Source organism: Oncorhynchus keta, chromosome 30, assembly GCF_023373465.1.
Source record: "Oncorhynchus keta strain PuntledgeMale-10-30-2019 chromosome 30, Oket_V2, whole genome shotgun sequence".
In the NCBI taxonomy this organism is placed as follows: Eukaryota; Metazoa; Chordata; class Actinopteri; order Salmoniformes; family Salmonidae; genus Oncorhynchus; species Oncorhynchus keta.
In genome coordinates, this window is record NC_068450.1 from 11488147 (window position 1) to 11632325 (window position 144179).

Consider the following 144179-nt stretch of genomic DNA (forward strand, 5'->3'; position numbering starts at 1 on the left):
GTTTATACTGGTATTACTGTAGACCTAACAGTAAATAACAAGTCTATACTAGTGTTACTGTAGACCTAACAGTAAATAACAACTAGTCTATACTAGTATTACTGTAGACCTAACAGTAAATAACAACTAGTCTACTACTAGTATTACTGTAGACCTAACAGTAAATAACAACTAGTCTATACTAGTATTACTGTAGACCTAACAGTAAATAACAAGTCTATACTAGTATTACTGTAGACCTAACAGTAAATAACTAGTCTATACTGGTATTACTGTAGACCTAACAGTAAATAACAACTAGTCTATACTAGTATTACTGTAGACCTAACAGTAAATAACAACTAGTCTACACTAGTATTACTGTAGACCTAACAGTAAATAACAACTAGTCTATACTAGTATTACTGTAGACCTAACAGTAAATAACAACTAGTCTACACTAGTATTACTGTAGACCTAACAGTAAATAACAAGTCTATACTAGTATTACTGTAGACCTAACAGTAAATAACTAGTCTATACTAGTATTACTGTAGACCTAACAGTAAATAACAACTGGTATTACTGTAGACCTAACAGTAAATAACAACTAGTCTACACTAGTATTACTGTAGACCTAACAGTAAATAACAACTGGTATTACTGTAGACCTAACAGTAAATAACAACTAGTCTATACTAGTATTACTGTAGACCTAACAGTAAATAACAACTAGTCTATACTAGTATTACTGTAGACCTAACAGTAAATAACAACTAGTCTATACTAGTATTACTGTAGACCTAACAGTAAATAACAACTAGTCTATACTAGTATTACTGTAGACCTAACAGTAAATAACAACTAGTCTATACTAGTATTACTGTATCTGTAATTAAGAAAACAGAGAGTAGGCAGACAAAGCAACTGTGTAGTAGAACAGGCCCCTAGATGTGAATGTAACAATGACATGTCTCTGTGAGGTTAAAGTGGAATTCCCCTAGCTGGGCCTATGTCTATATAGACACCGATTGTGTCCTCCAGTCCCCGGAGCCCTTTATGACAGTGGTCTACTGTACCGTAACTATACATGTGTTCCAAATGGTAGCCGATTCCCCTATATAGTGCACTCCTTCACTTTTGACCAGAGCCCTATAGACTGTGGAATCGTGTGCCCTTTTTAGATCACAGACTGTGAAATGTGGCAATTATTTAGAAAACATTTCTAATGCCTGCGGTAAGACAACATTATGGTATCACAGAAACACATGACCCATTTTCTACTATCTATCGCTTTAGAGGCAATAGCTCTGCTGAAAAGATAAGACAAGATAAAAATTGATTGGCCTGGTGACTGAAAGCGTCTACAATATTCATCTGTGATATTTCATTCCCCTGCACAAGTGTTTAAGGGCATGTTGATACAAGCAAAATAAAAAAAATTGGGGGGAAAACACTAGGATAATATTTAACCGTCTCCAGTTCAGTAACTGACTGGACAGAGTTGCCTTGACATGTTTAAAACCAAGGAGGAGCTCTTAGAATATTCTTAGAATCCCGCTGTCAGTAATATGTTCCAGAAATCTCCCCTGCCTTGAACACTAGTTCTATTCCACCAGCCAAGGGTTGCACATTTTGGGGAATATTCAGAGGTGGAAAGTTTCCGTGGGAATATATGGGAATTAACAGATTTATATGCAAATTAATACCATTTAAATGTAGATTTTTTTTTTGCATTGGATATATTTACTATATCATATGGAGACAGAAACATAAACATTTTACCTCATCATAAGTAGACATAATTACAAATGATTAAATCCTTACAAAATAATTATTTTTAAACAATTTAGTTGAATTGAACTTTAATTAAATGAGTTGACTCTTCACATGGGATGATTTCACTGAAAAAAAAGGGGAATATTGAATGATCCCCAATGATCCATCGCATCTCCCAAAAATGTTTTCAACATACATCTGTAAAATGATAGTCTAGAAACTAAAGCTTTGGTTGTCTTCCTCTCAGGCTTCCATGTCTTCTCCCTGGACTTCCTCAATGTCCACCTCTTGAACATCTGACAGAGGCCTCATCTTCACTGTCACTTTCCAACCTTGGTGAGGATGGCTTGTTGTCAAGCTCAAAAAGCCTAACATTTTCCCGGGTGGCCATCAATTTTTCAACCCTTGTATTGGTCAGCCTGTTGCATGCTTTGGTGTGCGTTTTCCCAAACAAGGACCAGTTGCGCTCTGAGGCGGCTGATGTTGGTGGGATTTGGAGGATGATGAGGCAACAGGGGAAAGAGCCACAGATCCACAAAGTCCCTTCCACCAGGTGTCTGATGAAATATATTGGCACGACTGCCATATTGCATCTCCATCCCAAAGCTCTTGCTTGGAAGTGTACTTCACCAGACTGCCAAGAACCTTGCCCTCATCCAGGCCAAGGTGGCGAGACACTGTAGTGATGACACCTTGTTGAGCTCTGCATCAGACAAGAAGCTCTTGCCAACATACATGGGGTCCAATATTTACGCTGTGGCATGTATGGGCTTCAAGCATACATCTTCAAACTTTTTGATGTATTTCAGAACTGCAGTTTCCTCTGCTTGGAGCAACAGTTAAGTGGGCAGGGCAGTACAGATGTCTTATCTTACATCTGCAAGCAGGGTCTGAACATCAGACAGGATGGCATGGTCTCCCTCAATCCGTGCAATAGCTACTGCTATAGGTTTCAGGAGTTTCAGGCTGCTTACCACTCTCTCCCAAAATACAACATCCAGGAGGATCCTCTTGATGGGGCTGTCCATATCGGCAGACTGTGATATGGCCATTTCTTGGAGAGACCCCTTCCCCTCCAGGAGATGACAACACCACCCCAACGGATGTTGCTGGGCAGCTTCAATGTGGTGCTCTTATTCTTCTCACTTTGCTTGGTGAGGTAGATTGCTGCTATAACTTGATGACCCTTCACATACCTAACCATTCCCTTGGCTCCCTTGTAGAGTCTACCCATCGTTTTCAGTGCCATGATGTGCTTGAGGAGCAGATTCAATGGGTGTGATGTGAAGGTAGGACTCCTCCACTTTAGACCAAGCAGCCTTTATGTTTGCAGCATTGTCTTTCACCCGTGCAAATACCTTCTGTGGTCCAAGGTCATTGATGACTGCCTTCAGCTCATCTGCAATGTAGAGACCGGTGTGTCTGTTGTCCCTTGTGTCTGTGCTCTTGTAGAATACTGGTTGAGGGTGGAAATTATGTAGTTAATTATTCCTTGCCCTACGAACATTCGACCACCCATCAGAGATGATTCCAATACAGTCTGCTTCCTCTATGATTTGCTTGACCTTCACTTGAACTCTGTTGAGCTCTTACATCCAGCAAATTAGTAGATAAAGCATGTCTGGTTGGAGGGGTGTATGCTGGGTGAAGAACATTCAGAAATATCTTCCAATATACATTGCCTGTGACCATCAGAGGTGAACCAGTTGCATAAAAAAATAATAATAATACTACACAGCTCAAGCAAGACATTCATGAGCATTTCTCTGGCTACATTCCTCCAATGAGTCAAAAAAAACCTTCTGATTCCAGGTGGACCATGAGCTGTTGCTATCGATAAGGTATCTGATGTATAATCTTCACCTCAAATAGAAGTAGAGGGACTTTTGTCAGAGGTTGCTTGGATGTGAGCACTGAGGGAACTTTATGCACTTGGCCAGATGATTCTGCATCTTTGTTGCATTCTTCACATATGATTTGGCACAGTATTTGCAAATGTACACAGCTTTTTCTTCTACATTAGCTGCAGTGAAATGTCTCCACACATCAGATAGTGCCTGTGGCATTTTCCTGTAAATATTGTAAAGGAAAATGTAAGAAAATATATACAATTCCATGTACAGATAAATAGTTAAGCAGTTAGATTAAAAAACTCCTTGTTTAATCTTTTTTTTATTTTTATGAAACTGGTATGGAAACAGGTGAATTAACACCCAGTTAGCAGGCTCAAGCAAGCTAAAAACCCACATGGTAGCAAAAACTAAATAGCAGAAATTGTTAACAAGTTAGAAATTATTTTAACACACTTTGTAGTAGGCTACTATTTACTAGTGAACAAACAATCATATAAAATATATTCACCCCTCCCAGTATTGTAATCAAAACTTACCAGAGAGCATGTAGTCCTTGGCTCAGACTGTGTAGTAGTGTGGGCTCAATAGCACCTCATTAGTGTGCAAGATCTTGAGAATCAGCTGTACATGTGACGGAAGAATGCACTGTGCATGCAGAGGGTTGCAATTGCATTGAATTGGGGATAGTTGAACCAAAATAAGGAATTGCCTTGTGTGTATCCCACACAAAAAAAAGGTTACCTGTTATAAGCTAACCTTTTTAATGAATTGAAGCTAAATTCCCCAAATCCCAGGGTTTAACTTCCCATGGAAAATTTCTAGAAAAATTCAGGAAATTTACCGGAAAGTTTCCAACTCTTTTGCAACTCTAGACCAGCCTCACTCTCGCAACGCAGCAGGCTGGCCAGACGACCACCACCAAACGACCACCAGACCAACTACAGGACTGCTTTTTATTAGCAACATTCTTTCAATTATTCTCCTTACCTTTCAAAGCTGCTGGAGAAAGAGGAGGTAGGGCTGGAGAGACCTTGCATTCCAGAAGCTCCGTCCCCATAGCTACTGTTGTTCCAAGCCTCTCCTACGGTCACCAACGGAGGATACAGGCTGAAGACGGAGGGCTTCTGGTCCTTCTGCGGAGAAGCTCCACTGGTAGTGGAAGCCAAGGGTGTGTTGCTGCTGCTGTTGACTCCAAAGTGGTAGCTCTGTCCTCCAGAGGTGCTCACCCCACAGATGGAGATGGGGCTGGCGGTGGACAGCTCTGATGGGGAGGAGGAAGTGGAGCCGCCGGTACTACCACTCATTCGGCAGGAGTAGCTACGAATGGCCGAGGTCTTCTCCTGTTTGATCACTCCTGGAGTACACAGCTGGATGAAGCCAGATTCCTTCTCGAGCTTCACCACGGGAAAGGTGTTGGGGGTCGGGGAGTTGCCTGTCATAGGGGTGCTGGAGTTGGACTCATCCTGACATGTTAGTAGATTGCTACCATTCAACGTGGTGGTGTTGGAACCGCTAAAACCACCACTATTGGTCGTAGTAGCAGCTGGCTTGGAGGTGGAGTTGGACACCCCACGATCCTGGCTCTCATCCCCCAGCAGAGTGTCATCAGCCAGGGAGGAAAGGAAGGCGTCGTCCCCTACGTAAAAGTCTGAGGGGGAGCCTGTCAACTCAAAGTCCTGGAGGAGATCCAGAGTGTTGTCGTTGAACAGTTTCTGGTCTTTTCCAATGTACCCTTCCTGGTCCATATCCATAAGGTCCTGGTCCCGGGAGAAGTCTGTCTCCGTCCTCATGGACATGGGGAACAGGTTAGGGTCCGAGCCCCCGATCAGAGAGTCCATGCTGGGTGAGGAGCGGTGGAAGTCAGCGATGCTGTCTTCCAGGCGGGAGTAGGTATCCCCAAGGGTGAAGAGTCCAAGGCCCAGGGACGTGTTAGTCTGTTGGGGCAGGAGCTTAGATAGGAAGAAATACTTCATTAATAACAGATGGGAAAATTGGTTTGTCAAATCATTACAAAGGGGAGAAAAACAAGAAAACACTTCAATTCCATCAATTCAGCAAATAACCTGACATTCCAGTGATTCTCTATGAGGAAAAAAATCCTGCACTACTGAAACGGACCCAAAGCCAAATCGTATTTGTCACATGCTTTGTAGACAACAGTGAAATGCTGACTTACGGGTCTTTTTCCAACAATGCAGAATTAAGGATAAGATAAACATTTTTTAACGGAAATAGTGACAAGAAAAATAATTACATTTTGAATAATGAATAAAAATAATGAGTAAATATAACATGGCTATATACAGGGAGTACCAGGTAATAACATGGCTATATACAGGGAGTACCAGGTAATAACATGGCTATATACAGGGAGTACCAGGTAATAACATGGCTATATACAGGGAGTACCAGGTAATAACATGGCTAGATACAGGAGTACCAGGTAATAACATGTATATACAGGGAGTACCAGGTAATAACATGGCTATATACAGGAGTACCAGGTAATAACATGGTTATATACAGGGAGTACCAGGTAATAACATGGCTATATACAGGGAGTACCAGGTAATAACATGGCTATATACAGGGAGTACCAGGTAATAACATGGCTATATACAGGGGGTACCAGGTAATAACATGGCTATATACAGGGAGGTAATAACATGGCTATATACAGGGAGGTAATAACATGGCTATATACAGGGGGTACCAGGTAATAACATGGCTATATACAGGGAGGTAATAACATGGCTATATACAGGGAGTACCAGGTAATAACATGGCTATATACAGGGAGTCGAAGTAATTGTGTGTGGGTAGAGTCCAGCATGTAGGTAGTGTGGGTAGAGTTACTGTGTGTGTGTGTGAGTGTGTGGGTAGAGTCCAGTGTGTGTCGGTAGAGTCCATTGTGTGTGGGTAAGAGTCCAGTGTGTGTGGGTAGAGTCTAGTGTGTGTGGTTGTGGGTAGAGTCCAGTGGGTGTGGTTGTGGGTAGAATCCAGTGGGTGTGGGGGTAGAGTCCAGTGGGTGTAGTTGTGGGTAAGAGTCCAGTGTGTGTGGGTAGCGCCCTGCGTGTGTTGGGTAGAGTCCAATGGGTGTGGGAGTAGAGTCCAATGGGTGTGGTTGTGGGTAGAGTCCAGTGGGTGTGGGGGTAGAGTCCAGCGTGTTCGTAGAGTCCAGTGGGTGTCGGGGTAGAGTCCAGTGGGTGTAGTTGTGGGTAGAGTCTAGTGTGTGTGGGTAGTGCCCTGCGTGTGTTGGGTAGAGTCCAGTGGGTGTGGGAGTAGAGTCCAATGGGTGTGGTTGTGGGTAGAGTCCAGTGGGTGTGGGGGTAGAGTCCAGCGTGTTTGTAGAGTCCAGTGGGTGTCGGGGTAGAGTCCAGTGGGTGTGGTTGTGGGTAGAGTCCAGTGGGTGTCGGGGTAGAGTCCAGTGGGTGTCGGGTTAGAGTACAGTGGGTGTGGTTGTGGGTAGAGTCCAGTGGGTGTCGGGGTAGAGTCCAGTGGGTGTGGTTGTGGATAGAGTCCAGTGGGTGTCGGGGTAGAGTCCAGTGGGTGTCGGGTTAGAGTCCAGTGGGTGTGGTTGTGGGTAGAGTCCAGTGGGTGTGGTTGTGGGTAGAGTCCAGTGGGTGTGGTTATGGGTAGAGTCCAGTGGGTGTGGTTGTGGGTAGAGTCCAGTGGGTGTGGTTGTGGGTAGAGTCCAGTGGGTGTGGTTGTGGGTAGAGTCCAGTGGGTGTGGTTGTGGGTAGAGTCCAGTGGGTGTGGTTGTGGGTAGAGTCCAGTGGGTGTGGGGGGTAGAGTCCAGTGGGTGTGGTTGTGTGGGTAGAGTCCAGTGGGTGTGGGGGTAGAGTCCAATGGGTGTGGGGTAGAGTCCAGTGGGTGTCGGGGTAGAGTCCAGTGGGTGTCGGGGTAGAGTCCAGTGGGTGTGGGGGTAGAGTCCAGTGGGTGTGGGGTAGAGTGCAGTGGGTGTGGGGGCAGAGTGCAGAGGATGTGGGGTAGAGTCCAGTGGGTGTGGGGGTAGAGTGCAGTGGGTGTGGGGGTAGAGTGCAGAGGATGTGGGGGTAGAGTCCAGTGGGTGTGGGGGTAGAGTCCAGTGGGTGTGGGGTTAGAGTCCAGTGGGTGTGGGTAGAGTCCAGTGGGTGTGGGGGTAGAGTCCAGTGCTAGAGCGTTAGTACAACAAATAAGTAGCAGTACCTTTGTGGTGGGAGGCTCTGGGTCTTCCAGGTAGAGGCCCACGGAGGCCGTGGCGGAGGCTGAGGCGAGGTCCTCACCTGAGGGAGGAGGGCTGTTACTGAGTCCGCTGGGCACGTCACCTGGTTGCATCAGCTGGCTGGATGGAAGGAAGGAGGTGGTGGTGGTTGCCAAAGCAACGGACATGGCACTGCAGGGAGCACCAGTGAGAGGGGTTCTCTCTGAGGTGGTTTCGCCCAGAAGGAGCTTAACTCGGATGTTGTCTTTGTTACTCTTGTTCTTCTTCACTCCTCCTTGATCCATCTTATTATCCTGGGTAGAGAGAGAGAGAGAAAAGACCGAGTGGGTAATGTCATTAGCATGGATGCTCGTGTATTCATTACATCTCGAAGTGGAAACCGATTACAGTTTAAGTACCTAACATAATGAATCATCGCCAAACGGGGAGTGACCTACCTGCATTTATTCAATAAACTTCATTGCAAAACGTTTTCCATTTGGAGTAAACATGTTTCTGTTGCAATCGTCATAATGAATATACCCCTGGTGCGGCGCGAGATCGGTGTCTGCCACGTGTAGGCTAATATGGACATGTATCAAATAACCTGCCTAAGTGTAAAGACACAAACATCCTACACACGTGGCAAGTTATACCTAATATACTAGCTGTATCATCAACATCTGTTCAACATGAATGAATAATATGTACTTTTAAATTACTTAGTTAAAATGACATTACACATGTGACGTGTGAAGTTCATTTGCATACACTTCATGTGTTTATAATTGTTGACAAATTGGTTCCATTCTATGAAGTTGACCTGAATTCTCCGAAGTCCCCTGCTGTTGGGGCGCATTGCTGGTTAGATATCAGCTACCTAGCTAAGTGGCTAACTATTCCCTTTGCTTTACTTTATTATTTGAAAGCAACAAAAACAAGCATCGTGGCGTATGAATTGAATTAAGTGTTTCTGCAACCTAACTAGTTAACCCGCCCTGTTCATATGTTTTGCAACAGCACATTTAGCTATTTAAGTTAGCTACGTTAGCTCCTGCAAATGCGTCCCCCCAAATGTCATTGAGAGACATGTTGAGCTAACTAGCTAGTGGCTAACATAATCCATCTCTGGTTATTCATTCCAAATGAATGTATGGCACATTATGACTTCAAATACTATACATCTAAAGCGTTTGCCTACCCCTCAGGCGTTTTGTAGTTGTGACTCCATGCATGGTTGTTTTTGTTTGGTGTTGTTTTGCTTGCAAACCGGCTAGAAACACGAAAACATCCGATTGCGTTCTCCTTGCAAATCGTATCAGGACACGAAGAAGCAAGTAATCGATCGGATCATCCAATCCACTACAATGTGTTAGGTATCCAATTGCGTCCGAAATGCACGGAATTATCTGTGCTGTTCACAGCCAAAAGGAAAGTAGGCGCTAACCTCTGAGGGGGGGGGAAAAACATACAAAATGGAGATCTCACTGTTTACAATACGTAGTGCAACCTGTTGGCGAAGACGAGATACTGCAACTCACATGCTCCACTTACAGTAGGTATGCATAGCCATTGGTTGTCATTTGGCCAATGCAGCCTATTTAACTAGGCATGTCAGTTTCTAAAAACAAATTCTTATTTTCAATGACGGTCTAGGAACAGTGGGTTTAACTGCCTTGTTTAGGAGCAGAATTACTTTTTACCTTGTCAGCTCGGGGATTCGATCTAGCAACCTTTCGGTTATTAGTCCTCCGCTCAACGCACTGGGCTACCTGCGGTATAGTAGCCAGCGAGACAGATGTATATCGAATCGTAGGCTATGTATGACACTTGATGAGGCATCGTCAGCCAGATAAGAATAATGCATAGGACAACCGCTCATTTAAAAAAATGATCTGAAAGTATATTTGTATGCCTATTCCCAGAATTGGGCTCTATAAGCCCTGGTTAAACATGGACACTGCATTTAACCTGGTTTGGAATGGACATGTAATATGTGTATGAAGAGGTAAGAAGATATCTGTTTACACACAATACCTATGTACCAATCAGAATGTATGTCGCTCCACATCACATTTGAATGTACCAGCTCGTCCCATCCCACCCCATTTGAATGTATCAGCTCGTCCCACCCCATTTGAATGTACCAGCTCGTCCCATCCCACCCCATTTGAATGTATCAGCTCGTCCCATCCCACCCCATTTGAATGTACCAGCTCGTCCCACCCCATTTGAATGTACCAGCTCGTCCCATCCCACCCCATTTGGAATGTACCAGCTCGTCCCACCCCATTTGAATGTACCAGCTCGTCCCATCCCACCCCATTTGAATGTACCAGCTCGTCCCACCCCATTTGAATGTACCAGCTCGTCCCATCCCACCCCATTTGAATGTACCAGCTCGTCCCATCCCACCCCATTTGAATGTACCAGCTCGTCCCACCCCATTTGAATGTACCAGCTCGTCCCATCCCACCCCATTTGAATGTACCAGCTCGTCCCACCCCATTTGAATGTATCAGCTCCCCACCCCATTTGAATGTATCAGCTCGTCCCATCCCACCCCATTTGAATGTACCAGCTCGTCCCATCCCCCATTTGAATGTACCAGCTCGTCCCACCCCATTTGAATGTACCAGCTCGTCCCATCCCACCCCATTTGAATGTACCAGCTCGTCCCATCCCACCCCATTTGAATGTACCAGCTCGTCCCACCCCATTTGAATGTACCAGCTCGTCCCATCCCACCCCATTTGAATGTACCAGCTCGTCCCATCCCACCCCATTTGAATGTACCAGCTCGTCCCATCCCACCCCATTTGAATGTACCAGCTCGTCCCATCCCACCCCATTTGAATGTACCAGCTCGTCCCATCCCACCCCATTTGAATGTACCAGCTCGTCCCACCCCACCCAATTTGAATGTACCAGCTCGTCCCACCCCATTTGAATGTATCAGCTCGTCCCACCCCATTTGAATGTACCAGCTCGTCCCACCCCATTTGAATGTACCAGCTCGTCCCACCCCACCCAATTTGAATGTACCAGCTCGTCCCATCCCACCCCATTTGAATGTACCAGCTCGTCCCATCCCACCCCATTTGAATGTACCAGCTCGTCCCATCCCACCCCATTTGAATGTACCAGCTCGTTTCACCCTATTTGAATGTAAGTAGTTGAAGTAGTACACTTTGATTAAGTAGCCTGGCTGTAGGCTGTGAAACCATAAAACATGTTTATCTAAAAGCAATCGGTCTTCAAGGTCAACATCACTTATAAATCGAAAAGGACTTGGGTTAATCATTGAAAATGTACCTACAACTCTTGATGAAATTAAAGTTGACAACAAAATATTTTGAATGAGTAATATAAATAATAATAATAATAATAATATAATAATATATATAATATAATATCTACAAATGATTTAGGCCTAAGCTCGTATTTGTTTCCTACAACCACATAAATGTTTTATCAGGATGCCAGCTTTTCGTTGTTGCATCAGACAAGGTCCAGATGTTTGTTCCCAATGGTTTGTCTCTAGTGCTGATGCTTCATACCAGCGCACGATGTTAACACATTTGCCATACATTAGATTTTGTTCTTAACTAACCTAGTTAAATAGAGGTTAAACAAACTTTTTTTAAATTTATCTAGGCAAGTCAGTGAATAACAAATTCTTATTTACAATGACGGCCTACACCAGCCAAACCCAGACGACACTGGGCCAATTGTGCGCCGCACTATGGGACTCCCACCCGGCATTTGAACCAGGGTGTCTGGGCAGCCAGCGGAAATGGAGGAAAACTCGCCTCCTGCGGACCTGGCATCCTTTCACTCCCTCCTCTCTACATTTTCCTCCTCTGTCTCTGCTGCTAAAGCCACTTTCTACCATTCTAAGTTCCAAGCATCTGCCTCTAACCCTAGGAAGCTCTTTGCCACCTTCTCCTCCCTCCTGAATCCTCCCCCCTCCCTCCTCCCTCTCTGCAGATGACTGTAACCATTTTGAAAAGAAGGTCGATGACATCCGATCCTCGTTTGCTAAGTCAAACGACACCGCTGGTTCTGCTCACACTGCCCTACCCTATGCTCTGACCTCTTTCTCCCCTCTCTCCAGATGAAATCTCGCGTCTTGTGACGGCCGGCCGCCCAACAACCTGCCCGCTTGACCCTATCCCCTCCTCTCTTCTCCAGACCATTTCCGGAGACCTTCTCCCTTACCTCACCTCGCTCATCAACTCATCCCTGACCGCTGGCTACGTTCCCGTCTTCAAGAGAGCGAGAGTTGCACCCCTTCTGAAAAAACCTACACTCGATCCCTCCGATGTCAACAACTACAGACCAGTATCCCTTCTCTCTTTTCTCTCCAAAACTCTTGAGCGTGCCGTCCTTGGCCAGCTCTAACTATCTCTCTCAGAATGACCTTTTGATCCAAATCAGTCAGGTTTCAAGACTAGTCATTCAACTGAGACTGCTCTTCTCTGTATCACGGAGGCGCTCCGCACTAAACTAATCTCATCCTTCTAGACCTATCGGCTAACTGTGAACCATCAGATCCTCCTCTCCACCCTCTCCGAGTTGGGCATCTCCGGCGCGGCCCACGCTTGGATTGCGTCCTACCTGACAGGTCGCTACCAGGTGGCGTGGCGAGAATCTGTCTCCTCACCACGCGCTCTCACCACTGGTGTCCCCAGGGCTCTGTTCTAGGCCCTCTCTTATTCTCGCTATACACCAAGTCACTTGGCTCTGTCATAACCTCACATGGTCTCTCCTATCATTGCTATGCAGACGACACACAATTAATCTTCTCCTTTCCCCCTTCTGATGACCAGGTGGCGAATCGCATCTCTGCATGTCTGGCAGACATAAGTGTGGATGACGGATCACCACCTCAAGCTGAACCTCAGCAAGACGGAGCTCCTTTCCTCCCGGGAAGGACTGCCCGTTCCATGATCTCGCCATCACGGTTGACAACTCCATTGTGTCCTCCTCCCAGAGCGCTATCCTGTTTGACGTTCTAACATCAAGGCGGTGTCCCGTTCCTGTAGGTTCATGCTCTACAACATCCGCAGAGTACGATGCCTCACACAGGAAGCGGCGCAGGTCCTAATCCAGGCACTTGTCATCTCCCGTCTTGATTACTGCAACTACGCTGTTGGCTGGGCTCCCTGCCTGTGCCATTAAACCCCTACAACTCATCCAGAACGCCGCAGCCCGTCTGGTGTTCAACCTTCCCAAGTTCTCTCACGTCACCCCGCTCCTCCGCTCTCTCCACTGGCTTCCAGTTGAAGCTCGCATCCGCTACAAGACCATGGTGCTCGCCTACGGAGCTGTGAGGGGAACGGCACCTCAAGGCTCTGATTTACACCCAAACAAGGGCACTGCGTTCATCCACCTCTGGCCTGCTCGCCTCCCTACCACTGAGGAAGTACAGTTCCCGCTCAGCCCAGTCAAAACTGTTCGCTGCTCTGGCCCCCAATGGTGGAACAAACTCCCTCACGACGCCAGGACAGCGGAGTCAATCACCACCTTCCGGAGACACCTGAAACCCCACTTCAAGGAATACCTAGGATAGGGTAAGTAAGGGTAGGTAATCCTTCTCCCCCTCCCCCAACAAGATTTAGATGCAAGTGGCTGTTCCACTGGTTGTCATAAGGTGTATGCACCAATTTGTAAGTTCTGGATAAGAGCGTCTGCTAAATGACTTAAATGTAAATGTAATGTAAATGTCTGTAGTGACTCTGCGACTTAGACCGCTGCGACACTCAGGAGCCCAAAAGTCTATGTGTTACCATCGCACAAAACTGCGCTGATGACTCAACGTGACTCTGATGAGAGTTATTCAGGGAGTCATTCAGCCCTGATTATGAATGAGGGTGCCATGTCAATGTTGTCCACAGTTCTTCCTGAGTCCTGACCGAATACTCAAATCAATCAGTTGTCCTCATTTAGACCCACAGAGACAGATCTGTATCGCATTTATATTATTCATTTGCATCTCAAATATGTATCTGCATTGTTGTTATTGCAGCTAACGACACATTCACAGTGCAATGGCAACCCACAAGACGCATGAATAGGGGAAATATTTTAGCTGTTGTGAAGGTATCTCCTCTCCTTCCCACTCCATTCCACAGTTCTGTAATACTCCATTCCCTACTGAACACTCCCATCTTGTGGCTGACCTTGGTACTGTTCATCGTGTATGGGATCAATTGAATACTTTAACAAAGACAGTACAGTATGGAGATAGGGGATTTCTATCGGAGAAGCAGTTTCTGACTGCTCTTGTAGGCGATGCTATGGCGACTTTGGCCATCTAAACTTAAACACAGAAACTCGTCATCGGGTGAACGGTCTCTCGCGCCGAACTGCGCATTTGCATTGCGTCAAATCAAAGGCATTCCGTAAAATCAAAGACATTCCTTCAATATAAACTATTTTTTGACGAAAATAAAAACGTGTCAGTTTGTCACTTTCACAAGGTTGGGAGTAAACACATGTTCATAAGACATTGGTTCGAATCTAGTTTGTGCCTTTAGATGTTGAGAAAATGTTTAACTTAAGAAAGAGTTTTTCATTTCTCACGTCGAATTCTCAAACCCCGGCCTGGTCTGCTTGGTCTGTCTTGCAAGCGTTCCCGGGAAGACTCGAGATGTTGCGCGTCTGGGTTTAGACATTTTGTGACTGTATATTACACTGCTCTTCAACGCATAATAAACTCAGCACACAGTTAGTTACCCATGGTCACAAGTCATTGTGCCTGACACAATACATCATTGTTGGACAAGACCTAATTATATGGGACCTATCAGCAGTGGAACACTGTGACAGTTGGATAATTGAAGCCATAGCCTAATTTGATTCCATAGTAGGCTCTTTGGGAAAACAAGTATTTATAGTTGGTGTAAAGATTACATGGGTGAAAACAAAGACACACACAGTCATTAGAAACACAGAATCTCTCTCTTTATCCAAACAGGGACATTTTTAAGTGATAGTAGATATTTCACATTGGCTTCATGTGGAGCAATGTGAACCAATGAGGCCTCACCACCAAAGAGGAAGGATATTACATTACATGTAGTTTACTAATCTAATTTTAAACTGCAAAGAAAAAAATCGATGCCATTTCTCAGTATATGCAGATTCACATAAATATCTCTCTCTCTCTCTCTCTCTCTCTCTCTCTCTCTCTCTCTCTCTCTCTCTCTCTCTCTCTCTCTCTCTCTCTCTCTCTCTCAGGGAAATTAGTGTATGAGGGGCGTGCAAGAGAGGAGATAGAATGTAGGTCAGTGTAATGGTGTGTGGATAAAGATAATAACCCATATAGCCAGTGACTGAAGTGTTTGGGCTTCAGCATGCTGTTGTATTGTTGCCTAGATAATATGAGAGAGACTGCCAGGCTGCTAAACTGCCTTACCAACTCACCACCAAGACTCAGCTGCCAGGCTGCTAAACTGCCTACCAACTCACCACCAAGACTCAGCTGCCAGGCTAAACTGCCTTACCAACTCACCACCAAGACCAGCTGAGGCTGCTAAACTGTTACCAACTCACCACCAAGACTCAGCTGCTGGCTTCTAAACTGCCTTACCAACTCACCACCAAGACTCAGCTGCCAGGCTGCTAAACTGCCTTACCAACTCACCACCAAGACTCAGCTGCCAGGCTGCTAAACTGCCTTACCAACTCACCACCAAGACTCAGCTGCCAGGCTTCTAAACTGCCTTACCAACTCACCACCAAGACTCAGCTGCCAGGCTGCTAAACTGCCTTACCAACTCACCACCAAGACTCAGCTGCCAGGCTGCTAAACTGCCTTACCAACTCACCACCAAGACTCAGCTGCCAGGCTGCTAAACTGCCTTACCAACTCACCACCAAGACTCAGCTGCCAGGCTGCTAAACTGCCTTACCAACTCACCACCAAGACTCAGCTGCCAGGCTTCTAAACTGCCTTACCAACTCACCACCAAGACTCAGCTGCCAGGCTGCTAAACTGCCTTACCAACTCACCACCAAGACTCAGCTGCCAGGCTGCTAAACTGCCTTACCAACTCACCACCAAGACTCAGCTGCTAAACTGCCTTACCAACTCACCACCAAGACTCAGCTGCCAGGCTGCTAAACTGCCTTACCAACTCACCACCAAGACTCAGCTGCTAAACTGCCTTACCAAGTCACCACCAAGACTCAGCTGCCAGGCTGCTAAACTGCCTTACCAACTCACCACCAAGACTCAGCTGCCAGGCAGCTAAACTGCCTTACCAACTCACCACCAAGACTCAGCTGCTAAACTGCCTTACCAACTCACTAGCAAGACTCAATTTAGAGAGGAGATGAGAGGATTTGAGAGATGAGAAGAGATTAGATGAGATACTAGAGATACTGTCAATACTATTAGATATGATTTGTCTTAGAGATACAAGGTCTGGAATTCAAGTGAATCCACCAAACAAATATGTTTACGTTTATGTACTTTACTCTAAATATGTCTGACTTGTTTGTTAGTTTAAGTATATTGTTTACCACATTCCTTAACACTTTGTTGTTTGGAGGGCATTGTTGTCTTTTCCAGTCAATGGTAATTAACCAAAGATTTCAACAACAGGATCTTTCAACTATTCCAAATGATTAAGTAATGTTACATAATGGAAATTCTAGAATGTCTAACATCACTCTCAGCTGGAGACTCATATTGTCGTATACTATTCATGCTGAGCTGGCATGAAATTCAACCCCTCCGAAAAATCTCAAACTGGTAGTGTTGCACCAACCTGGAGAGAGAAAGAGGGAGAGAGAGAGATAGAGTATTATAAATATGAAAGTATAGCAGTGTGTTTGTTTGTTTGTAATGGAACAGCTTGGTTTAAAAACAGGAACTAAGGATTCTCTGCTGAGGATTAATGGCATCTGTTGTTGTCGTTAGTCGGCAGTCCAACACACTCTGAAATGTTTTATCCATTTTGATTGTTTTGTTTCCAAAGATAAAATGCATTATGAAATGGGTTGAATATCCATAACACATCACAACAAAGTAGCCAACACTCACTCGCTGTCTGCACCCCACATGTTGCCCAAGCCCAGCCACAACAACACAAAGCAGCAGTTTTCTTAAAAATATCCAGGAAAAAAAAGGAAAATCTCACATTAAAATGAAAAAAAAAAAAAAACTTTGGCTGAAGAATCAGCAACAGCAGTGGCACACAACTTTCAATCCCTTCTGCTTGAATCCCACTCACTGAAGCTGGTCCCCCCCCCCCATGTGGCTGCTTAGCAACCCCTCTCCAGCACTAAACAGTGAATTATCATGCAGGGTAAAGCATGACCAGTGTTGGCTTCTCACATCCCAGAGTCAAAATCACCTTTATCCACCACATACATCTGAATGTACAGGAATTTGAGTCGGTGAAATGATCCACCAGCCAGGGAGAAAATCACTCCATGCTGACTCAAACCACCAATGTCCTATCAGAGAGCACAGGGATGAAGAGTTATATGCTGGTGCTGCTGGTGATTCTCTGACCCACCTCTAAGCAGACCACACCATTCTGTATACTACAGGGATGAAGAGTTTATATTACTTCAAAGGATTTAGTCTTTCACTGCTTTTCTTCCAAAATAAGAAAAAGAGTCTAAAGAGTACAGGACAACTAAAGAGAGTACAGGCCTACTAAATAGTACAGGCCTACTAAAGAGTATAAGTCTACGAAAGAGAGTACAGGCCTACAAAAGAGTACAGGCCTACAAAAGAGTACAGGCCTACAAAAGAGTACAGGCCTACAAAAGAGTACAGGCTTATACTAAAGAGTATAGGTCTACTAAAGAGTGTACAGGCCTACTAAAGAGAGTATAGGCCTATTATAGAGTACAGGCCTATTATAGAGTACAGGCCTATTAAGAGTACAGGCCTACTAAAGAGAGTACAGGCCTACTAAAGAGAGTACAGGCCTCCTAAAGAGAGTACAGGCCTACTAAAGAGTACAGGCCTACTAAAGAGTACAGGCCTACTAAAGAGTACAGGCCTACTAAAGAGAGTACAGGCCTACTAAAGAGAGTACAGGCCTACTAAAGAGAGTACAGGCCTACTAAAGAGTACAGGCCTACTAAAGAGAGTACAGGCCTACTAAAGAGAGTACAGGCCTACTAAAGAGTACAGGACAACTAAAGAGAGTACAGGCCTACTAAATAGTACAGGCCTACTAAAGAGTATAAGTCTACTAAAGAGAGTACAGGCCTACAAAGAGTACAGGCCTACAAAGAGTACAGGCCTACAAAAGAGTACAGGCCTACAAAAGAGTACAGGCTTATACTAAAGAGTATAGGTCTACTAAAGAGTGTACAGGCCTACTAAAGAGAGTATAGGCCTATTATAGAGTACAGGCCTATTATAGAGTACAGGCCTACTAAAGAGAGTACAGGCCTACTAAAGAGTACAGGCCTACTAAAGAGAGTACAGGCCTACTAAAGAGTACAGGCCTACTAAAGAGTACAGGCCTACTAAAGAGTACAGGCCTACTAAAGAGAGTACAGGCCTACTAAAGAGAGTACAGGCCTACTAAAGAGTACAGGCCTACTAAAGAGAGTACAGGCCTACTGAATAGTACAGGCCTACTAAAGAGTACAGGCCTACTAAAGAGAGTACAGGCCTACTAAATAGTACAGGCCTACTAAAGAGTATAAGTCTACGAAAGAGAGTACAGGCCTACAAAAGAGTACAGGCCTACAAAAGAGTACAGGCCTACAAAAGAGTACAGGCCTACAAAAGAGTACAGGCTTATACTAAAGAGTACAGGTCTACTAAAGAGTGTACAGGCCTACTAAAGAGAGTATAGGCCTATTATAGAGTACAGGCCTATTATAGAGTACAGGCCTACTAAAGAGAGTACAGGCCTACTAAAGAGTACAGGCCTACTAAAGAGAGTACAGGCCTACTAAAGAGTACAGGCCTACTAAAGAGTACAGGCCTACTAAAGAGAGTACAGGCCTACTAAAGAGAGTACAGGCCTACTAAAGAGTACAGGCCTACTAAAGAGAGTACAGGCCTACTAAAGAGAGTACAGGCCTACTAAAGAGTACAGGCCTACTAAAGAGTACAGGCCTACTAAAGAGAGTACAGGCCTACCAAAGAGAGTGCAGGCCTACTAAAGAGAGTACAGGCCTACTAAAGTGTACAGGCCTACTAAAGAGTACAGGCCTACTAAAGAGAGTACAGGCCTACTAAAGAGTACAGGCCTACTAAAGAGTACAGGACCTACTAAAGAGTACAGGCCTACTAAAGAGAGTACAGGCCTACTAAAGAGTACAGGACTACTAAAGAGTACAGGCCTACTAAAGTGTACAGGCCTACTAAAGTGTACAGGCCTACTAAAGAGTATAGGCCTACTAAAGAGTACAGACCTACAAAAGAGTACAGGCCTACTAAAGAGTACAGACCTACTAAAGAGTACAGGCCTACTAAAGAGTACTGACCTACTAAAGAGTACAGGCCTACTGAAGAGTATAGGTCTACTGAAGAGAGTACAGGCCTACTACAGAGTACAGGCCTACTAAAGAGTACAGGACCTACTAAAGAGTACAGGCCTACTAAAGAGTACAGGACCACTAAAGAGTATAGGTCTGCTAAAGAGTATAGGCCTATGAAAGAGTACAGGCCTACTAAAGAGTACAGGCCTACTAAAGAGTACAGGCCAACTAAAGTCTACAGGTCTACTAAAAAGTACAGGCCTACTAAAGAGAGTATAGGCCTACTAAAGAGTATAGGTCTACTAAAGAGTACAGACCTACTAAAGAGTACAGGCCTACTAAAGAGTACAGGCCTACTAAAGAGTACAGGCCTACTAAAGAGTACTGACCTACTAAAGAGTACAGGCCTACTGAAGAGTATAGGTCTACTAAGAGAGTACAGGCCTACTACAGAGTACAGGCCTACTAAAGAGTACAGGACCTACTAAAGAGTACAGGCCTACTAAAGAGTACAGGACCTATAAAGAGTATAGGTCTGCTAAAGATTATAGGCCTACTAAAGAGTACAGGCCTACTAAAGAGTACAGGCCTACTAAAGAGTACAGGCCAACTAAAGTCTACAGGCCTACTAAAGAGAGTACAGGCCTACTAAAGAGTACAGGCCTACTAAAAGTACAGGCCTACTAAAGAGAGTAGGCCTACTAAAGAGTATAGGTCTACTAAAGAGTACAGGCCTACTAAAGAGAGTATAGGCCTACTAAGAGTATAGGTCTACTAAAGAGTACAGGCCTACTAAAGAGAGTATAGGCCTACTAAAGAGTACAGGACTACTAAAGAGAGTACAGGCCTACTAAAGAGTACAGGCCTATAAAAGAGTACAGGCATACTAAAAAGTATAGGTCTACTAAAGGGAGTACAGTCCTACTAAAGAGTACAGGCCTACTAAAGAGTACAGGCCTACTAAAGAGAGTACAGGCCTACTAAAGAGTACAGGCCTACTAAAGAGTACAGGCCTACTAAAGAGTACAGGCCTACTAAAGAGTACAGGCCTACTAAAGAGAATACAGGCCTACTAAAGAGTACAGGCTTACTAAAGGGTCCAGGCCTACTAAAGAGAGACAGGCCTACTGAAGAGTACAGGCCTACTAAAGAGTGCAGGTCTACTAAAGAGAGTACAGTCCTACTAAAGAGAGTACAGGCCTACTGAAGAGAGTACAGGCCTACTAAAGTGTACAGTTCTACTAAAGAGAGTACAGGCCTACTAAAGAGAGTACATGCCTACTAAAGAGTACAGGCCTACTAAAGAGTACAGTTCTACTAAAGAGAGTACAGGCCTACTAAAGAGTACAGGCCTACTAAAGAGTACAGGCCTACTAAAGAGAGTACAGGCCTACTAAAGAGTACAGGCCTACTAAAGAGTACAGGCCTTCTAAAGTGTACAGGCTTACTAAAGAGAGTACATTCCTACTAAAGAGTACAGGCCTACTAAAGAGACTACTGACCTACTAAAGTCTACAGGCCTACTAAAGAGAGTACAGGCCTACTAAAGAGTACAGGCCTACTAAAGAGTACAGGCCTACTAAAGAGAGTACAGGCCTACTAAAGAGAGTACAGGCCTACTAAAGAGTACAGTTCTACTAAGAGAGTACAGGCCTACTAAAGAGTACAGTTCTACTAAAGAGAGTATAGGTCTACTAAAGAGTACAGGCCTACTAAAGAGTACAGTTCTACTAAAGAGAGTACAGGCCTACTAAAGAGTACAGTTCTACTAAAGAGAGTACAGGCCTACTAAAGAGTACAGGCCTACTAAAGAGACTACTGACCTACTAAAGTCGACAGGCCTACTAAAGAGAGTACAGGCCTACTAAAGAGTATAGGCCTACTAAAGAGTATAGGTCTAGGCTAAAGAGTACAGGCCTACTAAAGATAGTATAGGCCTACTAAAGAGTACAGGCCTATAAAAGAGTACAGGCATTCTAAAAATATAGGTCTACTAAAGAGAGTACAGGCCTACTAAAGAGTACAGGCCTACTAAAGAGAGTACAGGCCTACTAAAGAATATAGGTCCACTAAAAAGAGTACAGGCCTTCTAAAGAATATAGGTCCCCTAAAGAGTACCCCTACTAAAGAGTACAGCCGACTAAAGAGAGTACAGTTCTACTAAAGAGAGTATAGGTCTACTAAAGAGTACAGGCCTACTAAAGAGTACAGTTCTACTAAAGAGAGTACAGGCCTACTAAAGAGTACAGTTCTACTAAAGAGAGTACAGGCCTACTAAAGAGTACAGGCCTACTAAAGAGTACAGGTCTACTTAAGAGAGTACATGTCTACTAAAGAGAGTACAGGCCTACTAAAGAGTACAGTTCTACTAAAGAGATTACAGGCCTACTAAAGAGAGTACAGGCCTACTAAAGAGAGTACAGGCCTACTAAAGAGTACAGGCCTACTAAAGTCTACAGGCCTACTAAAGAGAGTACAGGCCTACTAAAGAGTACAGGCCTACTAAAGACTACAGGCCTACTAAAGAGAGTACAGGCCTACTGAAGAGTACAGGCCTACTAAAGTGTACAGGCCTACTAAAGAGTACAGGCTTACTAAAGAGTACAGTTCTACTAAAGAGAGTACAGGCCTACTAAAGAGTACAGGCCTACTAAAGAGTACAGGCCTACTAAAGAGTACAGGCCTACTAAAGTCTATCGGCCTACTAAAGAGAGTACAGGCCTACTAAAGAGTACAGGCCTACTAAAGAGTACAGGCCTACTAAAGAGTACAGGCTTACTAAAGAGTCCAGGCCTACTGAAGAGTACAGGCCTACTGAAGAGTACAGGCCTACTAAAGAGTGCAGGCCTACTAAAGAGAGTACAGGCCTACTAAAGAGTACAGGCCTACTAAAGAGAGTACAGGCCTACTAAAGAGAGTACAGGCCTACTGAAGAGAGTACAGGTGTACTAAAGTGTACAGTTCTACTAAAGAGAGTACAGGCCTACTAAAGAGAGTACAGGCCTACTAAAGAGTACAGGCCTACTAAAGAGTACAGGCCTACTAAAGAGAGTACAGGCCTACTAAAGAGTACAGGCCTACTAAAGAGTACAGGCCTACTAAAGAGAGTACAGGCCTACTAAAGAGTACAGTTCTACTAAAGAGAGTACAGGCCTACTAAAGAGTACAGGCCTACTAAAGAGACTACTGACCTACTAAAGTCTACAGGCCTACTAAAGAGAGTACAGGCCTACTAAAGAGTATAGGCCTACTAAAGAGTATAGGTCTACTAAAGAGTACAGGCCTACTAAAGAGAGTACAGGCCTATAAAAGAGTACAGGCATTCTAAAAAGTATAGGTCTACTAAAGAGAGTACAGGCCTACTAAAGAGTACAGGCCTACTAAAGAGTACAGGCCTACTAAAGTCTACAAGCCTACTAAAGAGAGTACAGGCCTACGAAAGAGTACAGGCCTACTAAAGAGTACAGGCCTACTAAAGTCTACAGGCCTACTAAAGAGAGTACAGGCCTACTGAAGAGTACAGGCCTACTAAAGAGTACAGGCCTACTAAAGAGTACAGGCTTACTAAAGAGTCCAGGCCTACTAAAGAGAGTACAGGCCTACTGAATAGTACAGGCTTACTAAAGAGTACAGGCCTACTAAAGAGAGTACAGGCCTACTAAAGAGTACAGGTCTACTAAAGAGAGTACAGGCCTACTGAATAGAGTACAGGCCTACTAAAGTGTACAGTTCTACTAAAGAGAGTACAGGCCTACTAAAGAGAGTACAGGCCTACTAAAGAGTACAGTTCTACTAAAGAGTACAGTTCTACTAAAGAGTACAGTTCTACTAAAGAGTACAGGCCTACTAAAGAGAGTACAGGCCTACTAAAGTGTACAGGCCTTCTAAAGAGTACAGGCCTACTAAAGAGAGTACATTCCTACTAAAGAGTACAGGCCTACTAAAGAGAGTACTGACGTACTAAAGTCTACAGGCCTACTAAAGAGTACAGGCCTACTAAAGAGAATACAGGCCTACTAAAGAGTACAGGCTTACTAAAGAGAGAACAGGCCTACTGAAGAGTACAGGCCTACTAAAGAGTGCAGGTCTACTAAAGAGAGTACAGGCCTACTAAAGAGAGTACAGGCCTACTAAAGAGTACAGGCATCTACTAAAGAGAGTACAGGCCTACTAAAGAGTACAGGCCTACTAAAGAGTACAGGCCTACTAAAGAGAGTACAGGCCTACTAAAGAGTACAGTTCTACTAAAGAGAGTACAGGCCTACTAAAGAGTACAGGCCTACTAAAGAGACTACTGACCTACTAAAGAGTCGACAGGCCTACTAAAGAGAGTACAGGCCTACTAAAGAGTATAGGCCTACTAAAGAGTATAGGTCTACTAAAGAGTACAGGCCTACTAAAGATAGTATAGGCCTACTAAAGAGTACAGGCCTATAAAAGAGTACAGGCATTCTAAAAGTATAGGTCTACTAAAGAGAGTACAGGCCTACTAAAGAGTACAGGCCTACTAAAGAGAGTACAGGCCTTCTAAAGAATAGGTCCACTCAAAAGAGCACAGGCCTACTAAAGAATATAGGTCCCCTAAAGAGTACCCAGCTAAAGAGAGTACAGGCCTACTAAAGAATATAGGCCTAGTAAAGAGTACAGGCTTACTAAAGAGAGTACAGGCCTACTAAAGAGTACAGGCCTACTAAAGTGTAAGGGCCTACTAAAGAGAGTACAGGCCTACTAAAGAGTACAGGCCTACTAAAGAGTACAGGTCTACTAAGAGAGTACATGTCTACTAAAGAGAGTACAGGCCTACTAAAGAGTACAGGCCTACTAAAGAGAGTACAGGCCTACTAAAGAGTACAGGTCTACTAAAGAGAGTACAGGCCTACTGAATAGAGTACAGGCCTACTAAAGTGTACAGTTCTACTAAAGAGAGTACAGGCCTACTAAAGAGAGTACAGGCCTACTAAAGAGTACAGTTCTACTAAAGAGTACAGTTCTACTAAAGAGTACAGGCCTACTAAAGAGAGTATAGGCCTACTAAAGAGTACAGGTCTACTAAAGAGTACAGGCCTACTAAAGAGAGTACAGGCCTACTAAAGAGTACAGGTCTACTAAAGAGTACAGGCCTACTAAAGAGAGTACAGGCCTACTAAAGAGTACAGGCTACTAAAGAGAGTATAGGCCTACTAAAGAGTACAGGCCTATAAAGAGTACAGGCCTACTAAAGAGTACCGGCCTACTAAAGAGTACAGGCCTACTAAAGAGTACAGGCCTACTAAAGAGTACAGGCCTACTAAAGAGAATACAGGCCTACTAAAGAGTACAGGCCTACTAAAGAGAGTACAGGCGTACTAAAGAGTACAGGCCTACTAAAGAGTACAGGCCTACTAAAGAGAATACAGGCCTACTAAAGAGTACAGGCTTACTAAAGAGAGAACAGGCCTACTGAAGAGTACAGGCCTACTAAAGAGTGCAGGTCTACTAAAGAGAGTACAGTCCTACTAAAGAGAGTACAGGCCTACTGAAGAGAGTACAGGCCTACTAAAGTGTACAGTTCTACTAAAGAGAGTACAGGCCTACTAAAGAGAGTACATGCCTACTAAAGAGTACAGGCCTACTAAAGAGTACAGTTCTACTAAAGAGAGTACAGGCCTACTAAAGAGTACAGGCCTACTAAAGAGTACAGGCCTACTAAAGAGAGTACAGGCCTACTAAAGAGTACAGGCCTACTAAAGAGTACAGGCCTTCTAAAGTGTACAGGCTTACTAAAGAGAGTACATTCCTACTAAAGAGTACAGGCCTACTAAAGAGACTACTGACCTACTAAAGTCTACAGGCCTACTAAAGAGAGTACAGGCCTACTAAAGAGTACAGGCCTACTAAAGAGTACAGGCCTACTAAAGAGTACAGGCTTACTAAAGAGTCCAGGCCTACTGAAGAGTACAGGCCTACTGAAGAGAGTACAGGCCTACTAAAGAGTACAGTTCTACTAAAGAGAGTACAGGCCTACTAAAGAGTACAGGCCTACTAAAGAGTACAGTTCTACTAAAGAGAGTACAGGCCTACTAAAGAGTACAGTTCTACTAAAGAGAGTACAGGCCTACTAAAGAGTACAGGCCTACTAAAGAGTACAGACCTACTAAAGTCTACAGGCCTACTAAAGAGAGTACAGGCCTACTAAAGAGTATAGGCCTACTAAAGAGTATAGGTCTACTAAAGAGTACAGGCCTACTAAAGAGTATAGGCCTACTAAAGAGTACAGGCCTATAAAAGAGTACAGGCATTCTAAAAAATATAGGTCTACTAAAGAGAGTACAGGCCTACTAAAGAGTACAGGCCTACTAAAGAGAGTACAGGCCTTCTAAAGAATACAGGTCCACTCAAAAGAGTACAGGCCTTCTAAAGAATATAGGTCCCCTAAAGAGTACAGGCCTACTAAAGAGAGTACAGGCCTACTAAAGAGTACAGGCATAGTAAAGAGTACAGGCTTACTAAAGAGAGCACAGGCCTACTAAAGAGTACAGGCCTACTAAAGTGTACAGGCCTACTAAAGAGAGTACAGGCCTACTAAAGAGACAGGCCTACTAAAGAGTACAGGTCTACTAAGAGAGTACATGTCTACTAAAGAGAGTACAGGCCTACTAAAGAGTACAGTTCTACTAAAGAGATTACAGGCCTACTAAAGAGAGTACAGGCCTACTAAAGAGAGTACAGGCCTACTAAAGAGTACAGGCCTACTAAAGTCTACAGGCCTACTAAAGAGAGTACAGGCCTACTGAAAGAGTACAGGCCTACTAAAGAGTACAGGCCTACTAAAGAGAGTACAGGCCTACTGAAGAGTACAGGCCTACTAAAGAGTATAGGCCTACTAAAGAGTACAGGCTTACTAAAGAGTACAGTTCTACTAAAGAGAGTACAGGCCTACTGAAGAGTACAGGCCTACTAAAGAGTGCAGGCCTACTAAAGAGAGTACAGGCCTACTAAAGAGTACAGGCCTACTAAAGAGAGTACAGGCCTACTAAAGAGTACAGGCCTACTAAAGAGTACAGGCCTACTAAAGTCTATCAGGCCTACTAAAGAGAGTACAGGCCTACTAAAGAGTACAGGCCTACTAAAGAGTACAGGCCTACTAAAGAGTACAGGCTTACTAAAGAGTCAGGCCTACTAAGAGTACAGGCCTACTAAAGAGTACAGGCCTACTAAAGAGTGCAGGCCTACTAAAGAGAGTACAGGCCTACTAAAGAATACAGGCTACTAAAGAGAGTACAGGCCTACTAAAGAGTACAGGCCTACTGAAAGAGTACAGGTGTACTAAAGTGTACAGTTCTACTAAAGAGAGTACAGGCCTACTGAAAGAGTACAGGCCTACTAAAGTGTACAGTTCTACTAAAGAGTACAGGCCTACTAAAGAGAGTACAGGCCTTCTAAAGAGTACAGGCCTACTAAAGAGAGTACATTCCTACTAAAGAGTACAGGCCTACTAAAGAGTACAGGCCTACTAAAGTCTACAGGCCTACTAAAGAGAGTACAGGCCTACTAAAGAGTACAGGCTTACTAAAGAGTCCAGGCCTACTAAAGAGAGTACAGGCCTACTGAATAGTACAGGCCTACTAAAGAGTACAGGCCTACTAAAGAGAGTACAGGCCTACTAAAGAGTACAGGTCTACTAAAGAGAGTACAGGCCTACTGAATAGAGTACAGGCCTACTAAAGTGTACAGTTCTACTAAAGAGAGTACAGGCCTACTAAAGAGAGTACAGGCCTACTAAAGAGTACAGTTCTACTAAAGAGTACAGTTCTACTAAAGAGTACAGTTCTACTAAAGAGTACAGGCCTACTAAAGAGAGTACAGGCCTACTAAAGTGTACAGGCCTTCTAAAGAGTACAGGCCTACTAAAGAGAGTACATTCCTACTAAAGAGTACAGGCCTACTAAAGAGAGTACTGACGTACTAAAGTCTACAGGCCTACTAAAGAGAGTACAGGCCTACTAAAGAGTACAGGCCTACTAAAGAGTGCAGGCCTACTAAATAGAGTACAGGCCTACTCAAGAGAGTACAGGCCTACTCAAGAGAGTACAGGCCTACTAAAGAGAGTACAGTTCTACTAAAGAGAGTACTGACCTACTAAAGTCTACAGGCCTACTAAAGAGAGTACAGGCCTACTAAAGAGTACACATCTACTAAAGAGAGTATAGGTCTACTAAAGAGTACAGGCCTACTAAAGAGTACAGTTCTACTAAAGAGAGTACAGGCCTACTAAAGAGTACAGTTCTACTAAAGAGAGTACAGGCCTACTAAAGAGTACAGGCCTACTAAAGAGACTACTGACCTACTAAAGTCGACAGGCCTACTAAAGAGAGTACAGGCCTACTAAAGAGTATAGGCCTACTAAAGAGTATAGGTCTACTAAAGAGTACAGGCTTACTAAAGAGTCCAGGCCTACTGAAGAGTACAGGCCTATAAAAGAGTACAGGCATTCTAAAAGTATAGGTCTACTAAAGAGAGTACAGGCCTACTAAAGAGTACAGGCCTACTAAAGAGAGTACAGGCCTTCTAAAGAATATAGGTCCACTAAAAAGAGCACAGGCCTACTAAAGAGAGTATAGGCCTACTAAAGAGTACCCAGCCGACTAAAGAGAGTACAGGCCTACTAAAGAATACAGGCCTACTAAAGAGTACAGGCTTACTAAAGAGAGCACAGGCCTACTAAAGAGTACAGGCCTACTAAAGTGTACAGGCCTACTAAAGAGAGTACAGGCCTACTAAAGAGTACAGGCCTACTAAAGAGTACAGGTCTACTAAAGAGTACAGGCCTACTAAAGAGAGTACAGGCCTACTAAAGAGTACAGGCCTACTAAAGAGTACAGGCCTACTAAAGTCTACAGGCCTACTAAAGAGAGTACAGGCCTACGAAAGAGTACAGGCCTACTAAAGAGTACAGGCCTACTAAAGTCTACAGGCCTACTAAAGAGAGTACAGGCCTACTGAAGAGTACAGGCCTACTAAAGAGTACAGGCCTACTAAAGAGTACAGGCCTACTAAAGAGTACAGGCCTACTAAAGAGTACAGGCCTACTAAAGAGTACAGGCCTACTAAAGAGTACAGGCCTACTAAAGAGTACAGGCCTACTAAAGAGTACAGGCCTACTAAAGTGTACAGGCCTACTAAAGAGTACAGGCCTACTAAAGAGTACAGGCCTACTAAAGAGTACAGACCTACAAAAGAGTACAGGCCTACTAAAGAGTACAGACCTACTAAAGAGTACAGGCCTACTAAAGAGTACAGGACCTACTAAAGAGTACAGGCCTACTGAAGAGTATAGGTCTACTGAAAGAGTACAGGCCTACTAAGAGTACAGGCCTACTAAAGAGTACAGGACCTACTAAAGAGTACAGGACCTACTAAAGAGTACATGCCTACTAAAGAGTACAGGCCTACTAAAGAGTATAGGTCTGCTAAAGAGTATAGGCCTACTAAAGAGTACAGGCCTACTAAAGAGTACAGGCCTACTAAAGAGTACAGGCCAACTAAAGTCTACAGGCCTACTAAAGAGAGTACAGGCCTACTAAAGAGTACAGGTCTACTAAAAAGTACAGGCCTACTAAAGAGAGTATAGGCCTACTAAAGAGTACAGGCATACTAAAAGTATAGGTCTACTAAAGAGAGTACAGTCCTACTAAAGAGTACAGGCCTACTAAAGAGTACAGGCCTACTAAAGAGAGTACAGGCCTTCTAAAGAATATAGGTCCACTAAAGAGAGTACAGGCCTACTAAAGAGTACAGGCCTACTAAAGAGTACAGGCCTACTAAAGAGAATACAGGCCTACTAAAGAGTACAGGCTTACTAAAGGGTCCAGGCCTACTAAAGAGAGAACAGGCCTACTGAAGAGTACAGGCCTACTAAAGAGTGCAGGTCTACTAAAGAGAGTACAGTCCTACTAAAGAGAGTACAGGCCTACTGAAGAGAGTACAGGCCTACTAAAGTGTACAGGTCTACTAAAGAGAGTACAGGCCTACTAAAGAGAGTACATGCCTACTAAAGAGTACAGGCCTACTAAAGAGTACAGTTCTACTAAAGAGAGTACAGGCCTACTAAAGAGTACAGGCCTACTAAAGAGTACAGGCCTACTAAAGAGAGTACAGGCCTACTAAAGAGTACAGGCCTACTAAAGAGTACAGGCCTTCTAAAGTGTACAGGCTTACTAAAGAGAGTACATTCCTACTAAAGAGTACAGGCCTACTAAAGAGACTACTGACCTACTAAAGTCTACAGGCCTACTAAAGAGAGTACAGGCCTACTAAAGAGTACAGGCCTACTAAAGAGTGCAGGCCTACTAAAGAGAGTACAGGCCTACTCAAGAGAGTACAGGCCTACTAAAGAGTACAGTTCTACTGAAGAGAGTACAGGCCTACTAAAGAGTACAGTTCTACTAAAGAGAGTATAGGTCTACTAAAGAGTACAGGCCTACTAAAGAGTACAGTTCTACTAAAGAGAGTACAGGCCTACTAAAGAGTACAGTTCTACTAAAGAGAGTACAGGCCTACTAAAGAGTACAGGCCTACTAAAGAGTACAGGTCTACTTAAGACAGTACATGTCTACTAAAGAGAGTACAGGCCTACTAAAGAGTACAGGCCTACTAAAGAGTATAGGTCTACTAAAGAGTACAGGCCTACTAAAGAGAGTATAGGCCTACTAAAGAGTACAGGCCTATAAAAGAGTACAGGCATTCTAAAAAGTATAGGTCTACTAAAGAGAGTACAGGCCTACTAAAGAGTACAGGCCTACTAAAGAGAGTACAGGCCTTCTAAAGAATATAGGTCCACTCAAAAGAGTACAGGCCTTCTAAAGAATATAGGTCCCCTAAAGAGTACCCAGCCGACTAAAGAGAGTACAGGCCTACTAAAGAGTATAGGCCTAGTAAAGAGTACAGGCTTACTAAAGAGAGCACAGGCCTACTAAAGAGTACAGGCCTACTAAAGTGTAAGGGCCTACTAAAGAGAGTACAGGCCTACTAAAGAGTACAGGCCTACTAAAGAGTACAGGTCTACTTAAGAGAGTACATGTCTACTAAAGAGAGTACAGGCCTACTAAAGAGTACAGTTCTACTAAAGAGATTACAGGCCTACTAAAGAGAGTACAGGCCTACTAAAGAGAGTACAGGCCTACTAAAGAGTACAGGCCTACTAAAGTCTACAGGCCTACTAAAGAGAGTACAGGCCTACGAAAGAGTACAGGCCTACTAAAGAGTACAGGCCTACTAAAGAGTACAGGCCTACTAAAGAGTACAGGCCTACTAAAGTCTATCGGCCTACTAAAGAGAGTACAGGCCTACTAAAGAGTACAGGCCTACTAAAGAGTACAGGCCTACTAAAGAGTACAGGCTTACTAAAGAGTCCAGGCCTACTGAAGAGTACAGGCCTACTGAAGAGTACAGGCCTACTAAAGAGTGCAGGCCTACTAAAGAGAGTACAGGCCTACTAAAGAGAGTACAGGCCTACTGAAGAGAGTACAGGTGTACTAAAGTGTACAGTTCTACTAAAGAGAGTACAGGCCTACTAAAGAGAGTACAGGCCTACTAAAGAGTACAGGCCTACTAAAGAGTACAGGCCTACTAAAGAGAGTACAGGCCTACTAAAGAGTACAGGCCTACTAAAGAGTACAGTTCTACTAAAGTGTACAGGCCTTCTAAAGAGTACAGGCCTACTAAAGAGAGTACATTCCTACTAAAGAGTACAGGCCTACTAAAGAGTACAGGCCTACTAAAGTCTACAGGCCTACTAAAGAGAGTACAGGCCTACTGAAGAGTACAGGCTTACTAAAGAGTCCAGGCCTACTAAAGAGAGTACAGGCCTACTGAAAGAGTACAGGCCTACTAAAGAGTACAGGCCTACTAAAGAGAGTACAGGCCTACTAAAGAGTACAGGTCTACTAAAGAGAGTACAGGCCTACTGAAGAGTACAGGCCTACTAAAGTGTACAGTTCTACTAAAGAGTACAGGCCTACTAAAGAGAGTACAGGCCTACTAAAGAGTACAGGCCTACTAAAGAGTACAGTTCTACTAAAGAGTACAGGCCTACTAAAGAGAGTACAGGCCTACTAAAGAGTACAGGCCTACTAAAGTGTACAGGCCTTCTAAAGAGTACAGGCCTACTAAAGAGAGTACAGGCCTACTAAAGAGTACAGGCCTACTAAAGAGAGTACTGACCTACTAAAGTCTACAGGCCTACTAAAGAGAGTACAGGCCTACTAAAGAGTACAGGCCTACTAAAGAGTGCAGGCCTACTAAAGAGTACAGGCCTACTCAAGAGAGTACAGGCCTACTAAGAGAGTACAGGCCTACTAAAGAGTACAGTTCTACTAAAGAGAGTACAGACCTACTAAAGTCTACAGGCCTACTAAAGAGAGTACAGGCCTACTAAAGAGTACACATCTACTAAAGAGTATAGGTCTACTAAAGAGTACAGGCCTACTAAAGAGTACAGTTCTACTAAAGAGAGTACAGGCCTACTAAAGAGTACAGTTCTACTAAAGAGAGTACAGGCCTACTAAAGAGTACAGGCCTACTAAAGAGACTACTGACCTACTAAAGTCGACAGGCCTACTAAAGAGAGTACAGGCCTACTAAAGAGTATAGGCCTACTAAAGAGTATAGGTCTACTAAAGAGTACAGGCCTACTAAAGATAGTACAGGCCTACTAAAGAGTACAGGCCTACTAAAAGAGTACAGGCATTCTAAAAGTATAGGTCTACTAAAGAGAGTACAGGCCTACTAAAGAGTACAGGCCTACTAAAGAGAGTACAGGCCTTCTAAAGAATATAGGTCCACTCAAAAGAGCACAGGCCTACTAAAGAATATAGGTCCCCTAAAGAGTACCCAGCCGACTAAAGAGTACAGGCCTACTAAAGAATATAGGCCTAGTAAAGAGTACAGGCTTACTAAAGAGAGCACAGGCCTACTAAAGAGTACAGGCCTACTAAAGTGTAAGGGCCTACTAAAGAGAGTACAGGCCTACTAAAGAGTACAGGCCTACTAAAGAGTACAGGTCTACTTAAGAGAGTACATGTCTACTAAAGAGAGTACAGGCCTACTAAAGAGTACAGGCCTACTAAAGAGTACAGGCCTACTAAAGTCTACAGGCCTACTAAAGAGAGTACAGGCCTACGAAAGAGTACAGGCCTACTAAAGAGTACAGGCCTACTAAAGTCTACAGGCCTACTAAAGAGAGTACAGGCCTACTGAAGAGTACAGGCCTACTAAAGAGTACAGGCCTACTAAAGAGTACAGGCCTACTAAAGAGTCCAGGCCTACTAAAGAGAGTACAGGCCTACTGAATAGTACAGGCCTACTAAAGAGTACAGGCCTACTAAAGAGAGTACAGGCCTACTAAATAGTACAGGCCTACTAAAGAGTATAAGTCTACGAAAGAGAGTACAGGCCTACAAAAGAGTACAGGCCTACAAAAGAGTACAGGCCTACAAAAGAGTACAGGCCTACAAAAGAGTACAGGCTTATACTAAAGAGTATAGGTCTACTAAAGAGTGTACAGGCCTACTAAAGAGAGTATAGGCCTATTATAGAGTACAGGCCTATTATAGAGTACAGGCCTACTAAAGAGAGTACAGGCCTACTAAAGAGTACAGGCCTACTAAAGAGTACAGGCCTACTAAAGAGAGTACAGGCCTACTAAAGAGAGTACAGGCCTACTAAAGAGTACAGGCCTACTAAAGAGAGTACAGGCCTACTAAAGAGAGTACAGGCCTACTAAAGAGTACAGGCCTACTAAAGAGAGTACAGGCCTACTAAAGAGAGTACAGGCCTACTAAAGAGAGTACAGGCCTACTAAAGAATACAGGCCTACTAAAGAGTACAGGCCTACTAAAGAGAGTACAGGCCTACTAAAGAGTACAGGCCTACTAAAGAGAGTACAGGCCTACTAAAGTGTACAGGCCTACTAAAGAGTACAGGCCTACTAAAGAGTACAGGACCTACTAAAGAGTACAGGCCTACTAAAGAGAGTACAGGCCTACTAAAGAGTACAGGCCTACTAAAGAGTACAGGCCTACTAAAGTGTACAGGCCTACTAAAGTGTACAGGCCTACTAAAGAGTATAGGCCTACTAAAGAGTACAGACCTACAAAAGAGTACAGGCCTACTAAAGAGTACAGACCTACTAAAGAGTACAGGCCTACTAAAGAGTACTGACCTACTAAAGAGTACAGGCCTACTAAAGAGTACAGGCCTACTAAAGAGAGTACAGGCCTACGAAAGAGTACAGGCCTACTAAAGAGTACAGGCCTACTAAAGAGTACAGGACCTACTAAAGAGTACAGGCCTACTAAAGAGTACAGGACCACTAAAGAGTATAGGTCTGCTAAAGAGTATAGGCCTATGAAAGAGTACAGGCCTACTAAAGAGTACAGGCCTACTAAAGAGTACAGGCCAACTAAAGTCTACAGGTCTACTAAAAAGTACAGGCCTACTAAAGAGAGTATAGGCCTACTAAAGAGTATAGGTCTACTAAAGAGTACAGGCCTACGAAAGACAGTATAGGCCTACTAGAGAGTATAGGTCTACTAAAGAGTACAGGCCTACTAAAGAGAGTATAGGCCTACTAAAGAGTACAGGACTACTAAAGAGAGTATAGGCCTACTAAAGAGTACAGGCCTATAAAAGAGTACAGGCATACTAAAAAGTATAGGTCTACTAAAGAGAGTACAGTCCTACTAAAGAGTACAGGCCTACTAAAGAGTACAGGCCTACTAAAGAGAGTACAGGCCTTCTAAAGAATATAGGTCCACTAAAGAGAGTACAGGCCTACTAAAGAGTACAGGCCTACTAAAGAGTACAGGCCTACTAAAGAGTACAGGCCTACTAAAGAGAATACAGGCCTACTAAAGAGTACAGGCTTACTAAAGGGTCCAGGCCTACTAAAGAGTACAGGCCTACTAAAGAGTACAGGCCTACTAAAGAGTACAGGCCTACTAAAGAGAATACAGGCCTACTAAAGAGTACAGGCCTACTGAAGAGAGTACAGGCCTACTAAAGTGTACAGTTCTACTAAAGAGAGTACAGGCCTACTAAAGAGAGTACATGCCTACTAAAGAGTACAGGCCTACTAAAGAGTACAGTTCTACTAAAGAGAGTACAGGCCTACTAAAGAGTACAGGCCTACTAAAGAGTACAGGCCTACTAAGAGAGTACAGGCCTACTAAAGAGTACAGTTCTACTAAGAGAGTACAGGCCTACTAAAGAGTACAGTTCTACTAAAGAGAGTATAGGTCTACTAAAGAGTACAGGCCTACTAAAGAGTACAGTTCTACTAAAGAGAGTACAGGCCTACTAAAGAGTACAGTTCTACTAAAGAGAGTACAGGCCTACTAAAGAGTACAGGCCTACTAAAGAGACTACTGACCTACTAAAGTCGACAGGCCTACTAAAGAGAGTACAGGCCTACTAAAGAGTATAGGCCTACTAAAGAGTATAGGTCTACTAAAGAGTACAGGCCTACTAAAGATAGTATAGGCCTACTAAAGAGTACAGGCCTATAAAAGAGTACAGGCATTCTAAAAAGTATAGGTCTACTAAAGAGAGTACAGGCCTACTAAAGAGTACAGGCCTACTAAAGAGAGTACAGGCCTTCTAAAGAATATAGGTCCACTCAAAAGAGTACAGGCCTTCTAAAGAATATAGGTCCCCTAAAGAGTACCCAGCCGACTAAAGAGAGTACAGGCCTACTAAAGAGTATAGGCCTAGTAAAGAGTACAGGCTTACTAAAGAGAGCACAGGCCTACTAAAGAGTACAGGCCTACTAAAGTGTAAGGGCCTACTAAAGTGTACAGGCCTACTAAAGAGTACAGGCCTACTAAAGAGTACAGGTCTACTTAAGAGAGTACATGTCTACTAAAGAGAGTACAGGCCTACTAAAGAGTACAGTTCTACTAAAGAGATTACAGGCCTACTAAAGAGAGTACAGGCCTACTAAAGAGAGTACAGGCCTACTAAAGAGTACAGGCCTACTAAAGTCTACAGGCCTACTAAAGAGAGTACAGGCCTACGAAAGAGTACAGGCCTACTAAAGAGTACAGGCCTACTAAAGTCTACAGGCCTACTAAAGAGAGTACAGGCCTACTGAAGAGTACAGGCCTACTAAAGTGTACAGGCCTACTAAAGAGTACAGGCTTACTAAAGAGTACAGTTCTACTAAAGAGAGTACAGGCCTACTAAAGAGTACAGGCCTACTAAAGAGTACAGGCCTACTAAAGAGTACAGGCCTACTAAAGAGAGTACAGGCCTACAAAGAGTACAGGCCTACTAAAGAGTACAGGCCTACTAAAGAGTACAGGCCTACTAAAGTCTATCGGCCTACTAAAGAGAGTACAGGCCTACTAAAGAGTACAGGCCTACTAAAGAGTACAGGCCTACTAAAGAGTACAGGCCTACTAAAGAGAATACAGGCCTACTAAAGAGTACAGGCTTACTAAAGAGAGTCCTACTAAAGAGTACAGGCTTACTAAAGAGTCCAGGCCTACTGAAGAGTACAGGCCTACTGAAGAGTACAGGCCTACTAAAGAGTGCAGGCCTACTAAAGAGAGTACAGGCCTACTAAAGAGAGTACAGGCCTACTGAAGAGAGTACAGGTGTACTAAAGTGTACAGTTCTACTAAAGAGAGTACAGGCCTACTAAAGAGAGTACAGGCCTACTAAAGAGTACAGGCCTACTAAAGAGTACAGGCCTACTAAAGAGAGTACAGGCCTACTAAAGAGTACAGGCCTACTAAAGAGTACAGGCCTACTAAAGAGAGTACAGGCCTACTAAAGAGTACAGTTCTACTAAAGAGAGTACAGGCCTACTAAAGAGTACAGGCCTACTAAAGAGACTACTGACCTACTAAAGTCTACAGGCCTACTAAAGAGAGTACAGGCCTACTAAAGAGTATAGGCCTACTAAAGAGTATAGGTCTACTAAAGAGTACAGGCCTACTAAAGAGAGTACAGGCCTATAAAAGAGTACAGGCCTTCTAAAAAGTATAGGTCTACTAAAGAGAGTACAGGCCTACTAAAGAGTACAGGCCTACTAAAGAGTACAGGCCTACTAAAGTCTACAAGCCTACTAAAGAGAGTACAGGCCTACGAAAGAGTACAGGCCTACTAAAGAGTACAGGCCTACTAAAGTCTACAGGCCTACTAAAGAGAGTACAGGCCTACTAAAGACTACAAGCCTACTAAAGAGAGTACAGGCCTACGAAAGAGTACAGGCCTACTAAAGAGTACAGGCCTACTAAAGAGTCCAGGCCTACTAAAGAGAGTACAGGCCTACTAAAGAGTACAGGCTACTAAAGAGAGTACAGGCCTACTAAAGAGAGTACAGGCCTACTAAAGTGTACAGGCCTACTAAAGAGAGTACAGGCCTACTAAAGAGAGTACAGGCCTACTAAAGAGTACAGTTCTACTAAAGAGTACAGGCCTACTAAAGTGTACAGGCCTTCTAAAGAGTACAGGCCTACTAAAGAGTACAGGCCTACTAAAGAGTACAGGCCTACTAAAGAGAGTACAGGCCTACTAAAGTCTACAGGCCTACTAAAGAGAGTACAGGCCTACTAAAGAGTACAGGCCTACTAAAGAGTGCAGGCCTACTAAATAGAGTACAGGCCTACTAAAGAGAGTACAGGCCTACTAAAGAGTACAGGCCTACTAAAGAGAGTACAGTTCTACTAAAGAGAGTACTGACCTACTAAAGTCTACAGGCCTACTAAAGAGAGTACAGGCCTACTAAAGAGTACAGGCCTACTAAAGAGTACAGGCCTACTAAAGAGAGTACAGGCCTACTCAAGAGAGTACAGGCCTACTCAAGAGAGTACAGGCCTACTAAAGAGTACAGGCCTACTAAAGAGAGTACAGGCCTACTAAAGAGAGTACAGGCCTACTAAAGAGTACAGGCCTACTAAAGAGTACAGGCCTACTAAAGTCTACAGGCCTACTAAAGAGAGTACAGGCCTACTAAAGAGTACAGGCCTACTAAAGAGTACAGGCCTACTAAAGTCTACAGGCCTACTAAAGAGAGTACAGGCCTACTAAAGAGTACAGGCCTACTAAAGAGTACAGGCCTACTAAAGAGTACAGGCCTACTAAAGAGTACAGTTCTACTAAAGAGAGTACAGGCCTACTAAAGAGTACAGGCCTACTAAAGAGTACTGGCCTACTAAAGTCTACAGGCCTACTAAAGAGAGTACAGGCCTACAAAAGAGTACAGGCCTACTAAAGAGTACAGGCCTACTAAAGAGTACAGGCCTACTAAAGAGTACTGACCTACTAAAGAGTACAGGCCTACTAAAGAGTACAGGCCTACTAAAGAGTACAGGCCTACTAAAGAGTACAGGCCTACTAAAGAGAATACAGGCCTACTAAAGAGTACAGGCTTACTAAAGAGTCCAGGCCTACTGAAGAGTACAGGCCTACTGAAGAGTACAGGCCTACTAAAGAGTGCAGGCCTACTAAAGAGAGTACAGGCCTACTAAAGAATACAGGTCTACTAAAGAGAGTACAGGCCTACTAAAGAGAGTACAGGCCTACTGAAGAGAGTACAGGTGTACTAAAGTGTACAGTTCTACTAAAGAGAGTACAGGCCTACTAAAGAGCGTACAGGCCTACTAAAGAGTACAGGCCTACTAAAGAGTACACGTCTACTAAAGAGAGTACAGGCCTACTAAAGAGAGTACAGGCCTACTAAAGAGAGTACAGGCCTACTCAAAAGAGTACACGTCTACTAAAGAGAGTACAGGCCTACTAAAGAGAGTACAGGCCTACTAAAGAGTACAGGCCTACTAAAGAGACTACTGACCTACTAAAGTCTACAGGCCTACTAAAGAGAGTACAGGCCTACTAAAGAGTATAGGCCTACTAAAGAGTATAGGTCTACTAAAGAGTACAGGCCTACTAAAGAGAGTACAGGCCTATAAAAGAGTACAGGCATTCTAAAAAGTATAGGTCTACTAAAGAGAGTACAGGCCTACTAAAGAGTACAGGCCTACTAAAGAGTACAGGCCTACTAAAGTCTACAAGCCTACTAAAGAGAGTACAGGCCTACGAAAGAGTACAGGCCTACTAAAGAGTACAGGCCTACTAAAGTCTACAGGCCTACTAAAGAGAGTACAGGCCTACTGAAAGAGTACAGGCCTACTAAAGAGTACAGGCCTACTAAAGAGTACAGGCCTACTAAAGAGTACAGGCCTACTAAAGAGTACAGGCCTACTAAAGAGAGTACAGGCCTACTAAAGAGTACAGGTCTACTAAAGAGAGTACAGGCCTACTGAATAGAGTACAGGCCTACTAAAGTGTACAGTTCTACTAAAGAGTACAGGCCTACTAAAGAGAGTACAGGCCTACTAAAGAGTACAGTTCTACTAAAGAGTACAGTTCTACTAAAGTGTACAGGCCTACTAAAGAGTACAGGCCTACTAAAGAGTACAGGCCTACTAAAGAGAGTACAGGCCTACTAAAGAGAGTACTGACCTACTAAAGTCTACAGGCCTACTAAAGAGAGTACAGGCCTACTAAAGAGTACAGGCCTACTAAAGAGTGCAGGCCTACTAAATAGAGTACAGGCCTACTCAAGAGAGTACAGGCCTACTCAAGAGAGTACAGGCCTACTAAAGAGAGTACAGTTCTACTAAAGAGTACTGACCTACTAAAGTCTACAGGCCTACTAAAGAGAGTACAGGCCTACTAAAGAGTACAGGCCTACTAAAGAGAGTACAGGCCTACTAAAGAGAGTACAGGCCTACTAAGAGAGTACAGGCCTACTAAGAGAGTACAGTTCTACTAAAGAGTACAGGCCTACTAAAGAGAGTACAGGCCTACTAAAGAGAGTACAGGCCTACTCAAGAGAGTACAGGCCTACTAAAGAGAGTACAGTTCTACTAAAGAGTACACGCTACTAAAGAGAGTACAGGCCTACTAAAGAGTATAGGCCTACTGAAGAGTACAGGCCTACTAAAGAGTACAGGCCTACTAAAGAGTACAGGCCTACTAAAGAGAGTACAGGCCTACTAAAGAGAGTACAGTTCTACTAAAGAGTACTGACCTACTAAAGTCTACAGGCCTACTAAAGAGAGTACAGGCCTACTAAAGAGTACAGGTCTACTAAAGAGTACAGGCCTACTAAAGAGAGTACAGGCCTACTAAAGAGAGTACAGGCCTACTAAAGAGAGTACAGGCCTACTAAAGAGTACACGTCTACTAAAGAGAGTACAGGCCTACTAAAGAGAGTACAGGCCTACTCAAAGAGTACAGGCCTACTAAAGAGAGTACAGTTCTACTAAAGAGTACAGGTCTACTAAAGAGAGTACAGGCCTACTAAAGAGTATAGGCCTACTGAAGAGTACAGGCCTACTAAAGAGTACAGGCCTACTAAAGAGTACAGTTCTACTAAAGAGAGTACAGGCCTACTAAAGAGTACAGGCCTACTAAAGAGTACAGGCCTACTAAAGTCTACAGGCCTACTAAAGAGAGTACAGGCCTACAAAGAGTACAGGCCTACTAAAGAGTACAGGCCTACTAAAGAGTACAGGCCTACTAAAGTCTATCGGCCTACTAAAGAGAGTACAGGCCTACTAAAGAGTACAGGCCTACTAAAGAGTACAGGCCTACTAAAGAGTACAGGCCTACTAAAGAGAATACAGGCCTACTAAAGAGTACAGGCTTACTAAAGAGTCCAGGCCTACTGAAGAGTACAGGCCTACTGAAGAGTACAGGCTACTAAAGAGTACAGGCCTACTAAAGAGAGTACAGGCCTACTAAAGAGTACACGTCTACTAAAGAGAGTACAGGCCTACTAAAGAGTACAGGCCTACTAAAGAGTACAGTTCTACTCAAGAGAGTACAGGCCTACTAAAGAGAGTACAGGCCTACTAAAGAGTACAGTTCTACTAAAGAGAGTACAGGCCTACTAAAGAGTACAGTTCTACTAAAGAGAGTAGAGGTTTTTAAAACATGCTCTTTCCATGACAGACTGACCAGGTGAAAGCTATGATGCCTCATTGATGTCACCTGTTAAATCCACATCAACCAATGTAAATGAAGGGGAGGAGACAGGTTAAAGAAGGATTTTTAAGCCTTGAAACAATTGAGACATGGATTGTGTATGTCTGCCATTCAGAGGGTGAATGGATAACACAAAATATTTTAAGGCCTTTGAACGGGGTATGGTAGTAGGTGCCAGGCGCACCCGTTTGTACCAAGAACTGCAACGCTGCTGGGTTTTTCATGCTCAACAGTTTCCTGTGTGTATCATGAATGGTCCACCAGCCAACTTGACACAACTGTGGGAAGCATTGGGGTCAACCAGGGGCGAGCAGCATCCCTGTGGAACGCTTTCAATACCTTGCAGATTCCGTGTCCTGACGAAATGAAACAGTTGTAAGGGCAAAAGGGGAGTGGTGCAACTCATTATAAGGAAGGTGTTCCAAATGTGTGGTATTCTCAGTGTATTTGACTCATCCAAGCCAGCCCTTAATTAAAGAGCAAACAAGATAATATGTTGGAAATGGCCGACATGCATTGCAACATATGAGCTATTTAAAGATAATTACTGTGACAAGTAGGCCTAAGTATTCGTGCACTGCCACCATCATGGATTGAAAGAAAGCCTTCGCATGTGCAGACAACGGGCTGTGCAATCATTCCAATGGCCACTTGTTGCGGAACGATACCTGTCCATGGTGCTGAAGGGACGCCCACTCACCCAGTCCAATCACAACGTGGAATAATAGCTAGTGATTGACAATTAAGACATTATTAATTTGCATAGATAAATAATGTGGAGCAAAGAAACATAAGGTGTGAGTATTTTCTTTTAGCAAATAATATAATTCATGGATTTTAAATATTCACCTGATAAATTTAAGCATTTGCAAATCCCCTAATTAAATTCAACGTCATATGTTATCATCGCCTATTAGGCTACTTTGCAGAATGTTAATCTATTTTCTTAATGTCATTCAGAATGTAGGTTCATCTACTCTACGTCACACGTTTTCAAATGTCATTTTCCTTTAAGATAATGATGTAAGACGTAACTCCCCATAATGTTTTTTTTCCCCGCGCAACCGCTGGAGAATCCTCATGTTAACCTTCTTCACTCTGGTGCCAGCCGGGCGGTTACTTCTGTTCTCCTCTCTGCACAGCAGTTTGGAGACGGAGAGATGGGCGCGCGCTTCACTGGCGTCCAGATTCCCATCTTCAATTTCAAGAAAATAACTGCACGCGCATGGCAATTTCAGCACGGTCTCAGTGAACAGCGAACGTGCAGTTGCTTCCGGCAAATGAAGTTTCATTGGACCGTTAAAATGAACAGGGACAGGAGCTTGCCTTGCAGAATCAAAGAAGTTTGACATTTTTATCCAGAACGGACTGAAGTACAGGGGTGTTGAATCATTTGTACAATTGATGATGGAATAATGGTGATTTCACTTTGATTTCACTGTAGGATTATATCAATGGACTCACAGCAATAGGACATAGCAATGGACGTGAGTAAAATGATGCATGCATTGGATGCGCTGATCGATTTCATTAAACAGAACACTTTGCACGAACGGCAGGCATTTCACGCGCGGCTTAACTGAGGCACCTGAGTTTTTTTTTTAACAGCACTTGTCTTGAATAATGTTGGGGAGGTTTGTAAATGGTGGTCAACGGTGTCCTTGGTATGTAGACCTAATCAGCACACAGAAGACATGCTATTCCATCCCATATAGATTGAAAACTTTTTCGGAAACATCTGCGCGCCTAACGGTGACCGGGATTTGGTTTTGTGCATGAATTTTAAAAATGGCACTGATTGAGAATTGTAAAACCCAGCAGGCAAAAGAAACAGGGTCGGTGCAAAACCCGCCCTCTGATGTTATTGAACTAAACGTAGGAGGTCAGGTATACTATACTCGTCTCCATACTTTAACAAGCATCCCCAATTCCTTACTGGGACGGTTATTCTCCACCAAGAAGGGGTCCTCGAATGATTTGGCACGGGACCTCCGGGGACGTTATTTTATCGACAGAGATGGTTTCCTGTTCCGATATGTATTGGATTATCTGAGAGATAAGCAGGTCGTTCTACCGGACCACTTCCCAGAGAAAGGGAGGTTAAAACGGGAAGCGGAATACTTTGAACTCCCCAAACTGGTCAAACTGTTGGCGTCCGAGGAATCTAAACAGTTTCAGGACGACCCTTTTCACAGTGATTTGGACGACGCGTCGCTAGGCAGCGACCAGAGGATATATTCCTCCTACTCTCTGGACCGGAGGCATGGATACATAACCGTCGGTTTCAAAGGCACGTGTGCGGCACCGGGAGGCAAGGACAGCCAGATTGACCCCAAATCCCCAAAAGCAGTACCCAGAATCTTCATCAGCGGAAGGATCGGCCTCGCCAAAGAAGTGTTTGGAAACACCCTGAACGAGAGCCGAGACGCGGACAGGCCTGCGGACAGGTACACCTCCCGGTTCTTCCTCCGGTTCCGTCACTTGGAGCGGGCCTTTGACATGCTGTCGGAGAGCGGATTCCACAACGTTGCCTGTAACTCGTCGATCACCGCTTCTTCCATCAGCCACTACGCACCGGAGAAAGTCTGGTCCAACTTCACGCAGTACGTCTTCTACCGTAAGTGATTTCCCACATAAAACACCATAAACCTTCTTTAGTAATTCCCTTTAGGTTAGGCCACTGGTTGACGTCATGTTTAAGTGGATTTAGTAAAGGGAATAGTTAAGTATGTTAGACTAGATGTCTGACAGACTCACCAGGAGACATATAGTTGTCTCAGGCCCATATGGTTCCCTTTGCTATCATCCCTGCACCTGGTTTTAACTAACTTTTCTCCCTGCACCTGGTTTTAACTAGCTTTTCTCCCTGCACCTGGTTTTAACTAGCTTTTCTCCCTGCACCTGGTTTTAACTAGCTTTTCAAGTTTGTGATTATATACACTGAGTGTACAAAACATTAGGAACACCTTCCTAGTATTGAATTGCAGCCCCCTTTGCCCTCAGAACAGCTTCCATTTGTCAGGGCATTGGACTCTACAAGGTGTGGAAAGCATTCCACAGGGATGCTGACCCATGTTGACTCCAAGCGTTCCACAGGGATGCTGACCCATGTTGACTCCAAGCGTTCCACAGGGATGCTGGCCCATGTTGACTCCAAGCGTTCCACAGGGATGCTGGCCCATGTTGACTCCAAGCGTTCCACAGGGATGCTGGCCCATGTTGACTCCAAGCGTTCCACAGGGATGCTGGCCCATGTTGACTCCAAGCGTTCCACAGGGATGCTGACCCATGTTGACTCCAAGCGTTCCACAGGGATGCTGGCCCATGTTGACTCCAAGCGTTCCACAGGGATGCTGGCCCATGTTGACTCCAAGAGTTCCACAGGGATGCTGGCCCATGTTGACTCCAAGCGTTCCACAGGGATGCTGGCCCATGTTGACTCCAAGCGTTCCACAGGGATGTTGGCCCATGTTCACTCCAAGCGTTCCACAGGGATGCTGGCCCCATGTTCACTCCAAGTGTTCCACAGGGATGCTGGCCCATGTTGACTCCAAGCGTTCCACAGGGATGCTGGCCCATGTTGACTCCAAGCGTTCCACAGGGATGCTGGCCCATGTTGACTCCAAGAGTTCCACAGGGATGCTGGCCCATGTTCACTCCAAGCGTTCCACAGGGATGCTGACCCATGTTGACTCCAAGCGTTCCACAGGGATGCTGGCCCATGTTGACTGCGTTCCACAGGGATGCTGGCCCATGTTGACTCCAAGCGTTCCACAGGGATGCTGACCCATGTTGACTCCAAGTGTTCCACAGGGATGTTGGCCCATGTTGACTCCAAGTGTTCCACAGGGATGTTGGCCCATGTTGACTCCAAGCGTTCCACAGGGACGTTGGCCCATGTTGACTCCAAATGTTCCACAGGGATGCTGGCCCCATGTTCACTCTAAGCGTTCCACAGGGATGCTGGCCCATGTTCACTCCAAGCGTTCCACAGGGATGCTGGCCCATGTTCACTCCAAGCGTTCCACAAGGATGTTGGCCCCATGTTCACTCCAAGCATTCCACAGGGATGCTGGCCCATGTTGACTCCAAGCGTTCCACAGGGATGCTGGCCCATGTTCACTCCAAGCGTTCCACAAGGATGTTGGCCCCATGTTCACTCCAAGCATTCCACAGGGATGCTGGCCCATGTTCACTCCAAGCGTTCCACAGGGATGCTGGCCCATGTTCACTCCAAGTGTTCCACAGGGATGTTGGCCCATGTTCACTCCAAGTGTTCCACAGGGATGTTGGCCCATGTTCACTCCAAGTGTTCCACAGGGATGTTGGCCCCATGTTCCCACAGTTGTGTCAAGTTGTCTGGGAGTGTATCTCTACTGAGACGAGGTTGTTCCATCTCATCCCACGGGTGCTCAATATACCGATGGATACACTGCGGGCCATGAAGGGAAGCACCTGATTGGCAGTGATGTTCAGATATCCTGTGGCATTCAAACTTTGCTTCACTTTTATCAAAAGGCCCAATGTGGGCCCTGAAAACACACCCCACACCATCACACCACCACCACCAGCCTGTAATGTCGACACGTGGAATTACAGATGCATGTACTCAAGGTTTTCTCCATACCCTAGTCCTCCCATCAGCGTGAAAAAGCAGGAACGGGGATTCATCAGACCAGGCAAATATTTTTCTAATTCCTCAGTGTTTGTTCTTTAGCCCATTTTCTATTTTTTTGCTGAAAGAAGTGGAAGTCTGTAAGGTCGTCGGCTGCCATACCCCATTCGTGTCAAGGTACAATGAGTTGTGCATTCTTTTATGGTAATGTTGTACTAGATTGTCAATTGACTAACTGTAGCCCATCGTGTCAGCCTCCTCTGTCCTCTTTCATCAATGACCCATTTTCGACTACTGGCCTGCCATTGGGTGGATGTCCTCTGGGTAGTGGACCATTCATGATACACATGAGAAACTGTTGAGCGTGAAAAATCCAGCAGCGATGCAGTTCTTGACACACTCAAACTGGTGCGCCTGGCACCTACTACCATACCCCATTCAAAGGGCACTTAAATATTGTGTCTTGCCCATTCACCCACTGAGTGGCACACATACACAATCCATGTCTCAAGGCTTAATTAACTATCCTTTTTAATTGGTTTTCTCCCTTTCATCTACACTGACAGAAGTGGATTTAACAGGTGACATCAATAAGGGCTCATAGACTAACCAGGTGAAAGCTATGTCATGGAAATAGCAGGTGTTCTTAATGTTTTGTTTACTCATTGTACGTGCACTAAATTACACTGGGAAGTAACCAATCAGAGATCAATCCCCAGCGGCCTGCATGACGGAAGAAGAGTTAGCACACTGATTTAAAAACCAGGCGTCACTTCAAGTCTCAGGCAAGGTACACAAGCCTATTCTTCAAACCTCCTCTGCCACGCACACACACACACACACCTCATGCTGTCAGTATAGAGGAGGTAGGGCTATATCATGAATAAAATAGTAATGTTACCACTATATCGACCAACATCATTTATATTCTGTACACCACTTTAACAGTAGTGTGTGTGTATGTCACGGTGTGTGTGTGTTATAGTGTGTGTGTGTTGCCAAAACAACAGGGAACCCTGGTCTATACCCTCCCTGGTCTATACCCTCCCTGGTCTAAACCCTCCCTGGTCTATACCCTCTCTGGTCTAAACCCTCCCTGGTCTATACCCTCCCTGGTCTAAACCCTCCCTGGTCTATACCCTCTCTGGTCTAAACCCTCCGTGGTCTAAACCCTCCCTGGTCTATACCCTGCCTGGTCTATACCCTCTCTGGTCTAAACCCTCCCTGGTCTATACCCTCCCTGGTCTAAACCCTCCCTGGTCTATACCCTCTCTGGTCCTCTGTGGCTCAGTTGGTCTAGAGCCTGGCTGGTCTATACCCAGGGTAGTGGTCTAAACCCTCCCTGGTCCACCCTCCCTGGTCTAAACCATCCCTGTATGCACCATGACTGGTCTAAGTCGCTCTGGTCTAAAAGCTCCCTGCTAAATGGCATATATTATTATTCCCTATTATAAACCCTCCCTGGTCTATACCCTCTCTGGTCTAAACTCTCCGTGGTCTATACCCTCCTTGGTCTAAACCCTCTCTGGTCTAAACCCTCTCTGGTCTAAACCCTCTCTGGTCTAAACTCTGCCTGGTCTAAACCCTCCGTGGTCTATACCCTCCTTGGTCTATACCCTCTCTGGTCTAAACCCTGCCTGGTCTAAACCCTCCATGGTCTATACCCTCTCTGGTCTAAACCCTCTCTGGTCTAAACCCTCCTTGGTCTACACCCTCCCTGGCCTATACCCTCTCTGGTCTATACCCTCCCTGGTCTATACCCTCTCTGGTCTATACCCTCCCTGGTCTATACCCTCCCTGGTCTATACCCTCCCTGGTCTAAACCCTCCCTGGTCTATAACCTCCCTGGTCTATACCCTCTCTGGTCTACACCCTCCCTGGCCTATACCCTCTCTGGTCTATACCCTCCCTGGTCTATACCCTCCCTGGTCCATACCATCTCTTGTCTATACCCTCCCTGGTCTATACCCTCTCTGGTCTATACCCTCCCTGGTCTATACCCTCCCTGTTCTATACCCTCCCTGGTCTAAACCCTCCCTGGTCTATAACCTCCCTGGTCTATACCCTCTCTGGTCTAAACCCTCTCTGGTCTATACCCTCCCTGGTCTATAACCTCTCTGGTCGAAACCCTCCGTCGTCTATACCCTCTCTGGTCTATACTCTCTCTGGTCTAAACTCTCCCTGGTATATACCCTCTCTGGTCTATACCCTCCCTGGTCTAAACCCTCCCTGGTCTATACCCTCCCTGGTCTAAACCCTCCCTGGTCTATACCATCCCTGGTCTATACCCTCTCTGGTTTAAACCCTCCCTGGTCTATACCCTCCCTGGTCTAAACCCTCCGTCGTCTATACCCTCTCTGGTCTATACCCTCTCTGGTCTATACCCTCCCTGGTCAATACCCTCCCTGGTCTATACCCTGCCTGGTCTATACCCTCTCTGGTCTATACCCTCCCTGGTCAATACCCTCTCTGGTCTATACCCTCCCTGGTCTATACCCTCCCTGGTCTATACCCTCTCTGGTCTATACCCTCCCTGGTCAAAACCCTCCCTGGTCTATACCCTCCCTGGTCTATACCCTGCCTGGTCTATACCCTCTCTGGTCTATACCATCCCTGGTCTAAACCCTCCCTGGTCTATACCCTCCCTGGTCTATACCCTCTCTGGTCTAAACCCTCTCTGGTCTATACCCTCCCTGGTCTATACCCTCTCTGGTCTAAACCCTCCATCGTCTATACCCTCTCTGGTCTATACCCATTCTGGTCTATACCCTCCCTGGTCAAAACCCTCCCTGGTCTATACCCTCTCTGGTCTAAACCCTCCCTGGTCTATACCCTCCCTGGTCTATACCCTCCCTGGTCTATACCCTCTCTGGTCTATACCCTCCCTGGTCCAAACCCTCCCTGGTCTATACCCTCCCTGGTCTATACCCTCTCTGGTCTAAACCCTCCCTGGTCTATACCCTACCTGGTCTATACCCTCTCTGGTCTAAACCCTCCATCGTCTATACCCTCTCTGGTCTATTCCCTCCCTGGTCAAAACCCTCCGTCGTCTATACCCTCTCTGGTCTATACCCTCCCTGGTCTATACCCTGCCTGGTCTATACCCTCTCTGGTCTATACCCTCTCTGGTCTATACCCTCCTTGGTCTATACCCTCTCTGGTCTATACCCTCTCTGGTCTAAACCCTCCCTGGTGTATACCCTCTCTGGTCTATATCCTTTCTGGTCTAAACCTTCCCTGGTCTATACCCTCCCTGGTCTATACCCTCTCTGGTCTAAACCCTCCCTGGTCTATACCCTGCCTGGTCTTATACCCTCCCTTGTCTTATACCCTCTCTGGTCTATACCCTCTCTGGTCTATCCCCTCCCTGGTCTATACCATCTCTGGTCTATACCCTCTCTGGTCTATACCCTCCCTGGTCTAAACCCTCCCTTGTCTATACCCTCCCTGGTATATACCCTTTCTAGTCTATACCCTCTCTGGTCTAAACCTTCCCTGGTCTATACCCTCTCTATTCTAAACCCTCCCTGGTCTATACCCTCTCTGGTCTATACCCTCTCTGGTCTTAACCCTTCCTGGTCTAAACCCTCTCTGGTCTATACCCTCCCTGGTCTATACCCTCTCTGGTCTAAACCCTCCCTGGTCTATACCCTGCCTGGTCTTATACCCTCCCTTGTCTTATACCCTCTCTGGTCTATACCCTCTCTGGTCTATACCCTCCCTGGTCTTATACCCTCCTTGTCTTAAACCCTCTCTGGTCTATACCCTCCCTGGTCTATACCCTCCCTGGTCTATACCCTTCCCTGGTCTATACCCTCTCTGGTTTAAACCCTCCCTGATCTATACCCTCCCTGGTCTAAACCCTCTCTGATCTATACCCTCCCTGGTATATACCTTCTCTGGTCTATACCCTTCCTGGTCTATACCCTCTCTGGTTTATACCCTCTCTGATCTATACCCTCCCTGGTCTAAACCCTCCCTGGTCTATACCCTCCCTGGTCTAAACCCTCCCTGGTCTATACCCTCCCTGGTCTATACCCTCCCTGGTCTATAGCCTCTCTGGTCTAAACCCTCCCTGGTCTATACCCTCTCTGGTCTATACCCTCCCTGTTCTATACCCTCCGTTGTCTAAACCCTCTCTGATCTATACCCTCTCTGGTCTATACCCTCTCTGGTCTAATCCCTCCGTGGTCTATACCCTCTCCAGTCTATACCCTTCCTGGTCTAAACACTCTCTGGTCTATATCCTTTCTGGTCTAAACCTTCCCTGGTCTATACCCTCCCTGGTCTATAACCTCTGTGGTCTAAACCCTCCCTGGTCTATACCCTCCCTGGTCTATCCCCTTCCTGGTCTATACCATCTCTGGTCTATACCCTCTCTGGTCTATACCCTCCCTGGTCTATAGCCTCTCTGGTCTAAACCCTCCCTGGTCTATACCCTCCCTGTTCTATACCCTCTGTTGTCTAAACCCTCTCTGATCTATACCCTCCCTGGTCTATACCCTCTCTGGTCTAATCCCTCCGTGGTCTATACCCTCTCTGGTCTAAACCCTCCCTGGTGTATACCCTCTCTGGTCTATATCCTTTCTGGTCTAAACCTTCCCTGGTCTATACCCTCCCTGGTCTATAACCTCTGTGGTCTAAACCCTCCCTGGTCTATACCCTCCCTGGTCTATCCCCTTCCTGGTCTATACCATCTCTGGTCTATACCCTCTCTGGTCTATACCCTCCCTGGTCTAAACCCTCCCTTGTCTATACCCTCCTTGGTTTATACCCTCTCTGGTCTATACCCTCCCTGCTCTAAACCCTCCCTGGTCTAAACCCTCGCTGGTCTAAAACCTCCCTGGTCTATACCCTCCGTTGTCTAAACCCTCCCTGGTCTATACCCTCTCTGGTCTAAACCCTCCGTGAATCCAGGTGAAAGCTTTGTCATGGAAAGAGCACGTGTTCTTAATGTTTTGTACACTCAGTGTAAGTGCACTAAATTTCACTGGGATGCAACCAATCAGAGATCAATCCCCAGCCGCCTGCATGACGGAAGTAGAGTTAGCACACTGATTGGTCTATACCCTCTCTGGTCTAAACCCTCCCTGTTCTAAACCCTCCCTGGTCTATATCCTCCCTGGTCTATACCCTCTCTGGTCTAAACCCTCTCTGGTCTCTCCTAATCCCTTGCTTTCTCTCTACTCATCCCTTGCTTTCTCTCTCCTCATCCCTTGCTTTCTCTCTCCTCATCCCTTGCTTCCTCTGTGCAGAGAGAGGATGGAGATGTTGCACCATATGGCCAATTAAAATACACTTTGTTCGTAATTCAAAATGGTTCCCCTCTGATTCCTGAAGGAAATCCAGCTGGCAGGTCAAGGTTGGGGGTTGGGTGTTTTGGGGGTGAAATCCAGCTGGCAGGTCAAGGTTGGGGGTTGGGTGTTTTGGGGGTGAAATCCAGCTGGCAGGTCAAGGTTGGGGGTTGGGTGTTTTGGGGGTGAAATCCAGCTGGCAGGTGAAGGTTGACGGTTGATGTGGTGGAGGGTTTTAGGGAGGTGGAATAACTGCAGCTAAGGAAGACATATGGTTGGCTAATGATTTGCCTACGGAGTCGTTAATATAATTAAAATAGAATATGTGGGTGTTGACCTCCTAACACCAATTTTAGAGGCATTTTTACTGAGTCATTATGGAGTCTTGTGGAGAATGGAGACTGGGCATACGGCGTAGGTGATCACTGACAACCTCTAGCCTCACTGACAGACGCTTCTCCTGGACAGAGGGAAAGGACAGAGAGGGAGAGGAGGAGAGAGCGAGGAAGAGAGAAAGGTGGACTGGGTCAGAAGTAGAGGAGACTGGCAGAGAGAGAGCGAAGGGACGGAGGGAGAGCGAAGGGAGGGAGAGAGAGAGAGAGAATGAGAGAAGAGAGGGAGGAAGGGAGAGGGAAGGGAGAGAGGAAGAGAGAACGAGAACGAGAGAAGGGAGGAAGAGAGAGCGAGAGAACGAGAGAAGGGAGGAAGAGAGAGAGAGAATGAGAGAAGGGAGGGAGGGAGAGAGAGGTAGCGAGTGAAGGGAGGGAGAGAGAGAGAAGGGAGGGAGAGAGAGATAGGGAGAGAGAGAGAGAGGGGGGTGGAGGGAGAGAGAGAGAGAGAGAGAGAGAAGAGAGGGAGGGAGGGAGGGAGGGAGAGAAGAAAGGGAGGGAGAATGAGAGAAGGGAGAGAGGGAGAGAAATAGAAAGAGAGATATGAGAGGGAGGGAAAGAGAGAGAGAGAAGGGGGGGAGAGAGAGAGAGAGCGGGATAAGGGAGGGAGTGAGATAGAGACAGAGAGAAGGGAGACAGAGGAAAAAGATACTGTGAAGGAGATGGATGAGGCAGAGGGATGAAGACTGGAAGGAGAGGAGACAGATAGGGAAAGAGAGAGTGATAGAGAGAAGGGGAGAGGGGGAAAAATAAAGAGACAGGGGCAGAGGCAGAGGGAGAGAGAGAGATAAAGCTGGTTCTGGGGCTCTGTTCACAAACACAAACAGACCCCACAGAGCCCCAGGACAGATTAGACCCAACCAAATCATGAGAAACAAATAGATAATTACTTGACACATAGGAAAGAATTTACAAAAAAACAGAGCATGCTAGAATGCTATTTGGCCCTAAACAGAGAGTACACAGTGGCAGAATACCTGGCCACTGTGACTGACCCAAAATGAAGTTAACCTTTGACTATGTACTGGAGGTGGACAGAGACATACTTTACTTTGTCAAAGGTAGGTTACGGGGGACTCTTTGGGGAGATTCACCTACTGCTCACCTCTTGGCCACAGTACAGTAGACTTTATGATTACAGACATTGACATCTCTCAGCTCATTCACTGTCAAGCCACTAACACCTCTGTCTGATCACAGCCAAATGACCTTGTTCCTCAAAAGGACAGACATGGAAACAACCACACATTCACAGCCCAGTAAGCTGTACAACACCAGATATTCATACAGATGGGCCCAAAACAGCACAGAAGAATACCAGAAAGCAACCTGGAACCAAAATATGCAAACACTCTTAGATAACTTTCTGGATACCACATTCACTCACAGTGAAGAAGACATCAATCTGGCAGTACAAAACACCAACTATATATTCAGGCAAACGGCAAAAGAAGCACAACTGAAATGGATAAAAAACAAACCAAAAAAGCCCACAGATGACAACTTGTTTGATACAGATTGTAAAATTATAAGGAAAAAACTTAGAACACTATCGAACCAAAAGCACAGAGACCCAAATAATGAATGGTGAATTACTCCTTCATTAGTGTGAGACTTTAAAACTCTATAAACGTAACACTCAGAACCAAAAAAAAAGCACAGTACAACAGCAAGCAGCTGACACTAATTGAGGAGTCCATAAACACAAACAACGTCTGGCAAAATTAATGATACAAAATGGTGACATATGGACAACCCATTATAAAACACTCTATAAAACCGTTCAAATTGATACAAAATGCAGAGCAATGCTACATTTATGAGAAGTTGAATGGATTAGGAAAAGCTATAAAGGACAATCAAAATCCATTGGACCCCACAATTACCAGGAGCTCTATAAGAAACTTCAGACCCTCAAATTTAAAAAAGCATGTGGACCTGATGGTATCCTAAATGAGATGCTCAAACTCGCGAGTGCAAAATTTCAATTGGCTGTATTAAAACTGTTTAATTTGATCCTGAATGTAGGTTATTTCCCTGACATCTGGAATCAAGGACTCATAACCCCAATCTTTAAGAATGGAGTTTGTGTGAACAGTAACCTGGGAAAGGTTTTCTGCAGTATTATAAATGTAAGAGTTCTAAACTTCCTTAATAAGCACAATATCTTGAGTAAAAGCCAAATTGGATTTATACCAAAACATCGCACGACTGGTCATATTTACACCCTACACACCCTGATAGATAAACATGTCCACCAAAATAATACCAAAATATGCGCTTGCTTTATCGACTTCCAATAAGCATTTGATTCTATTTGGCATACAGGACTGTTCTACAAAGTTATTGAAAGTGGTGTAGGGGGTAAAACATATGACAGAATTAACTCAATGTATACTGGCAATAAGTGCAGCGTTAAAATTGGTAAGAAAATAACAGAATTCTTTAACCAGGGGCGGGGCCTTCGCCAGGGTTGCAATCTGAGCCCTGCACTCTTCAATATTTACATCAACAAATTGGCCACTATTCTACAAAAATCCTCAGCCCCTGGTGTTAGTCTCCCCAATTCAGATGTTAAATGCCTACTTTTCACAGATGACCTATGCCTGCTGTCACCCACAGCACATGGCCTACAGCAAAGCCTGGACCTGCTAGAGCAGTACTGCCAGACCTGGGCCCTGGCAGTAAACCCCAAAAATACTAAAATAATGATTTTCCAGAGAAGATCCAGATCTCAGGGATTTAGACCAAAGTTCTCAATTACTACAAAATATATAGAGTACTACACACGCTACAATTACTTAGGTTTAAAAATAAGCTCAGCTGGACACCTTAATGAGGCAGTGAAAGAACTGAGAGAGAAAGCACGCAGGGCATTCTATGCCATTAAAAAACAAATTCAAATTGAAGTACCTGTTAAAAGTTGGCTAAAACTAATTGAATGTGTCATTGAACCAATTGCACTTTATGGCAGCGAGGTGTCGGGTTCACTTGCAAAACAAGATTTCACCAAATGGGACAAACACCCAATTGAAACCCTGCATGCAGAGTTCTGTAAGATTCTCCTACATGCCCAGAGGAAAACTACAAACAATGCATGCAGGGCAGAATTAGGCCAATATCCACTAATAATAAATACTCAAAAAAGAGAAATTAAGTTTGGGAAACATCTAAAATACAGTGACCCCCTCTCATATCATTACCAAGCCTGCAATGCCAAGAGCTGAGCAAAGAAAAGAGTCCCCTCATCCAGCTGGTCCTGGGGCTGAATTCACAAACCTGTTCTACTAACACACTGAAGCCTCAGGACCAGAACCTCCAATCAATCAGAATAAAACACATTATTACACAGTCAAACTAAAACTACATTGCTTATTGGGAAACATAAGCACAAGCACAAAGCAAAATGCAGTGGTATCTGGTCCTAAATCGACAGTACACCGTGGCTAACTATTTGACCATGGTTACTGATCAAAACCTTAGAAAAACCTTGACAAAGTACAGGCTCAGTGAGCACAGCCTTGCCATTGAGAAGGATAGACACAGGAAAACCTGGCTCCCTGTAGAGAAAAGACTTTGCAGCAGAACCTGAGACAAAGCTGCATTTCCTGACAAAATGTTTATAAATATAAAACAATTAGAGAGTGTCATTTCCCCAAATTTGAAACCCTCATACAAGGTTTCAAAGACCTCTCTGATGAGAGTAGGCTACCCCTCCTGTTGGGGGAGGACGCAGAGAGCTGTGGGTTGGCAGCACACTACATTGCTGCCTGTCATAATATGAGGGACAGTGTCTGACAGACCAATCAACCTGCACATATACTCTACTGTATGCTTATTGTTATTGTTCAATGTGTGGTTATTTTGACCCTTGGTTAATGTTGTTACTGTTGTCCCGTTGACAATTTAGATTGTTATGATCATAATATTTTAAATATCCAAAGTAAGCTTTGGCAATATGTATATTGGTACGGCATGCAAATATAGCAATTTGAATTGAATTGAATTGACATATCTGCACACTGGACTGTGGTGAGACAACTTCAACAATATAAAAAGCAAGAGCAGGAGAAGAACAGAGCACCAGAGGAGAGGATCAGACTGCTGGGGGAGAAGAACAGAGCACTAGAGGAGAGGATCAGACTGCTGGGGGAGAAGAACAGAGCACTAGAGGAGAGGATCAGACTGCTGGAGGAGAAGAACAGAGCACTAGAGGAGAGGATCAGACTGCTGGGGGAGAAGAACAGAGCACTAGAGGAGAGGATCAGACTGCTGGAGGAGAAGAACAGAGCACTAGAGGAGAGGATCAGACTGCTGGGGGAGAAGAACAGAGCACTAGAGGAGAGGATCAGACTGCTGGGGGAGAAGAACAGAGCACTAGAGAGAGGATCAGACTGCTGGAGGAGAAGAACAGAGCACTAGAGGAGAGGATCAGACTGCTGGGGAGAAGAACAGAGCACTAGAGGAGAGGATCAGACTGCTGGGGGAGAAGAACAGAGCACTAGAGGAGAGGATCAGACTGCTGGGGGAGAAGAACAGAGCACTAGAGGAGAGGATCAGACTGCTGGAGGAGAAGAACAGAGCACTAGAGGAGAGGATCAGACTGCTGGAGGAGAAGAACAGAGCACTAGAGGAGAGGATCAGACTGCTGGGGGAGAAGAACAGAGCACTAGAGGAGAGGATCAGACTGCTGGAGGAGAAGAACAGAGCACTAGAGGAGAGGATCAGACTGCTGGGGGAGAAGAACAGAGCACTAGAGGAGAGGATCAGACTGCTGGAGGAGAAGAACAGAGCACTAGAGGAGAGGATCAGACTGCTGGAGGAGAAGAACAGAGCACTAGAGGAGAGGATCAGACTGCTGGGGGAGAAGAACAGAGCACTAGAGGAGAGGATCAGACTGCTGGGGAGAAGAACAGAGCACTAGAGGAGAGGATCAGACTGCTGGGGAGAACAGAGCACTAGAACAGACTGCTGGAGGAGAAGAACAGAGCACTAGAGGAGAGGATCAGACTGCTGGAGGAGAAGAACAGAGCACTAGAGGAGAGGATCAGACTGCTGGAGGAGAAGAACAGAGCACTAGAGGAGAGGATCAGACTGCTGGGGAGAAGAACAGAGCACTAGAGGAGAGGATCAGACTGCTGGAGGAGAAGAACAGAGCACTAGAGGAGAGGATCAGACTGCTGGAGGAGAAGAACAGAGCACTAGAGGAGAGGATCAGACTGCTGGGGAGAAGAACAGAGCACTAGAGGAGAGGATCAGACTGCTGGAGGAGAAGAACAGAGCACTCAGACTGCTGGGGGAAGAACAACAGAGCACTGCTGGGGGAGAGAGCACTAGAGGAGGATCAGACTGCTGGGGAGAAGAACAGAGCACTAGAGGAGAGGATCAGACTGCTGGGGGAGAAGAACAGAGCACTAGAGGAGAGGATCAGACTGCTGGGGGAGAAGAACAGAGCACTAGAGGAGAGGATCAGACTGCTGGGGGAGAAGAACAGAGCACTAGAGGAGAGGATCAGACTGCTGGGGGAGAAGAACAGAGCACTAGAGGAGAGGATCAGACTGCTGGGGGAGAAGAACAGAGCACTAGAGGAGAGGATCAGACTGCTGGAGGAGAAGAACAGAGCACTAGAGGAGAGGATCAGACTGCTGGGGAGAAGAACAGAGCACTAGAGGAGAGGATCAGACTGCTGGAGGAGAAGAACAGAGCACTAGAGGAGAGGATCAGACTGCTGGAGGAGAAGAACAGAGCACTAGAGGAGAGGATCAGACTGCTGGGGAGAAGAACAGAGCACTAGAGGAGAGGATCAGACTGCTGGGGGAGAAGAACAGAGCACTAGAGGAGAGGATCAGACTGCTGGGGGAGAAGAACAGAGCAGAGCAGACTGCTGGAGGAGAGAACAGAGCACTAGAGGAGAGGATCAGACTGCTGGAGGAGAAGAACAGAGCACTAGAGGAGAGGATCAGACTGCTGGAGGAGAAGAACAGAGCACTGCTGGAGGAGAGGATCAGACTGCTGGGGAGAAGAACAGAGCACTAGAGGAGAGGATCAGACTGCTGGGGGAGAAGAACAGAGCACTAGAGGAGAGGATCAGACTGCTGGGGGAGAAGAACAGAGCACTAGAGGAGAGGATCAGACTGCTGGGGAGAAGAACAGAGCACTAGAGGAGAGGATCAGACTGCTGGGGACTAGAGGAGAGGATCAGACTGCTGGGGGAGAAGAACAGAGCACTAGAGGAGAGGATCAGACTGCTGGGGGAAGAACAGAGCACTAGAGGAATCAGACTGCTGGAGAACAGAGCACTAGAGGAGAGGATCAGACTGCTGGAGGAGAACAGAGCACTAGAGGAGCACTGCTGGGGAGAGGAGAGCACTAGAGGAGAGGATCAGACTGCTGGAGGAGAAGAACAGAGCACTAGAGGAGAGGATCAGACTGCTGGAGGAGAAGAACAGAGCACTAGAGGAGAGGATCAGACTGCTGGGGGAGAAGAACAGAGCACTAGAGGAGAGGATCAGACTGCTGGAGGAGAAGAACAGAGCACTAGAGGAGAGGATCAGACTGCTGGGGGAGAAGAACAGAGCACTAGAGGAGAGGATCAGACTGCTGGGGGGAGAAGAACAGAGCACTAGAGGAGAGGATCAGACTGCTGGGGAGAAGAACAGAGCACTAGAGGAGAGGATCAGACTGCTGGGGGAGGAGAGAGCACTAGAGGAGAGGATCAGACTGCTGGAGGAGAAGAACAGAGCACTAGAGGAGAGGATCAGACTGCTGGGGAGAAGAACAGAGCACTAGAGGAGAGACTGCTGGAGGAGACAGAGCACTAGAGGAGGGATCAGACTGCTGGGGAGAAGAACAGAGCACTAGAGGAGAGGATCAGACTGCTGGAGGGAGAGAACAGAGCACTAGAGGAGAGGATCAGACTGCTGGGGGAGAAGAACAGAGCACTAGAGGAGAGGATCAGACTGCTGGAGGAGAAGAACAGAGCACTAGAGGAGAGGATCAGACTGCTGGGGAGAAGAACAGAGCACTAGAGGAGAGGATCAGACTGCTGGAGGAGAAGAACAGAGCACTAGAGGAGAGGATCAGACTGCTGGGGGAGAAGAACAGAGCACTAGGAGCAGACTGCTGGAGGAGAAGAACAGAGCACTAGAGGAGAGGATCAGACTGCTGGAGGAGAAGAACAGAGCACTAGAGGAGAGGATCAGACTGCTGGAGGAGAAGAACAGAGCACTAGAGGAGAGGATCAGACTGCTGGGGGAGAAGAACAGAGCACTAGAGGAGAGGATCAGACTGCTGGAGGAGAAGAACAGAGCACTAGAGGAGAGGATCAGACTGCTGGAGGAGAAGAACAGAGCACTAGAGGAGAGGATCAGACTGCTGGAGGAGAAGAACAGAGCACTAGAGGAGAGGATCAGACTGCTGGGGGAGAAGAACAGAGCACTAGAGGAGAGGATCAGACTGCTGGAGGAGAAGAACAGAGCACTAGAGGAGAGGATCAGACTGCTGGGGGAGAAGAACAGAGCACTAGAGCAGACTGCTGGAGGAGAAGGAGGAGAGGATCAGACTGCTGGGGAGAAGAACAGAGCACTAGAGGAGAGGATCAGACTGCTGGAGGAGAAGAACAGAGCACTAGAGGAGAGGATCAGACTGCTGGAGGAGAAGAACAGAGCACTAGAGGAGAGGATCAGACTGCTGGAGGAGAAGAACAGAGCACTAGAGGAGAGGATCAGACTGCTGGAGGAGAAGAACAGAGCACTAGAGCAGACTGCTGGAGGAGAAGGAGCACTAGAGGGATCAGACTGCAGAGCACCAGGGGATCAGACTGCTGGGGGAGAAGAACAGAGCACTAGAGGAGAGGATCAGACTGCTGGGGAAAGAACAGAGCACTAGAGGAGAGGATCAGACTGCTGGAGGAGAAGAACACTAGAGCACTGGAGAGGAGAGGATCAGACTGCTGGGGGAGAAGAACAGAGCACTAGAGGAGAGGATCAGACTGCTGGAGGAGAAGAACAGAGCACTAGAGGAGAGGATCAGACTGCTGGGGGAGAAGAACAGAGCACTAGAGGAGAGGATCAGACTGCTGGGGGAGAAGAACAGAGCACTAGAGGAGAGGATCAGACTGCTGGGGGAGAAGAACAGAGCACTAGAGGAGAGGATCAGACTGCTGGGGGAGAAGAACAGAGCACTAGAGGAGAGGATCAGACTGCTGGGGGAGAAGAACAGAGCACTAGAGGAGAGGATCAGACTGCTGGTGGAGAAGAACAGAGCACTAGAGGAGAGGATCAGACTGCTGGGGGAAAACAGAACAGAGCACTAGAGGCAGGGATCAGACTGCTGGGGAGAAGAACAGAGCACTAGAGGAGAGGATCAGACTGCTGGGGAGAAGAACAGAGCACTAGAGGAGAGGATCAGACTGCTGGAGGAGAAGAACAGAGCACTAGAGGAGAGGATCAGACTGCTGGGGAGAAGAACAGAGCACTAGAGGAGAGGATCAGACTGCTGGGGGAGAAGAACAGAGCACTAGAGAGCAGACTGCTGGGGGAGAAGAACAGAGCACTAGAGGAGAGGATCAGACTGCTGGAGGAGAAGAACAGAGCACTAGAGGAGAGGATCAGACTGCTGGAGGAGAAGAACAGAGCACTGCTGGGGGAGAGGAGCACCAGGATCAGACTGCTGGGGGAGAAGAACAGAGCACTAGAGGAGAGGAGACTGATAGAGGAGAGGATCAGACTGCTGGAGGAGAAGAACAGAGCACTAGAGGAGAGGATCAGACTGCTGGAGGAGAAGAACAGAGCACTAGAGGAGAGGATCAGACTGCTGGAGGAGAAGAACAGAGCACTAGAGGAGAGGATCAGACTGCTGGGGAGAAGAACAGAGCACTAGAGGAGAGGATCAGACTGCTGGGGGAGAAGAACAGAGCACTAGAGGAGAGGATCAGACTGCTGGGGGAGAAGGACTAGGAGAGGATCAGACTGCTGGGGGAGAAGAACAGAGCACTAGAGGAGAGGATCAGACTGCTGGAGGAGAGAGGACAGAGCACTAGAGGAGAGGATCAGACTGCTGGGGGAGAAGAACAGAGCACTAGAGGAGAGGATCAGACTGCTGGGGGAAAGAACTGGAGGCTGGAGAAGAACAGAGCACTAGAGGAGAGGATCAGACTGCTGGGGGAGAAGAACAGAGAAGAACAGACTGCAGGAGAAGAACTAGAGGAGAGGATCAGAGGAGAGGATCAGACTGCTGGAGGGAGAAGAGAAGAACAGAGCAGAGGAGAGGATCAGACTGCTGGAGGAGGAACAGAGCACTAGAGGATCAGACTGCTGGAGGAGAAGAACAGAGCACTAGAGGAGAGGATCAGACTGCTGGAGGAGAAGAACAGAGCACTAGAGGACAGACTGCTGGAGGAGAAGAACAGAGCACTAGAGGAGAGGATCAGACTGCTGGAGGAGAACAGAGCACTAGAGGAGAGTAGAACAGAGCACCAGAGGAGAGGATCAGACTGCTGGGGGAGAAGAACAGAGCACTAGAGGAGAGGATCAGACTGCTGGGGGAGAAGAACAGAGCACTAGAGGAGAGGATCAGACTGCTGGGAGAGAGGGTGAGGGGGATGGCATGTGACAGAGAACAACCCACTAGAGAGGTGGCCAGCCCCGCATAAAATCCCCCCCCCCCACACACACACACTGAGGACATACACAAGACAAAGATTGTACTCCTTATGGACTCAAATGGGAAATATATACAAGACTTTCCCCCAAACATTGTGTCTAAACTCTGGTGTCCAAACACCCAGCACGCCCTAGACCTTCTGTCTGAAGACCAACTAGGTTCACCCAGCCACATAATAATACACACAGGCACAAACGACCTGAGAACACAGCAGGAAAGGGTTGCCACAGCACTGAAGGGAGTGATTGAAAAAGCTTATTCTACTTTCCCCAATGCACAAGTGGTTATCGCCACCCTGCTACCATACAGCGGGTAAACGCAAGTATTTCCCGTGACTGTGCCTCCACCAATCAACACCCCCCCGCCCCCCTCTCTTTGCATGGGCGCACCACACCCATGCAAAGAGGGCCTCAACATGGAAGTCACACACACACACGCACAGACTGTGAGCGGGTAAACAGGCCCAACCCCCACTCTTACACTCGCCCAACCCCCACTCTTACACTAGCCCAACCCCCACTCTTACACTCGCCCAAGCCAATAGCATGTACCAGATTCTCAGCAGGCTCTGCTCACACTTACGGGCATGAGGCCAAACCACACGACCAACAACATTGGACACTTTATGGAACACAAAGCCTTCACTAACTCATCCTGAAAAACCAAGGCCTGAGGTCCCAAAGAGCAGGAACCTGGACTTCATCAAATAAATCGGAAATACAGACATTGTCATCCTACAAGAAACATGGTATAGAGGAGATTAGACCCACTGGTTGCCCTGTAGGTTACAGAGAGCTGGTAGTCCCCTCCACCAAATGACCAGGTAAGGACTCAGGGGGTGTTCTTATTTGGTAAAGAGCAGATCTAACTCACTCCATTAAATTCATCAAAACAAGAACATTTTACATCTGGCTAGAAATGAATAAGGAAATGATCTCAGATAAAAAATATCCTCATGTGTGCTACCTATATCCCCCCAATAGAATACCCATACTTTAATGAAGACAGCTTCTCCATCCCAGTGGGGGAGATCAACCATTTCCAGGCCCAGGAACATGTACTAGTCTGTTGCGACCTAAATGCCAGAACTGGACAAGAACCTGACAGCCTCAGCACACAGTAGGACAAACACCTACGTAGAGGTAACATCATTCCCTCCCCCATATGACCCCCTAGGCACAACTATGACAACATAACCAACAAAAACGGGTAATCACTCCTGCTGCTCTGTCAGACGCTGGGTATGTACAGTTGAAGTCGGAAGTTTACATTCACCTTAGCCAAATACATCTAAACTCAGTTTTTCACAATTTCTGACTTTTAATCCTAGTGAAAATTCTCTGTCTTAGGTCAGTTAAGATCACCACTTTATTTTAAGAATGTGAAATGTCAGAATAATAGTAGAGACAATGATTTTTATTTCTTACATCACATTCCCAGTGGGTCAGAAGTTTATATACACTTAATTAGTATTTGTTAGCATTGCCTTTAAATTGTTTAGCTTGGGTCAAACGTTTCGGGTAGCCTTCCACAAGCTTCCCACAATAAGTTGGGTGAATTTTGGCCCATTCCTCCTGACAGAGCTGGTGTAACTGAGTCAGGATTGTAGGCCTCCTTGCTCACATGTGCCTTTTCAGTTCTGCCCACAAATTTTCAATAGGATTGAGGTCAGGGCTTTGTGATGGCCACTCCAATACCTTGACTTTGTTGTCGTCAAGCCATTTTGCCACAACTTTGGAAGTATGATTGGGGTCATTGTCCATTTGGAAGAACCATTTGCAACCAAGCTTTATTAACTTCCTGACTGAGGTCTTGAGATGTTGCTTCAACATATCCACATAATTTTCCTCCCTCATGAAGCCATCTATTTTGTGAAGTGCACCAGGACCTCCTGCAGCAAAGCACCCCCACAACATGATGCTGCCACCCCCGTGCTTCACAGTTGGGATGGTGTTCTTGGGCTTGCAAGCCTCCCCCTTTTTCCTCCAAACATAACAATGTTCATTATGGCCAAACAGTTCTATTTTTGTTTCATCAGACCAGAGGACATTTCTCCAAAAAGTCTGATTTTTGTCCCCATGTGCAGTTGCAAACCGTAGTCTGGCTTTTTTATGGCGGTTTTGGAGCACTGGTTTCTTCCTTGCTGAGCGGCTTTTCAGGTTATGTCGATATAGGACTAATTTTACTGTGGATATAGATACTTTTGTACCTGTTTCCTCCAGCATCTTCGCAAGGTCCTTTGCTGTTGTTCTGTGATTGATTTGCACTTTTCACACCAAAGTACGTTCATCTCTAGGAGACAGAAAGCGTCTCCTTCCTGAGCAGTATGAAGGCTGCTTGGTCCCATGGTGTTTATACTTGCATACTACTGTTTGTACAGATGAACGTGGTACCTTCAGGTATTTGGACATTTTCCCAAGGATGAACCAGACTTGTGGAGGTCTCCAATTCTTTTTCTGAGGCATTGAGTTTGAAGGTGGGCCTTGAAATACATCCACAGGTACACCTCCAATTGACTCAAATCATGTTAATTAGCCTATCAGAAGCTTCTAAAGCCATGGCATCATTTTCTGGAATTTTCCAAGCTGTTTAATAAAGGCACAGTCAACTTAGTGTATGTAAACTTCTGACCCACTGGAATTGTGATACAGTGAATTATAAGTGAAATAATCTGTATGTTAACAATTGTTGGAAAAATGTATTGTGGAGGTTAGGAAGTGCATCTCAGTTTCCACCTCATTTTGTGGGCAGTGTGCACATAGCCTGTCTTCTCTTGAGAGCCAGGTCAGCCTTTGGGCTGGCTTTCTCAATAGCAAGGCTTTTTACTTTATTTTATTTCACCTTTATTTAACTAGGCAAGTCAGTCAAGAACAAATTTTTATTTACAATGACAATGGCCTACCAAACGGCAAAAGGCCTCCTGCGGGGATGGGGGCTGGGATTTAAAATAAATACTGTATATAAATATAGGATAGAACACACATTACGACAAGAAAGACAACACAACACGACATAAAGAGAGACCTAAAACAACAACATAGCAAGGCAGCAACACATGACCACACTACAACAACATAGTAGCAACACAACATGGTCACAACATGGTACAAACATTATTGGGCACAGACAACAGCACAAAGGGCAAGAAGGTAGAGACAACAATACATCACGCAAAGCAGCAACAACTGTTAGTAAGAGTGTCCATGATTGAGTCTTTGATGAAGAGATTGAGATAAAACTGTCCAGTTTGAGTGTTTGTTGCTGCTCGTTCTAGTCGCTAGCTGTAGTGAACTGAAAAGACGAGCAACCCAGGGATGTGTGACCTTTGGGGACCTTTAACAGAATGTGACTGGCAGAACGGGTGTTGTATGTGGAGGATGAGTGCTGCAGTAGATATCTCAGATAGGGGGGAGTGAGGCTTAAGAGGGTTTTTATAAATAAGCATTAACCAGGGGGTCTTGTGACGGGTATACAGAGATGGCCAGTTCACAGAAGAGTATAGAGTGATGCAGTGATGTGTCCTATAAAGAGCATTGGTGGGAAATCTGATGGCTGAATGGTAAAGAACATCTAGCCGCTTGAGAGCACCCTTACCTGCCAATCTATAAATTATGTCTCTGTAATTTTGCATGGGTAGGATGGTCATCTGAATCACGGTCAGTTTTGCAGCTGGGGTGAAAGAGGGGCGATTACGATAGAAGAAACCAAGTCTAGATTTAACTTTAGCCTGCAGCTTTGATATGTGCTGAGAGAAGGACAGTGTGCCGTCTAGCTATACTCCCAAGTACTTGTATGAAGTGACTACCTCAAACGCTAAACCCTCAGAGGTAGTAATCACACCTGTGGGGAGACCTTTGTTTTGGAAGTGTTCAGAACAAGGTTAAGGGTAGAGAAACCTTGTTGGACACTAAGAAAGCTTTGTTGTAGAGCATTTAACACAAAATCTGGGGAGGGTCCAGCTGAGTATAAGACTGTATCATCTGCATATAAATAGATCAGAGAGCTTCCTACTGCCTGAGCTATGTTGTTGATGTAAATTGAGAAGAGCGCGGGGCCTAGGATTGGGCCTTGGGGTACTCCCTTGCTGACAGGCAGTGGCTGAGCCAGTAGATTTTCTGACTTCATACACTGCACTCTTTGAGAGAGGTAATTAACAAACCAGGTCAAAGACCCCTCAGAGACACCAATACTCATTAGCCGGCCCACAAGAATGGAATGTTCTACCGTATTAAAAGCTTTGATCAAGTCAATAAAATAGCATTGCTTAGAATCAAGGGCAATGGTGACATAATTGAGGACCCTTTAGGTTGCAGTGACATATCCATAACCTGAGTGGAAACCAGATTGCGTACCTGAGAGAATACTATAGACGTCAAGAAAGCCAGTCAGTTGATTATTGACAAGTTTTCCCAACCCTTTTGATAAACAGGGCAAAATAGAAATAGACTTATAACAGTTAGGATCACTGCTTGGCTGCCTTCCAAGCCGTGGGAACCTCCCCAGAGAGAAGAGACAGGCTAAAAAGGTCAGAGATGGGCTTGGAGGTGATGGGGGCAGCAACCTTAAGGAAGGAAGGGTCTAAACCATCTGTCCCAGATGTTTTTTGAGATCAAGTTTCAGGAGCTCCTCAAGCACCTCGGACTCAGGTGACTGCCGGCAGGGAGAATTATTTTCCGGGGAAGGGGAAAAAGAGGGAGAAGTGTCGGGGATAGTCGCATTAGAAGGGGTGGGAGATGAGGACATGTTGGACGGGCAAGGAGGCATGGCTGAGTCAATTAGGAATCCTGACTTAATGAAGTGGTGATTAAAGAGCTCAGCCATGTGCTTCTTGTCAGTAACAACCACATCAACATTAAGGGACATGGGCAGCTGTGAGAAGGGTTTATTCTCCAGGTCTTTAACCGTTTTCCAGAACTTCTTGGGATTAGACCCACAGAGAGAGAACTGCTCCTTAAAGCAACTAACTTTGGCCTTCCGGGTAGCCTGAGTGACTTATTTCTCATTTGTCTGAACGAGAACCAGTCAGCCTGAGTATGGATGTGCCAAGTCATTCATCAAATGCAATTATTGAAGTGGAGTAACTCTGCAAGTTCACTGTCGAACCAGGGGCTGAACCAGTTTTTAATTCAAATTTTCTTTATTGGGTCGTGTTTGTTTACATTACCACCACAGCGTCTATGACAAATCAGGACAGGTCATTTCACTGAGCAGTCATTCCGAACACAAGCTGTCAAACAGTGATCACTAAGGTCATTACAGAAAACACCAGACTGATACCTATCAGGATTATCTGCGAGGACAACATCAAGAAGAGTAGCCTTTTCTGGGTGTTTGGGGTCATACCTTGTGGGATTGGGAATAATCTGAGAAAGATTTAGGGAGTCCCATTGCTTTAGGACTTGGTCAGGTGGTTTAAGTATGTCCCAATATAGGTCACCTAGTTTGGACTTACTGTAAGGGGTCAGGAGAGAGCTTAGGGCAGGTAGGGTACAGGCCGGTGCTGACGGAGGATGATAGCACCAGTCAACAAAGAGCTATTTGAAAGTTTAATGCTTAAAACCAGCTAATCAAATTGTTTGGGCACAGACTAGGTGGAGACAATCAAGCACTGAAGGTGATCCTTGGAAGATCTGTCGAGCAGAAAAAGGTTATAACCAGAAAGGTTAACATCAGTGTTCAAAACACTCTTCCTGAACCACGTCTCAGTAATGACCAACACATCTGGATTGGACCTGTGAACCCACACTTTCAGTTGATCCAGTTTAGGTACTAAGCTTCTATTGCTAACGTGCAGAAAACCCAGGCTTTTATGAGAGCAGAAATCAGTGAAGCAGATATCAGAGCACAAGTCAGAATTGGGGCTAGCAACAGTAGTTGGGCCAGGGTGAACATGCACATTTCCAGATATCATCAGTAGTAATACAATCCCTGAACTGCAGAGGACATGGAGATCTCTACAGTGCTGATTTATGACATTGGAATGTGCATCAGATGGCAACAATATCATATTATACAGACATTTCATCAGGTAACATGAATACAAAGCCAGCGAGAGGTGGTTAGAAAAGGATGGGAGGCCAGAGTCCCGAGTGTGGGAACAAACAGTCTGTCCCACGTTTGGGTAAACAAGAAAGTTCATAGTTAACAATGCATAAAGGAGTCGTGAGGCAAATACCAAAAGGACTAAATGCACAAGAAAAAAATATATAACAACTTGGGGCTGGCCATTGTAACTTCAGAGTCACTCGTCCCAACAGTGCGTGTGTGCTGGAAGTGAGCAAAAGCTCGGGAGAGAAGGGTAGGGTAGGGGGTGTGGTGGGGTACCTGTACCAGACAGGGGAGACAGGGGGACGGGGAACAGTGGTGGGGGTACCTGTACCAGACAGGGGGAGACAGACCAGACAGGGGAGACAGACGGGGAACAGAGAGGGGGAGTGTGGTGGGGGTACCTGTACCAGACAGGGGGAGACAGACCAGGGCAGACAGGGAACAGAGAGGGGGAGTGTGGTGGGGTATCTGTACCAGACAGGGGAGACAGACAAGACAGACGGGGAACAGAGAGGGGGAGTGTGGTGGGGGTATCTGTACCAGACAGGGGGAGACAGGACAAGACAGACGGGGAACAGAGAGGGGAGTGTGGTGGGGGTAACTGTAGACAGGGGAGACAGACAGAGAGGGGAACAGAGAGGGGGGAGTGTGGTGGGGGTATCTGTACCAGACAGGGGAGACAGACCAGGGCAGACGGGGAACAGAGAGGGGGAGTGTGGTGGAGGTATCTGTACCAGACAGGGGGAGACAGACCAGGGCAGACGGGGAACAGAGAGGGGGAGTGTGGTGGGGTATCTGTACCAGACAGGGGAGACAGACCAGGGCAGACGGGGAACAGAGAGGGGAGTGTGGTGGGGTATCTGTACCAGACAGGGGAGACAGACAGAGACGGGGAACAGGGGGGAGTGTGGTGGAGGTATCTGTACCAGACAGGGGGAGACAGACCAGGGCAGACGGGGAACAGAGAGGGGGGAGTGTGGTGGGGGTATCTGTACCAGACAGGGGGAGACAGACCAGGGCAGACGGGGAACAGAGAGGGGGGAGTGTGGTGGGGGTATCTGTACCAGACAGGGGGAGACAGACCAGGGCAGACGGGGAACAGAGAGGGGGGAGTGTGGTGGGGGTATCTGTACCAGACAGGGGGAGACAGACCAGGGCAGACGGGGAACAGAGAGGGGGAGTGTGGTGGGGGTATCTGTACCAGACAGGGGGAGACAGACCAGGGCAGACGGGGAACAGAGAGGGGGAGTGTGGTGGGGTATCTGTACCAGACAGGGGGAGACAGGACAAGACAGACGGGGAACATATCACCAGGTGGAATCCAAGCAGCAGTGCAGTAGGAAATGGGTGTAGGTGTCACACTCACTGGGGAGAAGCTTTTATTTCTGGAGGAAGATTTATTGTAGAAAATACCAGTGGATAGTCTCTGAACAGCGGGAGGGGGCTTCAAAGACTCCTGCCACTTGTTGGGCACAAAGGCCTCGACACCTCTCACTTCACACCTCAGTGCTAATTGAAGATGTACTGTATCTGGTCTAGCCTAAACTCAGCATTTTTTTAATTAATTTTTAATTCCACCTATATTTAACCAGGTAGGCAAGTTGAGAACAAGTTCTCATTTACAATTGCGACCTGGCCATGACCTGGAGCCAGTGGGTTTGGCAACGAGTATGAAGCGAGGGCCAGCCAACAGGTCGCAGTGGTGGGTAGAATATGGGGCTTTGGTGACAAAACGGATGGCACTGTGATAGACTGCATCCAATTTATTGAGTAGGGTATTGGAGGCTATTTTGTAAATGACATCGCCGAAGTCGAGGATCGGTAGGATGATCAGTTTTACAAGGGTATGTTTGGCAGCATGAGTGAAGGATGCTTTGTTGCGAAATAAGAAGCCAATTCTAGATTTAACTTTGGATTGGAGATGCTTAATGTGAGTCTGGAAGGAGAGTTTACAGTCTAACCAGACACCTAGGTATTTGTAGTTGTCCACGTATTCTAAGTCAGAGCCGTCCAGAGTAGTGATGTTGGACAGGCGGGCAGGTGCAGGCAGCGATCGGTTGAAGAGCATTCATTTAGTTTTACTTGTATTTAAGAGCAATTGGAGGCCACGGAAGGAGAGTTGTATGGCATTGAAGCTCACCTGGAGGGTTGTTAACACAGTGTCCAACGAAGGGCCAGAAGTATACAGAATGGTGTCGTCTGCGTAGAGGTTGATCAGAGACTCACCAGCAGCAAGAGCGACATCATTGATGTATACAGAGAAGAGAGTCGGTCCAAGAATTGAACCCTGTGGCACCCCCATAGAGACTGCCAGAGGCCCGGACAACAAGCGCTCCGATTTGACACACTGAACTCTATCAGAGAAGTAGTAGTTGGTGAACCAGGCGAGGCAATTATTTGAGAAACCAAGACTATCGAGTCTGCCGATGAGGATGTGGTGATTGACAAAGTCGAAAGCCTTGGCCAGGTCAATTAATACGGCTGCACAGTATTGTTTCTTATCGATGGCGGTTAAGATATCTTTTATGACCTTGAGCGTGGCTGAGGTGCACCCATGACCAGCTCTGAAACGAGATTGCATAGCGGAGAATGTATGGTGGGATTCGAAATGGTCGGTAATCTGTTTGTTGACTTGGCTTTCGAAGACCTTAGAAAGGCAGGGTAGGATGGATATAGGTCTGTAGCAGTTTGGGTCAAGAGTGTTCCCCCCTTTGAAGAGGGGGATGACCGCAGCTGCTTTCCAATCTTTGGGAATCTCAGACGACACGAAAGAGAGGTTGAACAGGCTAGTAATAGGGGTGGCAACAATTTCGGCAGATAATTTTTTAGAAAGAAAGGGTTCAGAAAAGCATTCAGTCCCCATACTGTGAAATATATTATTGCAATGTACTTTATTTTTAATGAACATCTTTTTAAATAAAAAACAATCTTAATTGGATTTGTTTTCTAATTCTTTGTGGGTCTGTGTAATCTGAGGGAAATAAGTGTCTCTATGGTCATACATTTGGCAGGTTAGAAAGTGCAGCTCAGTTTCCACCTCATTTTTTGGGCAGTGTGCAGATATTATACCTTTATTCAACAAGGAACAAAGACTGAGACCAAGGTCTCTGTTTCAGCTGGGCCCTGCGTATACATGTTACACATACAGGTTAGGTACAATGATTAAGGAACTACACAAGACAAACAAAACCATCACAGATAACACAAACAAACACAGCAGCAGATTGTTACACACAGGTTATTCCCCTAACAGGTTATTCCCCCAACAGGTTATTCCCCTAATAGGTTATTTCTCCCAACAGGTTATTTCCCCTAACAGGTTATTCCCTAACAGGTTATTCCCCTAACAGGTTATTCCCCCTAACAGGTTATTCCCCTTAACAGGTTATTCCCTAACAAGTTATTCCCCTAACAGGTTGTTCCCTAACAGGTTATTCCCTAACAGGTTGTTCCCCTAACAGGTTATTCCCCAGGTTATTCCCCTAACAGGTTATTCCCCCCCTAACAGGTTATTCCCCTAACAGGTTATTCCCTAACAGGTTATTCCCTAACAATTCCCTAACAGGTTATTCCCTAACAGGTTATTCCCCTAACAGGTTATTCCCTAACAGGTTATTCCCTAACAGGTTATTCCCCTAACAGGTTGTTCCCCTAACAGGTTATTCCCTAACAGGTTAACAGGTTATTCCCCTAACAGGTTATTCCCCTAACAGGTTATTCCCTAACAGGTTATTCCCCTAACAGGTTATTCCCCTAACAGGTTATTCCCCCCTAACAGGTTATTCCCCTAACAGTTCCCCTAACAGGTTATTCCCCTAACAGGTTATTCCCCTAACAGGTTGTTCCCTAACAGGTTATTCCCTAACAGGTTATTCCCCTAACAGGTTATTCCCCTAACAGGTTGTTCCCTAACAGGTTATTCCCCTAACAGGTTATTCCCTAACAGGTTATTCCCTAACAGGTTATTCCCTAACAGGTTATTCCCTAACAGGTTATTCCCTAACAGGTTATTCCCTAACAGGTTTCCCCCTAACAGGTTATTCCCAGGTTGTTCCCCTAACAGGTTATTCCCTAACAGGTTATTCCCTAACAGGTTATTCCCCTAGGTTATTCCCCTAACAGGTTATTCCCCTAACAGGTTATTCCCCTAACAGGTTATTTCCCTAACAGGTTATTCCCTAACAGGTTATTCCCCTAACAGGTTATTCCCTAACAGGTTATTCCCCTAACAGGTTATTCCCCAGGTTATTCCCTAACAGGTTATTCCCCTAACAGGTTATTCCCTAACAGGTTATTCCCTAACAGGTTATTCCCTAACAGGTTGTTCCCCTAACAGGTTATTCCCTAACGGGTTATTCCCCTAACAGGTTATTCCCTAACAGGTTGTTCCCCTAACAGGTTATTCCCTAACAGGTTGTTCCCCTAACAGGTTATTCCCTAACAAGTTATTCCCTTTCAGGTTATTCCCCTAACAGGTTATTCCCTAACAGGTTATTCCCTAACAGGTTTTTCCCTAACAGGTTATTTCCCTTAACAGGTTATTCCCTAACAGGTTATTCCCTAACAAGTTATTCCCCTAACAGGTTATTCCCTAACAAGTTATTCCCCTAACAGGTTATTCCCCTAACAGGTTATTCCCTAACAGGTTATTTCCCCTAACAGGTTGTTCCCCTAACAGCACAAGAACTAGCATTACCCGAAACAGTTACAAGCAATACAAAAATAGAAATCCTCCAATAAATGTTTAAAATGGGCGACTGGGGGACAAGAATCTCAAGTTTAAGTTTAGTCTGCAGGCTATTCCATGGGCAAGGAACATAGCAGGAAAAGGCAGCCATGTGGAAATCGCATGCCTCAAATGTAATCCATGCTTGAGACCTGGTTTTAGGAATTCTAATTCTAATATTGATGAGTGATGATAAATAATAAGGTAGTTTATTCAGAAGTGCTTTATAGACAAACACGAGAGCATAGCCTGTCTTCTCTTGATAGTCAGGTCTGCCTACGGCGGCCTTTCTCAATAGCAAGGCTATGCTCAATAAGTCTGTACATAGTCAAAGATTTCCTTAATTTTGGGTCAGTCACAGTGGTCAGGTATTCTGCCACTGTGTACTCTCTGTTTAGGGCCAAATAGCATTCTAGTTTGCTCCGTTTTTTTTGTAAATTCTTTCCAATGTGTCAAGTAATTATCTTCTTGTTTTCTCATGATTGGTTGGGTCCTGGGGCTCTGTGGGGTCTGTTTGTGTTTGTTGTTTTTCAGTTCAATATCTGATTAGAATCGGTGTGGGGGTTTCAGTCCTAGACTGATAGCTACATGTGGCACATTTTTATTGGTTCGAATGGTCTATACATTGAGCCTGAAACAGGATACTTTTTATTTGGCCATTGGCCAAATTTTGGGCAATGGGTTCTATAACTGATTCAAGTATTTTTAGCCAGATCCTAATTGTTATGTCGAATTTTATGTTCCCTTTGATGGCATAGATGGCCCTCTCTGATTGTTAACATCTTTGTGGAAGTTACCTGTGGCGCTGATGTTTAAGCCAATGTATGTATAGTTTTTTTGTATGCTCTAGGACAACAGGGTCGAGATGGAGTTTGTATTCGTGTAACCTGGAAACTGAACCTTTTTTGGAACACAATTATTTTGTGCAAACAGTAGACATTTGACTTCAGATGTAGGGTGAGGCCGGGTGCTGCAGACTGTTCTAGTGCCCGAGCCAATTTCTTGAGATATATATATATATATATATGTTGAAGAGGGTGGGGCTTAAGCTGCATCCCTGTCTCACCCCAAGGCCCGTGGAAAGAAATGTGTGTTTTTTGCCAATTTTTACCACACACTTGTTGTTCGTATACACAGATTTCATAATGTCGTATGTTTTTCCCCCAACACCACTTTCCATCAATTTGTATGGCAGGCCCTCGTGCCAAATTGAGTCAAAAGCTTTTTTTAAACCAGCGAAGCATGAGAAGACGTTGCCTTTGTTTTGGTTTGTTTGTTTGTTTGTCAATTAGGGTGTGCAGGGTGAATATGTGGTCTGTCGTACGGTAATTTAGTAAAAAGCCAATTTGAAATTTGCTCAGTACATTGCTGTACATTGTTTTTGCTGAGGAAATGTACGGGTCTGCTGTTCATGATAATGCAGAGGTTGCTGTTGACGCATATCCCACAGTAGTTATTGGGGTCAAATTTGTCTCCACTTTTGTGGAATATGCCAGATCTGAGGATAATGTTAAAGTATAGCCAATTGGAATTTGTAGTCTGTGTATTTTATCATTTCATTTAGGATACCATCAAAACCACAGGCCTTTTTGGGTTGGAGGGTTTGTTTTTTTGTCCTGTAGTACATTCAATGTAATTGGAGAATCCAATGCCTTCTGGTAGTCTTTAATAGTTGATTCTAAGTGGAGAAGTGGTTTATCCATACATCTCCATTTTGAATCGATAACTGCCTCAGTCTTCTCTCTCTCTGCCTCAGTCCTCTCTCTCGGCTTCTCTGCCTCAGTCCCCTCACTCTCTCTCTGTCTCTTTCTCTACCTCAGTCCCCTCTCTCTCTCTGTCTCTTTCTCTGCCTCAGTCCCCTCTCTCTCACTGTCTCTTTCTCTGCCTCAGTCCTCTCTCTCTGTCTCTGTCTCTTTCTCTACCTCAGTCCTCTCTCTCTGCTTCTCTGCCTCAGCCCTCTCTCTCTCCCTCTTTGCCTCAAACTCAACTCTCTCTGTCTCCTCTGAGTCCCCTCTTGTTCAGTCTCCTGTCACTCTCTCTGTTTACTTTCCTCTCCTTCTCTCCACTCTCTCACTCTCTCTTAATCTATTTCTCTACCCCCTGTTCTTCTCCATTTCCCTGGCCCCAGGGTAGTCGGGATAATCCGAGAAGGAAATTATTGCAACACTGAAACTGAAACCAGAACACCATTAGAGTATGTGTGGATTGACTTCATTTCCCAGCAGGCACCAGAACAGCTGTTAACAATTTACTTTACTTCCTGGCCTGATTGATTGTTAATGACTCATCTAACAGTGAGTCTAACAGTCAGTCATGAGATTCAATCCCTTGCTAACCCTAACCCCTTTTACGAAAAGGAATTGTTGTTCTTTCAATGATATCATCATGTGCCAAATGGACCATGTCAAATGGACCACCCCATTCCCTTTATAGTACACTACTTTTGACCAGGGCCCATAGGGCTGTAATGCCATTAGGGTGCCATTAGGGTACAATTTGGGATGCAAGCTGAGATGCAATCTTCTGTTCAGAACATTACAAAAGGGCAAACACAGCGGCTGGCAGCAGCACACACTGATACATTCAGTATGGATGAGGTCACACACTGAGACATTCAGTATGGATGAGGTCACACACTCAGACATTCGGGATGGATGAGGTCACACACTGAGACATTCGGTATGGATGAGGACCCACACTGAGACATTCAGTATGGATGAGGTCACACACTGATACATTCAGTATGGATGAGGTCACACACTGAGACATTCAGTATGGATGAGGTCACACACTCAGACATTCGGGATGGATGAGGTCACACACTGAGACATTCGGGATGGATGAGGACCCACACTGAGACATTCGGTATGGATGAGGACCCACACTGAGACATTCGGTATGGATGAGGACCCACACTGAGACATTCAGTATGGATGAGGACCCACACTGAGACATTCAGTATGGATGAGGACCCACACTGAGACATTCAGTATGGATGAGGTCACACACTGAGACATTCAGTATGGATGAGGACCCACACTGAGACATTCAGTATGGATGAGGACCCACACTGAGACATTCAGTATGGATGAGGTCACACACTGAGACATTCGGGATGGATGAGGTCACACACTGAGACATTCGGTATGGATGAGGTCACACACTGAGGCATTCAGTATGGATGAGGACCCACACTGAGACATTCAGTATGGATGAGGACCCACACTGAGACATTCAGTATGGATGAGGTCACACACTGAGACATTCAGTATGGATGAGGACCCACACTGAGACATTCAGTATGGATGAGGACCCACACTGAGACATTCGGTATGGATGAGGACCCACACTGACACATTCAGTATGGATGAGGTCACACACTGAGACATTCGGGATGGATGAGGTCACACACTGAGACATTCGGTACGGATGAGGTCACACACTGAGACATTCAGTATGGATGAGATCACACACAGAGACATTTGGTACGGATGAGGACCCACACTGAGACATTCGGTATGGATGAGGTCACACACTTAGACATTCGGTATGGATGAGTGTCCTTGCACCTGTTGACGGTGATGATACAGTGGATGAGTTTATAACAGACCTGAATATGCTGGAGTGGAGTTTAAACTGAGTAAACTACAGCTCTGAATGAAACACTTCAATATTCTGTGGACCACATTGGTGTGTGTGTGTGTGTGTGTGTGTGTGTGTGTGTGTGTGTGTTTTGTTTGTGTGTGTATGGACGTGTTTAACTATACTTGTGGTCCCCACAAGGTCAAATGCAATTTCTAGGTGGTTTAGGGTTAAGGTTAGAATTAGTTTTAGGTTTAGGGTTAGGTTCAGGGTTATAGGCATTTTCCGAGACCTTTTAAAGAGAGGAATAATTTATGAAGAGTGGCATCTACTATATTATAGTAGATGTTCAACTTATCAAGACTTTCATTATTCTAACTTGACCAGGATTATTTATATTTAAAAGTGATCCTGGGTCTCCTTTACACGTAGAGGCCTACTGACTAGGCAGTGTTCTTTCCACGTAACAAAAGCCCATAACACTCACTGCCGTGTCCAAAATGGAAGTCTACTCCCTCTATGGTGCATTATGTGCCCTGGTAAGTAGTGGACATCCTAGTGAATAGGGTGTGGTTTCAGACACATACCCTGGCAATAGAATGTCCCCACGAGTACTGCAGTCACATAGAGATCGGTGTCATTGAATAGCAACCAGCAGGAAGCAGGTCTGTAATGACAAAGACAATTATATTTTCCACTATAATTCTGTGCAAACCAATGGGAGAGGGGGGACATTTTATCAGAGAAAGATTACTCCCACCCCATGTGTACTTTGATCTGCTAATACACATGGGATAGGGATCATTATGGCCCTGAATGGGATGATTTGTGGCCATAATACATTTGTGAGCAACGGCGAAAGGGGGAAAGGGAGAGAGAGGGGGAGACATAGAGGGGGAGAAAGAGTGAGAGAGGGAGGGACATAGAGGGGGAGAAAGGGAGAGAGAGGGAGGGACATAGAGTGGGGGAAAGGGAGAGAGAGGAAGGGACATAGAGGGGAGAAAGGGAGAGAGAGGGAGGGACATAGAGGGGAGAAAGGGGGAGAGAGAGAGGAGGGACATAGAGGGGAAGAAAGGGAGAGAGAGGGAGGGACATAGAGGGGAAGAAAGGGAGAGAGAGGGAGGGACATAGAGGGGAAGAAAGGGAGAGAGGGAGGGAGGGACATAGAGGGAAGAAAGGGAGAGAGAGGGAGGGACATAGAGGGGAAGAAAGGGAGAGAGAGGGAGGGACATAGAGGGGGAGAAAGGAGGAGAGAGGGAGGTACATATAGGGGGATTAAGGGAGAGAGAGGGGAGACATAGAGGGGGAGAAAGGGAGAGAGAGGGAGGGACATAGAGGGGGAGAAAGGGAGAGAGAGGGAGGGACATAGAGGGGGAGAAAGGGAGAGAGAGGGAGGGACATAGAGGGGGAGAAAGGGAGAGAGAGGGAGGGACATAGAGGGGGAGAAAGGGAGAGAGAGGGAGGGACATAGAGGGGAAGAAAGGGAGAGAGAGGGAGGGACATAGAGGGGGAGAAAGGGAGAGAGAGGGAGGGACATAGAGGGGGAGAAAGGGAGAGAGAGGGAGGGACATAGAGGGGGAGAAAGGGAGAGAGAGGGAGGGACATAGAGGGGGAGAAAGGGAGAGAGAGGGAGGGACATAGAGGGGGAGAAAGGGAGAGAGAGGGAGGGACATAGAGGGGAGAAAGGGAGAGAGGGGAGGGACATAGAGGGGGAGAAAGGGAGAGAGAGGGAGGGACATCGAGGGGGAGAAAGGGAGAGAGAGGGAGGGACATAGAGGGGAAGAAAGGGAGAGAGAGGGAGGGACATCGAGAGGGAGGGACATAGAGGGGAAGAAAGGGAGAGAGAGGGAGGGACATAGAGGGGAAGAAAGGGAGAGAGAGGGAGGGACATAGAGGGAAGAAAGGGAGAGAGAGGGAGGAACATAGAGGGGAAGAAAGGGAGAGAGAGGGAGGGACATCGAGGGGGAGAAAGGGAGAGAGAGGGAGGGACATCGAGGGGGAGAAAGGGAGAGAAAGAGAGGTAGAGTGGGAGAAAGGGAGAGAGAGGGAGGAACATAGAGGGGAAGAAAGGGAGAGAGAGGGAGGGACATCGAGGGGGAGAAAGGGAGAGAGAGAGGGAGGGACATCGAGGGGGAGAAAGGGAGAGAAAGAGAGGTAGAGTGGGAGAGGGGAGGAGGTAATCAATCGTTCCTCTGAAATAGTCTGCCTGCCATGTATCATCTTGTAGGTGAGCATTCTGAACATTGTTTAAGGCACAAATGAGGTTTGAAAGGAAAGGATGGCCCCCTATCATTAAGCCCCATGAGATTAGGTGATGATATATGCTCAATAGATTTTTTTTTTAAATACTAAAATGCAGTCTATCACCACAACCAACATACACTCTCACAATCTATATTTAAACCAACACACGCTCTCACAATCTCTCATTAAACCAAAACACTCTCACAATCTATAATTAAACCAACACACGCTCTCACAATCTCTCATTAAACCAAAACACTCTCACAATCTCTCATTAAACCAAAACACTCTCACAATCTCTCATTAAACCAAAACACTCTCACAATCTATCATTAAACCAAAACACTCACAATCTATCACTAAATCAACACACTCTCACAACCTATCATTAAACCAAAACACTCTCACAATCTCTCATTAAACCAAAACACTCTCACAATCTCTCATTAAACCAACACACGCTCTCACAATCTATCATTAAACCAAAACACTCTCACAATCTCTCATTAAACCAAAACACTCTCACAATCTATCACTAAATCAACACACACTCTCACAACCTATCATTAAACCAAAACACTCTCACAATCTCTCATTAAACCAAAACACTCTCACAATCTATCATTAAACCAACACACACTCTCACAATCTATCATTAAACCAACACACACTCTCACAATCTCTCATTAAACCAAAACACTCTCACAATCTCTCATTAAACCAAAACACTCTCACAATCTATCATTAAACCAAAACACTCTCACAATCTCTCATTAAACCAACACACTCTCACAATCTATCATTAAACCAACACACACTCTCACAATCTCTCATTAAACCAACACACACTCTCACAATCTCTCATTAAACCAAAACACTCTCACAATCTATCATTAAACCAACACACACTCTCACAATCTCTCATTAAACCAAAACACTCTCACAATCTCTCATTAAACCAAAACACTCTCACAATCTCTCATTAAACCAAAACACTCTCACAATCTCTCATTAAACCAAAACACTCTCACAATCTATCATTAAACCAACAACACTCTCACAATCTATCATTAAACCAAAACACTCTCACAATCTATCATTAAACCAAAACACTCTCACAATCTATCACTAAATCAACACACACTCTCACAATCTATCATTAAACCAACACACACTCTCACAATATATCACTAAATCAACACACACTCTCACAATCTATCACTAAATCAACACACACTCTCACAATCTATCATTAAACCAACACACACTCTCACAATCTATCATTAAACCAACACACACTCTCACAATATATCACTAAACCAACACACACTCTCACAATCTATCACTAAATCAACACACACTCTCACAATCTATCACTAAATCAACACACACTCTCACAATATATCACTAAATCAACACACACTCTCACAATCTATCACTAAACCAACACACACTGTCACGTTCATTGTATACACAATGAGCAGACTAAGGCAGCGTGAGTTGAGTTCCACATATTTACTAAAGTGAACCTTCAAAAAGCAACAAAGAATAAACGAACGTGAAGTTCGTAGCTCACATAGCACTAAACCAAAACAAAACAATATCCCACAAACGCAGATGGGAAAAGGATCTGACCCTGACGCCGGGCTGAACACCGTGCCCGGACTGGGCACCAGCGCAGAGGAAGGCTCCGGCCATGGAGCAGGACTGGACGCCGTGCCTGGACTGGGCACCAGCGCAGAGGAAGGCTCCGGCCATGGAGCAGGACTGGACGCCGTGCCTGGACTGGGCACCAGCGCAGAGGAAGGCTCCGGCCATGGAGCGGGACTGGACGCCGTGCCCGGACTGAGCACCGGCGCAGAGGAAGGCTCCGGCCATGGAGCAGGACTGGACGCCGTTCCTGGACTGGGCACCGGCGCAGAGGAAGGCTCCGGCCATGGAGCGGGACTGGACGCCGTGCCTGGACGTCTTGCCTGGACTGAGCACCGGCGCAGAGGAAGGCTCCGGGCTGTAGACCGTCACTGGAGACTCCAGACTGTACACACGCACTGGAGGCCTGGTGCGTGGAGCCGGCACAGGTTTCACCGGACTGATGACACGCTCTTCAGGGCAGATGGGAAAAGGGCAGAGGGAGTACCGGGCTGGGAAGGCGCGCTGGAGGCCTGGTGCGTGCCGGCACAGGTGGCAGCAGACTGATGACAGGTGGCACCGGACTGATGCCAGCCTGGCACAGGGCGTACCAGGCTGGGAAGGTGCTCTTCAGGGCGAATGCGCTGCAGAATACACCTAACCAACATCTCTCTCCGATCTCCCTCCTCCAACAGCTCCATCGACTCCCAGACAGTCTCTGGCTCTCTCCTCGGCTCGACCGACAGCCCCTTGTGCCCCCTCCCCCAAAAATATTGGGGTTTCTGTGGCCGGCCATGGCGACTGGACGCTGTCCTCCTGGACTCCCCGGCACTCCCGCGCAAGGAAGGGTCCGGCCATCCACCCATTATTTCCTCCCATGTCCAGCTCTCCTTTACCTCCATGGCAGCTTGGTCCTGTAGTGGTGGGATATTCTGTCACGTTCGTCATATACATAATGAGCGGACCAAGGCGCAGCGTGAGTCGAGTTCCACATATTTATTAAAGTGCAGCTTCAAAAAATAAAAATAGAATAAACTAACGTTAAGTTCGTAGCACACATAGCACTAAACCAAAACAAAACAATATCCCACAAACGCAGGTGAGAAAAGGACCACACTAAGTATGATCCCCAATTAGAGACAACGATCATCAGCTGCCTCCAATTGGGAACCATACTCATAGTCACGCTCTGACCTATTGCACCATAGAGAACCCCAAGGGCTCTCTATGTTCAGGGCATGACACACACTCTCACAATCTATCAATAAACCAACACACACTCTCACAATCTATCAATAAACCAACACACACTCTCACAACCTATCATTAAACCAACACACACTCTCACAACCTATCATTAAACCAACACACACTCTCACAATCTATCAATAAACCAACACACACTCTCACAACCTATCATTAAACCAACACACACTCTCACAACCTATCATTAAACCAACACACACTCTCACAACCTATCATTAAACCAACACACACTCAGGTGTGAGGAGATGAGAGGAGGTGTGAGGAGGTGTGAGGAGGTGAGAGGAGGTGTGAGGTGGTGAGAGGCGGTGTGCGGAGGTGTGAGGAGGTGTGAAGAGGTGTGATGAGGTGTGAGGAGGTGAGAGGAGATGAGAGGAGATGAGAGGATGTGTGAGGAGGTGAAAGGAGATGAGAGGAGGTGAGAGGAGGTGAGAGGAGGTGAGAGGAGGTGAAAGGAGGTGTGAGGATGTGAAAGGAGATGAGAGGAGGTAAGAGGAGGTGAGAGGAGGTCTGAGGAGGCAGGATGTAGTGTGAAAAGACAAGGAAGTGTGTGTGCGTTTGTATGTGTGTGTGTGTGTGTTTTAGTGAGTGTGTGTTTGTGTTTTAGTGAGTTTGTGTGTGGAGCCATGGGTATCCTCTGTGTTGGTATGCTAGAGGGGACTCTGTGAACAGGTTTTTAGAATTTGTTGCAAATGTATAAAAATAAAAAACAGAAATACCTTATTTACATAAGTATTCAGGCCCTTTGCTATAAGACTCAAAATTATGCTCAAGTGCATCCCGTTTCCATTGATCATCCTTGAGACGTTTCTGCAACTTGATTGGAGTCCACCTGTGGTAAATTCAATTGATTGGACATGATTTAGAAAAGCACACACCTGTCTATATAAGGTCCTCCAGTTGACAGTGCATGTCAGAGCAAAAACCAAGCCATGAAGTCGAAGGAATTGTCCGTAGAGCTCCGAGACAGGATTGCGTCGAGGAACAGATTCGAGGAAGGGTACCAAAACATTTTTGCAGCATTGAAGGTCCCTAAAAGCACAGTGGCCTCCATCATTATGGCTCCAGGTCATCTACAAGTCTTTGCTAGGTAAAGCCCCGCCTTATCTCAGCTCACTGGTCACCATAGCAGCACCCACTCGTAGCACGCGCTCCAGCAGGTATATCTCACTGGTCACCCCCAAAGCCAATTCCTCCTTTGGCTGCCTTTCCTTCCAGTTCTCTGTTGCCAATGACTGGAATGAACCTCAAAAATCACTGAAGCTGGAGATGCTTATCTCCCTCACTAGCTTTAAGCACCAGCTGTCAGAGCAGTTCACAGATCACTGCACCTGTACATGGCCAATCTGTAAATAGCCCATCCAACTACCTCATCCCCATACTGTATTTATTTATCTTTCTCCTTTGCACCCCAGTATTTCTACTTGCACATTCATCTTCTGCACATCTACCATTCCAGTGTTTAATTGCTATATTGGTCCTTCTGTAGCTCAGTTGGTAGAGCATGGCGCTTGTAACGCCAGGGTAGTGGATTCGTTTCCCGGGACCACCCATACGTAGAATGTATGCACACATGACTGTAAGTCGCTTTGGATAAAAGCGTCTGCTAAATGGCATATATATTATTATATATTATATTACTTCTCCATCATGGCCTATTTATTGCCTTAACTCCCTTATCTTACCTCATTTGCACTCACTGTATATGGACTTTTTGTTTTCTTTTTTCTACTGTATTATTGACTGTGTGGTTGTTCATTCCATGTGTAACTCGGTTTTGTTGTATGTGTCGAACTGCTATGCTTTACCTTGGCCAGGTCGCAGTTGCAAATGAGAACTTGTTCTCAACCAGCCCACCCGGTTAAATAAAGGTGAATTTAAAAATAAATAAAAAATTATTAAATGGAAGATGTTTGGAACCACCAAGACTCTTCCTAGAGCTGGCTGGGGGAGAAGGGCCTTGGTCGGGGAGGTGACTCTGACAGAGCTCCAGGGTTCCACTGTGGAGATTGGAGAACCAGAAATACAACCATATCTACAGCACTCCACAAATCAGGCCTTTATGGTCGTGGCCAGACGGAAGCCACTCCCCACTCAACATGACAGCCCGCTTGTAGTTTGTCAAAAGGCACCTGAAGGACTCTCAGACCATGAGAAACAAGATTCTCTGGTCTGATGAAACCAAGATTGAACTCTTTGGCCTGAATGCCAAGCGTCACGTCTGGAGGAAACCTGGCACCATCCCTACAGTGAAGCATGGTGGTGGCAGCATCATGCTGTGGGGATGTTTTTCAGTGCCAGGGACTGGGAAACTAGTCAGGATTGAGGGAAAGATGAACGGAGCAAAGCACAGAGAGATCCTTGATGAAAACTTGCTCCAGAGCGCTCAGAACCTCAGACTGAGGCGAAGGTTCATCTTCCAACAGGACAACGACTCAAAGCACACAGCCAAGACAACACAGGAGTGGCTTCAGGACAAGTCTCTGAATGTCCTTGAGTGGCCCAGCCAGAGCCCGGACTTGAACCCAATTGAACATCTCTGGAGAGACCTGAAAATAGCTGTGCAGCGACGCTCCCTATCCAACTTGACAGAGCTTGAGAGGATCTGCAGAGAAGAATGGAGAAACTCCCCAAATTCAGGCGCGCCAAGCTTGTAGCATCATACCCGAGAAGACTCAAGGCTGTAATTGCTGTCAAAGCTGCTTCAACAAAGTCTCACATCAAAGGGTCTGAATACTTATGTACAGTGCCTTTGTAAAATATTCATACACCTTGACTTTTTCAAAATGTTGTACGGTGACAGCCTTATTCTGAATTGGTTAAATAGTTTTAAATTAAATTTGTATATATTTTGTAATATGTTTTTCTGTCTCATCCCTCTCTCTCCCCCACCTCTCTCTCTCTCTCTCTCTCCCCACCTCTCTCTCTCTCTCTCCCCCCCTCGTTCCCCCTCTCTCTCTCTCCCCACCTCTCTCTCTCTCTCTCTCCCCCCACCCTCTTTCTCTCTCCCCTCTCTCTCTCCCCACCTCTCTCTCTCCCACCTCTCTCTCTCTCTCCCCCACTCTCTCTCCCACCACCCCTCTTTCTCTTTCCCCCTCTCTCTCTCCCCCTCTCTCTCTCCCCACCTCTCTCTCTCTCCCCACCTCTCTCTCTCTCTCCCCCTCTCTCCCCCACCTCTCTCTCTCTCCCCACCTCTCTCCTCTCTACCCCCCTCTCTCCCCCTCTCTCTCCCCACCTCTCTCTCTCTCTCTCTCTCCCCCCCCTCTTTCTCCCCCCTCTCTCTCTCCCCCTCTCTCTCTCTCTCTCTCTCTCTCTCCCCACCTCTCTCTCTCTCTCCCCCACCCCTCTTTCTCTCTCCCCCTCTCTCTCCCACCTCTCTCTCTCTCTCTCTCTCTCTCCCCCACCTCTCTCTCCCCCACCCCTCTTTCTCTCTCCCCCTCTCTCTCCCCCCACCTCTCTCTCTCCCACCACCTCTCTCTCTCTCTCCCCCCACTCTCTCTCCCCCACCCACCCCTCTTTCTCTTTCCCCCTCTCTCTCCCCCCTCTCTCTCTCCCCACCTCTCTCTCTCTCCCCACCTCTCTCTCTCCACCACTCTCTCTCTCTCTCCCCCCACCTCTCCCTCTCTCCCCCGACCTCTCTCTCTCCCACCTCTCTCTCTCCCACATCTCTCTCTCTCCCCATCTCTCTCTGTCTCCCTGTCTCACCTCTCTCTCTCCCCACCTCTCTCTCTCTCTCTCTCATTCTCTCTCTCTCTGTCTCTCCCCCACCTCTCTCTCCCCCTCTCCTCTCTCTCTCCCCCACCTCTCTCTCTCTCTCCCTGTCTCATCTCTCTCTTCCCCACCTCTCTCTCTCTTCCCCCACCTCTCTCTCTCTCCCTGTCTCATCTCTCTCTCCCCACCTCTCTCATTCTCTCTCTCTCTCTGTCTCTCCCCACCTCTCTCTCCCCCCCACCTCTCTCTCTCTCTCCCTCTCTCTCTCTCTCTCTCTCTCTCCTGTCTCATCTCTCTCTTCCCCACCTCTCTCTCTTCCCCACACCTCACCTCTCTCTCTCTCTCTCTCTCTCTCTCTCTCTCTCTCTCCCCACCTCTCTCTCTCTCTCCCCACCTCTCTCTCTCCCCCACCTCTCTCTCTCTCTCCCCACCTCTCTCTCTCTCTCCCTGTCTCATCTCTCTTCCCCACACCTCTCTCTCTCTCCCCACCTCTCTCTCTCTCCTGTCTCATCTCTCTATCCCCCAGTCTCTCTCTCTCTCCCCACCTCTCTCTCTCTCCCCACCTCTCTCTCTCCCCCACCTCTCTCTCCCCTGTCTCATCTCTCTCTTCCCCCCCCACCTCTCTCTCTCTCCCCCACCTCTCTCTCTCTCTCCTCTGTCTCCTCCCTGTCTCATCTCTCCCCCCCCCTCTCTCTCTCTCTATCCCCACCTCTTTCTCTCTCTCCCCACCCCTCTCTATCTCTCCCCCCCCCACCTCTCTCTCTCCCCCACCTCTCTCTCTCTCCCCCACCTCTCTCTCTCCCCCACCCCTCTTTCTCTCCCCCCACCTCCCTGTCTCATCTCTCCCCCCACCCTCCTCTCTCCCCCACCTCTCTCTCTCCCGCCACCTCTCTCTCTCTCTCCCCTACCTCTCTCTCTCTCCCCCACCTCTCTCTCTCTCTCTCTCTCTCTCTCTCTTCCCCCACCTCTCTCTCTCTCCCCCACCTCTCTCTCCCTCTCTCTCTCCCTGTCCACCTCTCTCTCTCCCCCACCTCTCTCTCTCCCCACCTCTCTCTCTCCCCACCTCTCTCTCTCTCTCCCTGTCTCATCTCTCTCTCCCCACCCCCTCCTCTCTCCCCCACCCCTCTCTATCCCCACCTCTCTCTCCCCCACCTCTCTCTCTCCGCCACTTCTCTCTCTCCCCCAACCTCTCTCTCGCTCTCTCTCTCTCTCTCTCTCTCCTCTCTCTCCTCACCTCTCTCTGTCTCCCCCCTCACCTCTCTCCCCCCCCTCCTCTCTCTCCCCCACCCCCACCCCTCTCTCTCTCCCTCCCCCACCTCCCTCTCTCTCTCCCCCCACCTCTCTCTCTCCCTGTCTCATCTCTCTCTCCCCACCCCTCTCTCTCTCTCTCCCCACCTCTCTCTCTCCACCTCTCTCTCCCCACCCTCTCTCTTTCTCCCTCCCACCCCCTCTCTCCCCACCATCTCTCCCCTCTCTCTATCTCTCTCTCTCCCTGTCTCTCTCTCTCTCCCCACCTATCTCTCTCTCCCCCCCTCATCTCTCTCTCCCCCACCTCTTTCTCTCTTCCTGTCTCATCTCTCTCTCTCCCCCCACTCTCTCTCTCTCTCTCCCCCACCTCTCTCTCTCCCCCACCTCTCTCTCTCTCCCCCATCTCTCTCTCCCCCCACCCACTCTCTCTCTCCCCACCTCTCTCTCTCCCCACCTCTCTCTCTCTCCCTGTCTCATATCTCTCCCCCACCTCTCTCTCTCTCCCCACCACCTCTCTCTCTCCCCACCTCTCTCTCTCTCTCCCCTGTCTCTCTCTCTCCCTGTCTCATCTCTCTCCCCCCCCCTCTCTCTCTCTCCCCCCACCTCTTTCTCTCTCTCTCTCCCCCCCCACCTCTCTCTCCCCCCCACCTCTCCCTCTCTCTCCCCCACCCCTCTCTCTCTCCCCCACCCCTCTTTCTCTCCCCCACCCCTCTCTCTCTCTCCACCCACCCCTCACTCTCTCCCCCACCTCTCTCTCTCCCGCCACTTCTCTCTCTCCCCCAACCTCTCTCTCCCCCACCTCTCTCTCCCTCCTCTCTCTCTCCACACCTCTCTCTCCACACCTCTCTCTCTCTCCCCACCTCTCTCTCTCCCCCACCTCTCTCTCTCATCCCCACCCCTCTCTCTCTCCCCCCACCTCTCTCTCCCTCATCCCCCTCTCTCTCTCTCTCCCTGTCTCATCTCTCTCTCCCCACCTCTCTCTCTCTCTCTCCCCCACCTCTCTCTCTCCCCCCCCCCTCTCTCTCCCCACCTCTCTCTCTCCCCCCCACATCTCTCTCTCTCCCCTCTCTCTCTCTCCCCCACCTCTCTCTCTCTCCCCCACCTCTCTCTCTCCCTGTCTCATCTCTCTCTCCCACCTCTCTCTCTCTATCCCACCTCTCTCTCTCTCTCCCCCCACCCCTCTCTCTCTCACCCACCTCTCTCTCTCTCCCCCCCCACTCTCTCTCTATATCTATCTCCCCCCACCTCTCTATCTCTCCCCCCACCTCTATCTCTCCCCATCTCCCTCTCTCCCCCACTCCCTGTCTCCCCCACCCCTCTTTCTCTCCCCCACCCCTCTCTCTCTCCCCACCCCTCTATCTCTCTATCCCCACCTCTTTCTCTCTCTCCCACCTCTCTCTCTCTCTCTCTCTCTCTCTCTCTCCATCTCTCTCTCTCTCTCCCTCTCTCCACACCTCTCCCCTCTCTCTGTCCCCCCCTCTCTCTCTCCCCCCACCCACTCTCTCTCCCCCACCTCTCTCTCTCTCCCCACCTCTCTCTCTCTCCCCCACCCTCGCTCTCCCTGTCTCATCTCTCTCTCCCCACACCTCTCTCCTCTCTATCCCCCTCTCTCTCTCTCCCCCACCTCTCTCTCTCCCCCACCTCTCTCTCTCTCTCTCTCTCTCTCCCCCCTCTCTCCCCACCTCTCCCCCACCTCTCTCTCCCCTGTCTCATCTCTCTCTCCCCACCTCTCTCTCTCTATCCCACCTCTCTCTCTCTCCCCCACCCTCTCTCTCTCCCCACCTCTCTCTCTCTCCCCATCTCTCTCTCTCCCCTCACCTCTCTCCCCCACCTCCTTTCTCTCTCTCCCCCATATATCTCTCTCTCTCTCCCCCAACCACTTCTCTCTCTCTCCCCACCTCTCTCTCTTTCTCTCTCCACCCTCTCTCCTCTCTCCCCCACCTCTCCCCTCCCTCTCTCTCTCCCCCACCTCTCTCCCCTCTCTCTCCCCCCTCCTCTCTCCCCCACCTCTCTCTCTCCCCACCTCTCCTCTCTCTCCCGTCCACTCTCTCTCTCCCCCTCTCTCTCTCTCCCCCCTCTCTCTCTCCCCCCCTCTCTCTCTCTCCCCCCACCTCTCTCTCCCCCCCTCCTCTCCACTCTCTCCCCATCTCCCCCCCCACCTCATCTCTCTCCCCACTCTCTCCCCACTCTCTCTCTCTCTTCCCCCTCTCTCTCTCCCCCACCTCTCTCTCTCTCCCCCCCACCTCTCTCTCTCTCCCCACCTCTCCCCCTCCCTCTCCCTTCCTCTCTCTCCCCCACCTCTCTCTCTCCCCCCCACCTCCTCTCTCCCTCCCACCTCTCTCTCCCCCACCTCTCTCTCTCCCCCACCTCTCTCTCCCCACCTCTCTCTCGCTCTCTCTCTCTCTCCCCACCTCTCTCTCCACACTCTCTCTCCCCACTGTCTCTCTCTCTCCCTGTCTCTATCTCTCTCCTCTCCCACCTCCTCTCTCTCTCTCCCCACTCCCCTCTCTCTCTCTCCCCACCCTCTCTCTCTCTCTCCCCCCCCACCTCTCTCTCTCTCCCCCACATCTCTCTCCCACCTCTCTCTCTCCCTCTCTCTCCCCACACCTCTCTATCCCCCACCTCTCTCTCTCCCCCACCCCAACCTGTCTCATCTCTCTCCCCACCTCTCTGTCTCCCCCACACTCTTTCTCTCTCCCCACACCTCTCTCTCCTCTCCCCCACCTCTCTCTCCCCACCTCTCCCTCTCTCCCCTCCCCCATCTCTCTCTCCCCACCTCTCTCTCCTCCCCCTCTCTCTCTCCCCCCACCCCTCTCTCTCTCTCCCCACCTCTCTCTCTCTCTCTCTCCTCCTCCCCACCTCATCTCTCTCTCCCCCACCCCACTCTCCCTCTCTCCCCCCACCTCTCTCTCTCTTCCTGTCTCTCTCTCTCTCCCCACTTCTCTCTCTCCACCCCACCCACCTCTCTCTCCCCCACCTCTCTCTCTCTCCCCACCTCTCTCTCTCTCCCCCCCACCTCTCCCTCACCTCTCCTCCCCCTCTCTCTCTCTCTCTCTCCCTCTCTCTCTCTCTCTCTCCCCTGTCTCATATCTCTCTCCCCACCCCTCTCTCTCTCTCCCCCACCTCCTCTCTCTCCCCTCCTCTCTCCTCACCCCTCTCTCTCTCCCTGTCTCATCTCTCTCCCCACACCTCTCTCTCTCTCTCCCCACCTCTCTCTCTCTCCCCACCTCTCTCTCTCTCCCCCCCCCCACCTCTCTCTCCCCCCACCTCTCCCTCTCTCTTGCCCCCCTCTCTCCCCCACCCCTCTCTCTCTTCTCCCTCCACCCCTCCTCCCCCACCTCTCTCTCTCCCCCACCTCTCTCTCTCCCCACTCTCCCCCCATCTCTCTCTCTCCCCCCACCTCTCTCTCTCTCTCTCTCTCTCTCTCTCTCTCTCTCTCTCTCTCTCTCTCTCTCTCTCTCTCTCTCTCTCTCTCCCCCCATCTCTCTCTCTCTCCCCACCTCTCTCTCTCTCCTCCCCACCCTCTCTCCTCATCTCTCTCCCCCCACCTCTCTCTCCTCTCCTCTCTCCCCACCTATCTCTCTCCCCCACCCCACCTCTCTCTCTCTCCCCCACCTCTCTCTCTCTCCCTCATCTCCCCTCTCTCTCTCCCACCCTCTCTCTCCCCCACCTCTCTCTCCCCCCACCTCTCTCTCTCCCCCACCTCTCTCTCTCTCTCTCTCTCTCCCCCCCACCTCTCTCTCTCTCTCTCCCCCCACCTCTCTCTCTCTCTGTCTCTCTCTATCCCTGTCTCTCTCTTTCCCCACCCATCTCTCTCCCCCCCCACCTCTCTCTCTCTTCCTGTCTCATCTCTCTTTCCCCCCACCTCTCTCTCTCTCCCCCCACCTCTCTCTCTCCCCCCACCTCTCTCTCTCTCAGCATAATTTATGTTATGACAAGAGCTCTCACAATTATCCAGACAGTATCCTTCTCTATCTGCCTAATATTAATAATTCCTCTCTCTCTCAATTCAACTAAATTCAAGGGGCTTTATTGGCATCGGAAACATATGTTTACATTTACAAAACATGTGAACTAGATAATATACAAGTTCCAAAAGAATAAAGACATTACAAATTACAAATGCCATATTATGTCTATATACAGTGTTGTAACAATGTGCAAATGGTTAAAGGACACAAGGGAAAATAAATAAACATAAATATGGGTTGTATTAACAATGGTGTTTGTTCTTCACTGGTTGACCTTTTCTTGTGTCAACAGGTCACAAATCTTGCTGCTGTGGTATTTCACTCATTAGATATGGGAGTTTATCAAAATCGGTTTTGTTTTCAAATTCTTTGTGGATCTGTGTAATCTGAGGGAAATATGTGTGTCTCTAATATGGTCATACATTGGGCAGGTTAGGAAGTGCAGCTCAGTTTCCACCTCATTTTGTGGGCAGTGTGAGCATAGCCTGTTTTCTCTTGAGAGTCAGTTTTGCCTTTGGCGGCCTTTCTCAATAGCAAGGCTATGCTCACTGAGTCTGTACATAGTCAAAGTGTGGTCAGGTATTCTGCCACTGTGTACTCTTTGTTCAGGGCCAAATAGCATTCAAGTTTGTGCATTTTTTTTGTAAATTCTTTACAATTATCTTTTAGTTTTCTCATGATTTGATTGGGTCTAATTGTGTTGCTGTCCTGGGGCTCTGTGGGGTCTGTTTGTGAACAGAGCCCCAGGACCAGCTTGCTTAGGTGACTCTTCCCACAAAATAGTGGGCTTCTCATACCTCTCTCCCTGTCTCATCCTTCTCTCCCTTTCTCAACCCTCTTTTCATCTCACCCCCCTCTCCCTGTCTTATCCCTCTCCCTCTCTCCCTGTCTTATCCTTCTCCCTCTCTCCCTGCCATTATCCTTCTCCCTCTCTCCCTGCCATTATCCCTCTCCCTCTCTCCCTGCCATTATCCCTCTCCCTCTCTCCCTGCCATTATCACTCTCCCTCTCTCCCTGCCATTACCCCCCCCTCTCTCTGCCATTATCCCTCTCCCTCACTCCCTGCAATTATGCCTCTCTCCCTGTCTCATATATCTCCCCTCACCTCTCTCTCCCCTCACCTCTCTCTCTCCCCCCACCTCTCTCTCCCCTCACCTCTCTCTCTCCCCTCACCTCTCTCTCTCCCCCCCTCTCTCTCTCCCCCACCTCTCTCTCTCTCTCTCCCCCACCTCTCTCTCTCCCCTCACCTCTCTCTCTCCCCTCACCTCTCTCTCTCTCAGCATAATTTATGTTATGACAAGAGCTCTAACCTTCTAACTCTGCTATATAGACTGGTGGTCTTCTAACCTTCTAACTCTGCTATATAGACTGGTGGTCTTCTAACCTTCTAACTCTGCTATATAGACTGGTGGTCTTCTAACCATCTAACTCTGCTATATAGACTGGTGGTCTTCTAACCTTCTAACTCTGCTATATAGACTGGTGGTCTTCTAACCTTCTAACTCTGCTATATAGACTGGTGGTCTTCTAACCATCTAACTCTGCTATATAGACTGGTGGGCTTCTAACCATCTAACTCTGCTATATAGACTGGTGGTCTTCTAACCATCTAACTCTGCTATATAGACTGGTGGTCTTCTAACCATCTAACTCTGCTATATAAACTGGTGGCCTTCTAACCATATAACTCTGCTATATAGACTGGTGGTCTTCTAACTCTGCTATATAGACAGGTGGTCTTCTAACTCTGCTATATAGACTGGTGGTCTTCTAACTCTGTTATATAGACTGGTGGGCTTCTAACTCTGTTATATAGACTGGTGGTCTTCTAACTCTGTTATATAGACTGGTGGCCTTCTAACTCTGTTATATAGACTGGTGGCCTTCTAACCATCTAACTCTGATGTATAGACTGGTGGGCTTCTAACCATCTAACTCTGTTATATAGACTGGTGGCTTTCTAACTCTGTTATATAGACTGGTGGGCTTCTAACTCTGCTATATAGACAGGTGGCCTTCTAACTCTGTTATATAAACTGGTGGCCTTCTAACCATCTAACTCTGATGTATAGACTGGTGGGCTTCTAACCATCTAACTCTGATGTATAGACTGGTGGGCTTCTAACTCTGCTATATAGACTGGTGGGCTTCTAACCATCTAACTCTGATGTATAGACTGGTGGGCTTCTAACCATCTAACTCTGCTATATAGACTGGTGGGTTTCTAACCATCTAACTCTGCTATATAGACAGGTGGCCTTCTAACTCTGTTATATAGACTGGTGGTCATCTAACTCTGTTATATAGACTGGTGGTCTTCTAACTATATAGACTGGTGGTCATCTAACTCTGTTATATAGACTGGTGGTCTTCTAACTCTGTTATATAGACTGGTGGGCTTCTAACTCTGTTATATAGACTGGTGGTCTTCTAACCATCTAACTCTGATGTATAGACTGGTGGGCTTCTAACCATCTAACTCTGATGTATAGACTGGTGGGCTTCTAACCGTCTAACTCTGCTATATAGACTGGTGGTCTTCTAACTCTGTTATATAGACTGGTGGCTTTCTAACTTTGCTCTATAGACTGGTGGCCTTCTAACTCTGTTATATAGACTGGTGGGCTTCTAACTCTGTTATATAGACTGGTGGTCTTCTAACTCTGCTATATAGACTGGTGGTCTTCTAACTCTGTTATATAGACTGGTGGCTTTCTAACTTTGCTATATAGACTGGTGGTCTTCTAACTCTGTTATATAGACTGGTGGCTTTCTAACTCTGTTATATAGACTGGTGGGCTTCTAACCATCTAACTTTGCTATATAGACTGGTGGGCTTCTAACTCTGCTATATAGACTGGTGGGCGTCTAACCATATAACTCTGCTATATAGACTGGTGGGCTTCTAACCATCTAACTCTGCTATATAGACTGGTGGTCTTCTAACCATCTAACTCTGCTATATAGACTGGTGGTCTTCTAACCATCTAACTCTGCTATATAAACTGGTGGCCTTCTAACCATCTAACTCTGTTATATAGACTGGTGGGCTTCTAACTCTGCTATATAGATTGGTGGGCTTCTAACCATCTAACTCTGATGTATAGACTGGTGGGCTTCTAACCATCTAACTCTGCTGTATAGACTGGTGGTCTTCTAACCATCTAACTCTGCTATATAGACTGGTGGGCTTCTAACCATCTAACTCTGATGTATAGACTGGTGGGCTTCTAACCATCTAACTCTGCTGTATAGACTGGTGGTCTTCTAACCATCTAACTCTGCTATATAGACTGGTGGGTTTCTAACCATCTAACTCTGATGTATAGACTGGTGGGCTTCTAACCATCTAACTCTGATGTATAGACTGGTGGGCTTCTAACCATCTAGCTTGCTATATAGACTGGTGGGCTTCTAACCATCTAACTCTGATGTATAGACTGGTGGGCTTCTAACCATCTAACTCTGCTATATAGACTGGTGGGCTTCTAACCATCTAACTCTGATGTATAGACTGGTGGTCTTCTAACCATCTAACTCTGCTTTATAGACTGGTGGGTTTCTAACCATCTAACTCTGATGTATAGACTGGTGGTCTTCTAACCATCTAACTCTGATGTATAGACTGGTGGGCTTCTAACCATCTAACTCTGCTTTATAGACTGGTGGGCTTCTAACCATCTAACTCTGATCTATAGACTGGTGGGCTTCTAACCATCTAACTCTGATGTATAGACTGGTGGGCTTCTAACCATCTAACTCTGATGTATAGACTGGTGGGCTTCTAACCATCTAACTCTGATGTATAGACTGGTGGGCTTCTAACCATCTAACTCTGATGTATAGACTGGTGGGCTTCTAACCATCTAACTCTGCTATATAGACTGGTGGTCTTCTAACTCTGTTATATAGACTGGTGGGCTTCTAACCATATAACTCTGCTATATAGACTGGTGGTCTTCAACCATCTAACTCTGATGTATAGACTGGTGGGCTTCTAACCATCTAACTCTGCTATATAGACTGGTGGGCTTCTAACCATCTAACTCTGATGTATAGACTGGTGGGCTTCTAACCATCTAACTCTGGTATATAGACTGGTGGTCTTCTAACTCTGCTATATAGACTGGTGGTCTTCTAACCATCTAACTCTGCTATATAGACTGGTGGTCTTCTAACCATCTAACTCTGATGTATAGACTGGTGGGCTTCTAACCATCTAACTCTGATGTATAGACTGGTGAGTTTCTAACCATCTAACTCTGATGTATAGACTGGTGGTCTTCTAACCATCTAACTCTGCTATATAGACTGGTGGGTTTCTAACCATCTAACTCTGATGTATAGACTGGTGGTCTTCTAACCATCTAACTCTGATGTATAGACTGGTGGTCTTCTAACCATCTAACTCTGATGTATAGACTGGTGGTCTTCTAACCATATAACTCTGCTATATAGACTGGTGGGTTTCTAACCATCTAACTCTGATGTATAGACTGGTGGGCTTCTAACCATCTAACTCTGCTATATAGACTGGTGGTCTTCTAACTCTGTTATATAGACTGGTGGGCTTCTAACCATATAACTCTGCTATATAGACTGGTGGTCTTCTAACCATCTAACTCTGATGTATAGACTGGTGGGCTTCTAACCATCTAACTCTGCTATATAGACTGGTGGGCTTCTAACCATCTAACTCTGATGTATAGACTGGTGGGCTTCTAACCATCTAACTCTGGTATATAGACTGGTGGTCTTCTAACTCTGCTATATAGACTGGTGGGTTTCTAACCATCTAACTCTGCTATATAGACTGGTGGTCTTCTAACCATCTAACTCTGCTATATAGACTGGTGGGCTTCTAACCATCTAACTCTGCTATATAGACTGGTGGGCTTCTAACCATCTAACTCTGATGTATAGACTGGTGGGCTTCTAACCATCTAACTCTGCTATATAGACTGGTGGTCTTCTAACTCTGTTATATAGACTGGTGGGCTTCTAACCATATAACTATGCTATATAGACTGGTGGTCTTCTAACCATCTAACTCTGATGTATAGACTGGTGGGCTTCTAACCATCTAACTCTGCTATATAGACTGGTGGGCTTCTAACCATCTAACTCTGATGTATAGACTGGTGGGCTTCTAACCATCTAACTCTGGTATATAGACTGGTGGTCTTCTAACTCTGCTATATAGACTGGTGGTCTTCTAACCATCTAACTCTGCTATATAGACTGGTGGTCTTCTAACCATCTAACTCTGATGTATAGACTGGTGGGCTTCTAACCATCTAACTCTGGTATATAGACTGGTGGTCTTCTAACTCTGCTATATAGACTGGTGGTCTTCTAACCATCTAACTCTGCTATATAGACTGGTGGTCTTCTAACCATCTAACTCTGATGTATAGACTGGTGGGCTTCTAACCATCTAACTCTGATGTATAGACTGGTGGGTTTCTAACCATCTAACTCTGTTATATAGACTGGTGGTCTTCTAACTCTGTTATATAGACTGGTGGCCTTCTAACTCTGTTATATAGACTGGTGGTCTTCTAACCATCTAACTCTGATGTATAGACTGGTGGGCTTCTAACCATCTAACTCTGATGTATAGACTGGTGGTCTTCTAACCATCTAACTCTGCTATATAGACTGGTGGGTTTCTAACCATCTAACTCTGATGTATAGACTGGTGGTCTTCTAACCATCTAACTCTGATGTATAGACTGGTGGTCTTCTAACCATCTAACTCTGATGTATAGACTGGTGGGCTTCTAACCATCTAACTCTGCTATATAGACTGGTGAGTTTCTAACCATCTAACTCTGATGTATAGACTGGTGGGCTTCTAACCATCTAACTCTGCTATATAGACTGGTGGTCTTCTAACTCTGTTATATAGACTGGTGGGCTTCTAACCATATAACTCTGCTATATAGACTGGTGGTCTTCTAACCATCTAACTCTGATGTATAGACTGGTGGGCTTCTAACCATCTAACTCTGCTATATAGACTGGTGGGCTTCTAACCATCTAACTCTGATGTATAGACTGGTGGGCTTCTAACCATCTAACTCTGGTATATAGACTGGTGGTCTTCTAACTCTGCTATATAGACTGGTGGGTTTCTAACCATCTAACTCTGCTATATAGACTGGTGGTCTTCTAACCATCTAACTCTGCTATATAGACTGGTGGGCTTCTAACCATCTAACTCTGCTATATAGACTGGTGGGCTTCTAACCATCTAACTCTGATGTATAGACTGGTGGGCTTCTAACCATCTAACTCTGCTATATAGACTGGTGGTCTTCTAACTCTGTTATATAGACTGGTGGGCTTCTAACCATATAACTATGCTATATAGACTGGTGGTCTTCTAACCATCTAACTCTGATGTATAGACTGGTGGGCTTCTAACCATCTAACTCTGCTATATAGACTGGTGGGCTTCTAACCATCTAACTCTGATGTATAGACTGGTGGGCTTCTAACCATCTAACTCTGGTATATAGACTGGTGGTCTTCTAACTCTGCTATATAGACTGGTGGTCTTCTAACCATCTAACTCTGCTATATAGACTGGTGGTCTTCTAACCATCTAACTCTGATGTATAGACTGGTGGGCTTCTAACCATCTAACTCTGATGTATAGACTGGTGGGTTTCTAACCATCTAACTCTGATGTATAGACTGGTGGTCTTCTAACCATCTAACTCTGCTATATAGACTGGTGGGTTTCTAACCATCTAACTCTGATGTATAGACTGGTGGGCTTCTAACCATCTAACTCTGATGTATAGACTGGTGGTCTTCTAACCATCTAACTCTGATGTATAGACTGGTGGTCTTCTAACCATATAACTCTGCTATATAGACTGGTGGGTTTCTAACCATCTAACTCTGATGTATAGACTGGTGGTCTTCTAACCATCTAACTCTGATGTATAGACTGGTGGGTTTCTAACCATCTAACTCTGATGTATAGACTGGTGGTCTTCTAACCATCTAACTCTGATGTATAGACTGGTGGTCTTCTAACCATCTAACTCTGATGTATAGACTGGTGGGCTTCTAACCATCTAACTCTGCTATATAGACTGGTGATCTTCTAACCATCTAACTCTGTTATATAGACTGGTGGGTTTCTAACCATCTAACTCTGATGTATAGACTGGTGGGTTTCTAACCATCTAACTCTGATGTATAGACTGGTGGTCTTCTAACCATCTAACTCTGATGTATAGACTGGTGGTCTTCTAACCATCTAACTCTGCTATATAGACTGGTGGTCTTCTAACCATCTAACTCTGATGTATAGACTGGTGGTCTTCTAACCATCTAACTCTGCTATATAGACTGGTGGTCTTCTAACCATCTAACTCTGATGTATAGACTGGTGGGCTTCTAACCATCTAACTCTGGTATATAGACTGGTGGTCTTCTAACCATCTAACTCTGATGTATAGACTGGTGGTCTTCTAACCATCTAACTCTGCTATATAGACTGGTGGTCTTCTAACCATCTAACTCTGGTATATAGACTGGTGGTCTTCTAACCATCTAACTCTGCTATATAGACTGGTGGTCTTCTAACCATCTAACTCTGATGTATAGACTGGTGGGCTTCTAACCATCTAACTCTGGTATATAGACTGGTGGTCTTCTAACCATCTAACTCTGATGTATAGACTGGTGGACTTCTAACCATCTAACTCTGATGTATAGACTGGTGGGTTTCTAACCATCTAACTCTGATGTATAGACTGGTGGTCTTCTAACCATCTAACTCTGATGTATAGACTGGTGGTCTTCTAACCATCTAACTCTGCTATATAGACTGGTGGTCTTCTAACCATCTAACTCTGATGTATAGACTGGTGGGCTTCTAACCATCTAACTCTGGTATATAGACTGGTGGTCTTCTAACCATCTAACTCTGATGTATAGACTGGTGGTCTTCTAACCATCTAACTCTGCTATATAGACTGGTGGTCTTCTAACCATCTAACTCTGATGTATAGACTGGTGGGCTTCTAACCATCTAACTCTGGTATATAGACTGGTGGTCTTCTAACCATCTAACTCTGCTATATAGACTGGTGGTCTTCTAACCATCTAACTCTGATGTATAGACTGGTGGGCTTCTAACCATCTAACTCTGGTATATAGACTGGTGGTCTTCTAACCATCTAACTCTGCTATATAGACTGGTGGTCTTCTAACCATCTAACTCTGATGTATAGACTGGTGGGCTTCTAACCATCTAACTCTGGTATATAGACTGGTGGTCTTCTAACCATCTAACTCTGATGTATAGACTGGTGGTCTTCTAACCATCTAACTCTGCTATATAGACTGGTGGTCTTCTAACTCTGTTATATAGACTGGTGGGCTTCTAACCATATAACTATGCTATATAGACTGGTGGTCTTCTAACCATCTAACTCTGATGTATAGACTGGTGGGCTTCTTCTAACTCTGCTATATAGACTGGTGGGCTTCTAACCATCTAACTCTGATGTATAGACTGGTGGGCTTCTAACCATCTAACTCTGGTATATAGACTGGTGGTCTTCTAACTCTGCTATATAGACTGGTGGTCTTCTAACCATCTAACTCTGCTATATAGACTGGTGGTCTTCTAACCATCTAACTCTGATGTATAGACTGGTGGGCTTCTAACCATCTAACTCTGGTATATAGACTGGTGGTCTTCTAACTCTGCTATATAGACTGGTGGTCTTCTAACCATCTAACTCTGCTATATAGACTGGTGGTCTTCTAACCATCTAACTCTGATGTATAGACTGGTGGGCTTCTAACCATCTAACTCTGATGTATAGACTGGTGGGTTTCTAACCATCTAACTCTGATGTATAGACTGGTGGTCTTCTAACCATCTAACTCTATATAGACTGGTGGGTTTCTAACCATCTAACTCTGATGTATAGACTGGTGGTCTTCTAACCATCTAACTCTGCTATATAGACTGGTGGGTTTCTAACCATCTAACTCTGATGTATAGACTGGTGGTCTTCTAACCATCTAACTCTGATGTATAGACTGGTGGTCTTCTAACCATCTAACTCTGATGTATAGACTGGTGGTCTTCTAACCATATAACTCTGCTATATAGACTGGTGGGTTTCTAACCATCTAACTCTGATGTATAGACTGGTGGGCTTCTAACCATCTAACTCTGTTATATAGACTGGTGGGCTTCTAACCATCTAACTCTGCTATATAGACTGGTGGTCTTCTAACCATCTAACTCTGATATAGACTGGTGGGTTTCTAACCATCTAACTCTGCTGTATAGACTGGTGGGCTTCTAACCATCTAACTCTGATGTATAGACTGGTGGGCTTCTAACCATCTAACTCTGATGTATAGACTGGTGGGCTTCTAACCATCTAACTCTGCTATATAGACTGGTGGTCTTCTAACCATCTAACTCTGCTATATAGACTGGTGGTCTTCTAACCATCTAACTCTGACTGGTGGGCTTCTAACCATCTAACTCTGCTATATAGACTGGTGGGCTTCTAACCATCTAACTCTGATGTATAGACTGGTGGGCTTCTAACCATCTAACTCTGCTATATAGACTGGTGGTCTTCTAACCATCTAACTTATATAGACTGGTGGGCTTCTAACCATATAACTATGCTATATAGACTGGTGGTCTTCTAACCATCTAACTCTGATGTATAGACTGGTGGGCTTCTAACCATCTAACTCTGCTATATAGACTGGTGGGCTTCTAACCATCTAACTCTGATGTATAGACTGGTGGGCTTCTAACCATCTAACTCTGGTAACTGGTGGTCTTCTAACTCTGCTATATAGACTGGTGGTCTTCTAACCATCTAACTCTGATATATAGACTGGTGGTCTTCTAACCATCTAACTTTGCTATATAGACTGGTGGTCTTCTAACCATCTAACTCTGATGTATAGACTGGTGGGCTTCTAACCATCTAACTCTGATATATAGACTGGTGGTCTTCTAACCATCTAACTCTGATGTATAGACTGGTGGTCTTCTAACCATCTAACTCTGATGTATAGACTGGTGGTTTCTAACCATCTAACTCTGATGTATAGACTGGTGGTCTTCTAACCATCTAACTCTGATGTATAGACTGGTGGTCTTCTAACCATCTAACTCTGGTATATAGACTGGTGGTCTTCTAACCATCTAACTCTGATGTATAGACTGGTGGTCTTCTAACCATCTAACTCTGGTATATAGACTGGTGGTCTTCTAACCATCTAACTCTGATGTATAGACTGGTGGGCTTCTAACCATCTAACTCTGGTATATAGACTGGTGGTCTTCTAACCATCTAACTCTGATGTATAGACTGGTGGTCTTCTAACCATCTAACTCTGATGTATAGACTGGTGGGCTTCTAACCATCTAACTCTGGTATATAGACTGGTGGTCTTCTAACCATCTAACTCTGCTATATAGACTGGTGGTCTTCTAACCATCTAACTCTGATGTATAGACTGGTGGGCTTCTAACCATCTAACTCTGGTATATAGACTGGTGGTCTTCTAACCATCTAACTCTGATGTATAGACTGGTGGGTTTCTAACCATCTAACTCTGATGTATAGACTGGTGGTCTTCTAACCATCTAACTCTGATGTATAGACTGGTGGTCTTCTAACCATCTAACTCTGCTATATAGACTGGTGGTCTTCTAACCATCTAACTCTGATGTATAGACTGGTGGGCTTCTAACCATCTAACTCTGATGTATAGACTGGTTGGTTTCTAACCATCTAACTCTGCTATATAGACTGGTGGGCTTCTAACCATCTAACTCTGATGTATAGACTGGTGGGCTTCTAACCATCCAACTTGTCCTTGGATTAGTCCAAAGAGTTCCTTTTTTAAATCAAATCAACCCCTGGCGGTACCCTGGAGTCACCCCCAATCCTGACCTCTTCAAATGAGCCTTGCTCTTCCTGTGCTCGAGTGGTGCTGATCTAAGATACATTTTGACTTTATATTATGAGGAATGAGATTACATGGAAAGATGGGGACTGATCTTAGATCAGCCCTCCTACACTGAGACACTGAAATCTATCCATACTTACTGTGGCTAACACTGAGACACTGAAAACTACCCATACTTATTGTGGCTAATACTGAGACACTGAAAACTACCCATACTTATTGTGGCTGACACTGAGACACTATGAAAACTACCCATACTTATTGTGGCTAACACTGAGACACTATGAAAACTACCCATACTAATTGTGGCTAACACTGAGACACTATGAAAACTACCCATACTTATTGTGGCTAACACTGAGACACTATGAAAACTACCCATACTTATTGTCGCTAACACTGAGACACTATGAAAACTATCCATACTAATTGTGGCTAACACTGAGACACTATGAAAACTACCCATACTAATTGTGGCTAATACTGAGACACTGAAAACTACCCATACTAATTGTGGCTAATACTGAGACACTGAAAACTACCCATACTTATTGTGGCTGACACTGAGACACTATGAAAACTACCCATACTAATTGTGGCTAACACTGAGACACTATGAAAACTACCCATACTTATTGTGGCTGACACTGAGACACTATGAAAACTACCCATACTTATTGTGGCTAACACTGAGACACTATGAAAACTACTCATACTTATTGTGGCTAACACTGAGACACTATGAAAACTACCCATACTTATTGTGGCTAACACTGAGACACTGAATACTACCCATACTTATTGTGGCTAACACTCAGACACTATGAAAACTACCCATACTTATTGTGGCTAACACTGAGACACTATGAAAACTACCCATACTTAATGTGGTTTACACTGAGACACTATGAAAACTACCCATACTTATTGTGGCTAACACTGAGACACTATGTAAACTACCCATACTTATTGTGGCTAACACTGAGACACTATGAAAACTACCCATACTTATTGTGGCTAACACTGAGACACTGAATACTACCCATACTAATTGGGGCTAAACTGACTACTACCCATACTTATTGTGGCTAACACTGAGACACTATGAAAACTACCCATACTTATTGTGGCTAACACTGAGACACTATGAAAACTACCCATACTTATTGTGGCTAACACTGAGACACTGAATACTACCCATACTAATTGTGGCTAACACTGAGACACTATGAAAACTACCCATACTTATTGTGGCTAACACTGAGACACTATGAAAACTACCCATACTTATTGTGGCTAACACTGAGACACTATGAAAACTACCCATACTTATTGTGGCTAACACTGAGACACTATGAAAACTACCCATACTTATTGTGGCTAACACTGAGACACTATGAAAACTACCCATACTTATTGTGGCTAACACTGAGACACTATGAAAACTACCCATACTTATTGTGGCTATCACTGAGACACTGAATACTACCCATACTAATTGTGGCTAACACTGAGACACTATGAAAACTACCCATACTTATTGTGCCTAACACTGAGACACTATGAAAACTACCCATACTTATTGTGGCTAACACTGAGACACTATGAAAACTACCCATACTTATTGTGGCTAACACTGAGACACTGAATACTCCCCATACTAATTGTGGCTAACACTGAGACACTATGAAAACTACCCATACTTATTGTGGCTAACACTGAGACACTATGAAAACTACCCATACTAATTGTGGCTAACACTGAGACACTATGAAAACTACCCATACTTATTGTGGCTAACACTGAGACACTATGAAAACTACCCATACTTATTGTGGCTAACACTGAGACACTATGAAAACTACCCATACTTATTGTGGCTAACACTGAGATACTATGAAAACTACCCATACTAATTGTGGCTAACACTGAGACACTATGAAAACTACCCATACTAATTGTGGCTAACACTGAGACACTATGAAAACTACCCGTACTTATTGTGCTTAACTGTCTGACTATTCTGGATTTCCTTGTCTCTCTCTCTACCTCTTTCTCTCTCAATTATTTTACATTTCTATTGAAGGGCTTTATTGGCATGGCAATCATATTTTTGACATTTTGCCAATGCAAGTGAAATAAATTATACAAATTAATAGTAAGCATTACACTCACCAAAGTTCCAAAAGAATAAAGACATTTCAAATGTCATATTATGTGCAAATAGTTACAGTACAAAAGGGTATTTACAATGGTGATTGCTGCTGTGATTGCACACTTTGGTATTTATTTTTATTTAACCTTTATTTAACGAGGAAAGTCAGTCAAGAACAAATTCTTATTTACAATGACGTCCTACACCAGCCAAACCTGGAGAAAGCTGGGCCAATTGTGCCCCACCCTGTGGGACTCCCAATCAAGGCCGGTTGTGATACAGCCTGGAATCAAACCAGGGTGTCTGTAGTGATGCCTCAAGCATTGAGATGCAGTGCCTTAGACCACTACGCCACTCGGGAGCCCATTTCACCCAGTAGATATGGGAGTTTATCAAAATTTGATTTGTTTTCGAATTCCTTGTGGCTCTGTGTGATCTGGGGGAAATATGTGTCTCTTATATGGTCATACATTGGGCAGGAGGTTAGGAAGTGCAGCTCAGTTTCCACCTCATTTTGTGGGCAGTGTGCACATAGCCTGTCTTCTCTTGAGAGCCAGGTCTGCCTTCGGGGACCTTTCTCAATAGCAAGGCTATGCTCACTGAGTCTGTACATAGTCAACGCTTTCCTTAATTTTGGGTCAGTCACAGTGGTCAGGTATTCTGCCGCTGTGTACTCTTTGTTTAGGGCCAAATAACATTCTAGTTTGCTCTGTTGTTTTGTTAATGCTTTCCCATGTGTAAAGTAATTATCTTTTTGTTTTCTCATGATTTGGTTGGGTCTAACTGTGTTGCTGTCCTAGGTTTCTGTTGAATGTGTTTGTGTTTGTGATGATAAGCCCAAGACCATCTTGCTTAGGGGACTTCTCCAGGTTCATCTCTCTGTAGGTCATGGCTTTGCTATGGAAGGTTTGGCAATTGCTTCTTTTTAGGTGGTTGTAGAAATGAATGGCTCTTTTCTGGATTTGGATAATTAGCGGGTATCGGCCTAATTCTGCTCTGCATGCATTATTTGGTGTTTTATGTTGTACACTGAGAATATTTTTGCAGAATTCTGCATGTAGAGTCTCAATTTATGAATTCCTCACAACCATAAAGGGCAATGGGTTCTGTAACTGATTCAAGTATTTTTAGCCAGATCCTAATTGGTATGTTGAATTATATGTTCCTTTTGATGGCATAGAAGGCCCTTCTTGCCTTGTCTCTCAGCTCATTCACAGCTTTGTGGAAGTTAACTGTGGCGCTGATGTTTAGGGCGAGGTATGTATAGTTTTTTGTGTGCTCTCGGGCAACGGTGTCTAGATGGAATTTGTATTCGTGGTCCTGGTGACTGGACCTTTTTTGGAACACCATTATCTCTCTTTCTCTCCCCCTCTCTCTCTGTCCCCCTCTTTCTCTTTTCTCCTCTCTCTATCTCCCCCCTCTCTCTTTATCCCCCTCTCTTTCTCTCCCCCTCTCTCTCTGTCCCCCTCTTTCTCTTTTCTCCTCTCTCTATCTCCCCCCTCTCTCTTTATCCCCCTCTTTCTCTCCCCCTCTCTCTCTGTCCCCCTCTTTCTCTTTTCTCCTCTCTCTATCTCCCCCTCTCTCTTTATCCCCCTCTCTCTCTCCCCCTCTCTCTCTTCCCCTCTCTGTCTCCCACTTTCTCTCTCTCTCGCTCTCTCTCTCTCCCCTACCCTCCCCCCTCTGTCTCTGTCTCTGTCTCTCTGTCTGTACAAGGACATTCATGCCTGCTATCTCTGCCAGGCTAGCTAGCTCATACCCCTGCAAGGATGCTCTGGCCTAATTTGTGACTTAACAAGCACATAAACAAGGCATGTCCTAAGGCGGTGACAGGGACGGAGTCAGATGGAGGAACTCACTGGAGACAGAGGGAGTCAGATGGAGGAATTCACTGGAGACAAAGGGAGTCAGATGGAGGAATTCACTGGAGACAGAGGGAGTCAGATGGAGGAATTCACTGGAGACAAAGGGAGTCAGATGGAGGAACTCACTGGAGACAAAGGGAGTCAGATGGAGGAACTCACTGGAGACAAAGGGAGTCAGATGGAGGAACTCACTGGAGACAAAGGGAGTCAGATGGAGGAACTCACTGGAGACAAAGGGAGTCAGATGGAGGAACTCACTGGAGACAAAGGGAGTCAGTTGGAGGAGGAACTCACTGGAGACAAAGGGAGTCAGATGGAGGAACTCACTGGAGACAAAGGGAGTCAGTTGGAGGAGGAACTCACTGGAGATGAGGGGGTCAGTTAGAGGAGGAACTCATTGGAGATGAGGGGGTCAGTCAGAGGAGGAATTCATTGGAGACAGAGGGAGTCAGTTGGAGGAACTCACTGGAGACAGAGGGAGTCAGTTGGAGGAGGAACTCACTGGAGACAGAGGGAGTCAGTTGGAGGAACTCACTGGAGACAGAGGGAGTCAGTTGGAGGAGGAACTCACTGGAGACAGAGGGAGTCAGTTGGAGGAGGAACTCACTGGAGACAGAGGGAGTCAGTTGGAGGAGGAACTCACTGGAGACAGAGGGAGTCAGTTGGAGGAACTCACTGGAGACAGAGGGAGTCAGTTGGAGGAGGAACTCACTGGAGACAGAGGGAGTCAGTTGGAGGAACTCACTGGAGACAGAGGGAGTCAGTTGGAGGAGGAACTCACTGGAGACAGAGGGAGTCAGTTGGAGGAGGAACTCACTGGAGACAGAGGGAGTCAGTTGGAGGAGGAACTCACTGCAGACGGAGGGAGTCAGTCGGAGGAGGAACTCACTGGAGACAGAGGGAGTCAGTTGGAGGAGGAACTCACTGGAGACGGAGGGAGTCAGTTGGAGGAGGAACTCACTGGAGACGGAGGGAGTCAGTTGGAGGAGGAACTCACTGGAGACAGAGGGAGTCAGTTGGAGGAGGAACTCACTGGAGACAGAGGGAGTCAGTTGGAGGAGGAACTCACTGGAGACAGAGGGAGTCAGTTGGAGGAGGAACTCACTGGAGACAGAGGGAGTCAGTTGGAGGAGGAACTCACTGGAGACAGAGGGAGTCAGTTGGAGGAGGAACTCACTGGAGACAGAGGGAGTCAGTTGGAGGAGGAACTCACTGGAGACAGAGGGAGTCAGTTGGAGGAGGAACTCACTGGAGACAGAGGGAGTCAGTTGGAGGAGGAACTCACTGGAGACAGAGGGAGTCAGTTGGAGGAGGAACTCACTGGAGACGGAGGGAGTCAGTTGGAGGAGGAACTCACTGGAGACGGAGGGAGTCAGTTGGAGGAGGAACTCACTGGAGACGGAGGGAGTCAGTTGGAGGAGGAACTCACTGGAGACGGAGGGAGTCAGTTGGAGGAGGAACTCACTGGAGACGGAGGGAGTCAGTCGGAGGAGGAACTCACTGGAGACGGAGGGAGTCAGTTGGAGGAGGAACTCACTGGAGACGGAGGGAGTCAGTTGGAGGAGGAACTCACTGGAGACGGAGGGAGTCAGTTGGAGGAGGAACTCACTGGAGACGGAGGGAGTCAGTTGGAGGAGGAACTCACTGGAGACGGAGGGAGTCAGTTGGAGGAGGAACTCACTGGAGACGGAGGGAGTCAGTTGGAGGAGGAACTCATTGGAGACGGAGGAGTCAGTCGGAGGAGGAACTCACTGGAGACGGAGGGAGTCAGTTGGAGGAGGAACTCACTGGAGACGGAGGGAGTCAGTTGGAGGAGGAACTCACTGGACACAGAGGGAGTCAGTTGGAAAATAGGGGGACAGAATATCTAACGTGTGTTAGAAAGACTGTGTGGTGTGTTAGAAAGTGTGTGTGGTGTGTTAGAAAGAGAGAGAGAGAGAGAGAGAGAGAGAGAGAGAGAGAGAGAGAGAGAGAGAGAGAGAGAGAGAGAGAGAGAGAGAGAGAGAGAGAGAGAGGTTGGTTTGGAGATGATGTCAGAACAGATGGGGTACTTCATGATGAAATAGAGAAGTTTACTGCACCAGGCAGCACCAATCTAGATTATTCAGATTTATTCAGATTTATTCACACCCGTCAGCTGTGTGTGTGGTTCTGGGTGAGTCTTTCTGGGTAGGGGTCTCTGGGTGAGTCTACCTGGGTAGGGGTCTCTGGGTGAGTCTTTCTGGGTAGGGGTCTCTGGGTGAGTCTACCTGGGTAGGGGTCTCTGGGTGAGTCTACCTGGGTGTGTCTGACTGTGTCAGGGGTGGAATAACAGATTACATGTTTTACAAAAATTGTATCTCGCTAATGTAGAGGAAGATATTAAATATTGTGGTCGTCTAGGAACAAGGCGTGGTCGTCTAGGAACAAGGTGTGGTCGTCTAGGAACAAGGCGTGGTCGTCTAGGAACAAGGCCTGGTCGTCTAGGAACAAGGCCTGGTCGTCTAGGAACAAGGCGTGGTCGTCTAGGAACAAGGTCTGGTAGTCTAGGAACAAGGCCTGGTCGTCTAGGAACAAGGCCTGGTCGTCTAGGAACAAGGCCTGGTCGTCTAGGAACAAGGCCTGGTCGTATAGGAACAAGGCGTGGTCGTCTAGGAACAAGGTCTGGTAGTCTAGGAACAAGGTGTGGTCGTCTAGGAACAAGGTGTGGTCGTCTAGGAACAAGGCCTGGTCGTCTAGGAACAAGGCCTGGTCTTCTAGGAACAAGGCGTGGTCGTCTAGGAACAAGGCCTGGTCGTCTAGGTACAAGGCGTGGTCGTCTAGGAACAAGGCGTGGTCGTCTAGGAACAAGGCGTGGTCGTCTAGGAACAAGACGTGGTCGTCTAGGAACAAGGTGTGGTCGTCTAGGTACAAGGTCTGGTAGTCTAGGAACAAGGCGTGGTCGTCTATGAACAAGTCCTGGTCGTCTAGGTACAAGACCTGGTCGTCTAGGAACAAGGTGTGGTCGTCTAGGTACAAGGTCTGGTAGTCTAGGAACAAGACGTGGTCGTCGAGGTACAAGGCCTGGTCGTCTAGGAACAAGGCCTGGTCTTCTAGGAACAAGGCGTGGTCGTCTAGGAACAAGGCCTGGTCGTCTAGGTACAAGGCCTGGTCGTCTAGGAACAAGGCGTGGTCGTCTAGGAACAAGGTCTGGTAGTCTAGGAACAAGGCCTGGTCGTCTAGGAACAAGGCCTTGTCATCTAGGAACAAGACGTGGTCGTCTAGGAACAAGGCGTGGTCGTCTAGGAACAAGGCCTGGTCGTCTAGGAACAAGGCCTGGTCGTCTAGGAACAAGACGTGGTCGTCTAGGAACAAGGCCTGGTCGTCTAGGAACAAGGCCTGGTCGTCTAGGAACAAGACGTGGTCGTCTAGGAACAAGGCCTGGTCATCTAGGAACAAGGCGTGGTCGTCTAGGAACAAGGCCTGGTCGTCTAGGAACAAGGTCTGGTAGTCTAGGAACAAGGTGTGGTCATCTAGGTAAAAGGTCTGGTCTTCTAGGAACAAGGCGTGGTCGTCTAGGAACAAGGTCTGGTAGTCTAGGAACAAGGTGTGGTCATCTAGGTACAAGGTCTGGTAGTCTAGGAACAAGGCGTGGTCGTCTAGGAACAAGGCCTGGTCGTCTAGGAACAAGGCGTGGTCGTCTAGGAACAAGGCGTGGTCGTCTAGGAACAAGGCCTGGTCGTCTAGGAACAAGGCGTGGTCGTCTAGGAACAAGGCGTGGTCGTCTAGGAACAAGGCGTGGTCGTCTAGGAACAAGGCGTGGTCGTCTAGGAACAAGACGTGGTCGTCTAGGAACAAGGCCTGGTCGTCTAGGAACAAGGCGTGGTCGTCTAGGAACAAGGCGTGGTCGTCTAGGAACAAGGTGTGGTCGTCTAGGAACAAGACCTGGTCGTCTAGGAACAAGGCGTGGTCGTCTAGGAACAAGGTGTGGTCGTCTAGGAACAAGACGTGGTCGTCTAGGAACAAGGCCTGGTCGTCTAGGAACAAGACGTGGTCGTCTAGGAACAAGGCCTGGTCGTCTAGGAACAAGGCCTGGTCGTCTAGGAACAAGGCGTGGTCGTCTAGGAACAAGGTGTGGTCGTCTAGGAACAAGACGTGGTCGTCTAGGAACAAGGCCTGGTCGTCTAGGAACAAGGCGTGGTCGTCTAGGAACAAGGCGTGGTCGTCTAGGAACAAGGTGTGGTCGTGTAGGAACAAGACCTGGTCGTCTAGGAACAAGGCATGGTCGTCTAGGAACAAGGTGTGGTCGTCTAGGAACAAGACGTGGTCGTCTAGGAACAAGGCCTGGTCGTCTAGGAACAAGGCCTGGTCGTCTAGGAACAAGGCCTGGTCGTCTAGGAACAAGACCTGGTCATCTAGGAACAAGGCCTGGTCGTCTAGGTACAAGGTCCGGTAGTCTAGGAACAAGGCGTGGTCGTCTAGGAACAAGGTGTGGTCGTCTAGGAACAAGGCGTGGTCGTCTAGGAACAAGGCGTGGTCGTCTAGGAACAAGGTGTGGTCGTCTAGGAACAAGGCGTGGTCGTCTAGGAACAAGGTGTGGTCGTCTAGGAACAAGGCGTGGTCGTCTAGGTACAAGGCGTGGTCGTCTAGGAATAAGGCGTGGTCGTCTAGGAACAAGGTGTGGTCATCTAGGTACAAGACCTGGTCATCTAGGTACAAGGCCTGGTCGTCTAGGAACAAGGCCAGAAACCAGATAATAGCATCATACACATTTCAGGGCCGTTACATGGAAATTAATTGTGATGTTGCTATTGGCTGAGCAGAGAAGTTGACTGAGGAGGTGTGTTATGGGGTTTTTGTGAAACATCATGAATGGAGTTTTGTGAACGATATAAAGAATTCTGATGCTTTACATTTTCCGAAGTCAACACAACTAACAACTCCATGTATCTTCTAGGATAAATCTATGTAGCCTCACATATATCATATTCCAGCACCATTAGAGAGGCTGCATGTGTGGGGCTCTTCTTCAGAGCAGAGCTACCTCACTGACTTACTGACTGTGTGTGAGCAAGCTCATCAATAACAGAGGGGAGAGGTAGAGGAGAGGTGAGGAGGGGAGAGGTAGAGGAGAGGAAGAGGAGTGCAGAGGAGTGGAGTTGAGTGGAGAGGAGAGGTGATGGAGGGGAGGGGTAGAGGAGAGGAGTGCAGAGGAGTGGACAGGTGAGGAGGGGAGGGGTAGAGGAAGAGGAGGGCAGAGGAGATGAGTGGAGAGGAGAGGTGGCGAGGTGAGAGGTAGAGGAGAGGAAGAGGAGGGGAGAGGTAGAAGAGAGGAAGAGGAGGGGAGAGGAGTAGAGAGGGAAAGGAGAGGAGGGCAGGGCAGGGCAGAGGAGAGGAGAGGAGTGGAGATGAGTGGAGAGGAGAGGTGGCGAAGGGAGAGGTAGAGGAGAGGAAGAGGAGGGGAGAGGAGAGGAGTGGAGATGAGTGGAGAGGAGAGGTGAGGTGGCGAGGGGAGAGGTAGAGGAGAGGAAGTGGAGGGGAGAGGAGAGCAGAGGAGAGGAGGGCAGAGGAGAGGAGGGGAGAGGAGTGGAGAGGGAAAGGAGAGGAGGGCAGAGGAAAGGAGGGGAGAGATAGAGGAGTGGAGAGGAGGGCAGAGGTAGAGGAGAGGAGGGCAGAGGAGAGGAGGGGAGAGGTAGAGGAGAGGAGGGCAGAGGAGAGGAGGGGAGAGGTAGAAGAGAGGAGGGCAGAGGAGAGGAGGGCAGAGGAGAGGAGGGCAGAGGTAGAGGAGAGGAGGGCAGAGGAGAGGAGGGGAGAGGTAGAGGAGAGGAGGGGAGAGGTACAGGAGAGGAGAGTTCTGTACTGTGAAAGAATATAGCCTGGAATGTCACAAGGACATTCCCCACCCTCTCTCTCTCTCTCTCTCTCTCTCTCTCTCTCTCTCTCTCTCTCTCTCTCTCTCTCTCTCTCTCTCTCTCTCTCTCTCTCTCACTCTCCCAGAAACCCATAATAGCATCATAGACATTTCAGTTACGTGTTTTTTTCTGTGCTGTTGAAGGTTTATTTTCTATACAGAAAATTCACGATGGAAACAAACCTTTAACACTACAGAAAAAACCCACGTCATTTCAGGAACAGGATTCTCTCTCTACTCCCCGTTCTCCCCTCTCTCTCCAGTAAAACGTCCATCATGCCTGGATGTTGGTGGGCACAGCCCCCCGATGCAGTCTGATTCTCTTTCTGAGGAGGTGGTCTGATTTGCCTCTTTCCTCACAGATCCCGTCCCAAATTGCACCCTATTCCCTATTATAGTGCAGGACTCATAGGGCTCTGGCCAAAAGTAGTGCTCTATATAGGAAATAGGGTGCCATTTGGGACTCTAACATGGATTAGTCATTAAAAAAGCTGTTAGCCACTGTCTCGCTCTCTCTCCGCTATCAGACTAATGCAATCACATCAACATGCAGAGATAAGACTGTAATTACAGTGAAAAGCTGAGAGGCTCAAATCCCGGTTGAACTAAGCTCCCTGCTCCATATCAATTGGTGTACACACTGTCCACGACCCAAATGGCACCCTATTCCATACATAGTGCACTACGTTTCACCAGAGCTCCTATGGGCCCTGGTCAAAAGTAGTGCACTGTGTTGGGAACAGGGTGCCATTTGGGATGTAGTCACTGTATATGCATGTGCTCTCTGCAGGTAATGGCCCAATGATTGCTCTTCGTGAGACCGTTATTACGGTTGAGACTAGAGCCTTATATTGGGAAAACAATTACATGTAGGATGTTTTTGTCCATTTAGACTGTCTATGCGTGAGTAGTTTGATTATTGTTTATTGTAGTTTTATTCGCGTAAGCCACGCAGAGCAGAGAGAAGTCCGTGTGGATGTCTTCCCAGCCAGGATATAGGAAATTGAAAAACAGAACTTGGAAAGTTGAAATGGAAAGTGTTTCTTCAGGGGAGATACAAGGTCCTCGGAGACATGAGTGAATATAAAACAAATATGAAAATAAACCTTCCCAGCTGTAGTCTTCTGTTTTCCTCCTAACCTTCCCAGCTGTAGTCTTCTGTTTTCCTCCTAACCTTCCCAGTCGTAGTCTTCTGTTTTCCTCCTAACCTTCCCAGCTGTAGTCTTCTGTTTTCCTCCTAACCTTCCCAGTCGTAGTCTTCTGTTTTCCTCCTAACCTTCCCAGTCATAGTCTTCTGTTTTCCTCCTAACCTTCCCAGCTGTAGTCTTCTGTTTTCCTCCTAACCTTCCCAGTCGTAGTCTTCTGTTTTCCTCCTAACCTTCCCAGCTGTAGTCTTCTGTTTTCCTCCTAACCTTCCCAGCTGTAGTCTTCGGTTTTCCTCCTAACCATCCCAGCTGTAGTCTTCTGTTTTCCTCCTAACCTTCCCAGATGTAGTCTTCTGTTTTCCTCCTAACCTTCCCAGTCATATTCTTCTGTTTTCCTCCTAACCTTCCCAGCTGTAGTCTTCTGTTTTCCTCCTAACCTTCCCAGTCGTAGTCTTCTGTTTTCCTCCTAACCTTCCCAGCTGTAGTCTTCTGTTTTCCTCCTAACCTTCCCAGCTGTAGTCTTCTGTTTTCCTCCTAACCTTCCCAGCTGTAGTCTTCTGTTTTCCTCCTAACCTTCCCAGCTGTAGTCTTCTGTTTTCCTCCTAACCTTCCCAGCTGTAGTCTTCTGTTTTCCTCCTAACCTTCCCAGCTGTAGTCTTCTGTTTTCCTCCTAACCTTCCCAGCTGTAGTCTTCTGTTTTCCTCCTAACCTTCCCAGTCGTAGTCTTCTGTTTTCCTCCTAACCTTCCCAGTCATAGTCTTCTGTTTTCCTCCTAACCTTCCCAGTCGTAGTCTTCTGTTTTCCTCCTAACCTTCCCAGTCATATTCTTCTGTTTTCCTCCTAACCTTCCCAGCTGTAGTCTTCTGTTTTCCTCCTAACCTTCCCAGTCGTAGTCTTCTGTTTTCCTCCTAACCTTCCCAGTCGTAGTCTTCTGTTTTCCTCCTAACCTTCCCAGTCGTAGTCTTCTGTTTTCCTCCTAACCTTCCCAGCTGTAGTCTTCTGTTTTCCTCCTAACCTTCCCAGCTGTAGTCTTCAGTTTTCCTCCTAACCTTCCCAGCTGTAGTCTTCTGTTCTACTCCTAACCTTCCCAGATGTAGTCTTCTGTGTTCCTCCTAACCTTCCCAGTAATGTTCTTCTGTTCTACTCCTAACCTTCCCAGCTGTAGTCTTCTTTTTCCCTCCTAACCTTTCCAGCTGTAGTCTTCTTTTTCCCTCCTAACCTTCCCAGTCGTAGTCTTCTTTTTCCCTCCTAACCTTCCCAGCTGTAGTCTTCTGTTTTCCTCCTAACCTTCCCATCTGTAGTCTTCTGTTTTCCTCCTAACCTTCCCAGCTGTAGTCTTCTGTTTTCCTCCTAACCTTCCCAGATGTAGTCTTCTGTTTTCCTCATAACCTTCCCAGTCATAGTCTTCTGTTCTACTCCTAACCTTCCCAGCTGTAGTCTTCTGTTTTCCTCCTAACCTTCCCAGCTGTAGTCTTCTGTTTTCCTCCTAACCTTCCCAGTCGTAGTCTTCTGTTTTCCTCCTAACCTTCCCAGCTGTAGTCTTCTGTTTTCCTCATAACCTTCCCAGTCATAGTCTTCTGTTCTACTCCTAACCTTCCCAGCTGTAGTCTTCTGTTTTCCTCCTAACCTTCCCAGCTGTAGTCTTCTGTTTTCCTCCTAACCTTCCCAGTCATAGTCTTCTGTTTTCCTCCTAACCTTCCCAGTCGTAGTCTTCTTTTTTCCTCCTAACCTTCCCAGTCATAGTCTTCTGTTTTCCTCCTAACCTTCCCAGCTGTAGTCTTCTTTTTCCCTCCTAACCTTCCCAGTCATAGTCTTCTGTTTTCCTCCTAACCTTCCCAGCTGTAGTCTTCTGTTTTCCTCTTAACCTTCCCAGCACCTTCGCCTTCTTTCATTAGCTGGTCAGGTTCAGAAGACAGTAACATTTTATCTTGGTAAGGAGTCTACTGAAAAACATCCTGTTCAGAGCATATCCAGAGGCTGTGTGTGTGTCTGTGTATGAGTGTTTAAGTGTGTATGAGGGCATATCCACAGGCAGTTGAACCACTGTCAGTTTTACTGCTCGTATCAACCCTCACTGACAGCAGGTCAAAAAGACATTCTGACCCACACAATGCACTCCTCCTTCATCTCAGCAACCTCAATCTGCTCCTACTGCATGTGTAACACTCAAGATGAATGATATTTTAAGTTTCGTCCCAAATGGCAACCCATACCCTTTAGATAACCAAAAGTAGTGCATCATGTACACTCATAGAAAAAAGGGTTACAAGAGGGTTCTTCGGCTGTCCCCATAGGATAACCCTTTTTGGTTCCAGGTGGAACCGTTTTTGGTTCCAGGTGGAACCCTTTTTGATTCCAGGTAGAACCCTTTGTGGTTCCAGGTGGAACCCTTTTTGATTCCAGGTAGAACCCGTTGTGGTTCCAGGTAAAACCCTTTTTGGTTCCAGGTGGAACCCTTTTTGATTCCAGGTAGAACCCTTTGTGGTTCCAGGTAGAAGCATTTTTGGTTCCAGGTGGAACCCTTTTTGATTCCAGGTGGAACCCTTTGTGGTTCCAGGTAAGAACCCTTTGTGGTTCCAGGTAGAACCCTTTAGGGCTTGCAGATGATGTACGATGCCTCCTGGCGGCCATGTTGGAAGATCACCGCGTTAATTCTTCTGACAACAACAACAAGTGCCTAAAATGAGTTGATTCATCTCCACGGTCATTTTTGGCTGCTCTAACAAGGCAGGAAAGACAACAGGAAAATAGGTGTTTACAGATTCCCTGCAATCATGAAACACCGTTGGTGACGGCTTTATAACAAAGGATCGCATGTCTCTATCATCGCATTTGCAGACTAATGTTTTTTATTTATTTTTATTTTATTTCACCTTTATTTAACCAGGTAGGCTAGTTGAGAACAAGTTCTCATTTGCAACTGCGACCTGGCCAAGATAAAGCATAGCAGTGTGAACAGACAACACAGAGTTACACATGGAGTAAACAATTTAGCAAGTCAATAACACAGTAGAAAAAAATGGGCAGTCTATATACAATGTGTGCAAAAGGCATGAGGAGGTAGGCGAATAATACAATTTTGCAGGTTAACACTGGTGATAAATGATCAGATGGGCATGTACAGGTAGAGATATTGGTGTGCAAAAGAGCAGAAAAGTAAATAAATAAAAACAGTATAAAAACAGTATGGGAATGAGGTAGGTGAAAAGTTATTTACCAATAGACTATGTACAGCTGCAGCGATCGTTAGCTGCTCGGATAGCTGATGTTTGAAGTTGTTGAGGGAGATAAAAGTCTCCAACTTCAGCGATTTTGCAATTCGTCCAGTCACAGGCAGCAGAGTACTGGAACGAAAGCTGAGGTGTTGGCTTTAGGGATGATCAGTGAGATACACCTGCTGGAGCGCGTGCTGCGGATGGGTGTTGCCATCGTGACCAGTGAACTGAGATAAGGCGGAGCTTTACCTAGCATGGACTTGTAGATGACCTGGAGCCAGTGGGTCTGGCGTGAGTTTACAAGTCGCAGTGGTGGGTTGGTGCTTTAGTGACAAAACGGATGGCACTGTTTGCATCCAGTTTGCTGAGTAGAGTGTTGGAAGCATTTTGTAGATGACATCGCATGTCTCTAGGATAGTCAGTTTTACTAGGGTAAGCTTGGCAGCGTGAGTGAAGGAGGCTTTGTTGCGGAATAGAAAGCCGACTCTGGAGGTCTACTATTCCTAATGTGATGAGAAGATTGGATAATTGAAGTGATAATTTAGGCTATTAATAAACTCTATTGGCATAGGAATTATAGGCTATGGCAGAGACGTTTCTTTCCTTTGCACTGGAAAAATGTGGATTTTGATAAACATTTCATGCAATTCTACTACACATTATATAACTGGAGATATTAGCATACTCCTTTTTTAATGTGATTGTAGTCTAGGCCTACTCTGCCGACACTGACAACAGATCAATAAAAACGACCTTGTCTTGAATGCAACCATGTAATCCTGGCCAAAAAGGGGTCATGGCTAAAAGGATCCAGTTTTTGTCAAATTAACGTCAAAAGTATTTTTTTTGTTGTTGCATTTTAGCTAACCCTAACCTTTTTCCTAACCTTAACCGAATTCCCCTAACCTGCTACGTAAATTCTCCTAACCTGCTGAGTAAATTCTCCTAATCTGCTACGAAATGAGAAAAATGACGTTAATTTGACAACAGCTGGATCCCTTCTAGCCATGACCATGAAAAGAGAGACATGAAGTCCATATAGCCCGGAGGACAATATTGTCCCAAAACCTCCAGTGGTTATCATATAATAACACAATAATCATTTGTTGAGAACTTTATTCATAAAAGGATGGAAAATGTATGGACATTTCAGCATAGGACAAAGGCCTCAAAAGGATAGGATAACCTGCTGTGTTGACTATTAGTGGTTCCAGCCCAACAATAGACACGAAAACACCTGAATGAATTAAACACAGCCAAACACTTAAGAGCCCTGATGGTTTAGGTGACCTGAAGATGTATAATAATAATATAATATATGCCATTTAGCTGACGCTTTTATCCAAAGCGACTTACAGTCATGTGTGCATACATTCTACATATGGGTGGTCCCGGGAATCGAACCCACTACCCTGGCGTTACAAGCGCCATGCTCTACCAACTGAGCCACAGAAGGACCACCAGATGTGATATTCTAACATTAGGTGTGCTTTTGATTTGTTTACGTACTGTAGGTTCACCAGCTGACCTCTATCAAGAAACCCATGTCAAATGGATTCCCATTGTGAAGATGAGCAACGCTGCATTAGCATCAGTTTCTACTGTATACTGTACTCGACACCATCTACTGCATCTTGCCTATGCCGTTCTGTACCATCACTCATTCATATATCTTTATGTACATATTATTTATCCCTTTACACTTGTGTGTATTAGGTAGAAGTTTTGGAATTGTTAGGTTAGATTACTTGTTGGTTATTACTGCATTGTCGGACCAAGAAGCACAAGCATTTCGCTACACTCGCATTAACATCTGCTAACCATGTGTATGTGACAAATAACATTTTATTTTATTCGATTTGAAGATGAGCAACTCTGCATCAGTTTCTACTGTGAAGATGAGCAACGCTGCATCAGTTTCTACTGTGAAGATGAGCAACTCTGCAGCAGCATCAGTTTCTACTGTGAAGATGAGCAACGCTGCATCAGTTTCTACTGTGAAGATGAGCAACGCTGCATCAGTTTCTACCTGTGAAAATGAGCAACGCTGCATCAGTTTCTACCTGTGAAGATGAGCAACGCTGCAACAGCATCAGTTTCTACTGTGAAGATGAGCAACGCTGCAACAGTTTCTACTGTGAAGATGAGCAACGCTGCAACAGCATCAGTTTCTACTGTGAAGATGAGCAACGCTGCAACAGTTTCTACTGTGAAGATGAGCAACGCTGCAACAGCATCAGTTTCTACTGTGAAGATGAGCAACGCTGCATCAGTTTCTACTGTGAAGATGAGCAACGCTGCATCAGTTTCTACTGTGAAGATGAGCAACGCTGCATCAGTTTCTACTGTGAAGATGAGCAACGCTGCATCAGTTTCTACTGTGAAGATGAGCAACGCTGCATCAGTTTCTACTGTGAAGATGAGCAACGCTGCATCAGTTTCTACTGTGAAGATGAGCAACGCTGCATCAGTTTCTACTGTGAAGATGAGCAACGCTGCATCAGTTTCTACCTGTGAAGATGAGCAACGCTGCAACAGCATCAGTTTCTACTGTGAAGATGAGCAATGCTGCAACAGCATCAGTTTCTACTGTGAAGATGAGCAACTCTGCAGCAGCATCAGTTTCTACTGTGAAGATGAGCAACGCTGCATCAGTTTCTACTGTGAAGATGAGCAACTCTGCAGCAGCATCAGTTTCTACTGTGAAGATGAGCAACGCTGCATCAGTTTCTACCTGTGAAGATGAGCAACGCTGCATCAGTTTCTACTGTGAAGATGAGCAACGCTGCATCAGTTTCTACCTGTGAAGATGAGCAACGCTGCAACAGCATCAGTTTCTACTGTGAAGATGAGCAACGCTGCAACAGTTTCTACTGTGAAGATGAGCAACGCTGCAACAGCATCAGTTTCTACTGTGAAGATGAGCAACGCTGCAACAGTTTCTACTGTGAAGATGAGCAACGCTGCAACAGCATCAGTTTCTACTGTGAAGATGAGCAACGCTGCATCAGTTTCTACTGTGAAGATGAGCAACGCTGCATCAGTTTCTACTGTGAAGATGAGCAACGCTGCATCAGTTTCTACTGTGAAGATGAGCAACGCTGCATCAGTTTCTACTGTGAAGATGAGCAACGCTGCATCAGTTTCTACTGTGAAGATGAGCAACGCTGCATCAGTTTCTACTGTGAAGATGAGCAACGCTGCATCAGTTTCTACTGTGAAGATGAGCAACGCTGCATCAGTTTCTACTGTGAAGATGAGCAACGCTGCATCAGTTTCTACCTGTGAAGATGAGCAACGCTGCAACAGCATCAGTTTCTACTGTGAAGATGAGCAATGCTGCAACAGCATCAGTTTCTACTGTGAAGATGAGCAACTCTGCAGCAGCATCAGTTTCTACTGTGAAGATGAGCAACGCTGCATCAGTTTCTACTGTGAAGATGAGCAACTCTGCAGCAGCATCAGTTTCTACTGTGAAGATGAGCAACGCTGCATCAGTTTCTACCTGTGAAGATGAGCAACGCTGCATCAGTTTCTACTGTGAAGATGAGCAACGCTGCAACAGCATCAGTTTCTACTGTGAAGATGAGCAACGCTGCAACAGCATCAGTTTCTACTGTGAAGATGAGCAACGCTGCATCAGTTTCTACTGTGAAGATGAGCAACGCTGCATCAGTTTCTACCTGTGAAGATGAGCAACGCTGCAACAGCATCAGCATCACCTGCACTCTGGAGGGGCCGGGCTAAAGTGGTCATCCAGCTTGAAGGAGTGGTGCCAAGGCTGCGCACCAGAGCTCCAGTGCTCCCCCACAGCCCGGTTTATCCGGTGCCTCCTCTACGCACCAGGCCTCCTGTAGGTCTCCCCCTGGTGGGCCCTGTGGCAGCCCCACGCACCAGGCTGTCTCTCCGTCTCCTCCCTCCAGGGAGCTGCCAGAGTCGCCCTCCTGTCCGGAGCTGCCAGAGTCGCCCTCCTGTCCGGAGCTGCCAGAGTCGCCCTCCTGTCCGGAGCCTGCAGTACAGCCCTTCAGTCCAGAGGCGCTCTTTAGTCCAGAGGCACTCTTTAGTCCAGAGGCTCTCTTTAGTCCAGAGGCGCTCTTTAGTCCAGAGGCGCCCTTCACTCCAGACTCGCCCTCCAGTCCGGAGCCTGCAGTGCAGCCCCTCAGTCCAGAGGCGCCCCTCAGTCCAGAGGAGCCCTTCAGTCCAGAGGCGCCCTCTCTACGAGGGTCTTCAGTCCGGGGTCGGCGGTGATGGTCCACGTCCCTCACCAGAGCCGCCACCGCGGAGTAATGCCTACCCAGACCCTCCCCTATAGGTTCAGGTTTTGCGGCCGGAGTCCGCACCTTTGGGGGGGGAGGTACTGTCACGCCCTGACCGTAGAGAGCTTTTTACGTCTCTATTTTTGGTTTGGTCAGGGTGTGATTTGGGTGGGCATTCTATGTTCATGTTTCTATGTTTTCTATTTCTTTGTGTTTGGCCAGATATGGTTCTCAATCAGGGACAGCTGTCTATCGTTGTCTCTGATTGGGAATCATACTTAGGTAAAGTTTTTCCCTCGTTCTCTGTGGGATCTTGTTCTTAGTTTGTGACCAGGTAGTTTGCACTATGAAGCTGTGACCAGGTAGTTTGCACTATGAAGCTGTGACCAGGTAGTTTGCACTACGAAGCTGTGACCAGGTAGTTTGCACTTACGAGGCTGTGACCAGGTAGTTTGCACTACGAAGCTGTGACTAGGTAGTTTGCAATTACGAAGCTGTGACCAGGTAGTTTGCACAACGAAGCTGTGACCAGGTAGTTTGCACAACGAGGCTGTAACCAGGTACTTTGCACTACGAAGCTGTGACCAGGTAGTTTGCACAACGAAGCTGTGACCAGGTAGTTTGCACAACGAATCTGTGACCAGGTAGTTTGCACAACAAAGCTGTGACCAGGTAGTTGTTACAACGAAGCTGTTACCAGGTAGTTTGCACAACGAAGCTGTGACCAGGTAGTTTGCACAACAAAGCTGTGACCAGGTAGTTTGCACAACGAAGCTGTGACCAGGTAGTTTCCACAACGAAGCTGTTCGGTCGTTGTTTTCTTTATTGTTTTGTTTTGTCTAAAAGTTTCACTTCAACAATAAATATTATGTGGAACTCAAGGAACGCTGCGCCTTGGTCTCATCCTTCTGACGACAGCCGTTACAACATGGGCTTGCTCTTACCTATCTTTCCAATTTGGTCCTGCTGTACATACTTACACGTACGCTACGGTCACAAGACGCAGGCCTCCTTATTGTCCCTAGAATTTCTAAGCAAACAGCTGGAGGCAGGGCTTTCTCCTATAGAGCTCCAATTTTATGGAATGGTCTGCCTATCCAGTTGAGTCCCTGACGTGATCTTCCTCTCCGGGTTGGCACCCCCCTCGGATTCGTGCCGTGGAAGAGATCTTTGTGGGCTATACTCTGCCTTGTATCAGGGTAGTAAGTTGGTGGTTTGAAGATATCCCTCTAGTGGTGTGGGGGCTGTGTTTTGGCAAAGTGGTTGGGATTATATCCTGCCTGGTTGGCCCTGTCCAGGGGTATTGTGGGACGGTGCCACAGTGTCTCCCGTCCCCTCCTGTCTCAGCCTCCAGTATTTATGTGTGTCTGTGTGTCTACACACGTGTCTTCTCCAGGTGGCCCATCCAGGTGGTCTTCGTCCCACTGTGACTGCTGCTGCAAGAGCCACAGGAGCGAGCGTGAGGGAGAGAGCGGCACTTCTTTGAACGAGCTCTCTACTTCCTGTTCCGAGACCCAATCAGAAGCCAGCTCCCCTCAGGGCACTGTCATCTGTGGTTCCGTCAGCCGACAGCCTCACCCCATCGCCCAGACCCTGGAACGGCCACTGAAGAAAGGTGTGGGTGTACCTCTCCTCTTGTACCTCCTGTTTTACACCTTTCCCCTTGGGTGACCTTGTGTGTTTTGAAAGGCATCTGTCAAATAAAATCTCTTGTTCTTCTTCTTCTCCTCCCCCCTCCTCCCCTAAAGGGCCCGTTCAGCTGCTCCAGCCGTCGGAGGTGAGGAGGAAGACGGACCTGCTCCGTGTGAGGACCATGGGGATCAGGGAGCACCGGGACGCTGCAGCTAAGAGGAAGGCCAACAAGGAGAAGTTAACACCGGAGCAGGAGCTGGAGAGGTGCATCCAGGACTTCCACAGGATCAGGATTCCTGAACGCTTCCCAGAGAAGAAGTACATGTGGCAACAAGAACTGCTGAGGAAGTACCGTCTCTAAGAGGAGGGAGGGAGGGAGGAGGGGGGGAGGGAGGGAGGGAGGGAGGGGGAGGGAGGGAGGGAGGAGGGAGGAGGGGGGAGGGAGGGAGAGAGGAGGGGAAGGAGGGGAGGGAGGGAGGGGGGTTGGAGTGAGGGAGGGAGGGAGGGAGGAGGGGAAGGAGGGGAGGGAGGGAATTAGTGGGAGGGAGGGTGTGAAGGCGACAGAGGGAGGGAGGAGGGAAAGGAGGGTGAGGGAGGGGGGGAGGGAAAGGGTGGGAGGGAGGGAAAGGGAGGCCGGGGGAGGGAGGGAGGGAGGAGGGGAAGGAGGGGAGGGGGAAGGAGGGAGGCAGGGAGTTAGGGAAGGAGGGAGGGATAGAGCCCATTCCCAACAGTGCAGAGTCAAAAGGTAAGACAAATATTTGCACAAAAAAATGAAATAATATCACAATAAAAACAATAACGAGGCTATAAACAAGGAGTACCGGTACTGAGTCACTGTCCAGGGGTACGAGGTAGTTGAGGTAATAACTACACTACACTACATTCAAAAGTTTGGGGTCACTTAGAAATGTCCTTGTTTTTTTAAAGAAAAGCACATTTTTTGTCCATTAAAATAACATAAAATTGTTCAGAAATAATGTTGGCATTGTTAATGTTGTAAATGACTATTGTAGCTGGAAACAGCAGATTTTTTATGGAATATCTACATACGCGTACGGAGGTCCTTTATCAGGAACCATCACTCCTGTGTTCCAATGGCACGTTGTGTTAGCTAATCCAAGTCTATCAATTTAAAAGGCTAATTGATCATTAGAAAAACATTTTGCAATTATGTTAGCACAGCTGAAAACTGTTGTACTGATTAAAGAAGCAATACAACTGGCCTTCCTTAGACTAGTTGAGTATCTGGAGCATCAGCATTTGTGGGTTTGATTACAGGCTCAAAATGGCCAGAAACAAAGAACTTTCTTCTGAAACTCGTCAGTCTATTCTTGTTCTGAGAAATGAAGGCTATTCCATGCGAGAAATTGCCAAGAAACTGAAGACCTCACACAGCGCTGTGTACTACTCCCTTCACAGTACAGCGCAAACTGGCTCTAACCAGAATATAAAGAGGAGTGTGAGGCCCCGGTGCACAACTGAGCAAGAGAACAAGTACATTAGAGTGTTTAGTTTGAGAAACATACGCCTCACAAGTCCTCAACTGGCAGCTTCATTAAATAGTACCCACAAATCACCAGTCTCAACGTCAACAGTGAAGAGGCGACTACGGGATTCTGGCCTTCTAGGAAGAGTTGCAAAGAAAAATCCATATCTCAGACTGGCCAATTAAAAGAAAATATTAAGATGGGCAAAAGAACACAGACACTGGACAGAGGAACTCTTTCAAAACCTTTGACCCCAAACTTTTGAACGGTAGTGTATATACAATGAGTACCAGTATTGAGTCAATGTCCAGGGGTATGAGGTAGTTGAGGTAATTACTAGACTATATATAACAAGTACCAGTACTGAGTCAATACCCAGGGGTATGAGGTAGTTGAGGTAATTACTAGACTATATACAAGGAGTACCAGTACTGAGTCAATACCCAGGGGTATGAGGTAGTTGAGGTAATTGAGGTAATACAGTATGTACATGTGGGTAGGGGTTAAAGTGACTAGGAAATAGTAACACAATTAAAACAACAAGGCTATAAACAAAGGCACAGGAAGAGAGAAAGAAAGAGGGAGGGATGGATGGAGGGTATGAGATAGTTGAGGGAGGGATGGATGGAGGGTATGAGGTAGTTGAGGGAGGGATGGATGGAGGGTATGAGGTAGTTGAGGGAGGGATGGATGGAGGGTATGAGGTAGTTGAGGGAGGGATGGATGGAGGGTATGAGGTAGTTGATGGAGGGTATGAGGTAGTTGAGGGAGGGATGGATGGAGGGTATGAGGTAGTTGAGGGAGGGATGGATGGAGGGTATGAGGTAGTTGAGGGAGGGATGGATGGAGGGTATGAGGTAGTTGAGGGAGGGATGGATGGAGGGTATGAGGTAGTTGAGGGAGGGATGGATGGAGGGTATGAGGTAGTTGAGGGAGGGATGGATGGAGGGTATGAGGTAGTTGAGGGAGGGATGGATGGAGGGTATGAGGTAGTTGAGGGAGGGATGGATGGAGGGTATGAGGTAGTTGAGGGAGGGATGGATGGAGGGTATGAGATAGTTGAGGGAGGGATGGATGGAGGGTATGAGGTAGTTGAGTGAGGGATGGATGGAGGGTATGAGGTAGTTGAGGGAGGGATGGATGGAGGGTATGAGGTAGTTGAGGGAGGGATGGATGGAGGGTATGAGGTAGTTGAGGGAGAGATGGATGGAGGGTATGAGGTAGTTGAGGGAGGGAGGGTATGAGGTAGTTGAGGGAGGGATGGATGGAGGGTATGAGGTAGTTGAGGGAGGGATGGATGGAGGGTATGAGGTAGTTGAGGGATGGATGGAGGGTATGAGGTAGTTGAGGGAGAGATGGATGGAGGGTATGAGGTAGTTGAGGGAGGGAGGGTATGAGGTAGTTGAGGGAGGGAGGGTATGAGGTAGTTGAGGGAGGGATGGATGGAGGGCTCAATTTCCTTTGCAGGGTATTCGCTAAAGACTAATAGACTGCAACACTCTCAAAGACAATCATGTACTATATTAGAGAAATGGAAGAAATCAAGGACACTGTATTGCCAGCATGTATAGCAGAGCACAGTGAATCGAGCACAAAACGAGGCCACACTTGTCAAGGGTTTGTGATGTGTGCACAGTGTCATTTTTTGTGATATGCACATGTGTGAACCAGGTCACTCCTGTTGGTGTTCAAATCCCGGTCACTGCAAGGGACACTTTAGCCACACTCCCTGTGGAGTAAGTCATGATTAGCCTGTTGAGCTAAAGGCTACTTCACCTGTTCAAGCCAAGAACCAACCTCAGGGGCAATGGGATACACCGTAATCAGCTCAAAGATCCATCCTCATCACAAGCTCCGTCCCACACGTTCAGTTACAGCTAGCTAGTGCTTGATAGGGAACGAGTTAGTAGCCACATTGTTGTGTTTTCTATGGATGTGTCAGTTTGTATGGGTTCTGTACAGAAGGAAAGCACTATGTCTGTGGATGTATGAGAATGGTTCTGGGTCAGGCAGAACCATCACAGAAGATGTCACATCTCTTTATTGTACTACAACAACACCACTGCATGTCATTAGACTATAGTGTCAGTAGTATGGTCTGAGACTCATATCATTAGACTATAGTGTCAGTAATATGGTCTGAGACTCATATCATTAGACTATAGTGTCAGTAATATGGTCTGAGACTCATATCATTAGACTATAGTGTCAGTAATATGGTCTGAGACTCATATAATTAGACTATAGTGTCAGTAATAAGGTCTGAGACTCATATCATTAGACTATATAGTGTCAGTAATATGGTCTGAGACTCATATCATTAGACTATAGTGTCAGTAATATGGTCTGAGACTCATATCATTAGACTATAGTGTCAGTAATAAGGTCTGAGACTCATATCATTAGACTATATAGTGTCAGTAATATGGTCTGAGACTCATATCATTAGACTATAGTGTCAGTAATAAGGTCTGAGACTCATATCATTAGACTATAGTGTCAGTAATAAGGTCTGAGACTCATATGATTAGACTATATAGTGTCAGTAATATGGTCTGAGACTCATATCATTAGACTATAGTGTCAGTAGTATGGTCTGAGACTCATATCATTAGACTATATTGTCAGTAGTATGGTCTGAGACTCATATCATTAGACTATAGTGTCAGTAATATGGTCTGAGACTCATATCATTAGACTATAGTGTCAGTAATATGGTCTGAGACTCATATCATTAGACTATAGTGTCAGTAATATGGTCTGAGACTCATATCATTAGACTATAGTGTCAGTAATATGGTCTGAGACTCATATCATTAGACTATAGTGTCAGTAGTATGGTCTGAGACTCACATCATTAGACTATAGTGTCAGTAATATGGTCTGAGACTCATATCATTAGACTATAGTGTCAGTAATATGGTCTGAGACTCATATCATTAGACTATAGTGTCAGTAGTATGGTCTGAGACTCATATCATTAGACTATAGTGTCAGTAGTATGGTCTGAGACTCATATCATTAGACTATAGTGTCAGTAATATGGTCTGAGACTCATATCATTAGACTATAGTGTCAGTAGTATGGTCTGAGACTCATATCATTAGACTATAGTGTCAGTAATATGGTCTGAGACTCATATCATTAGACTATAGTGTCAGTAGTATGGTCTGAGACTCATATCATTAGACTATAGTGTGAGTACTCATATCATTAGACTATAGTGTATGGTCTGAGACTCATATCATTAGATTATAGTGTCAGTAGTATGGTCTGAGACTCATATCATTAGACTATAGTGTCAGTAATATGGTCTGAGACTCATATCATGAGACTATAGTGTCAGTAATATGGTCTGAGACTCATATCATTAGACTATAGTGTCAGTAATATGGTCTGAAACTCATATCATTAGACTATAGTGTCAGTAATATGGTCTGAGACTCATATCATTAGACTATAGTGTCAGTAATATGGTCTGAGACTCATATCATTAGACTATAGTGTCAGTAGTATGGTCTGAGACTCATATCATTAGACTATAGTGTCAGTAATATGGTCTGAAACTCATATCATTAGACTATAGTGTCAGTAATATGGTCTGAGACTCATATCATTAGACTATAGTGTCAGTAGTATGGTCTGAGACTCATATCATTAGACTATAGTGTCAGTAGTATGGTCTGAGACTCATATCATTAGACTATAGTGTCAGTAGTATGGTCTGAGACTCATATCATTAGACTATAGTGTCAGTAGTATGGTCTGAGACTCATATCATTAGACTATAGTGTCAGTAGTATGGTCTGAGACTCATATCATTAGACTATAGTGTCAGTAATATGGTCTGAGACTCATATCATTAGACTATAGTGTCAGTAGTATGGTCTGAGACTCATATCATTAGACTATAGTGTCAGTAGTATGGTCTGAGACTCATATCATTAGACTATAGTGTCAGTAATATGGTCTGAGACTCATATCATTAGACTATAGTGTCAGTAGTATGGTCTGAGACTCATATCATTAGACTATAGTGTCAGTAATATGGTCTGAGACTCATATCATTAGACTATAGTGTCAGTAGTATGGTCTGAGACTCATATCATTAGACTATAGTGTCAGTAATATGGTCTGAGACTCATATCATTAGACTATAGTGTCAGTAGTATGGTCTGAGACTCATATCATTACACTATAGTGTCAGTAGTATGGTCTGAGACTCATATCATTAGACTATAGTGTCAGTAATATGGTCTGAGACTCATATCATTAGACTATAGTGTCAGTAGTATGGTCTGAGACTCATATCATTAGACTATAGTGTCAGTAGTATGGTCTGAGACTCATATCATTAGACTATAGTGTCAGTAATATGGTCTGAGACTCATATCATTAGACTATAGTGTCAGTAGTATGGTCTGAGACTCATATCATTAGACTATAGTGTCAGTAGTATGGTCTGAGACTCATATCATTAGACTATAGTGTCAGTAGTATGGTCTGAGACTCATATCATTAGACTATAGTGTCAGTAATATGGTTTGAAACTCATATCATTAGACTATAGTGTCAGTAATATGGTCTGAGACTCATATCATTAGACTATAGTGTCAGTAGTATGGTCTGAGACTCATATCATTAGACTATAGTGTCAGTAATATGGTCTGAGACTCATATCATTAGACTATAGTGTCAGTAGTATGGTCTGAGACTCATATCATTAGACTATAGTGTCAGTAGTATGGTCTGAGACTCATATCATTAGACTATAGTGTCAGTAATATGGTCTGAGACTCATATCATTAGACTATAGTGTCAGTAATATGGTCTGAGACTCATATCATTAGACTATAGTGTCAGTAATATGGTCTGAGACTCATATCATTAGACTATATTGTCAGTAGTATGGTCTGAGACTCATATCATTAGACTATATTGTCAGTAGTATGGTCTGAGACTCATATCATTAGACTATAGTGTCAGTAATATGGTCTGAAACTCATATCATTAGACTATAGTGTCAGTAATATGGTCTGAGACTCATATCATTAGACTATAGTGTCAGTAGTATGGTCTGAGACTCATATCATTAGACTATAGTGTCAGTAGTATGGTCTGAGACTCATATCATTAGACTATAGTGTCAGTAATATGGTCTGAGACTCATATCATTAGACTATAGTGTCAGTAGTATGGTCTGAAACTCATATCATTAGACTATAGTGTCAGTAATATGGTCTGAGACTTATATCATTAGACTATAGTGTCAGTAGTATGGTCTGAGACTCACATCATTAGATTATAGTGTCAGTAATATGGTCTGAGACTCATATCATTAGACTATAGTGTCAGTAGTATGGTCTGAGACTCATATCATTAGACTATAGTGTCAGTAGTATGGTCTGAGACTCATATCATTAGACTATAGTGTCAGTAATATGGTCTGAGACTCATATCATTAGACTATAGTGTCAGTAATATGGTCTGAGACTCATATCATTAGACTATAGTGTCAGTAGTATGGTCTGAGACTCATATCATTAGACTATAGTGTCAGTAGTATGGTCTGAGACTCATATCATTAGACTATAGTGTCAGTAATATGGTCTGAGACTCATATCATTAGACTATAGTGTCAGTAGTATGGTCTGAGACTCATATCATTAGACTATAGTGTCAGTAATATGGTCTGAGACTCATATCATTAGACTATAGTGTCAGTAGTATGGTCTGAGACTCATATCATTAGACTATAGTGTCAGTAATATGGTCTGAAACTCATATCATTAGACTATAGTGTCAGTAATATGGTCTGAGACTCATATCATTAGACTATAGTGTCAGTAGTATGGTCTGAGACTCATATCATTAGACTATAGTGTCAGTAGTATGGTCTGAGACTCATATCATTAGACTATAGTGTCAGTAATATGGTCTGAGACTCATATCATTAGACTATAGTGTCAGTAATATGGTCTGAGACTCATATCATTAGACTATAGTGTCAGTAGTATGGTCTGAGACTCATATCATTAGACTATAGTGTCAGTAGTATGGTCTGAAACTCATTTCATTAGACTATAGTGTCAGTAATATGGTCTGAAACTCATTTCATTAGACTATAGTGTCAGTAGTATGGTCTGAGACTCATATCATTAGACTATAGTGTCAGTAATATGGTCTGAAACTCATTTCATTAGACTATAGTGTCAGTAGTATGGTCTGAGACTCATATCATTAGACTATAGTGTCAGTAATATGGTCTGAGACTCATATCATTAGACTATAGTGTCAGTAGTATGGTCTGAGACTCATATCATTAGACTATAGTGTCAGTAATATGGTCTGAGACTCATATCATTAGACTATAGTGTCAGTAATATGGTCTGAGACTCATATCATTAGACTATAGTGTCAGTAGTATGGTCTGAAACTCATTTCATTAGATGCTGTTCATTTATTATGTGTGGTGTATAAATCCAAGGTAACATCCGAAGTAACATTATATTCCCTATACTTTTCAAAAGTAGTGCACTATATAGGGAATAGGGCACCATTTGGGGACACACCCAATACTCTATCTCGTGGGGACTGAGTGAGGCCAACTTCGTCTATGAGAGCACTGCCTAGATTTTCCAGTTGCTATTGTAAACATTCTTGTCTGAATTTGTCAATATGTCATGTGTGTGTAGCACAGGAAAATATGTAGGTAGGCTGCAGAACGTAATGCTGATGGATATTCAAAGAGCCCCCCTGATTATAAGTGTGCTAAAAAAATCTATTAAATGAGTTGATAAAAGCAATTACTTGTGAGACTCTACTGACTCTTTGACAGCGTTGCTGACTGAATTGAACGGTTGACTGTGCAGTTGTGTTTCCAGGATAAAAAAATGAAACAAGTACAGGGTTTGGTCTGAAATGTAATCTATTCCCTCGATAGGGCACTATGACACCCTTTTCCCTCTATAGGGCACTATGACACCCTTTTCCCTCTATAGGGCACTATGACACCCTATTCCCTCTATAGAGCACTATGACACCCTATTCCCTCTATAGAGCACTATGACACCCTATTCCCTCTATAGGGCACTATGACACCCTATTCCCTCTATAGGGCACTATGACACCCTATTCCCTCGATAGGGCACTATGACACCCTATTCCCTCTATAGAGCACTATGACACCCTATTCCCTCTATAGGGCACTATGACACCCTATTCCCTCTATAGAGCACTATGACACCCTATTCCCTCTATAGGGCACTATGACACCCTATTCCCTCGATAGGGCACTATGACACCCTATTCCCTCTATAGAGCACTATGACACCCTATTCCCTCTATAGAGCACTATGACACCCTATTCCCTCTATAGGGCACTATGACACCCTATTCCCTCTATAGAGCACTATGACACCCTATTCCCTCTATAGAGCACTATGACACCCTATTCCCTCTATAGGGCACTATGACACCCTATTCCCTCTATAGAGCACTATGACACCCTATTCCCTCTATAGGGCACTATGACACCCTATTCCCTCGATAGGGCACTATGACACCCTATTCCCTCTATAGAGCACTATGACACCCTATTCCCTCTATAGGGCACTATGACACCCTATTCCCTCTATAGAGCACTATGACACCCTATTCCCTCTATAGGGCACTATGACACCCTATTCCCTCGATAGGGCACTATGACACCCTATTCCCTCTATAGAGCACTATGACACCCTATTCCTCTATAGAGCACTATGACACCCTATTCCCTCTATAGGGCACTATGACACCCTATTCCCTCTATAGGGCACTGTCACACCCTATTCCATCTATAGAGCACTATGACACCCTATTCCCTCTATAGGGCACTGTGACACCCTATTCCCTCTATAGGGCACTATGACACCCTATTCCCTCTATAGGGCACTGTGACACCCTATTCCCTCTATAGGGCACTATGACACCCTATTCCCTCTATAGAGCACTATGACACCCTATTCCCTCTATAGAGCACTATGACACCCTATTCCCTCTATAGAGCACTATGACACTCTATTCCCTCGATAGGGCACTATGACACCCTATTCCCTCTATAGAGCACTATGACACCCTATTCCCTCTATAGGGCACTATGACACCCTATTCCCTCTATAGAGCACTATGACACCCTATTCCCTCTATAGGGCACTATGACACCCTATTCCCTCGATAGGGCACTATGACACCCTATTCCCTCTATAGAGCACTATGACACCCTATTCCCTCTATAGAGCACTATGACACCCTATTCCCTCTATAGGGCACTATGACACCCTATTCCCTCTATAGGGCACTGTGACACCCTATTCCATCTATAGAGCACTATGACACCCTATTCCCTCTATAGGGCACTGTGACACCCTATTCCCTCTATAGGGCACTATGACACCCTATTCCCTCTATAGGGCACTGTGACACCCTATTCCCTCTATAGGGCACTATGACACCCTATTCCCTCTATAGAGCACTATGACACCCTATTCCCTCTATAGGGCACTATGACACCCTATTCCCTCTATAGGGCACTATGACACCCTATTCCCTCTATAGGGCACTATGACACCCTATTCCCTCTATAGGGCACTATGACACCCTATTCCCTCTATAGGGCACTATGACACCCTATTCCCTCTATAGGGCACTATGACACCCTATTCCCTCTGTAGTGCACTATGACACCCTATTCCCTCTATAGGGCACTATGACACCCTATTCCCTCTATAGGGCACTATGACACCCTATTCCCTCTATAGGGCACTATGACACCCTATTCCCTCTATAGGGCACTATGACACCCTATTCCCTCTATAGGTCACTATGACACCCTATTCCCTCTGTAGTGCACTATGACACCCTATTCCCTCTATAGGGCACTATGACACTCTATTCCCTCTATAGAGCACTATGACACCCTATTCCCTCTATAGGGCACTGTGACACCCTATTTCCTCTGTAGTGCACTATGACACCCTATTCCCTCTATAGGGCACTATGACACCCTATTCCCTCTATAGGGCACTATGACACCCTATTTCCTCTGTAGTGCACTATTGCACCCTATTCCCTCTGTAGTGCACTATTGCACCCTATTCCCCCATAGGGAAACAGCAGAGGGAACACCCCCCTATCCACATCGATGGGAAAGTAGTGGAGAGGGTAGTAAGTTTCAAGTTCCTCGGCGTACACATCACGGACAAACTGAATTGCTCCACCCACACAGACAGCGTTGTGAAGAACCCCAGGAGGCTGAAGAAATTCGGCTTGTCACCAAAAGCACTCACAAACTTCTACAGATGCACAATCGAGAGCATCCTGTCGGGCTGCTGTACGGCAACTGCTCCGCCCACAACCGTAAGGCTCTCCAGAGGGGAGTGAGGTCTGCACAACGCATCACCGGGGGCAAACTACCTGCCCTCCAGGACACCTACACCACCCGAAGTTACAGGAAGGCCATAAAGATCATCACAGACAACAACCACCCGAGCCACTGCCTGTTCACCCCGCTATCATCCAGAAGGCGAGGTCAGTACAGGTGCATCAAAGCTGGGACCGAGAGACTGAAAAACAGCTTCTATCTCAAGGCCATCAGACTGTTAAATAGCCACCACTAACATTGAGTGGCTGCTGCCAACACACTGACACTGACTCAACTCCAGCCACTTTAATAATGGGAATTGATGGGGAATGATGTAAATATATCACTAGCCACTTTAAACAATGCTACCTTATATAATGTTACTTACCCTACATTATTCATCTCATATGCATACGTATATACTGTACTCTATATCATCGACTGCATCCTTATGTAATACATGTATCACTAGCCACTTTAACTATGCCACTTTGTTTACATACTCATCTCATATGTATATACTGTACTCGATACCATCTACTGTATCTTGCCTATGCTGCTCTGTACCATCACTCATTCATATATCCTTATGTACATATTCTTTATCCCCTTACACTGTGTATAAGACAGTAGTTTTGGAATTGTTAGTTAGATTACTTGTTGGTTATTGCTGCATTGTCGGAACTAGAAGCACAAGCATTTCGCTACACTCGCATTAACATCTGCTAACCATGTGTATGTGACAAATACAATTTGATTTGATTTGATTTGATTATGTAATACATGTATCACTAGCCACTTTAAACAATGCCACTTAATATAGTGTTTACATACCCTACATTACTCATCTCATATGTATATACTGTACTCTATACCATCTACTGCATCTTGCCTATTCCGTTCTGTACCATCACTCATTCATATATCTTTATGTACATGTTCTTTATCCCTTTACACTTGTGTATAAGGTAGTCGTTGTGAAATTGTTAGGTTAGATTACTCATTGGTTATTACTGCATTGTCGGAACTAGAAGCACTAGCATTTCGCTACACTCGCATTAACATCTGCTAACCATGTGTATGTGACAAATAAAATTTGATTTGATTTATGACACCCTATTCCCTCTGTAGTGCACTATGACACCCTATTCCCTCTATAGGGCACTATGACAGCCTATTCCCTCTGTAGTGCACTATGACACCCTATATCCTCTGTAGTGCACTATGACACCTTATTCCCTCTGTAGTGCACTATGACACCCTATTCCCTCTGTAGTGCACTATGACACCCTATTCCCTCTATAGGGCACTATGACAGCCTATTCCCTCTGTAGTGCACTATGACACCCTATATCCTCTGTAGTGCACTATGACACCTTATTCCCTCTGTAGTGCACTATGACACCCTATTCCCTCTGTAGTGCACTATGACACCCTATTCCCTCTATAGGGCACTATGACAGCCTATTCCCTCTGTAGTGCACTATGACACCCTATTCCCTCTGTAGTGCACTATGACACCCTATTCCCTCTGTAGTGCACTATGACACCCTATTCCCTCTATAGGGCACTATGACACCCTATTCCCTCTATAGGGCACTATGACAGCCTATTCCGTCTGTAGTGCACTATGACACCCTATTCCCTCTATAGGGCACTATGACACCCTATTCCCTCTGTAGTGCACTATTCTTGACTAGTATTGTCTAAAGTATTGCGGAATAGGGTGTCTTTTCCCAGCACAGGTCTAATTTATTTCAGAAGTTATTTTCAGAGTTATATTCCCTCTGATCCTCATGCTACCCCTCTCACTGTGAGTTGAGTTGACAGAATTAAATATTATTAGCTTGGGATGATACGAAATTATCCAAAGAGGATTCAGTAGGCTTCTTCCCTGACAATGAGGCAGAGTTTGGAGATTTTATGCCTAATTTCTCGGGATGTCGCTCCATTGGATTTCCATCGAAAATCCTCCCTTTCTCATCTTATACACGTTCCATGTATATAGTGCACTACTTTGGACCAAAGTCCTATTGATCCTCATCAAAAGTAGTGCACAGTAGTGAATCGGGGACGTTTTCAGACACGAACACTACTTTCATCCTCCCACACTCCCTAGTCTTGCACTCTTGCCAAACATTTTTGAGTTTAGAAGAAGTGAAAAGAGTCCTGACGTCTTAATGTACCGATCTCTTCCTGTTGAGAGGTTCTCAGAGAAACGTGAAGAAGAAGCTGATGTCTTAATGTACCGATCTCTTCCTGTTGAGAGGTTCTCAGAGAAACGTGAAGAAGAAGCTGAAGTCTTAATGTACCGATCTCTTCCTGTTGAGAGGTTCTCAGAGAAACGTGAAGAAGAAGCTGATGTCTTAATGTACCGATCTCTTCCTGTTGAGAGGTTCTCAGAGAAACTTGAAGAAGAAACGTAGGCTTCTTTTTTTCCCAGCAGAATCTATTTCTAGCTGAAAATAGTTCTGTCCTATAACTAGGGCTTGTGAAGCATAGCTATGACAACATCCCCAATGATACCCAATTACCTTCATAGTACACTACTTTTAACAAGAGAGAAGGTAGTTCACTATATAGGTAATAGGGTGCCATTTGGGATGTATTCATAGCTATGCTTCACAAGTCCCAGTTATAGGACAGAACAGCTAGAAATAGATTCTGCAGTGTCACCACATTGCATCCGCTTAGGAAGATGCTCAGGGACCACAGAACCACAACCCCAAAAACAGAGTGTGTGTGTGTGTGTGTGTGTGTGTGTGTGTGTGTGTGTGTGTGTGTGTGTGTGTGTGTGTGTGTGTGTGTGTGTGTGTGTGTGTGTGTGTGTGTGTGTGTGTGTGTGTGTGTGTGTGTGTGTGTGTGTGTGTGTGTGTGTGTGTGTGTGTGTGTGTGATGGATGAAGAACTGTCTCTCTCTTGGGGGAACGATGACGATGTTTGTCTTCCAACACAAGTTCACTTGAAAAAGCTATTTGTTTAGTAGGTACTAAAGGACACACAATACTGGGTAAAGTATTGGCCAACAGTACAGAATAGCAGTGTTTCCAATAATGGGTAATGTATAGGCCTATGGTAAAGAATAACAGTGTTTCCAATAATGGGTAATGTATAGGCCTATAGTACAGAATAACAGTGTTTCTAATACTGGGTAATGTATAGGCCTATAGTACAGAATAACAGTGTTTCTAATACTGGGTAATGTATAGGCCTATAGTACAGAATAACAGTGTTTCCAATGCTGGGTAATGTATAGGCCTATAGTACAGAATAACAGTGTTTCCAATGCTGGGTAATGTATAGGCCTATAGTACAGAATAACAGTGTTTCCATAGTCTTATGAACTGAAGGTATACTGCTGGGTCTTGATAGTTCAAATGTTGTTGCTAGCCTACTAACGGGCAAACAAGCTGGACTGCGTAGTATCCAAGCTAGACTGTGTAGTATCCAAGCTGGACTGCGTAGTATCCAAGCTGGACTGTGTAGTATACAAGTTAGACTGAGTAGTATACAAGTTAGACTGTGTAGTATACAAGCTAGACTGTGTAGTATACAAGCTGGACTGCGTAGTATACAAGCTGGACTGCGTATATAAGCTGGACTGTGTAGTATACAAGCTGGACTGCATAGTATACAAGCTGGACTGCGTAGTATACAAGCTGGACTGCGTATATAAGCTTGACTGTGTCGTATACAAGCTGGACTGCGTATATAAGCTTGACTGTGTCGTATACAAGCTGGACTGCGTATATAAGCTGGACTGTGTAGTATACAAGCTGGACTGCGTATATAAGCTGGACTGCATAGTATACAAGCTGGACTGCGTAGTATACAAGCTGGACTGCGTAGTATACAAGCTGGACTGCGTAGTATACAAGCTGGACTGCGTAGTATACAAGCTGGACTGCGTAGTATACAAGCTGGACTGCGTATATAAGCAGTGGTGGAAAAAGTACCCAATTGTCATACTTGAGTAAAAGTATAGATAAAACTGGAAGTCACTCAGTAAAATACGACTTGAGTAGAAGTCTAAAAGTATTTGGTTCAAAATATACTTACAGTTGAAGTCGGAAGTTTACATACACTCACGTTGGAGTCATTAAAACTTGTTTTTCAACCACTCCACACATTTCTTGATAACAAATTATACTTCAACAAACTATAGTTTTCGCAAGCCGGTTAGGACATCTACTTTGTGACTGACACAAGTAATCTTTCCAACAATTGTTTACAGATTATTTCACTTATAATTCACTGTATCACAATTCCGGTGGGTCAGAAGTTTACATACACTAAGTTGTCTGTGCCTTTAAACAGCATGGAAAATTCCAGAAAATGATGTCATGGCTTTAGAGGCTTCTGATAGGCTAATTGACATGATTTGAGTCAATTGGAAGTGTACCTGTGGATGTATTTCAAGCCTACCTTCAACTTAGTGCCTCTTTGCTTAACATCGTGGGGAAATCAAAAGAAATCAGCCAAGACCTCAGAAAAATAATTGAAGACCTCCACAAGTCTGGTTCATCCTTGGGAGTCATTTCCAAACGCCTGAAGGTACCACGTTCATCTGTACAAACAATAGTACACAAGTATAAACACCATTGGACCACACAGCTGTCGTACAGCTCAGGAAGGAGACGCATTCTGTCTCCTAGAGATGAACGTACTTTGGTGCGAAAAGTGCAAATGAATCCCAGAACAACAGCAAAGGACCTTGTGAAGATGCTGGAGGACACAGGTACAAAAGTTTCTATATCCACAGTAAAACGAGTCCTATATCGACATAACGTGAAAGGCTGCTCAGCAAGGAAGAAGCCACTGCTCCAAAACCGCCATAAAAAGCCAGAATACGGTTTGCAACTGCACATTGGGACAAAGATCGTACTTTTTGGATAAATGCCCTCTGGTCTGATGAAACAAAAATAAAACTGTTTGGCCATAATGACCATCGTTATGTTTGGAGTGAAAAGGGGGTGTTTTGTTGCAGGAGGAACTAGTGCACTAGTGCACAAAATAGATGGCATCATGAGGTAGGAAAATTATGTGGATATGTTGAAGCAACATCTCAAGACATCAGTCAGGAAGTTAAAGCATGGTCGCAAATGGGTCTTCCAAATGGACAATGACCCCAAGCATACTTCCAAAGTTGTGGCAAAATGGCTTAAGGACAACAAAGTCAAGGTATTGGAGTGGCCATCACAAAGCCATGACCTCAATTCCATAGAACATTTGTGGGCAGAACTGAAAAAGCATGTGGAAGCAAGGAGGCCCACAAACCTGACTCAGTTACACCAGCTCTGTCAGGAATGGGACAAAATTCACCCAAGTTATTGTGGGAAGCTTGTGGAAGGTTACCCAAAACATTTGACCCAAGTTCAACAATTCAGGCAATGCTACCAAATACTAATTGAGTGTATGTAAACTTCTGTCCCACTGGGAATGTGATGAAAGAAATAAAACTGAAATTAATCATTCTCTCTACTATTATTCTGACATTTCACATTCTTAAAATAAAGTGGTGATCCTAACTGACCTAAAACAGGGATTTTTTTACGAGGATTAAATGTCAGGAATTGTGAAAACTGAGTTTAAATGTAGTTGGCTAAGGTGTATGTAAACTTCCGACTTCAACTGTACATGTATATTCCATAAATATCTGTGACATGGAATGTTTGTGATGTCTGCTAATTTGGCAAATTACCTGCCAGCTGACATAGTAATGAAATAGGAATCACAATCAAGCATATATATGGAGCTTGCCCACAGCACAAATGAGCTTGCCCACAGCACAATGGAGCTTGCCCACACATTTTTGAACATGGAGGAACATCACAACCCTTAACAGCAGCTTCATGCTCGTGGAAGAGAAATAAGAAGATGTGTAAGAATGCGTGGTGGTGATGTTAGTGTAATGATGGAGCGGTGAGTCGCAAGCAGGTGCAACATTTTAATAAAACAACAAAACTAAGAACACGACACGAACATAAGGCAGAACGCCAATACACAACAATACCAACTGGTGAGTGAACCTGGGAGAGTGACATATAAAGGGGAGGAAATTATGAAGGTAATGGAGTCCAGGTGTGTATCATAATGACTCGTTGGTGCGCGTAATGATGACTGCCAGGTGTGCGTAATGAATCCCAGGAACGGTGGTAAGTACTCTGGCGACGTTGTATGCTGGAGGGGAGGAGCGGGACCAGCCGCAGGACGACGTTGACCAGGGGGACGACCCCGAGGAGCGGGTCGGTCCAGGTGGCGAAGGTGGAAATCACAGATGTTGATCCAAAATGTCCTCCACCGGAAGCCAACACCGTTCCTCCGGGCCATACCCCTCCCAGTCCACCAGATACTGGAGCCGACCAGTAGGGATCCGACAGGGTACGCAGGGCTCCCCTCAATGTCAGAAACCCAGCCTAAAACCCCAAACAGCAACCCCAAACAGCAAGCAATGCAGGTGTAGAAGCACGGTGGCTAGGAAAATATCCCTAGAAAGGAGTTCTCCACTCTTCTAATGCCAACTTCACTGCAAAGAGCTCTGATCGCCGACGTCTTAATTCCTCTCTGCGGGGGACAGTTTCTTGGAGAAGAAGGCACAAGGATACAATTTTAGTGGGTCCCCCTGTCTTTGTGACAAAACTGCCCCCACACCCACCTTTGATGCGTCTACCTCAACCACAAAAGGTAGCGTGGGATCTGGATATTTTACCGAGGGGGCAGAGGTGAAACGCCCCTTGAGGAGACAAAAGGCCTCGTTGGCTGCTGGAGACCAAACCGACCTACGAGGCCCACCCTTGAGGAGGGAGGTGAGAGGGGCGGTGTCATGACTGTCCTGACCAGGTCAGGTTACAGGAGACCACAACCCTACAGATTATCTCTCAACCCCAACAAAGGAGGAGAGAGCTAGGGGTCTGAAGACCTAGGGGTTTTATGACCCCTCACGCTGGTAAATCTCAGGCCACAGACAAATTCCTTTGTCCTGTTACTATGGAGAACCAGCCTCAGAACATTAAACATGAAATAAAGGGACTTTGGAACAATGGTTTCCGTCAGCCACAATGGTGGTCATGTGTCACGACTTCTGCCGAAGTCATTGCCTCTCCTTGTTCGGGCAGTGCTCGGCGTTCGACGTCACCGGTCTTCTAGCCATCATTGATCCTTTTTTCATTTTCCATTGGTTTTGTCTTGTCTTCCCACGCACCTGTTTTCAATCCCATTCATTACCTGTTGTGTATTTAACCCTCTGTTTCCCCTCATGTCTTTGTCAGAGATTGTTTATTGTCAGTGTAGTGTTGTTTGTTGTATAGGTGCGCGTCGGGTCTTCGTACCCATATTTTGTTTATGTTCTTTTCCTGTTTAGTGTTATGGAGCATGTTACTAGGACATTATTAAAAGACTCCATTTTACACTCCGTTTGACTCTCCTGCGCCTGACTTCCCTGACACCTATACACATATGCCTGACATCATGACGATAGATGGAATATTAAAATGTATGTCATTTTTGTTTTGTTATTAAAGGTTAATAGATGACGTTATTACGAAAACATTGTAACGTGAAGAGTTTTTCTAGTATACGTTTGATGTTTATACATTGTACGGGAATGTTTTGGTAAAGATGAAATGTTAAGTTAGTTGTCTAAAATTGGATTTGAGTGAAATCTAGACCTTGCCCTCATTAACTTGGTACGCCCAGAGAGTTGCCCTAAAGGCGGTTACGCCCACTTCTGACCCGAGGGTATAAAACCTGTGAGTATAGAAATTACAGAGAAGACTACGTGACCCAAGCTGCAGCCAAGGTCTAAAAAGTAAACGAACCCAGAACGCAACACAAGTTTGAAGACAAAGAAATCATTTTCTACCCAAGCTACGGATAAATAGCTGTGTCTAAGCGGGTGAATTCAAGCCGGACCCCTTTGCATCCAATCCCAGCGAATCGTGGTATCTAAAGTATTTCATTCCTATGCTGTGAGCTCTGAGCTACAGAGCTGTCTGTCCTCAGAAGACCCCTTCCAGAGCAAAGGGTGAGGGAACAGACTCCTAAGCCAAAAGGACACTGACATCAGGAGGACAATCAGAGAGGTGCGCCGGAGTAGTGCGCCGGAGTAGTGCGTCATTGAGCAGCCTGACGGTCCCCTGAACGGTCCACACAGAGAACCCTCGGAGATCATCCCCACGTAATTACATCATTATATTCTGACCCATAAGAGCAGCAGTTTGGGGCAAGGCTAGGGTTAGAATAGCATAGCTGACAAATTCACCCAAATGTATATCTCTCTCGTGTACTTTCTTTTTTCTCTGTCTCTTTGAAATCCCCATTTTGGGTAACACGCGCCATAGTGTGTTGGCCCGTTATATTAAGTTATAATCGATAGCCTATAATGTGTTTTGTCTATGTGTATCTTATTATTTTAGCTTTCTAGTAAATAAATATTCAACTAAGATTGGTGTGGTACGAACTCATTGGTGAGACCCGGGTCCGTGCAGATTCACGGGCTATACGGCGTTCAGAACCAGATTGGTAGAGGTAACTGGTTAATTAGCGGCTGTTGTAAAATCAATATTCTGATATTCTTTGAGTTAATTTGGGAAATATAAACTCAATAATAACTAGTTTTCCCATGGTGACCCAGGTTAATGAGTTAATAATTGCTTGATTCAGTTAATCACGCAATTAGAAACTTGTAATCATTCGATGAGCAACAGTCGTCACATTAACTACTACAACGTCATGTCAGCGGTGATGGCACTGAAGTCCCTGATGAAGCCACGGTAAAAGTTGGCAAACCCCAAAAAACGTTATAACCCCTTGATGGTGGTTGGGACTGGCCATGACTTCTACCTTCTACTGCATCTACCTTCTTGTCCTCCATCCTCACTCCCTGTGGGAAATTTGGTAGTCCAAGAAGGAGTTAGCCTTCTGGTGGAATTGGCTTTCTTTATTATTTTGGTTAGGTCAGGGTGTGACATGGGAGATTGATGTGTTTTGCCTGGTCTAGGGTTTTTGTATGTTTATGGGGCTGTTTCCTTTCTAGGTAGTTTTGTATGTCTATGGTTGCCTAGATTGGTTCTCAATTAGAGGCAGCTGTCTGTCGTTGTCTCCTGCGCCAACTTCCTGCGCCAACTTCCTGTGCTTACTGGAGAGCAAGAGGGACCGGGCAGGCACCATGTTATGCTGTGGAGCGCACAGTGTTTCCAGTGCGGGTGCATGGCCCGGTGCGGTACATTCTAGCTCCTCGTCTCGGCCAGGCTAGAGTGGGCATCGAGCCAGGTAAGGTTGGGCAGGCTGGGTGCTCAAGAGCTACAGTGCACCTGCACGGTCCGGTCTATCCAGTGCCACCTACACGCACCAGCCCTCCGGTGGCAGCCCCCCGCACCAGGCTTCCTGTGCATGTCCAGAGCCCAGTACTCACTGTTTCTCCTCCCCGCACTCGCCTTGAGGTGCGTGTCCTCGGCCCAGTACCACCAGTGCCGGCACCACGTACCAGGCCTACAGTGCACCTTGCCTGTCCAGAGCTGCTAGAGTTTCCCGCCTGTCCAGAGCTGCTAGAGTCTCCCGCCTGTCCAGGGCTGCCAGAGTCTCCCGTCTGTCCTGAGCCGCCAGAGCCGCCAGTCTGCAAGGAGCCACCAGAGCCGCCAGTCTGCAAGGAGCCGCCAGAGCCGCCAGTCTGCAAGGAGCTGCCAGAGCCGCCAGTCAGCCAAGAGCCGCCAGAGCCGCCATTCAGCCAGGATCTGCCAGAGCAGTCAGTCAGCCAGGAGCTGCCAGAGCCGTCAGTCAGCCAGAAGCTGCCAGAGCCGCCAGTCAGCCTGAGGTATCTCTCAGTCCTGAGCTGCCCCTCAGTCCTGAGCTGCCCCTCAGTCCTGAGCTGCCCCTCAGTCTGGAGCTGCCCCTCAGTCCGGAGGAGTTTGTTTAGTGGAGGGGGGCCCTTTAGTAGGGTTGCCAATCCTAGGTCGGAGACTAGGGAGAGACTAAAGCGGACAAGGACTATGGTGGAGTGGGGTCCACGTCCCGCGCTAGAGCCGCCACCGTGGACAGGCACCCACCCAGACCCTCCACTATGGATTTAGGTGTGTGGCCGGGAGTCCGCACCTTTGGGGGGGGTGGGGTACTGTCACGGCCTGGCCTTAGTTATCTTTGTTTTCTTGATTATTTTGGTTAGGTCAGGGTGTGACATGGGGGATTTATGTGTTTTGCCTGGTCTAGGGGTTTTGTATGTTTATGGGGCTGTTTCCTTTCTAGGTAGTTTTGTATGGCTATGGTTGCCTAGATTGGTTCTCAATTAGAGGCAGCTGTCTGTATTTTGTGGGTGATTGTCTTCTGTCTTTGTGTCATTGCACTAGATAGGACAGTTTTGGTTTTCACTTTTGTTGTTTTGTATTTTGTAGTGTTCTCGTTTATCGTCGATATTAAAGATGTTGAACACTAACCACGCTGCGTTTTGGTCCTCCTCTCCTTCAGCGGAAGAAAACCGTTCCAATGAACCCTTTCATAAGACTCAAGCTCCTCCTCTCCTCTCTCCCAGACGGCCGTAGCCCATTCCAATGCCCACCCAGTCAGCAGAGAAATAACCGTGGCAACCTTAGACCTCTCGGTGATGGGAGCTCCCATCTGATGTGCGAAATAGAGGGAGCACTGAAGGAGGAAGCCACGGCATTTGGATGGTGTCCCTTCATATTTCTCTGGGATGTATGTCCAGGTACCAGGATGTCCAGGTACCAGTGTGTCCAGGTACCAGTATGTCCTGGTAGGAGCTGTGGTACCAGGATGTCCTGGTAAACCATTGGTGTGCACATGGTATATTGTACAGGGAGTTTTACTGTACTTCAATGATGCCTGTATATGCTTCTTGAAGTTGTAGATACCCATAAGAACAGTAAACATTTATTCTATACTAAACTGTCTGATTCTAGAATAGGCTATGCAAAACTAACTTTATATTTAGTTTCTGTGTTACCATATAGAGAATAATGGAGCTGGAAGGACATGAAATGACCCGCAGTCTTGTTTTTGTGGACGAGGCTGGGTTCAATCTGGCCAAAGGCAGGAGACGTGTCCGCAACCTCATTGGCCACTGAGCCACGACTGCCATAACAGGCCAACGTGGGGGCAATATTACAATGTGTACTGCCATTTCTGAGACTGGTGTGAGCACACATATTCCACACATTGGGTCCTATAACACCACAACTTCTCCTGGCCATCCTAAATACACTTTACAGAGACATAATACCAGAACACCAAAGAGGTTAACTTAGACCAGATTTGCAGGGGATCATTGCAGGGGATCATCACAGGCGATCATCGCAGGGGATCATCACAGGGGATCATTGCAGGGGATCATTACAGGGGATCATTGCAGGGGATCATTGCAGGGGATCATTACAGGGGATCATCACAGGGGATCATCACAGGGGATCATTGCAGGGGATCATTACAGGGGATCATTGCAGGGGATCATTGCAGGGGATCATTGCAGGGGATCATTACAGGGGATCATAGCAGGGGATCATTGCAGTGGATCATCACAGGGGATCATTGCAGGGGATCATTGCAGGGGATCATTGCAGGGGATCATCACAGGTGATCATTGCAGGGGATCATTGCAGGGGATCATTACAAGGGATCATCGCAGGGGATCATCACAGGGGATCATCGCAGGGGATCATCACAGGGGATCATCACAGGGGATCATTGCAGGGGATCATTGCAGGGGATCATCACAGGGGATCATCACAGGGGATCATTGCAGGGGATCATTGCAGGGGATCATTACAGGGGATCATTGCAGGGATCATCGCAGGGGATCATCACAGGGGATCATCGCAGGGGATCATTGCAGGGGATCATTACAGGGGATCATTGCAAGGATCATCGCAGGGGATCATCACAGGGGATCATCGCAGGGGATCATTGCAGGGGATCATCACAGGGGATCATCACAGGGGATCATCACAGGGGATCATTGCAGGGGATCATCACAGGGGATCATTGCAGGGGATCATCGCTCCAAGCAAGGATATTGTTTTTCACCCCGGCGCATCGCAAGGGAAAACATAAAATGTGACGTTGATGAACATCTCTGGCTAGATGAGCGACAGGATGTCCACCAAGAAGATGGGGACTTGTAGTGTGACGTACTGTGAGGAGGTACAATTTATAGTTTTTTACAGAACTATAGCAGTTTTTTTTTTATTGTTGTTGCAGGGTGTTTTTGGGGGCATGGATGTCATTTTGTGGCAAATTTTCTGTTCACTACATATGACTTTACATGTAAGAAATATGTAAAAGTGGACACGCAAATGTGAATTTTCTGTTTACATGTAACACATTGCTACAAAAATAAATGTACTGTTTACATACAAATGTGCATATCCTTTTTCTGTGTACTACAGTATTGTACAGTATTGACTTTTCCCAGAAAACGTTTAAATCTAAAAAGTTCAGTGTGATACACAATAGCATTTAGCTAGACAAAACTGACCTTCTGGTATAACACAGCAAGCAGTCAGTGTCTACAAAAAAGTAGAACAAAACTGACATGTGTAAATAACAAACATTCAAACACACCTGATTTTTAAACTATTTGCATATTTAACTAAATAACACGATTAGTTGCTTATTGGAGTTCGGTGTGTTAACTGGGGCTGGGGGGATAAAAAGTGTGACCACAGTCACCCCCCCCCGAGGAGTTACCCAGGCCTGGAACAGAGAGACATGAAGGATAGAGGAGAAAAACATCAATATGGCTCACACAATGACAAAAAAAAAAGTTTCATTTTGGTGGCATAGGCCAGTTTACTGACGTTAAAACTAGGTTTTGAAGCATGAATGAAATGTTTTGAGTGAGTTACTACATTTTGCAGACATGCAATAGAGTTGTGATGTCCCAGGTGAGAGAATGTTAAGACTGTTTTAAAAAATGAGCCAAAGTGATTGAGAAAAACGGTAATAGGCTTTACTATTGTCTTTTAACCTCGAGGCGTTTTATGAAACGAAACGTGTGCTTTTTATGACAGAAAGTTACAATTAGGTGAAATCAAAATATTTTTTTGGAGGGGAGCAAGTGACACTTCTTAAAAGGCACCGAATTGGTGGTACGACCCAACTGTTGGTAACACATGACAGAGACTACGAACAGATCAGCTGAAGAGTTATGTAATATATGTACATGGGCTGTAAAAAATAATAAAAAAATAAAACTCTTTAATGTTGAGTCTTGACTGGATGATGAGGAGAGGGCCTGTAGCCTGCAGCAGATGGACAGAAAAAGAACAAAGACTGGTTCCCAAGTGGAACACTATGCCCTATGGCCTCTTGTCAATTGTACTGCACTTTGTAGGGAAGAGGGAGCCATTTGGGACAAGACAAGATATAACCAACATGTTGTTTTGATGCTCAATCATCACATTTTAGATGACTGATGTGTGTATACAGTGTGTGTGTGTGTGTGTGTGTGTGTGTGTGTGTGTGTGTGTGTGTGTGTGTGTGTGTGTG

General features: G+C 45.9%; 2 protein-coding genes across 51 annotated transcripts in view; one reads left to right on the forward strand and one right to left on the reverse strand.

The window, feature by feature from the left end:
- LOC118373942 (glucocorticoid receptor) overlaps nucleotides 1-9296 on the reverse strand; it is a 73998-nt gene extending 64702 nt beyond the window's left edge. For 48 of the 50 annotated variants that reach the window (XM_052487607.1, XM_052487596.1, XM_052487589.1 and 45 more), the window contains exons 1-3: nucleotides 8253-8445; nucleotides 7800-8108; nucleotides 4599-5560 (exon numbers count right to left, since the gene is read on the reverse strand). In XM_052487607.1, coding sequence (XP_052343567.1) covers nucleotides 4599-5560; nucleotides 7800-8108; nucleotides 8253-8258 — 1277 coding nt within the window. In that variant the 5' untranslated portion in view covers nucleotides 8259-8445. Of the gene's footprint in view, nucleotides 1-4598; nucleotides 5561-7799; nucleotides 8109-8252; nucleotides 8446-8995 lie in introns of those variants that run through there. The other 2 variants (XM_052487614.1, XM_052487613.1) reach the window with 2 other exon arrangements.
- Nucleotides 9297-41952: 32656 nt separating this feature from the next.
- On the forward strand, nucleotides 41953-120160 carry LOC118379469 (BTB/POZ domain-containing protein KCTD16-like). Its single transcript, XM_052487617.1, has 3 exons — nucleotides 41953-42916; nucleotides 119564-119782; nucleotides 119916-120160. The coding sequence occupies exons 1-3, from the start codon at nucleotides 42088-42090 to the stop codon at nucleotides 120158-120160; spliced, it is 1293 nt and encodes a 430-aa protein (XP_052343577.1). The 5' UTR covers nucleotides 41953-42087.
- Nucleotides 120161-144179: the final 24019 nt, after the last annotated feature.

Excerpts from the sequence above, each read along its gene's own strand:
- LOC118379469 (XM_052487617.1), top strand. The coding sequence starts at position 42,088 with ATGGCACTGATTGAGAATTGTAAAACCCAGCAGGCAAAAGAAACAGGG. Across the intron at positions 42,917-119,563 it reads CACGCAGTACGTCTTCTACC|GTGGCCCATCCAGGTGGTCT; the intron begins GTAAGTGATTTC and ends TGTCTTCTCCAG. Across the intron at positions 119,783-119,915 it reads GGAACGGCCACTGAAGAAAG|GGCCCGTTCAGCTGCTCCAG; the intron begins GTGTGGGTGTAC and ends CCTCCCCTAAAG.